General features: G+C 41.4%; 2 protein-coding genes across 18 annotated transcripts; both read right to left on the bottom strand.

Moving 5' to 3' along the window:
* Positions 1-16236: 16236 nt before the first annotated feature.
* Positions 16237-74969, bottom strand: ACSM1 (acyl-CoA synthetase medium chain family member 1). 17 transcript variants are annotated; one of them, XR_012429356.1, is made up of 15 exons: positions 74925-74969; positions 74469-74711; positions 71000-71210; positions 67970-68177; positions 60553-60693; positions 59444-59603; positions 52692-52766; positions 50246-50325; positions 33629-35995; positions 30205-30285; positions 29573-29674; positions 20123-20250; positions 18426-18525; positions 17095-17214; positions 16237-16574 (listed from the first exon to the last, which is right to left on the bottom strand). XR_012429356.1 is itself a non-coding variant. In XM_005591403.5 (14 exons), exons 2-14 carry the CDS (start codon positions 74658-74660, stop codon positions 16488-16490), a joined length of 1734 nt encoding a protein of 577 aa, XP_005591460.2. In that variant the 5' UTR covers positions 74661-74711; positions 74925-74969; the 3' UTR covers positions 16237-16487. The 17 variants fall into 17 exon arrangements, 10 of the variants coding, with proteins under 10 accessions (XP_005591460.2, XP_015297747.2, XP_073884081.1 ...); XR_012429357.1 differs by having other exon boundaries at positions 33629-33752; XR_012429358.1 differs by having other exon boundaries at positions 74469-74707.
* Positions 74970-90478: 15509 nt separating this feature from the next.
* On the bottom strand, positions 90479-125688 carry LOC102121480 (acyl-coenzyme A synthetase ACSM2B, mitochondrial). Its single transcript, XM_005591398.5, has 14 exons — positions 125583-125688; positions 117491-117675; positions 112363-112573; positions 108334-108541; positions 106553-106696; positions 104910-105063; positions 101114-101193; positions 100782-100905; positions 99117-99197; positions 97892-97993; positions 95881-96008; positions 95660-95759; positions 93424-93543; positions 90479-90978 (listed from the first exon to the last, which is right to left on the bottom strand). Exons 2-14 carry the CDS (start codon positions 117665-117667, stop codon positions 90874-90876), a joined length of 1734 nt encoding a protein of 577 aa, XP_005591455.2. The 5' UTR covers positions 117668-117675; positions 125583-125688; the 3' UTR covers positions 90479-90873.
* Between the last annotated feature and the right edge of the window lie 3778 nt (positions 125689-129466).

Below are 129466 nucleotides of genomic sequence, written 5' to 3'. Positions count from 1 at the left end.
GCAGCTGTCCTCTCTCAGTTTTGTGTATATATAAACATGTCTTTATGTCATATTTTCATCTATAACCTTAAGACATTTTTCTTATATTTTTCTCATTCTTCCATACAGTGTGGACATATTTTTGGATATATTACAAATAGTGTAATGCAAATTTATAAATATTTTTAAAAAGATCTTGGCTTCCCGACCCCTTGTGAATTTGTATTTTTTATCCACATTTTAATTTGAATTATGAATTTCTAGGTAAAGTTCTGTAATTATTTTTTAAAATATTTGCAATGTTTTTGTCACAGAAGGGAACGTGAACCCTGAATAGAGCAGGAAAAGAATAAGACGCTCTGCTACAGATCAGGAAGGAGCAGGAGGTGAAATGTTACAAATTCTAGAACTCAGAGAACTGAAGATAATTACTTCCTTTTCAGATTGTTAAACATTTTAACCTGTGGTAAAATATTCATAATAAAACATTCATAACATGATCATTGCCATCTTAACAATGTCGAAGTGTACAATTCAGGTGTGAAGTATACTCATGTCATTTTTCAGTTATTATTTCCTAGATGTCTTTTCTCAAGTCTATCTCAAAGCCATGAAATGTAAATGACGGATCCACAGATCTGCAGCAGAGAGCCTGGAGGTCCAACAGGCATAGCCAGGAAGTTATACTATCTATTGGAATCTCCACAGTATGGAAATGAGTTTGTCCTGGAAAGGGGAAGAACAGCTTCTTGCCCTCAGGTCGATGACCAGAGTTCCAGTCCTGAATCATGGAAACATGCAGTAGTGAACTGCAGGGTTAATGACATCATGTCCTAGAAGGATCTCTCAAAGGCTGACTGTCTGGGTTCTGGCATCAGCCTCTAAATGAGAATCAGGTCTTCCTATGGGAGGAGTCAGATGAGGAGCCATCCCCTGCTCCATCTTGATGGAGTTAGTTGTGATGAGTTGGTGAGATCTGATTTTCCACACTGAACTAAAATGAACTTTCAGTGTGTCAAGCACAAGACTGACCCCGGAAGTACACATAGTGCATCTCATAGAAGCTTCTAATAGTGCTCATTTAGTTAAGAATAGGACTATGGAGCCACAGAGACAAGCTGGAAATGACAGGTGACTTGCTAGCAGGCCAGAGTGGTTTGTGTTTTTTTTTTTTTTTTTTTTAATCTGTCAATGGGAGGTGTCAATTCTTCCTCCCTATTGTTGAATATCAGTTGTTTCATGTATGGGAAGGCTGTGGGGGACCTTTGAATCATGGCCTTCAGATGCCAGAATGGCAGAAAGATTCCCACATGGGCAAGAGGATCATGTGTGTGCATTTCCCTCCGTTTTCATCTCAGGAAGCTGAGAATGAAAGAATGTGAGTGAGCAGAAAAAGAGAGGCAGCTATCAGAGGTGGAGGAAAAAGGGAAATTGGTTATGGAAAAAATACACACCTTCAAGTGAGTTCGGAAACTGAACACCAGCCACATGGGAAACTTCCATCGGAGTGTTTTGCTTTTAACTTTTGTACAATGTTTAGAACCAGTTAAGACAGAAATACAAACAAGTGGTCAGAAGACGTATTTAGAGAGAGAGAGAATTCACACAACAGAAAACAAAATACCTTCAGATTTACCAGTGACCAAAACATGTGAAGTAGCAAAACATCTCCTGACCCCAGTCGGGTCAGACTGTGTAGAAACTCAGTTCATTTCTGCCATTCTAGGGCTGGTATCCGTCGCTGTCATTCTTAGAAAAGCGTGTTGTAGGATCAACCACATTTTTTCAAACGGACTGTGCCCAGCTGTTTCTACTCTGTGAAATATGGCAAGGATATTAATACAAGGAGACTAGAGCTTTATAATCAAAGATGCCCAATGAAGGATGAGGTACCCAATGGTGCCCAGTGGGTAAGGACATTGTCAACTCAGAACCCAGCAGGCATGAAGTAAAAGAGGAGCATCATTATAGCAACAGTTTTGGTCATACTGTACTTTGAAAACCCTGTGAAATACATTTTCTGTGTATAGTTAGTGCAAGGGTGCAGTTGTGAGGATAACAGAAACATGGCAGATTATTTAAAAACATACTGAAATGGTGCTTATTTGATGAAAGTGATTCTAAACCATAGGAAAATAATTCAAGACACCCAAGAGCTTTGGTGGTGAGTAGAAAACTACTACAGACACAAGGTAAGGAGCCTTCCTCCCCGCAGCTGCAGGCTCCTTCAGTGCTGATGTGGATAATGCCATGCCATTTAGACTCTCTCAACATACAATTTCTCATGTGTTGGTTTTTTTCAGATCGTCCCTTCTGTAAGAAAGGCCCTTGACAACTGAGCAGTTTTTTGCCCCTTGCTTTTGGGCATAGTCTGCCAGGTCAGGGCGTGGATGTATTTTTCTCCCCACAGCTCTGTGCTCAAACCTTGCAGAGGGAGATGGCCGAGAGGAAGGCTGTCTGCAAGCAGCACAGGTAGGTAACTGTGATGGACATTTTTAAGGTTGTTTTTGCTTTAAGATGAAGCTTTGAGTGTCTAGTAAAGAACTTGGTATTTTAATTCTTCTTCAAGTGAATTCTTTCTGTGTCTTCTAGATGGGAAAAGATGGAGAAGCAGAGTCATGGAGACACGCAAGAGTCAGGAGCCAGCCCAGGGACAACTGGGCCTAGAGAGAACTTTCTGGAGAGCTCACTGTGAAGGTGGCCACTTCTGCTGCACAATCCACACAGCCTGCTTCTCCTTTTGGGGTTGAGAGCTCAGGTGGGGTGACAATTATGTTTCCTGGAAACAATTCTAAGTACTTACTACAGAGAACATGTGTCTCGTTTGGTGGCAGGACCCTATTTTTCTCAGATGCCACAGCCGAATGTCTTTTAGATGCTCCCCTGAGAATGGTGGAGCTCAGTCTCCTCCACTGACTGTGAACATTGCCCCACTCTGACATCTTGGTTACTTTTAACTGAAAAGACGAGCCTAGAAAGCAAATGGGCCAACTCCCCTTCCCACCTTAAGTCAGCACAAAGGCTTTATTTTTCTTTCATTTGAGAAAACACTAATAACATTTTAGAATGGGAGCTATATGTGCTGATGAGAGCAGACATTTTCTGGCTATGTCTTCATCAATCAGTATTGTACCATGAGATCTGCTTTAAGAAAAGAAACATTTATTTACATTTTTTGGAGCTTCTTTTTTTTTTTGTTTAAATTGTTTATTGTGGACTATATAACTCCATTAGTAAATTAAATTTCCATGTAATTGTACACTTCTGACATTCTAGGTGTAACCCTAAAACTTTTCAGTTAATTTCTGATGCTTTCACCTTTTCTCAGTACTTCTGGTCATTTTATGCCCATTTCTCTTCATACATATTGATAGTACCTGGGCAGATATGAAAGTTAAAGTAGCTGTAAATTTACAGAACTTTAAATGTCCATACGACCTGAAGAAAAGGAGCAGTGCTGTTTCTTTTCAGGGTTTATTGATATTCTTCCAATCCATGACTGTTTCTATTTTCAATTTTAGTCTGTGTTTACGGGATGAGTGACTTTTTTCTGATATGTACTGGGAACCCCTGATTTAGAGCTCATTTATAGATTCTTAGAGCCCTACCTGTCCAGAGTCAGTTGATAGTTAAGAAAATCCATAGACCAGGGCTCTGAGGTGTCTGAGCCAGCCAGCCACTCAGCGTCTAATCCAGCCTCTCAGCCAGCCAGCATCTCAGCCAGCCCAGCCTCCCAGCCCTTTTCTGGGTCAGCCTCTCACCCAGTCATTTGGCCAGCCTCCCAGCTGGCCTTTGAGACAGCTAGCCTGTGGGTCTCTCGGCCAGCCTCCCAGGCGATCCATTAGTGAGCCTTCGAGGTGACCTCTAAACCAGGGAACTAGCCCACCTCTCGGCAAGATTCCAAGCCACCCCCTTGGCAGATCTCTCAGCCAGCCAACCTGCCAGCCAGGCTCTCAGCAAGCTTCTCAACCAGCCAGGCTCTCAGCAGCTTCTCAACCAGCCCATCTCTCAGCAAGTTTCTCAACCAGCCAGTCTCTCAGCAAGTTTCTCAACCAGCCAGTCTCTCAGCAAGCTTCTCAACCAGTCAGGCTCTCAGCAAGCTTCTCAACCAGCCCGTCTCTCAACCAGCCAGTCCCTCTTGGCCAGCCTCTCAACTGCCCTCTCAAGCAACTAGCCTCTCATTCAGCCCACCTACTAGCTAGCCTTCAGGCAAGCCTCTAATCTAGTCAACCTCTCAGTAACCCTCTAAGCCAGACTTGCAGGCAGGCAGCCTCTCAGCCAGCTTCCCAGGCAACCAGCCTCTCAGGCAGGCAGCCACCCAGACTGCATCTTGACCAGCCTTCCAGCTAAACCCTTGCTCAGCCTCTCATCCAGCCAGCCTGCCAACCATGCTCCAGGCAATCCTCTAATACAGCCAGTTTCTCAGCAAAGCCTCTAAGCCAACCTCTCAACCAGGCAGCCTTTGAGCCAGCCTTTTAGGCAGCCAGCTTGTCGAACAGCCTCCCAGCCAGTCTCTCATCCAGGCTTCCATGCATTTAACCTCTTTTTTTTTTTTTTTTTTTTTTGAGACGGAGTCTCACTCTGTCGCCCAAGCTGGAGTGCAGTGGCGCGATCCTGGCTCACTGCAATCTCCGCCTCCTGGGTTCACGCCATTCTCCTGCCCCAGCCTCCCGAGTAGCTGGAACTACAGGCGCCCGCCACTGCGCCCGGCTCATTTTTTTTTTGTATTTTTAGTAGAGACGGGGTTTCACCGTGGTCTCGATCTCCTGACCTTGTGATCCGCCCGCCTCGGCCTCCCAAAGTGCTGGGATTACAGGCGTGAGCCACCGCGCCCGGCCGCATTTAACCTCTTGCCCAGCCTCCCAGATGTCCTCTTGGCCAGCCTCTATGTGCCACGTTGGCCAGCCTCTCATTCAGCCAGCCTGATAGCCAACCTCTCAGCAAGCCTCTAAGACAGCCTCTCAGCCAGGCAGCCTCTCAGCCATCCTCTCAGGCAGCCACCCTCTCAAACAGATTCTTAGAAGTCTCTCAGCCAGCCATCCTCTCAACAGGCCTCTAAACTGGTCTCTCAGCCAGATAGATTCTCAGCCAGACTTCTGCTCAACCAGTCTCTGGAACAGCCAGACAGCCAGTCTCTCAGCCAGCCTGCCTGCTGGCTTCTTGGTCAGCCTCCTCAGCCAGCCTCCCAAACAGCTTCATGGCCAGCCTCTCAGCAAGACAGTTAGCCAGCCATTGTCTCAGCAAACATCTCAGCCAGCCTCTCAGTCAGGCAGATTCTCAGCCTGCCATTTTCTCAGCCTGCTTCTCAGCCAACCAGCCAACCAGCCTCTCAGCTGGTTTCGCCAGCCAGCCTGTTAAACAGCCTCCCAGACAGCCTCTAGGCCAGACTCCCAGCCTGCTTCTTCCCCAGCCTCCCTTGCAGCTACATCTGGACCAGGCTATGAGTCACTCTCTCAGCCAGCAGGACAGCCAGCTTCTGAGCCCGTCTCTCAGCTGGCCTCTTGACTGGCCTCCTAAGTGGCCTCTATACCAGTGAGTCAGCTAGCCTCTTGGCAAGCCTCCCAGCCGCACCATTGGCTGGCATCTCAGCCAGCCAACCTGCCAGTCAGCACCTCAGCAAGCCTCACCAGCCATTCACACAGCAAGCCTTGCAGCAAGCCTCTAAGCCAGCCTCTCAACCAGGCAGCCTCTCAGCCAGACACCCAGTCAGACAGACCACCTGTCAGCCAGAGAGCCTGCCATCCAGCCTCACAACAAGCTACTTGGCCTGCCTTTAAGATAGCCAACCAACCAAACTCTCAGCCAGCCAGCCAGCCTGCCAGCTAGCGTCTAAGCAAGTAAACCTCTCAACCCATCTCTCAGCTGGCCTTTAAGTGAGCCTCTCCGCTAGGCAGCCTGTGAGCCAGCCTGTCAAGCAGCCATCCTCTGTAACATACCACCAGGCTCTCGGAAAGCCTCTCAGCCAGCCAACCTCTCAGCAAACCTCTAAGCCAGCTCTCAGCCAGGCAGAAATGCAGCCAGCCATCCTCTCAGCCATCCTCTTGGCCAGTCTCCAAGATGCCCCCTTGACCAGTGTCTCAGCCAGCTAGCCTGCTTTCCAGCCCTTTGGCAAGCCTCTCAGCAAACCAGCATCTCAGCGAGCCACTAAGCCAGCCTCTCAACAATGTGGTCTCTGAGCTAGCCTCTCAGGCAGCCAGCCTCTCAACCTCCCAACAAGGCTCTCAGCCAGCCAGTATCTCAACAAGCCTCTAACCCAGCCTCTCAGCCAGGCAGATTCTCAGTCACCATTCTCACCTCCATCCTCTCGGCTAACCACAAAGCCTGCACTCAGCCAGACTCCCCAGACGGCCTCTAAAACCTCTAAACAGCCTGATGTCCAGCCCCCCAGCCTGCCTCTTCACCAGCCTCCCATGCAGCCATCCTCTGGACCAGCCTATCAGCTAGCCTCTCAACCAACTTCCCAGCGAGCCTCTTGACCAGTGAGCCAGCTGGCCCTTCAACCATCCTTCAAGTCGCCCCTTGACTTGCCTCAGCCAGCTAGCCTGCTAGTCAGGCTCTCGAAGAGCCAGCAAGCCCCTCAGCAAGCCACTAAACCAGCCTTTCAGCAAGGAGATCTCAGAGCCAGCTTCTCAGACAGCCAGCCTCTCAAACAGCCTCCAAGCCAGCCTCTCATAAAGCCTCTAACCCGGTCCCTCAGCCATGCAGATTCAGAGCCAGCCTCCCATCTGTCCTCTCACCCAGGCTTCCAGGTTGCCTCTCACCCGACTTTCCAACCAGCCTCTTGGCAAGCCTCCCAGCTGGACTGTCGGTCAACCTCCCAGGTGTCCTCTAGGCCAGCATCCCGGCCCGGCATTGGCCGACCTCTTGGCCAGTCAACTAACCAACCAGCCAACTTCTTAGCAAGCTTCTCAGCCAGCCAGCCTCTCAACAAGATTCTAGCCCAGCCTGTAAGCCAGGCAGCTTCTCAGCCAGTCAACCAGCTGGCCTCTCTGCCGGCCTCCCCAGCCAGTCTCTCAAACAGCCTCCCAGCCAGCCTCCTCTGGACCAGCCTTTCAGCCTACCCCTACACTGGCAAGGCAGCCAGCCTCTCAACCAGCCTCTTAGCCATCTACTCGGCCAGCCACCCAGCAAGTCTCTTGGCCAGACTGCCAGCCTGCCAGCCTATCAGCTAGAAGACCTGTCATGCAGCCTGACAACCAGCGCCTCTACCAGACTCCCAGCAAGCCACACGGCCAGCCTTTAATACACTAGTCAGCCAGACTCTCAGCAAGCAAGCCTCTCAGGCAGCCACCCTCAGCCAGCCTATCTGCTACCTTCTCAGTCAGCCTCTGGTTGGCCAGCCTCCCAGCTGGCCCCTTGGCCAGTTCCCCAGCCAGCCACCCTCCCATCCAGACTTTCTCCCAGGTTCTAAGCCAGCCACACTCTCAGCAAGCCTCTCAGCCTGGCAACCTCACAGCCAGGCTCTCAGCAAGCCATCCACTCAGCCTGCCACTCTGCCTGCCTCCCAGCCAGCCGTTTGGCCATGCAGCCAGTCTTTCATTTAGCCTTCCAGTCAACCTCTCGGCTAGCCAGACTGCCATCCTCTTGGCCAGAATCACAGCTGCCCTTTTTGCCAGCCTCTCGGCCAGCCAGCCTGCCAGCCAGCTTCTCAGCAAGCAAGCCTCTCAGGTAGCCTCTCAACTGACCTTTTGGGCAGCCAGCCTCTCAGCCAGCCAGCCTCTCAGTAAGCCTCTAACTCAGCCAGTCAGTCAGACAGCCTTTGAAACAGTCATCTTCTCACCCAGCCTCTCAAACAGCCTCCCAGCCAGCCTCTCAGCCAGCCTCTCAGTCAATCTCTAAGTCAGCCTCTCAGCCAGGCAGCCTCTGAACAAGCCTCTCAGGCAGCCAGCCTCTCTCATCCAGGCAGATTCTCAGTCAGCCATTCTCTCAGCCAGTCGCTAGCCCATTCAGCCAGCCAGCCTGTCACAGCCTCCCATATAGCCCTCTAGGCCGTCCTCCCAGCCTGCCTCTTTGGAAGCCTCTGATGCCGCCATCCTCTGGACCAGCCTATCAGCCAGCTTCTCAGTCAGCAAGACTGCTAGCCTTTCAGGGAGTCTCCCGGCTGACCTCTCAGCCAGGCTTCCAGCCGGCTTCTCCACTGGCCTCCCAGTTGGCCTCTCAACAAGCCTCCCAGCCACACCCTTGGGTGGCCTCTCAGCCAGTCAACCTGCCAGCCAGCATCTGAGCAAAGCTCTAAGCCAGCTAGCCTCTTAGCAAGCCTCTAAGCCAGCCTCTCAACCGGGCAGCTTCTGAGCCAGCCTCTCAGGCAACAAGCCTCTCAAACAGCCTCCAAGTCAGCCTCTCGGCCAGCCTCTCAAGTGTCCTCTTGGCTATCCAGGCAGCTGGCTTCTTGGCCAGCTTCCAAGACCCCCTTAACTGGCCTCTCAGCCAGCCAGCCTTCCAGCCAACCTGTCCATAAGCCTCTCAGCCAGTCACCCTCTCAGCCTGCCTCTAAGCCAGCCTCTCAACCAGTCAACCTCTGAGGCAGCCAGGCTTTCATACCACCTCTCAGCCAGCCTCTTGTCTGGCTCTTAAGCCAGACAGCCTCTCAGCCAGTCTCTCAGAGAGGTCTGAGTGCCAGCCTCTCAGACTTCCTCGCGATCAGCCTCCTAGCTGCCCCCTTAGCCAGCCTCTCATCCAGTCAGCCTGCCAGCTCTTATTGAAGGGCTGCATGGTGTCTTGTCTGCACATGGCTTCCATTACCATTGAAGGAACATTTACTAGGAGAATAGCAATTGTTTAGAAGATCAGTTTTACTAGCCTTTAAAATAAGCACAATAGCACATTAAAAAATCCAAGAAATCAATACTTAAAATATTTGTGTTTTTGGACTCAGAATTAACATAATAACAAACAATCAGATTTGAGGGGAAAGAACTATTATCACAAATTAATAACTCATCCAATGCCTATTAATTAAGCAACTACTATATGCTCAAAATTGTTTTACATGATCTTTGCCCTCATGGATAAAGAGCACAAAGGTAAAAAACAAAAAAAACAAAAAAACTTACTTTTGACCAAAAGCTCTGTTGACATCCTACTAAACAAACACAAACCTATTTAATTGTCATAATGTAAATGGCAGCTATTTTTATAATTCTTATGCTAAGAAATCATTTTCTTTCAGATTTTTTTGGGTCAAACCCAATATTCATAATGAAGTCCAGAACCATGAATTGTTTAAAATAATTTCTTCTTATTTATGATTACAAGTATACCTCTACAGGAAGTCAGCATACTCACATCAAGGCTAGTATTCCAGAAGAAAATGGCAAATACCAGTCCCAGGAACACAAAAACAATGATAAGCATCTAAGGAATTAAAAAAAAAAGTCAGGCCCAGGATGAAAATGGTCAGGCAGAAAATTGATGACCTGGAATAATAACAGTTGAAATAATGAGGAGGGTCAATGACATTTACAATATTTCAGTCACAAATAATTATCCTTAGAAACCTTCAGCCTCCTCCAAGAAGTAAGCAGACCCTCAGATATCACCAGGGGATTCCACTGTTTCAAGAAAGATTGGAAGTTCCCAGTGTCATGCTTCTTGCATGGCTGGTAGTCTTCTTAGGCTTTGGGAATGTGGTGTGTCTTTTTTCTTGGTCTAAAGCAGGGATGTCCAATCTTTTGGCTTCCTTGGGCTATATTAGAAGAAGGAGAATTTTCTTCAACTTAGGCCACACATAAAATATACTAACACTATCAATAGCTGATGAGCTAAAAAAACACACACAAAAACTCATAATGTTTTCAGAAAGTTTACACATTTGTTTTGGGTTGCATTCAAAGCTGTCCTGGGCCACATGTGGCCTGTCACCTGTGGGTTAGACAAGCTAGGTGTAAAGTAATTATCTTTTCTTTAAAGTTATTTACTTACATTTACTCATTTACTTATATTTACTTATTTTTTAAATTGAATATGACATTGTATTTATTTGTCATGTATTGTATGATACAAGAATCCCTCTGACTCACACTTTTCTTACATTACATGAATCTTTGCCATTTAAAGATCAGCGTAAGTAAGAAAATACAATAAAGAGATGATTTCATTCAGAAATAAGTATCAAATTTTAGTGCTCAAAAATAACCAAGGTAGAGATCATAAAAATGGCATGAATACTAGGGGATTTCTCTAAGATTCTTGATATTAATTCCATTAGACTCTTACATCAATTAAGACAAAGACTTCACCTGAGTACGTTCCAACACCTTCTGATAACATTCCTACATTGATTCCTCGGATTTAACTGTATATTCTTAGAAAACATCTTAATTTTAAATGTTTCAAGATGGTGAATTAAACGGAGATAGCCATTCAACCGGTTGAACTCAGAATATGCTGGGTCCAAAATGGAAAGGATTGAATTAGAGATCTGTGAAACAATGGGAATGATTTCAGAAACATTGTGTTGAGCAGAATAAGGCAGACACAAAAGAATACCTATGGCATGGCATGCATCTATATATGCAAAATTCCAGCATAAGCAAAATTAACCTGCCATGAGAAAGGGATTGTCTAGGAAGAGGGAGAGTTCACTTTCTGCGGTGACATAATAGTGTAGATCTTGAAAAGGGGGTGGGTTATGCTGGTGTATGTACTTTTCAAAGTTAGTAAACTTACACTTAAGATTTGCATGTTTTCTTCTATGTCACTCTTCTTTAGAAGAAAATTTTATAAAGAAATATTGAATTATAGTTAATGTTATTCTTGCTAAACTATTCAGCAGGAAGTATGTTGATGCCTCCAATTCAGTTGAAAATACATCTAAAATAGGATGGGCTGAGGGATGGGTAGAGGAATGGAAAGATGGGTAGATATGTGTTAAGTCATGTTCATTAAAATATTAACAAATCAAAGCTGTATGTATGAGCATTTTTATAGTAAAATGTTGACAGTAATTGCCAAAAGTCACTTGTCTCATGTCAGTGAGTTTTCCTGAACAAGAGTTTGAAAATAATTATTATTCATGTTCTATATGTTTGAACAATTTGAGACACTCTATCAATAGGATCTTTTCCCTGTCAATTGATCATGGAGTTGCAAAAATGCAAGGATACACAGGGAAATCTTGCAGAGGTGCTGCTTTCTGGGTTTTTGTTTTCAGGACAAAGACCAAATGGGAAAAACAAGTCTCGTATCTCTTTCCAAGCGAGAGGATTGACACTGTCATATGTCCATACAAAGGCATTTTACTCAGCAATAAAAAAGAACAAAGTATTAATATTTAAAACAGTATGGGTCAATGTGAAAATGATTCTGCTGACTTTATAGAATCTGGAACAAGAATGCCTGTCCTGTATGACTCCATGATGTGAAATGGCAGTTCACAGGGAGGATAGTAGGATGGAGGGAGAAGGACAGGCATATTAAAAAGGAGAGGAGAAAACTTTGAAGAGGAAGGAATGTGTTGAATCTGGAATGTGGTGATGCTTTAATTGCTGCATCCATATGTAAAAGGAATCAAATTGTATTCTTTAAAAAGATGCTATTTACTATATGGGACTTTAGAACACTTAAACTATAGGAAGGAAATATGAGACACAAACTCAATCCTCTCCCTTGGAAAGAGTTTCCATTTATGTGACAAAAACATTGCAAATATTTTAAAAAATAGTTTCAGAACTTTACCTAGAAATTTTTAACTCAATTTAAAATGGAGGTAAGAAAATACAAAGTTACAATGGTCAAGAAGTCAAGGTCTTCTTTTAAATATTTAGAAATTTGTATCACATTATTTATAATATATCTAAAAATATGCCCACACTGTATGAAAGAATAAGAAAAATATAGGAAAAAAGTCTTAAAGTTATAGATGAAAATATTACATAAAGATATGTTTATATATACATAAAACTGAGAGTAGACAGCTGTTATATTAATAATACCTGGGTTATATTCCAACAAAATAATCACAGATTGTTTAGCCCAAGTTTGTAAAAACATTAACTTTTGAAAATCAGTGTTCACTTTGCTGTTGAAACAGGGCACTTTGTGTCAGATTTTCAAAGTCCATAAAGATTTGCATAACATATGTTCTTAATTATGACTAAAACTGTAAGAACTGAAGTTAGTTAAAAGCACAATACCAAGTAACCAATAACAACAGTTCACTTTCATATGTTAGAGCATTGCGCCTAAAGCAATCAGTAGCAACCTTGGAAATCCATATGGAAAGCAATACAAACTTTCGGGAATGTGTGACCACCACCACAAAAGGCACATATATTATTTTACAAACACTAGGGATTTACAAGTATTGGGGGAGAAAATACATTCAAAATGTAATTCAGACCAATCCACATACCAAGACAAAGTTTTGTGCAAACAAAACCTCTCTAAAAAACAGCATCTGAGCTCGGTAGCACCTTCGTGTTCAGCCTTACAGTGGAAGTGAGTTCAGCCTGGGCTCCTGGGAGGGACACACTCTTTTTGAGTAGTCTCTGTCTGAAAGGGACGAGGAGCTCTGGACACGATGGTTAAAGATGTGGATCAAATGCATGAGAAGGACAAAGGCCATCTTGTCATTAACCAGAAAAGCCTCCCCTGTATTGGGCACTCTTGTCACATCTGACAACTATCTGGATGCAGCTTATCAGTCGTGGGCTTCTACCTAGATGAGATCCAAAGGGGCCAGGAAAGCTTAGGTTCTGACAGTCGACGGCCATGAGCAAGGGTGAAGGTGGAAAATGCAATGAGGAAAACTTATCCAAGTCTTCAGAGGTGAAGTAGGGAAAGAGTTTAACTGATCTATGAAAATGCAGCCAGGTAAAGGGAAAAAAATTCCAACAAAGATTATCAAGACATTTCCTCCTTCATAACCTCAAAAGAAACAACAAATTGTTCTTCGATTGGAGGTACTCATGTGAGGTGATTCTGCCTCGATGCAGTGGTTGCTCCCCATCACTAGAGTTTTCCAGATCCTTCTCTCGGAATCTGGTGGATGCTGGTCAGAACAAATACTCTCATCTCTATAAGGTGCCCTCTCCTGAGAGTAGTGGTGAGGCTTATAATGTGAGGGTGGAAACTTTCAAAGTAAAAACCTGTCATTTCTTTTTATTTGGACAATTATAGGACTTTAAGACTCTTTCTGCTTTGGGTAAATCAATGATCTACACAAGACACATTTTACAAAACAAAAGACAATAGAGTTCTCATTCACATCCTGGCCATGTCACTCCTCATGACTCCCACATTGCAAACATCCCAGCAGGGTGCAACCCTTTCCTCTCCCATCTGGTTGGCTTCTCAGGCTCCCTTCACTCTGATTGGACACAGACTCCCTGGAGGCAGCTCCCAAGAGGAGAACACATGGATGACTCAGAAGTTTCTAAAAAATCATCAAAGCAGATGATACAAAACTCAAATGACATTTCACTTTTTTGTTTTGTTTGAGACAAGGTCTCACCCTGTCACCCAGGCTGAAGTGGCGCAATCTTGGCTCACTGCAGCCTCCACCTCCTGGGTCCAAGCGATCTGCCCACCTGAGCCTGGGACTACAGGCTCGCCCTACCAGGCTAGACTAATTTTTTTTTTTTTTTTGAATCTTTTGTAGAGATGAGGTTTTGCTATGATGCTCAGGCTGGTCTTGAACTCCTGGACACAAACAATCTGCCCACCTCGGCCCCCACAAAGTGCTGGGATTACAGGCTGTGTAGTTTTACGCCGCCTGACACAACCCAACAAAAAGGAAGAAACCCCGTGGGTCCAAACATCTACTTTCAAGGGTGAATGGATGGCTAGAAAACCCCTGCAAGAGGAGCCAAAACAGCAGCCACCACACAGGTAAGTCCTGGTCCTCTCAGGGCACCCTGAAGTGGCCAGGACAGAGGTGGGAGTGGCTTAGGACTGGGGGAACGAAGGGGATAGGGATGGGAGTGGGATCTCAGTGGAGGAGGATGGGGAGGGCAGGGAAAAGGAGGGAAGGGAAGGGATGGCTGTTGGGCACCTGGAGGAGGAGGAGGAGAAGGGGCTCTGGGAAAGGATCTGGTTCAAACTAAGTCCTCAAGCGCTGGTGGGAGATTCAGCTACAGGTCATAGAGAAAGGCCATCAGCTATCAGTGAAGCAGCAGGACACGTGGGGCAGGGTAGCGGGAGGCTCAGGAGCAGAACTGTGGTTTCTGCCAAACCTTCTCCTGTCTGGAAGCTGCCTCAGCATACCCTGAGGATTTATACTCCCTCTCCACAAATCTTTGGCCCAGTACTTGGGGCCTCACAGTGGGCAATCCACAAGAAGCCCATGCTCTTCCAAGGTCCCCTCCCCGACCTGATCCCCCAACCCCCAACCCAAGGACAGGTCCTCTCTGGAAACTTCGCATTCTTTCTGATTCCTGGGTGCCAGCCCACTCTGGCCCAGGGTAGGGTCCTGGGGGGCACACCTCTCTTTCTCTCTTGACTTCCTAGATCTGCTAAGTGCCATGCAACATTGCCCTGTCTAAACATACCCACACAGGGTCCCAGGCTCAACCTTGTGCCCCTGTCCCCACAGTCACCCAACCCTGGCCTCTCTGGCATTTTGGGGTCCAGGAACAGCCCTTCTGAAGGCCTGGAAAGGGGCACACACCCAGCCTTGGGTTTGGAACCTGGAACATACGCCCTTCCAAGAGAGCTTGGGAGGGCCAGGTCATGTCTGGATCTATTCTCTCCACTGCCTTAGGAGTGCCCTGTGGAGTGCCATCACCATGTGGTTGTCCTGTGGGCTGGGGTCTGGGAGTGTGTGCATGTCTGGATGTGTAAATCTGCACGTATGCACCTGTGTGTCTGAGTATCTGTGAGTATGTCACCGTGTAGCTGTCTCTGGACAGCTCTGTTTTTCTCTGTCTTTGCATATATTTGTGTGTCTTCCTGAATGAGTGTGTGTTGGTTGTGCAAATCTGTGTGTTTGTGACTGTGTAATGTGTCTCTGGGCATGTGTGCTGCTGCGACAGTGTCTCTGTATGTCTGTGTTCTGTATCTGTATGTATGTTGTTTGGTGTGTGTGTGTATGTGTGTGTTGTGTGTGTGAATTTGCCTCTCCTTTGGATGTCCCTGATTGTGTCTGTATTTGTGTGTTTATGTTTCTCTTAATGTCTGTGTTCTGTGTCTGTTTCTCTGCCTGTAGGTCTGTGACTGTGTGTGTGTGTGTGTGTGTATGCACGAGTGTCCATTGTGTGTGGGATCTGCCCTGTGGGGCTGTGTCTCATGGCCTTGTGTATCTGTGATCTCCTGGTGTGTGTGTGTGTGTGTGTGTGTGTGTAAGCCTGTCTGTGGGCCATACCCCTTTGTGCCCAAGTGAAGCTGGAGTGGTTCTGTGCCTTAGTGTCTCTGTGCTTGTGGTGTCTGTTTATTTCCCTGTGAGTTCCTGGGTTTGTGCACCTAAGAAACCCAGGAACCTCTGTGGGTGAGAAGGGGACGATATGTGCTCCTCTCATTCCCGGGCTGGACCCTTTCTGTCCCTGCTCTTCCAAGTTCCTGGTGACCCCCTGGTAGTCCCCTTTTAGGCCCCAAGGAGGGATGGATAAAAGGGTCAGGTTATAGAATTCCAGGCCAGGGATGTGAGGAGGGCTCTAGATGCCTGGAGAAGGTAAGATTCAAAGAAGGAAAATTGTTTGTGGTCAAGGGATTCTGGGTTGGAGGGACCCTGGGTCCTGGGAGGGTGAATGAGTGGGGTCCTCTGGGAAGGGCTGGGGGACAGAGTTCCTGGGTCACTGGGAAGGGCTGATATGTAGGTTCCTACTGGGGAAAGCTAGAGGCAGGGCTCCTAGGCCCATGGCAGGGCTACAGGAGTCCTGGGTCCCTAGAGGTTGGGGCTCTCACTCATGCATGCCAGGTTTAGGTTGGGATGCATGTGCACATGGGCATTATTGGGGGATACAAAGGCAGAAGGCCACTGGGTGGAAGACCATTGTGCGGAAGCCCATTGGGTGGGGCGGCAGAGGTGGTCTGGCAGGCAAGTGTAGTCCCCAAGCCAATGCTGACCACCCTGGACATGCGTCCTTCCCTGGCCTTGCTGGGGCCTCACCCAGGCCACGGGCAGGTGCCTGGAGCCACATGGGCATCCCTCCTGGACCTGTGTGTCCTGGCTGTTGAAGGGTGCTTAGGGCTACCTTGAGATGCTGGTGCCAGGAGGGAGAATCTGGTCCCAAGATATCTCAGGTTGGAGATTAGGGAGAATTACAGAGGGAGGGCATTTAACATAAGTTAATTCCCAGAATAAATGCTCAACACAGGGTATTGTTGATATCAGTATTTTATTACTTGCAATCTGAGTGCTCACCTGGGAAATTCTAAAGATACAGAGGACTTGGAGGAAGCACAGTAACTGAATTTAACTTAAAAGAACAAAAACATTGGAATTATGGCACTCCTGATACTTTCCCAAATCAACACTCTCAATGCCCCACCCTCATCTTCACCATAGCGGGGAGACTAGAGTGGCCAGGGATTTGCCTTAGGTGCACAGTGGGTTGTGAGTTCACTGCTGATTACATCTGACCCTTCTCTTTTTTCTGAAGTTCTTTCCGTTTAATCTTGCCAGTGATGGTTTTTGGCAAATCTGGGACAAACTCCACCTGGTTGAGGATAAAGCAAATCCACAGTGACTCAGTCCTGCTGCCATTTCCTACCAATTCTCCACTCTCCTCCTCTGTCCCTCTGCAGTCTCCCATGCAGGCTGATACCATATGGTGGCCTTAATGGAGTCCCCAAGTATTTCAGGTTCTCCCTCTGACCCCTAGAAGGTGGATGTAGCCATGGGATTTGCTTTGACCCAGGAGATGTGAGTGGAAGTGAAGCATATAACCTTGAGGCAAAAGAGTTGGGAGCCATCAAGACTGACCACCCTCTCCTTCATCTCTTAGAGCAGCTGGCAGGTCCCACATGGAGGCTGCTCCTTTATTCTGGTGGCAGAATGAGGGGATGTGGAGGACAGGTCCCAGGAGAGCCATGGAGGACATGAGGCATGAGCAGAAAAAGAGCTTTCAGTGTTGTAAACCTTCGTTTGGGGCTGTTTGTTACCTACAGTGATACCTAGCCCGTCCTAGCAGGGAACTCTTCAGGGGCATCAAATCCCTTCCATCTGCCCTCACTCACCTTCCTTGGGTACTTGTATGGGGCTGTCACTGACTTGACATGATCCTGCAGTTCCTTGGTCAACTGATCCTTGTCATGAGACAGGAACTGTGGGGTCAGGACAATAAAGGCCTTCACCACCTGCAGAATGAAGGCATGGGCTCACAGTGAGTGCCAACCTACTCCATAGCTTAAAAAGTCAATGTTTATTGAATGAGTGGTAAAACAAGGTGACACTGAACCCTACAGTGGTTTTGGAAAAGGAGAGGACCAGGTGTAAATCCCTGTACTTCCAATTCCCACTCCATGCCTTGAAAAGTTATTTGACCTCTCCTGAACCTCAGTTTCCTTTTCTGTGAAATGGGGACAATAAAGGCTCCATTCTTCATTTGGTTTCTTTAAAGCTTCCAGGAGATAATACATATAAAACATCCAGCTAGTTTACATTTATTACTCCTGTCATCAATATTTTCATCATTTTTACTGTTATTATATATGTAATTCTGAGCCAGAAACCCAATGGGCATTTCATAATTACTGCCAATTTATTATTTTTATATTAGCAGTGTTATCCATATTTTATTGCACAAGGCCTCACATATAGAAGGTGATCAATAAAGACTTTTTTTTTCTTTTTTGGAGATGGAGTTTCATTCTTGTCGCCCAGACTGGAGTGCAATGGTGCGATCTTGCCTCACTGCAACCTTGGCCTCCCAGGTTCAAGCGATTCTCCTGCCCCAGTCTCCCAAGTAGCTGGGACTACAGGTGCCCACCCCCGGTTCCGCCCACTCGCCCCCATCACGCCTGGCTAAGTTTTTGGTATTTTTAGTGGAGATGGAGTTTCACCATGTTGGCCAGCCCGGTCTTGAACTTCTCACCTCAGGTGATCGATCGGTCCGCCTCGGCCTCCCAAAATGTTGGGATTACAGGCATAAGCCACCGTGCCTGGCCTAATAATACTTTTCAATATACAAATGCATGTATGTTCTGGAGCCACATTGCTGAGATGCCATTCTGCCTCCACCCCTTACTAGCTGCGTGATGTGGACAGGTTACTTAACCTCCTTCTGCTTCTCTTTCCTCATCTATAAAAAGCATAAGTGTTCTTAGATTACTACATTGTGTGAGAGTTAAGTGATTTGGTATATATAAGAGCTCATTAAATAGTATCTGGCATCCTTTCATTCAGAGCCACAGAGAGTCCACAGTGCCCCCTGGTGACCACACCATGTAAGTGCACATGCACACTGTGCCCTTCCACTAAGGCTGCACAGGTAAAGCCTGGATGTTTCCCCTGCCCCTGCTTTCCTAGTGCGCACGCGCAGACATGATGATCTCTGTGTTCTCCTCACCTCTCCTCGAATCGGGTCTGGGCTGCTCACCACGGCTGACTCCGCCACCGCTGGGTGCTCCATCAAAGCGCTCTCAACCTCTGCGGGCCCAATGCGATACCTGGAGGATGAAGGGTTCTGAGGCAGATGCCGGGGCTGGGGTGAACCAAGTCCCCAGATCTCCTGCTTTGGAGTCGCAGCTTCCTTTGGCATAGAGGGTGGAGGTCATAGGAAGCCAGAGACGCCTGACTTGTCTGTGTCATGGGCCCAAAGTGTAAAGAGCTGGACATTATAGGCTGAGAAATACAAGACTCTGGTGCTCCCGGCTTCTTGCCTCACTGCCTGTATTGATGGAGGAGGGAGAATGTTTTGTCTCCTCCGGGCTTGGCCCAAGCAACTTCCCCTAACACGAAATCTCTTGGAAGCCTCAAACTTGGTCTTAAACATTCATGCAAATTCTGCATACTATTTCCCATTGCATCAGCAGGATTTTCGTCTTTTATTACATATATTTAAGGCTTACAACATGATGTTTTGATGTACATATACACAGTAACGTGATTAAAACACTCAAGCACACTAGCATATCCATCATCTCACACAATTGCCTTCTTTTTTTCTTTTGTGGTAAGAGCATTTAAAATCTACTCCCTGTGTAAATTTCCATTACATCATGTTTTAGAAATTTAAAAAAAAAAAAAAAATCCCATCCAGGCTGGGCGTGGTGGCTCACACCTGTAATTTTACCACTGTGGGAGGCTGAAACAGGAGGATCACTTGAGGTCAGGAGTTCGAGACCAGCCTGGCCAAGATGGTGAAACCCCATCTCTACTAAAAGTATAAAAATTAGCTGGACATGCTCGCTTGAAGCCAGGAGGCAGAGGTTGCAGTGAGCCAAGATCAAGCCACTGCACTCCAGCCTGGGTGACAGTGCGAGACTCTGTCTCAAAAAAAGAAAAGAAAAAAAAAATCCCATCAATTTCTCTAAAATATCCAAGAAAAATTGTTACTGTAGTGTAATGTACCTTTTAAAAAATCATGTAGGGGTTAGGGACAGGGGCTCAGAGCCAGACTACCTCAGTTCAAATCTGGATTGCATCCTGTGCTATCTTTGAGTCTTTAGGCAAATTTTCTCGCTGGTCAGTGACCCACTTTCCTCGTTAGTAAAACAGGGATAATAATCACATCTCCCATCCAGAGTTGAGAGGTGGGTTATATAAAGCATTAAGGACAGTGTTTTCACATAGTAAGTACTCTAGGTTAGCTAAATAGTTACAATGAATAATATATTTATACTAATAAATAATTTTATAATAATAGATTTATTAATCTATTCCTAATAGATTATGCTCATAGATTAATAGCAAATATATTCATAATAATAATAATGAACAATAACTAAAGGTTAGCTATTATTATTACTATGTTTGCCCTGTGACATTTGGTGCTGCACTAGAGGGGCACAAACATGAAATAGGCTCCCTGAACCTAGGAGACCAAGATAGTCTCCCTTCTCAATTCCATTCCCCATACCCCACTTTAAATTGCACAATGTCTTATTATGGCTCCTCGTCCAGACCCTCTTGAACTTCATTTTGCAATCAGGGCACCATGGGCTGGGGGTCCCATCACCAATGCAAGAAAAAATGTCTAGGTAAGCAAGATTCCATGAGGCATGTGACAGCAACGACAGCCAGCCCAGCATCAGCCACACCTACCCAGAGGCATTAATGATGTCATCACTCCTCCCCAGGAAACAAATGTAGCCTTCTTCATCCATCATTCCTCTGTCTCCAGTGTTGAAGAAGTCCCCACATTCCACTTCAGCTGTCTTCTCTGGGTTACCCTGCAAAAAGAGAGCTTCTTTGTTGAAGGCAGTGAATTTAGAGGTGATGAGTCACAACTTTGGGTTCCAATCTGGGTTTGAATTCTGCTTCTGTTTCTACTTGGTACCTGGGCAAGTTTTGCCATCTCTCTGAGTCTGTTTTCATTACACGTAGTGTATGATGCATGCCACTGCTCTATGAGTGGTTGTGATGAAACCGCTTTCAATGACAATGTTTAAAAATATCAATTCGACCTGGCATGGTGGCTCACGCCTGTAATCCCAAAACTCTGGGAGGCCGAGGTGGGTGGATCACGAGGTCAGGAGTTCAAAGCCAGTCTGGCCAACATAGTGAAACCCCATCTCTACTAAAAATACAAAAATCAGCCGGGTATGGTGGCGCGTGCCTGTAATCCCAGCTACTCAGGAGGCTGAGGCAGGAGAATCACTTGAACCTGGGAGGTGGAGGTTGCAGTAAGCCAAGATCGCACCACTGCAATCCAGCTTGGGCAACAGAGTGAGACTTCATCTCTCTCTCTCTCTCCATATATATATATTCATTTTGTGTGACACTACACTAGAATGACATTCCCATTATAGTGTGAACCTCGTTTACTGCTATAAGCTCAGCATTCACATAGAGTCTGGACAGATGAGAGGGGTCAATAAACATTTGCTGAGTGAATTTTCTTCCCTAAATACTATCTCATTTGATCCTCGCAGAAAGCCTATGCATCTAGTATGTTTTTAAGTTAACTTTTCGTTTTAAGATAAATGTGGACTGGCATGTAGTTACAAAAAATCATATGGATTGATGCTCGGTACTCGTCACTAGTTTTCCGCAGTGGTACCATCTTGCAAAACTATAGATGAGCATCTCAGGCAGAATACTGACCTTGATACAATCCACCAGCCTTCAGATCTCCCATTTCACTTGTGTGTGTGTGTATTTAGTTTTATGCAGCTTTATCGCATATGTAGGACTGTGCCTTCCCCACCTCATCAGGAAGGTCTCTGATGCTGCTCTTTTAAAACTACACCCACCTCCCTCTCGTTCCCCCTTCCTCTCCTCTCCACATCCCTGACCCCTTGCTAACAACTAATTTGTTCTCCATTTTTATAATTTTGTTGTTTCAAGCATGTTATATAAATAGACTCATACAGCATATAACTGTTTGGGACTTTTTTTTTTTCTCCTCAGCATAATTCCCTAGAGATTCATCCGAGTTGTGTGCACAGATGGTTTGATCCTTTTTATTGCTGAACAGTATTCCATGTTATGGATGTAGCTCAGTTTTTGTTTAACCATTTACCTGTTGAAAGGCATCTGGGTTGTTGTCTTCAGGTTTTGACGATTTTGAGTAAAGCTGCTATGTACATTTACATACCTGTTTTTGTGTGAAGCTGGCACTTTTTTTGTAGCCCATTTTAAATAAGAAAAAAACCTAGGCTTGAGGGAGGCACCTTTGCCTGCTCAAAGTCACTCAGCTGCTCACTGAGAGGGCTGATATTTGAATTTCATTCTTGCTTCATGACCGATTCACTTGATCCCTAAGCAATACCTCTTGTGGAACATGAAATGGTTTTAAGAGCTACCTGAAAAAAACATTTTAAAAACATCAAATTACATCCCTTTTTGGATTCACTTCTGATTGTTCTGAGTATATCAAGTTGATTCTTACTTTAGTGCTGATATGCTTTGAACTCTCTGGAAGTCTCAAGAGGAAGCCATGCTTCAGGATCAGAGCTTTCAATGAGAATAGGATTTAGGTAGACTATGAGAAAATCATTTTTTTTAAGCCTATAGTTATGGTTATAAATGCCTTCTGTTTATGACAAGTAATACTGTTTTCCACTTGTGATATTAGATCAATGTGAGTGCCTTTGTGGACTGAGTTGAGAGGTACAAGGTGGCATCAACAACATAAATGGAAGACAGAACCGTACAGGAGTAGATTTTTTTTTTAAATGCAATTGAAGTTAAGCAGGTGTTAATTCAAATTAGATTGTTACAACCTTAGGATGTTGTATGTAATATAGTAATCATAAAGAAAATATCTATAGAATATAAACAAAAGAAAATCAGAAGGGAAAAAAATGTGTCACTACAAAAAGGAAACTAAATGTAAAAGAAGGCAGTTATAAAGGAAAGGAGGGCCAGAAAATATTAAACCACACAGAAGACAAATAGCAAAATGGTAGAAGTCCTTCCTTATCAGTAATTACTTTAAATGTAAGTGGAGTAAACTTTCCAATCCAAAGGAAGGAACTGGCTAAATGGATAATAAAACACGATCCAAATATACACTATCTACAAGAGACTCATTTTAGATTTAAAGACACGAATTCCACTGGGTGCGGTGGCTCACAACTATAATCTCAGCATTTTGGGAAGCTAAGGCAGGTGGATCACGAGGTCAGGAGATGGAGACCATCCTGGCCAACATGGTGAAACCCCGTCTCTGCTAAAAATACAAAAATTAGCTGGGCATGGTGGTGCCTGCCTGTAATCCCAGCTACTAGGGAGGCTGAGGCAGGAGAATCACTTGAACCAGAACCAGAGTTGGAGGTTGCAGTGAGCTGAGATCGCACCACTACACTCCAGCCTGGCAACAGAGGGAGACTCCATCAAAAAAAAAAAAAAAAAAAAAAAAGACCAAAATACATTGAAAGTTAAAGGATGGAAAAAAATATATTCCCTGTGAATAGTAACCAAAAGAGAGCTTGGGTTGTGGGTTGTTATACCAATATTCGACAGGAAATTTTTTTTTTTTTTTTTTTTTTTAGTCAGAGTTTCACTCTTATTGACCAGGCTGGAGTGCAAAGGCACGATCTCAGATCACCGCAACCTCCGCCTCCAGTAGCTGGGATTACAGGCGCCTACAACCATGCCTGGCTAATCTTTTGTATTTTTAGTAGAGACAGGATTTCTCCACGTTGATCAGGCTGGTCTTGAACGCCTGACCTCAAGTGATCCACCTGCCTCGGCCTCCCAAAGTGCCGGGATTACAGGCATGAGCCACCATGCCCAGCCAAAATAAAGTTTAAGTCAAAAACAATTGCAAAAGATAAAAAATGATCCTATATATTAATGGAAGGATCAATTCACCAAGAAGATACGATAATCATAAACATATAGGCAATAAACTTCAGAGCCCCAAAATGCATGAAGCAAACATTGACAGAATTTAAAGAAGAAGTGTCCAGTTCTACAGCAATAGCTGGAGAATTTAATATACCACTTTCAATAATGAGTAGAAAAACCAGACAGAAGATCAATCAGAGAATAGAGGACTTGAACAACACCATAAATTAATTGGACCTAGCAGACATATACAGGAAACTCCATCCAATGGCAGGACAACACACATTTTTCTCAAGTGCACATGGAACATTCTCAAGGATGGACCAGAAGATAAGTATTAACTAACTTTAAAAGACAGAAATTATACAAAGCATCTTATCAAGTCACATGAAAGGAATTAACAGAAGGAAAACTTTTAAAAAATCACAAATTTTTCCAATGTTTGAAAAATCAAACAACATACTCTTAACTAAAAAAGAAGACACCACAAGGAAATTTAGAAATTATCTTGAGACAAATGAAATAAAAACCACAACATATTAAAACTTATAGATTGTAGCAAACACAGTGCTAAGAAGGTAATTTACACACATAGTCTTAGCCTATTCAGGCTGCTATAACAAAATGCCATACACTGGGTGGGTTATAAACAATAGATATTATCTCTTAGAGCTCTGGAGGCTGGGAATCCAAGATCAAGTCACCAACCAACTTGGTGTCTGGTGAGGGTTCATAGACGGCTGTCTTCTTGATGTGGCCTCACATGGAGAATGGGACTCTTCTGGAGAACCTTACCGGAGTTGCCTTTTAAAGAGCACTAATATCACTAATCATCAAGGAAATGTAAGTTAAAACCACAATGAGATATTACCTTACTCCTGCAAAAATTGCGATAGTTGAAAAATCAGAAAACAATAGATTTTGGCATGGTTGTGGGAACACTTTAACACTGCTGGTGGGAACGTAAATTAGTACAGCTGCTATGGAAAATAGTATAGAGATTCCTTCAAGAACTAAAAGGAGAACTACCATTCAATCCAGCAATCCCACTATTGGGTGTCTACCCAAAGAAAAGTCATTATATGAAAATGACATATGCACATGCATGTTTATAGCACAATTTGCAATTGCAAAGATATGGAACCAGCCAAAGTGCCCATCAACCAACGAGTGGATACAGAAAATGTTGTATATATACACCATGGGATACTACTCAGCCATAAAAAGCAGTGAAATAATGTCTTTTGTGGCAACTTGGAAGGAGCCGGAGGCCATTATTCTAAGTGAAGTAACTCAGGAATGGAAAACAAAATATCGTGTGTTCTCACTTGTAAGTGGGAGTTAAGCTATGAAGGCACAAAGGCAAAGAATGATATAATGGACTTTGGGGACTAGAGGGGAAGGTTGGCAAGGGGGTGAGGGATAAAAGACCACACTGTTCAGGTGATGGATGCACTAAAATTTCAGAAATCACCACTAAAGAACTTATCCATGTAACCAACAACCACTTGTACCACCAAAACTACTAAAATAAAAAATAAAAAGGGAACTAACACCATTCATGAGGACTCCATGCTCATGATATAATCATCTCCAAATATTACATTGGGGGTTAGGATTTCAACATATGAATTTGGGGGAGACACAAACATTCAGTCTTCAGCACATATGTTAAAAAAGAAGATCTCAAACCGAAAACCTTACACTTTAAGGAATCAGAACAAGGACAGCAAACTAAACCCAAGCACAGCAGAAGCAGGAAATAAAGATTAGAGTTCATATAAATAAAATGGTAAATAGAAAAACAACAAAGAAAACTTAATCGAAAGTTATTTCTTTTGAAGAGATGACAAGTCTTCAGCTAGATTGATTAATAAAAAAGTGAAGATTAAAATTACTAAGATTTTCCAGAAATGAAAAGAATTATAAGAGAATACTATGAACAAGTGTATGCTAAAAGGTTTGATAACCTAGATAAAATGGAAAAACTACTAGAAACACACAATCTACCAAAAACATGAATCACAAAGAAATAGAACTCTGAATACATCTGTAACTCATAAGGAGGTAAAATTAGTAAACAAAACCCTCCAACAGAGAAAAGGCCTAGGCTAGATGGCTTCACTGATGAGTTCTGACAAGTATTTAAAGAAGAATTAAGACCAATCCTCTTCCAACTCTTTTAAAAAATTAAAGAAAAGGAAAAATTTTATAAGTCAATCTATGAGGCCAGCATTACCCTGACACCAAAGCCAGACAAACACTACAAGAGAAGAAAACTACAGACCAATAACTCTTATGAATACTGATGCAAAAATTTCAGCAAAACACTAGCAAACCAAATCCAGAAACATATTAAAAGGATTATACATCATGACCAAGTGGGATTTATTCCTGTTTCGACATACAAAACTCAACAAATATAATAAACGACATTAATAGGATGAAAAGAAAATAACCACATGGTTTTCTCTCAATTGAGGCAGAGAAAGCACTTGAGAAAACTCAATACTCTTTCATGGTAAAAACACTAAATAAACTAGGAAACTTCCTCAACATGATGAGGCCACATATAAAAAATCGGCAGCTAATATTATTCTCAATGGTGAAAATTGGAAAGATTTTCTCCTAAGACCAAACATACAAGGATGCCTGCTTTCACCACTTCTGTTCTACATAGTCCTGGAAGTTCTAGCCAAATCAATTAGGCAAGAAAGAGAAATAAGAGGCATCTGAATTGGAAAGATGAAGTAAAATTATCTCTGTATGCAGATGGCATGACCATATATAGAAAACCCTAAGAATTTTACACACTCAAAAAAAAAGGTTAAAGCTAATAAACAAATTCAGTAAAGTTGTAAAAAACAGAATCCATACACACACAAAAACTCAACTGTGTTTCTGTGCACTAAAAATTAAAACTCCAAAAAGGAAACTAAGAAAGCAATTCTATTTACAATAGCATCAAAAAGAATACAAGACAGTAGTGCTAGTAATAAATTTAATCAGGGAGACAAAAGACTTGTACCCTGAAAAATATAAAACGTTACTACAGAAAATTAAAGAACAGATAAGCAAATTAAAAGACATATGATACTCATTTATTGGAGACTTAATATTAAGATGACAATACTGCCTAAAGCTATCTACAGATTCAACACAATTCCTATCAAAATCCCAATGGCTTTTTTGTTGTTGTTGCAGAACTAGAAATACCTATCCTAAAATGCGGAGAGAATCTCAAAGGACCCCAAACAGTCAAAACAATATTTAAAAAGGTGAATAAAGGCCAGGCATGGTTACTCACATCTATAATTCCAGCACTTTGGGAAGCCTAAGACAGGTAAATCGCTGGAGGCCAGGAGTTCAAGACCAGCCTGGGCAATATGGAGAAACCTGTCTCTACTAAAAATACAAAATTAGCCAGTCTCATAATCTGGTCTCAAAAAAATAAGTAAATAAAAAATTTTAAAAAAGGATAATAAAGTTGGAAAACTCACACTGATCTCAAAACTTACTATAAAACTACAGTAATAAAAACTGTGTGGTATTGGCATAAAGATAGACAGACCATTGCAATAGAATAGAGAGTCCTGAAAGAAACTCTCCTATATATTGTCAATTGATTTAACTATACGTGCCAAAACCAGTCCATGGAGAAAAGTCAGTCATCAACAAATAGTGTTGGGAAACTTCAATGTCCACTTGCAAAATAATGAAGTTGCCTTACAACACATACAAAAGTTAACTCAAAATGGATAAAAAATTTTCTGGTGGGAATGTAAAATGGTGGAGCCATTGTGAAAGTGGTTTGGTAATTTTTTTCAAAAAGTTCAGCATAGAATTACCATGGAACCCAGCAATTCCACATCTAGGTCTATACTCCCAAGAAATGGAAGAAGGAACTTGAACAGATACTTAAACAATAGCGTTCATAGCAGCAATACTCTCAATAAGCAAAATATGGAAATAACCAAAATGCCCATTAGGAGACGACGGGGTACACAAAATGTATTGTATACATACAGTGGACTTTTATTCAGATTTATAGGGGAATGATATTTTGTTACATGCTAAGACATAGATGAAACTTGAAAACGTTATGCTAAGTGAAATAAGCCAGACGCAAAAGGGCAAATGATGTATAATTTCACTTATATGAGGAACCTAAAATAGGCAAATTCATATATTTTAAAAAGTAGGTTAGAGGTTATCACATACTGGAGACTGGGGCAGTGAGATGCTGTTTTTTGAGCAGAATTTCTGTTTAGGATGGTAAACATTTTCTGAAGATGGGTAATCGTGATGGCTGTACAACACTGTGACTTTGATACTACTGAATTGTACACTCAAAAATGGTGAAAAGAGTAATTTTATGTTATATTTTACGTAAATAAAATATAAAGTAAAAAATAAAATATCTGTTCAAGTTCCTGCTTCCACTTCTTGGGAGTATATAGCCTTAGAAGTAGAATTGCTGGGTCTCATGGTAATTCTGTAATACTTTTATATAAATAACAAGGGATAAAAACCCAAAGAAGTCTCAATGGAGGAAGCCTAACATTTCATGGACATGTAGGTGTGGGTATATGTTAGGACACCTTTGGAAAATAAAATATGTCATGCTCAATCAAAAAAAAAATTAGCTGGGTTCAATAGCTCATGCTTGTAATCCCAGAACTTTGGGAGGCTGAGGCAGGGGGTTTGCTTGTGCCCAGGAGTTTGAAACTAGTCTGGGCAACATAGTGAGACCTTATCTCTACAAAAAATAAAAAAATTAACTGGACGTGGTGGTACCTGTCCATGGTCCCAGCTAATTGGGAGGCTGAGCTGGGAATATCACTTGAGTTCAGGAGGTCCAGGCTACAGTGAACTTTAATCACGCTCCTGCACTCCAGCTTGGGCGACAGAGCAAGACCTTGTTTTTTTCTTTTTTCTCTAAATATTGCTTTGGATTATCCCCATTTCAGCTCAACCATAATCTCTGGTTGGATCCAAGTACTACTATTTTTAAAAAATCTCCTGAAATGATAGTAATATGCAGATATATATCTGTGGTTCTCAAAGTTGCCTGGACATTGTATAATATATATATGTTACCCCATGTTTAATTTTTCTCTCTTTCTTTCTCTTTCTTTTTTTTCTTTCTTTCTTTCTTTGTCTCTCTTTCTTTCTTTTTTTATGGTGTCTAGCTCTGTCGCTCAGGCTGGAGTGCAGTGGTGCAATCTTGACTCACTGCAACCTCTGCCTCCCCGGTTCAAGTGATTCTCCTGCCTTAGCCTCCCAAGTAGCTGGGGGTACAGGTGCGTGCCACCATGCCTAGCTAATCTTCTGTATTTTTAGTAGAGATGGGGTTTCACTGTGTCACCTAGGCTGAGCTCAAACTCCTGACCTTGTGATCTACCCGCCTAGGCCTCCCAAAGTGCTGGGATTACAAGTGTGAGCCACCCCGCCTGGCCTAATTTTTCTTTTATCCAACCTTAAATTGTGCTGCTGAGAATTAAGGCTAATTAAGGCCTGTAGGTTCCCCTTTGGTCAAAGTATCACAAAGAAACCATCGCTGCCTTGAAACCACAGTGTGAGGATGGCAGTGACACCAGGACAGCTGCCAGTGAAGTGTCTTTGGAGAAAGGAGATGAAGTCTGAAATCAATTTCAGGGTCTGGTCATCCTTCCATGGCCAATATTGGAAGCTAAGATTTTCCTCTTTGTGGCCATTCCTATCCTGGGAGGGCCATTGCTTATTTGATCAGGACTTTCAGCAGGTTTCCTTATAATCCATCTCAGTTTTCTATAATCTCTGGGTTACTAATTTTTTAAAATCCTAAACCTACTATGTATTTGATGTGCAGAGGAAGTGCGATGCTTTTTATCTACAGCTTTTCTCTCTGTAAAATTGGATAATAGAGTTCCCTGGAGGCTCAGCGAGGATAAGTGATTTGTTTACACTATGTTGTTGGTAAGTGAGATGATATTATTTGAATCCAGTCAAAGCCTATATTCTTGACCACAGTAGATCATTGGAACGCAAGTCTGATGGTTCTGAAGCCAGTCTTCATTCTACCCCGTCAGCCCAAAAGTCCCAGGTGGGTTACGACAGGAAAGGATGGGGAAGTGCACTGTGAGCTTCGAGTTGAATGAAAACTCATTCATTTCATTGAGTTGGAGCAAATAAAAGAAGACTTGAAGAAGCCTCACCATGCAGAGCTCCCTGTCGGGATCCTTGGGATCATGATGGTGGCAGATGGGGGGTCATTACCTCATAGCACATGAAGAGGGTTACAGGCCTGGCAGGTTTGATTCTGATGCCAATGTTTCCTTCTGTGTTGGGTGGCAGGATGCTGCCCTTGTCATCAATGACCTGTAGCAAGAGGCCTGTGACTCGTACCCTGCAGGAGACCCCAGCCCTTCTGTCCCACCCAAGCACTGTCTGGCTTACGCATGGAACACCAGTGTGGATAAAATAATGGAAGAAACATCAGAAAATGGAATAAAACTATCAAAAGCCTTTAAAAGAAGCCAATGTGAAACTCAAGCCAAGGGTCTATGTTTCATGGGTTAGTAGATGTCACCAATGTGTCTTCAAGTTGGAAAACACTGATCAAGAAAAATGAAAAGCACCAGTTGCTAGAGAGGGCTGCCAGTGCAGCTTCTAGGTACTCTTTCCTACCCACTGTGTGTGATGCCCCAGCTGCTAGGGTGAGTGGTGTTCCTGCCCACAATAATGCAGTTTTCAACCAAGACCTCCATAGGAGACTGAAGGGAAAAATGAGAAGACAGGAGGAAGGATGACTGGGGCAGAGAAGTGTGGCTGGTGTTGTCACCTGGTGTCAAATTGTCCAACCCCCACTGAGCCCTAACTGCTCCCTGCCAATGCCCTTAGGACCAGACCTGGACGTCGTAGGGTGGACTGGCCTTCCCCAGGAAACCTGGCTTGATCTTCATTTCCCGGAGGGTGGCACAAATTATTCCCTGTTCACAAAAGAAAGAAGATTTGTGTTGATCAGAGAGGTCAGGCTGATCACAAAGCAGCCAGAATCATACACAGCATCCCCTGCTCAGAGATGTAGTATTCTGCTCAATGGATGCTGCACAAAGAGCCCTTGTAGGGAAGCTGGAAAGCCTGGGTCTAGGCTCAAGGTGTTGACCCAACTCTATTCCACAGTCATTTTCTGCAACCAGTGTGGTCTGGCTCTGTACTAAGTGCAGAGTCTACAGAATCCAATGGGGAAGCAAAGAAAGAGGAAACAGGGTATTCTCCTGGCTGTGGGCATGTAATGTGGGGCATGCCCACCATTGAACAGGCATGTGTCAGTTTGCTATGGGAAGGCCACTAGTCTATGTAACAAACATTTATGTGGGGCTGTTAAGTAGTGATAAGGATTCTGCCACAACTTCTTGACTGATCCTGATGCCAACTTTTCCTTCTGTGCTGGGTGGCAGGATGTTGCCTTTGTCATCAGTAACCTGTAGGAAGAGGCCTGTGAATCTCACCCTGCAGGATGCCTCAGTGTGTGTGGAGGTTGTCTGGATTGCTTGTGCTGTTCTCTCTGTTAGCACTGCCCTATCTTCATCTGTCTTCCTGATGAACTTGATTCCTCCTTTATTGTTCTCACAAATATATTTATTTCTATAGCTGCATGCTTTACATTCAGACCAATGAGGGTTTGAATCTTGACTCCACCACACACTAACTGCATGCCAATTAATCCCTCTTGATCTCCTCTTGATCTCCTCCATCAAAGGGCAATAATGATAACACTTACCTCCCAGAGTGCTTGTAAGCATATGGAAAATTCTGCATAATACAAGGCACACACCATGTGTTCAATGAATGATGACTACTGGCTATTACTCAAGCTCCAAGAGGAGTCAAGGGAAAGATTCTCTTTCTGAAGCATTTCTCCCATACTTCCATTGCAGCCCACAGGGCATTATAATTATTTTTGCTTGTCTGTTTCCTTCAGTAGATAGTGAGCATCCCAAGAATAGAGATTGCCCTATTCATCCCTGAGCTTCCAACATCTGGAACAATACCCATCAAAAATAGCAAGGACCACAGCAGCTGCAATGTGAGCATATACTACAGGTTAGACACCAGCCAGAGCATTATATACTTCTTTTTATTTACCTTATCACAATCTGTTAAGATTGGCACTATAATTTCCATTTAAAGGTGGGGGAGCTGAGGTGAGAAAGCATACATAGGATCCCGATGGTCTTAAAGCTATAATTGGCAGAGCGGAGACTTGGACCCAGGTCTGTGCTCCTGGGATAGGAAGATCTTTGCCCACTGCCACATCACTGCTCACACTCTAGGCATGTGGAAAACGTTGCACACATGAATGAACAGATGTGAAAGTGTTTTGAGAAATTAAGCACCATCTAGTGCTGCAAATATTGGAGTCATGGATGTAGTGTGTTGTCCTGGCCCACCATCCTCCTTGTCCAAATATGACCCGTAGGCCATTCAAACATAGGCCCAAAGTGTCACCATTTTTCAGGTCTGGAAGCAGACAAATTAACTGAATTGCTATTATACTTTTTTGCAAAATAATGTCAGTTGAGTATGTGAGTTGGCACTAAAATAATAATTTTGCACAGGGCCTGGGATAGCAGTCATCCTCTATGTGCTAGAGGGATAATGGAGGCAGAGGGGGAAAGTGGCTCTGTCCAACATTGGAAATGGATTGCAAATGTGTTGGAAGAGATGCTTACCCACACTGTAACTGATGAGGTCCTTGAACTTCCGGACATGCATAGTATTCTAAATGCCCCAACCACCTGGCAGCTCAGTGATACTCTGGAATGACACTGTTTGTGTGTATATGTGTTTGGTATATACAGAAAGTATCTGCTCCCTTATCCACCCTGCTAGTATTCCACAGTCAAACCTGTGAGTTGTCCTCCTAAATACCAAGCAATGAACTTTTGGAGCCAGCTTCCACTTGCCTTTGCAGCCCTAGGGAGGGTTAGTGGAGCTGACAGTACTTGCTGGAGGAGGTGGTCTCCAAGTTGCTGGAGAGAGTCTCCTATCCCACCCACCTTCTGTGGCTCCTCTGAGCTGATGACCACAGGGACAGTGTTAAAACAGCCTTAGACCCCTTTTTAAGGTTTTGTCCAAGAGTTTTCAGCACATTGGTCCTGCGGTAAGATGATGAGTTGTACATTTTCTTTCTGCAGATAGATTTGGGACAAATTAGCCTAGAACTCTAGAACCTCTGGTTGGCATCAAACAATGCTGTGCATGCGATGGGGCTGTGTCCCGCACATGTGGCATAATTCAGCACATCTGCTGGGCTCAGTCGCTGAGCATATCATGACCATCCAGAAGGGACCTGTCCACTTTGAAAGGAAAACGAATCCCAGGACCCCAAAATCACTAAGCCAAAGGGAAAACTCAAGTTGGGAACTGCATCAGTTGAAACTGCCTCCCATTTTATTCCTAAATAAGAGCTAAAAAGATAAAAAACAAAACAAAACCACATGCCTCCCCTGCAATTTTCCCACTAAAAAATTCCTTGTGGGCCCCAAAGATCATTATTGTAAAACAGTTCTGTTAAATTTCAACCTGACATTGATAGCTCATCTTCACAGGTATCCGACAAAGAACAGAACTCAAAATCATCCCTCTGCTCTCCTGAGACAAATGCGTACCCAATTGCTTTCTCTGACTTATGTTTATCTTATGTAAAAATGCAGATTCACTGATCTAGATGAATGTGCAAGTGACTCTTCCTCTACCCTTCTCTCACATGTAAACAGCTGATCAAAGACTCACAAGAATGCAACCATTTGCCTCGTATCTGCCCACACCTTTAAAAAATTTCTTCCTGGCCGGGCGCGGTGGCTCAAGCCTGTAATCCCAGCACTTTGGGAGGCCGAGATGGGCGGATCACGAGGTCAGGAGATCAAGACCATCCTGGCTAACGCGGTGAAACCCCATCTCTACTAAAAAATATACAAAAAACTAGCTGGGCGAGGTGGCGGGCGCCTGTAGTCCCAGCTACTCGGGAGGCTGAGGCAGGAGAATGGCATGAACCCGGGAGGCGGAGCTTGCAGTGAGCTGAGATCTGGCCACTGCACTCCAGCCTGGGCGACAGAGCAAGACTCCGTCTCAAAAAAAAAAAAAAAAAAAAATTTCTTCCTTTTCCTCCAATATCTGCCCTTTCCCCTTTAAATATTGAAGCCCTCAAAATCATCGTTGGAGAAAGGCACAAACCTGTTTCCCAGGCGTGTGTCCTTAACCTTAGCAAAATAAACTTTTAAATTAATTGAGACCTGTCTCAGATACTTCCTGGTTTGCACCACCTACCGTTTCTGACTGCCCATAGACGTTGTAGAGCAGAAGGCCCGTCCGTCTTTTCCACTCCTCCTGGTCCTTGGGCCACAGGACCTCCCCACCAGTACAGCAGTGCTCCAGGGCAGGGAACCTGATACTTAGAGGAAGACAAGGTGCCAGGCATTGGTGAGCCACCCCGGCTCTGTGCATTCAGAGCTCTTAGGTCTGTCACTCAGATCATTCATCCTTCTAGTTCCTCACTTTCTTATTTGCCTTTTGGTCATTTTACAGATGACCATCACCAAATGGACATCACTCACTCCTGCAGTCCCTGTGAACTATTCTGGCAGTGGGGGGTTGGGTGGTGGTGAGGCTATTGTGTTCAATTTGGAATGTTTGGATTAAATTTGAATATTAATGTAACAAGAGGGAGAACTGTGTGTTTATCAGAACTCATCTTGGGGAAGCATTCTGTATAGCTAAGAAGGACATTTTTATAATCATAATGGGGTAAAGGATGAGATCTTAAGGACATGCTAGGGTGATAATAGAACCATATATTCTTTTATGGAGCCTACACTGTGCTAACTAAAGGGCTTTTGTATTTCTGAATGGGGAATGCATGTTAGGGGTTGGAAATGAATTGCTCAGGACATCAGAGCAGATTGAGCTGAGTGTAGGGAAAGAGACAGAGAGAAGTGTTACAGAGAACAGCCCTGACAGAAGAAATTTCAGAAAAAAAGAGAAAAGGCTGATGTGAACAGAAAAAATTAAAATATTTTACCCCAAAATATATTTCTTTGACATATTTTGAAATGGCTGCCACTTGGCTAGCAAATAGAGGTGCCCTTGCAAAGCCATCTTTTATGGGGGAAAATGTACATCTGTAGAGAATATCTATTAATGCAGCAATGCCCTGCCCTCTTTCTGTTGGGAAAAAGCTGAGTGTTGGGAAGAAAGCAGAGGCAGGACTTGCATGTCTGACATAATGTCCTCTGGAATGTGTCTAGACTTGCTGGCTCCTTGCTTCTAGCCTTCCTAGGCTCCTAGATTGATTGTATTCCCCTTATCTCAAGTAGCAGAGCATATTCCTTATAAATTCTAAACCATCACAACTGTAGATCATGCACCTGCCCTTTGACTTCCACATTCTCACCACCTGTTTCTTTGTTGGATTACCACTAAATAGCATGGGCTCCCAGGGCTTGGGGCCCTCACAGCCTCCACAGTCACAATGGCCCCCTGGTCCCACTTTACTTCTCAAACTGTCTTTTTCTCAGTCCTTTGACACTGTCGGACTTCGTTGCCCCCACAACCTGGTATTGGGCCTGATCACCCCAACATTCCTGGCTGCCCAACATGGGGCAATGAAGACCCTGGTGAAGAAATGCTAGAGCACGTGAAATAGGAGGACGCATCATCAAAGGACACCCAAGGACGTCTAAAAGAAACTTGGCAGGAAAGCTGAGGGCTCAGAAGAACCAGTGTAACAATGGGACAAAGTGAAAGCAGACATTCTGCTTATTTAAATTTCTCAAGGCATTTATTACAAAGAGGGGGAGTGAAAGTCAGTACTCAGAATTTGTTATCACTCTTTAGTGCAGTAAAGCAGTTTTACCCATGGTTCCCAGAACGAGGGACTATGGAGGTGGATGAATGGGAGAGAATTGGCAGAGATTTTTAAAAAATATATAAAGATGGAGCAAAAATTCCAGTCTCAGTTTAGTCATTGTAGGTGCTAATAAAAGCAGCTCTTGAATCATTTCAAACAGATGATAAGGCAGATTCAGATGAGGAAGAGGAGGACAAGTGTAAAAAACTAACCTCAGATTCTGAATGTGAGGAACAGGAAATGGAGGAAATTAAAGAAAAGAAAGGGAAACTGAAAAAAGTATGTTTTACTAGCCCATCGACTCCACTTGCTGAATTAAGTGAAGGGCCACCTCCTCTCTCTCCTCTTAATGGGTGAGAAGATGAAATAGCTACAAAACTTACTGCTCCTGTAGTTGCAACATTAAAACCTGGAGCAATTGGTGGTGCTATACAAAATTCTATTCAAAAGGCTAGAGCCAAGGGAGACCTTGAAGCATGGCAATTTCCTATAACTATAATCCAGCAGGGAGGACAGAATATAGCTAATTGGACCACCTTTCCTTTTAAGATTTCTCCTCTCCAATTTCTACCCAGCTTAACCCCACTGCAATACAATCTCCAAGCCTTGGATCCTTGTCCAGGGCCTTAGAACTGATAACCCAGTACTTTAACAACTGGAACTGGGTCTATGACAACATAACAAATCAGGATGAAAACGAATTGAGTAAGTTAAAGGGAGGCACATATTCCTATAGTGGAAATGGGGGCAACAAGTGAACATCCTTCCACTGTGTTTCCAAAATCCACCTACAAAGGAGAGAAAGAGAAAGAGATATATGAGCAATTAAAGAAAAAGTAGTGTACCCTATTCCTTTAAAACCAGGATAAATTTAAGACCTATAATTGATAATTGAAGGTCTTCTCCGTGACCCTATAACACTCCAATACTACCTTGTTGTCAGTGTAAACAAGGGTGTAGTCCAAAAGCACATGACTTTGAGAGTTCTGCTCATGGCCCCAGGGTCAACCAACCTGTTGTTGGAACCCTGGAGCTGAATAGCTTTCCTCTCTGTTGACACTTGGCTCAGCCCAGAAGTACAGGAAAAGTGGAAGCTGGTTCCAGGCAAACCAACGTTCCCAACTCCGAAGAGTTGGGGGTTGTTGGAGAGCCCTTTCCCAGAAAGCCTGACACCTGTGTCATTAGTCCGGCAGCCAGGCCAGTTGCTTTTAACTGGCTGGCAGGTGCCTGATATTTAGCCCCCAAATTCTAAAAAAATATAGGACAGAATAGCAAGCAAAAGGGGTTCAATGGTGCTCACCACTTGGTGATAGGTGAGCACCTATCGTAGTCACCAAAATGTGTCTGGAATTTATTCCTTCCAGTGGGTTCTTGGTCTTGCTGACTTCAAGAATGAATCTGCAGACCCTTGCAGTGAGTGTTATAGCTCTTAAAGATGGTGTGTCTGGAGTTTGTTCCTTCAGATGTTCAGATGTGTCCAGAGTTTCTTCCTTCCAGTGGGTTTGTGGTCTTGAGGACTTCAGGAGTGAAGCTGGAGACCTTTGCAGTGAGTGTTACAGCTCTTAAAGGTGGCACATCTGGAGTTGTTTGTTCCTCCTGGTGGGTTCATGGTCTCACTGACTTCAGGAATGAAGCCACAGACCCTCGTGGTGAGTGTTACAGCTCATAAAGGTAGTGTGGACCCAAAGAGTGAGCAGCAGTAAGATTTGCTGTGAAGAGCGAAAGCCCAAAGCTTCCACAGCATGGAAGGGACCTGAATGGGTTGCCTGGCTGGCTCCAGTAGCTTTTATTCCCTTATTTGGCCCTGCCCACATCCTGCTGATTGGTCCATTTTACAGAGCACTGATTTGTCCATTTTATAGAGTGCTGATTGGTGCATTTACAATCCTTTAGCTAGACACAGAGCACTAATTGGTGCATTTACAATTCTTCAGACACAAAATCCTTTAGACACAAAAGTTCTCCAAGTCCCCACCCAACCCAGAAGTCCAGCTGGGTTCACCTCTCAAGACCATTGACAACCAGTAGCCTTCCTATCAAAAATCCTAACCCAGTAACCCACAGATGGCCCAATTGCATTCAGTCTGTAGCAGCAACTGCTTTCCTAGCAGAAGAAAGTAGACAAATAACTTTCTTTTAGAAGAAACCTCATTGTGAGCACACCTCACCAGTTCAGAGCTATCCTAAGAAAAAAAAAGCAAAAATGTAGCTTACTAACTCAAAAATCTTAAAGTCTGGGGATATTCTGTGAGGAAAAGGTGATTTAACATTAACCACTGAAAATTCCCTTAACCCAGCAGATTTCCTAACGAGGGAATTAAATCTTAATCACCATACAGAGGGCCGACCAGACCTAGCAGGAACTCCATTCAGGACAGGACAATAGATGGCTCCTCCCATGTGATTGAGGAAACACACACACACACACACACACACACACAGACACACACACACACACACACACACAATGGGTATTCAGTAATTGACAGGGAAACTCTTGTAGAAGCAGAGTTAGAAAAATTGCCTAATAATTGGTCTGCTCAAACATGCAAGCTGTTTGCACTCCGTCAAGCCTTAAAGTACAGAACCAGGAAGGAACCATCTATACCAATTCTAAGTTAATTTAGACTAAACAAGGTCTTATAGACAGCAAAGGATAATTGAAATTCCAAACTTACAAGGGTTTAAACAGAAGTAAAGTTTGCTAAAAGTTAACGGTGTAACATGTATTATCCTAACTTCTAGTCTTGTGGCCTTAGACAGTTTAGTCCACAGACATAAAGGAAGTTCACTTTGGAAAAGTGGTTATCTTAAAAAAAAAAACAACTCTATCTCAATCCTGACTCAAAAGGTTACCTACATCCTCTCTGAAATGAATTTGCATAAGGACAGTTGTTTATGGGAGTGCATCTTGATGGGGTAGCTGGGTTGTTATGAAATACTCAGGAACCTAGCCCAGCTCTAGAACTCACCTCTGAGTGCAAAGGCAATGTTGGGCATGCTGGTAAAAGACCACTAGAATCCAGCAGCCTGGACCCCTTTCTTTGTTGTCAAGAAAGGCAGGAAAACAGGTGCAGGACTGCTACATCGGTGAGCATAACTAATCTGATAAGCAGAGGTCCATGGGTGGTTATGCATCTTGGAAAGGAGTAAGTATTATGACCACAGGGGATGCTCTAGGACTAATGCTCATCAGAAAATGACTAGGGGTGCTGTCATCCCTATGTTCTTTATTCAGATGGGAAACTTTCCCACAAGCCAAAACACCCCTAAGATGTATTCTGGAGAATTCGGGCCAGTCAGAGTGTATGTACCTTTTTCCCTCTCAGACTTGAAACAAATTAAAATAGACTAGGTAAATTCTCAGATAACCCTGATGGTTATATTGATGTTTTACAAGGGTTAGGACAATCCTTTGATCTGACATGGAGAGATATAATGTTACTGCTAGATGAGACACTAACTCCAAATGAGAGAAGTGCCTCCATAACTGCAGCCTGAGAGTTTGATGATCTCTGGTATCTCAGTCAGGTCAATGATAGGATGACAACAGGAAAGAGAAAAATTCCCCACAGGCCAGCAGGCAGTTCTCAGTGTAGACCCTCACTGGTACGCAGAATCAGAACATGGAGATTGGTGCCACAGACATTTGCTAACTTGCGTGCTGGAAGGACTAAGGAAAACTAGGAAGAAGCCTATGAAATATTCAATGATGTCCACTATAATACAAGGAAAGGAAGAAAATCCTACTGCCTTTCTGGGGAGACTAAGGGAGGCATTGAGGAGACACACCTCTCTGTCACCTGACTCTATTAAAGACCAACTAATCTTAAAGGATAAGTTTATCACTCAGTCAGCTGCAGACATTAGAAAAAACTTCAAAAGTCTGCCTTAGGCCCAGAGTAAAACTTAGAAACCCTATTGAACTTGGCAACCTTGGTTTTTTATAATAGCGATCAGGAGCAGGTGGAATGGGACAAATGGGGTTAAAAAAAAAAAGAAAAGGCCACTACTTTAGTCACGGCCTTCAGGCAAGAGGACTTTGGAGGCTCTGAAAAAGGGAAAGACTGGGCAAATCGAATGCCTAATAGGGCTTGTTTCCAGTGCGGTCTACAAGGACACTTTAAAAAAGGTTGTCTGACTAGAAATAAACTGCCCCCTTGTCCATGCCCCTTATGTCAAGGCAATCACTGGAAGGCCCACTGCTCTAGGGGATGAAGGTCCTCGGAGTCAGAAGCCACTGACCAGATGATCCAGCAGCAGGACTGAGGGTGCCTGGGGCAAGTGCCAGCCCATGCCATCACCCTCCCCAGGTATGCTTGACCATTGAGGGCCAGGAGGTTAACTGTTTCCTGGACACTGGCGCGGCCTTCTCAGTCTTACCCTCCTGTCCCAGACAACTGTCCTCCAGATCTCTCACTATCCGAGGAGTCCTAGGACAGGAAGCCACTAGATACTTCTCCCAGCCCCTAAGTTGTGACTGGGGAACTTTACTCTTTTCACATGCTTTTCTAATTATACCTGAAGGCCCCACTCCTTTGTTAGGGAGAGACATCCTAGCAAAAGCAGGTGCCATTATACACTAGAATTAGGAGAAGGAAAAAGGGTAAATATATATACGTATATAGGTATGCTTACCTAGTCCTCTATGCCCACACAGCAATATGGAGTGAAAGGGAATTCCTAACTTCCGAGGGAACACCTATCAAACATCAGGGAGCAATTAGGCCCCCAAATTCTCCTTACCTCTGAATCTACTTCCTCCAATCCCTGCCTAAAGATAATTTTATGGCAAAGAGAATTTGCTTGTGTCTCTCCAGATGACAATCGGGTGCCTGTGTGGGTGCCCACCAAACATCTGAAGATCTTTCATAAGCCACAGCATCTAGTGGACCCACCTGTACAGTGCAAATTGAAGGTTTGAAAAGCCTCAATTTGCTTTGCCTGTGCCTTCTGTTACAAGGGGCCTGTTTCTCATTATCAGTGGCCTCCCGGCTACAGCCACAAAAGTTTTTGCCTCTGTGTCAGTAGATTTACTAACATGGAGGTGAGGGTATGCTTGTGTTTTTGCAGTAGATGAATGAACCATGTGGATGCCCTCAAGATGTGTGCGACCATGGAATGGGAGACTGAAGGGACCCATGGATTCCAACCATGGACCGGGTTCCCCCAGTACGAGCCATGAGCCAGTTGAATCTGAATGTGAAGAAGGAACGAAGACCGACCAGAGTCATGGATGTTTAATGGACCAATGCTTTCTGACTCAGTTCCTTTCTACCCTGAATATAAGAGACCCTAATAGTTAGGCAGGAATATTATCACCTCTATTCAGCATGAAGTTACAGAAGATGGACCTTCATCCTTCTGCAACCCCTAGGATTAAGGGTCCTCTTGTAATAAGGGAAAGGGGAGATATGTGGGAAGCATTCAAACCAGAGTAACTCCAGTTTGAATAAGGGCTAAGAAAAATGAAGCTGGATCACCAACTGGCAATTAAAGGCTGCACAGCCTATAATTGCCTTGCTCAATTAAAAGAGGTCACCTTTTATGCTAGTAATAATGATAGTAATAATTATACCTTCTCTTTTACAAAAAAGAGAAAGGGGGCATGTTGGGAAAAAGCTGAGTGTTGGGAAAAAGCTGAGTGTTGGGAAGAAAGCTGAGGCAAGGCTTGCATGTCCGACATAATGTCCTCTGGAATGTGTCTAGACTTGCTGACTCCTTGCTTCTAGCCTTCCTAGGCTCCTAGATTGATTGTATTCCCATTATCTCAAGTAGCAGAACATGTTCCTTATAAATGCTAAACCATCACAGCTGTAGATCATGTGCCTGCCCTTTTGACCTCCTCATTCTCACCACCTGTTTCTTTGTTGGATTACCAATAAATAGCATGGGCTTCCTGAGCTCAGGGCCTTTGCATCCTCCACAGTCGCGATGGCCTCCCTTGTCCCATTTGACTTCTCAAACTGTCTTTTTCTCAATCCTTTGACTCCGCCAGACTTCATTGCCCCCACCACCTGGTGTTGGGTCTGATAACCCCAACATTTCTATGCCATTCTCACATCCAGGAGAGACTGAGAATCTGATACCTTTAAAAGTCTGAAAAGAAACATTTACCATCTATTCTCTCTGAAGGAGTCTTCATGTATCTAACAAGGCCAGCTTTGCTAGCTAATGTTCTTCTTTTCTCTCTCTCTCAACCTTTCTTGCCACTCAACCTGATTTACCAATATAACCTGTTTCTGGCCATGCTCTCAGTCTGCATTCTTTTCTGTAGCCTCAGGATGGTACTGTAAACCAAAAATGAAATTTTAAGCACCCCCAGCCAACTGAATGGACCCCTCCTCTCAGTCAATGGCATTCTAAAGTTAACCTGAGACAGGAGGTCTGGCCATGATGGAATTGGGTGATTGGATGTACCTCATTATACCCTCCTCCCTTATGGAATTCAGGCACAACAAACCAGCATTAACATTAAAACAGAGACCTTAAGATAATTTATTCTCGGCCGGGCGCGGTGGCTCACGCCTGTAATCCCAGCACTTTGGGAGGCCGAGGCGGGCGGATCACAAGGTCAGGAGATCGAGACCATCCTGGCTAACACTGTGAAACCCCGTCTCTACTAAAAATGCAAAAAATTAGCCGGGCGAGGCGGCGGGCACCTGTAGTCCCAGCTACTCGGGAGGCTGAGGCAGGAGAATGGCGTGAACCCGGGAGGCGGAGCTTGCAGTGAGCCGAGATCGCGCCACTGCACTCCAGCCTGGGCGACTAAGCGAGACTCTGTCTCAAAAAAAAAAAAAAAAAAAAAAAAAAGATAATTTATTCTCTCTGAAGCCTGCTACCTGGAAGCTTCATCTGCATAATAAAAGCTTTTATCTCCACAATCCCTTATCCTAACCCTCTCTTGTATTGATCCCAGGTCTTTAGATAAACTCAACCAATTGCCAATCAGAAAATCCTTCTATGACCTGGAAGCCCCTGCTTTGAGTTGTTCCACCTTTCTGGACCAAACCAATATACACCTTATGTATATTAACTGATGTCTTATGTTTCCCTAAAACATATAAAACCAAGCTGTAAACCAATCACCTTGGGCACGTGTTCTCAAGATCTCCTGAGGCTGTGTCACAGGCATGTCCTTAACCATGGCAAAATTACCTCTACATTGATTGAAGCCTATCTTAGTATTGGTTTACAGTATAAAAATTTCTGTAAATCATTGAGAGGCTGGGTTTTCATTCTGAAGGCTCCCATGCATACATGTTAAATAAATTTGCAATATTGTTCTCCTGTTAGTCAATCTGGCTCATGTCAGTGATTTTATAGTGAAACTTTAGGGGTCCAAGAGCCTATGGCCCTCACAGAATGTTGGTAGTGAGGACTAAGTTCTGTTTTTTGTTTTGTTTTGTTTTTGTTTTTTAATCTTGGCCAAATTCCTACCTAAAGGGTCTGGGGAGTCATGCCCTACAAACCATAAATTCTCATCAGATGGGTTTTATTTAACCCTTTATATCATGACTTACTTTCCAATCTGACTCTGGCATAGCATTACGAGACAAGGAAGAAAATAAAAATATTTTACCCCAGAACATATTTCTCTGCCATATCTTGAAATTGCCCAGCAAAGTCTTTTGTGGGAAAAGTCCACATTCTATAGGAAATCCCCTTTCCCCTTTGTTTTCTTTCTTTCCTTTCCATATCCAGGAGATAATCAACTAAGAGACAGGCACCCTTTTAAGTCCAGTAAGAAGCATTTTACAACCTGCTCTCTCTCTCTCTGAAGTCTGCTATCTGAGAGATTCCTCTGAACAATAAAACTTGGTCTCCACAATCCTTTATCTTAACCTGAACATTTCCTTTGATCCCAAGTCTTCAGATAAACTTAATCAATTGTCAGTGAGAAAATGTTTAAATTTACCTATAGCCTGGAAGTTTCCACTTTGAGTTGTCTTGCCTTTCTGAACCAAATCTATGTATTTCTTAAATGTATTTGATTGATGTCTCATGTATCCCACAGATATATAAAACCAAGTTACACCCTGACCACCTTGGACACATGTTCTCAGGACTTCCTGAGGGCTGCGTCACAGGCCATGGTTGCTCACATTTAGCTCAGAATAAATCTCTAAACATATTTTACAGAGTTTCACTCTTTGTCAACAATAGTTTGGTGCCCAAACACATGTGGCCTCAGATAAGACTCAGGACCCCAAAGGAGTTGCCCAAACTCAGAGCTAAGGTACCAGCAGGGCCCACTGAAGCCTACCTGACTTTGAGCTTCTCCTCCGGTGGAACTGGTAAGTCCTCCTGAACCCCAGACCTCCCTTTGGTTGATGGTCCTTGATTTATTCTGAGTTGGTTTTCTCCTAGGAAGTTGTTGTTTCAGGATCCTTATTCTAGTTCAGAGCTGCATTCTACATGGAATTCTCTCTTGCTTTTTCTCCTAAAATTTATCTTGATTTGGTTCATCCGTGCGCATTTGCTTAAGGAACTGAACTGTTGTTTTCATAGATAAATGAGAGACTGAATTTTTTAGCTCCAAAGAGAAAGGGCATTTGCTCCTCCTAGTCAAAAATGTACCCTGGGTGACCAAGGGCCTTGTGGGAGTGTCTAGGGGGTTGACCCTCCCCAACATGCAGCAGCCCTACAGGGAAATCCCCAACAAAAATTAATTTAAAATTGCTCATCCAGCAAATGCATATAAGGGCTGATCACCCAGGGTTTTGAGCCCTCTCAGAGGTCATAGACCTCTGGAGAGAGAAACCCAGACACCTGGGAGGGCAGGAATGACTCAGTGGTGATACACTGTGGAGTCCTGCCCACAAGCAGCACACATTGATCCATCACACAAAAACCCTAGGCTACAGCTCAGTTCCTCCTTTTAAGAAGAAAAAAAAGTGAGAAACAAATCTAAGAATAAGGAGAAAACAAGGAGAATGATCCTTTTCTGGGCACTCTGTAGGTTTTATGACATCTCTACTTGCCAGAGTTTATATAAAATAGAAGTAATATGGTCTTCGTGCACATTTACATTAAGGAAAAAGATTCCTAAGGTCGACCTGCAAACTATAGAGTACCTAGGTTCTATTTTCTTTTCTGCCTGCTTTAAATGTGCTGTTACTTTTCTACTGAGATAAAAACCACCGTTTGGATCTGTTTTTTGCAAGCTGGCAAAGTTGTATTTATCCCATGGCTAAAGTACTGAAGTAATAGCTATGGGAACTTTGTGTGTGTGTGTGTGTGTGTGTGTGTGTGTGTGTGTGTGTGTGTGTGTGCATTTAAAGGCCTTTATCATAGGCTTCTATAATTTCATGTTCAACTGGCAATTGAATCCATTTTAATTTCCCTCTAGCATACCAGACTTTCTCTTTGTACCTTATGATGTAAATTTTACTATCTGATTTCACCTGAGTTGCCTTTAATATGCAAATTTAAGGCTATTTAGCTGACAACTGCCTAGGGTAAGATTTTTTAAAATGGCAAAAAGAAAAAGGTCTTTATGAGTCTATACAATGTGCTTCTACCAGCATGCCTAATACATCATATATTTATGTGTGTGTATACAATATTTTCACGACTAAAAATATATGAAGAGGCTGGGCCCAGTGGCTCATGCCTGTAATCCCAACACTTTGGGAGGCTGAGGCGGGCAAATTACCTGAGGTCAGGAGTTCGAGACCAGTCTGGTCAACGTGGTGAAACCCCATCTCTACTAAAAGTACAAAAATTAGCCGGGCATGGTGGCACATGCCTGTAATTCCAGCTACTCGGGAGGCTGAGGCAGGAGAATTGCTTGAACCCGGGAGATGGGGGTTGCAGTGAGCTGAGATTGTGCCACTCCAGCCTGGCTGACTAAGCAAGATTCTGTCTCAAAAAAAAAAAAAAAAATCATAAAATAAAATAATATATATACACACACATATATGAAGAGCTCTGATTAACTGGCTTTTAAAAAGTGCTTAAATCAGATACTAAAAAAAAAAAGACTAGTTAAATGCTTTTTCAAGTTCACGTGACTTAAGTAAAATCTTTACTTAAATAAGATTTTATTTTAGTAAAGATTTAGCTGACTTTAAAATTATTGGCCAAATATCAGCAATGTCTTTAGAATTGTTAGCATTTTGTTTGCACCTATTGATCAAGTCGTTTCATGTTTATTCCTGCAGAATACTATAAGATTTGCCATGTTATAAACTATAAAACCCACCCCAAGACAGAGGGATCTTTGATTGTATATGCTTATGAAATATTGTTGGCTTAAATGAAAACAGCTAAATACTGAGTTATTGGTATAAATATCCTTAAAAGTAACCATAAGTTTTATTACTTAGGTAAACACCTGAAATTCACAGCTATAAAAATGGTTAATAGAAAAGTAACTTAAAAAATATTGGCTATCACTTTTTTGCAAATAATCTAGGTAAACTACTAAATTAATCAGGTAAATGTAATGGAATAAATGCTTGTAAACAAACCTGTCATAATTTAGGATCTAAGGTTATTATTTGATATTAAGTATCTGGGTAATTTCCAATTTAAGAATTTTTAACGTTTTTATTAGTAAAATATCTTTGTCTAATTCAAACCTTATTTAAGGGTTATATATGAAACAAGGTAAACCAGGCAATAAGGGTGATATAAAGAAAGTTATAAAAATAAACAGGTATTTTTGACAAAAAAATTTAAAAAGGCTTAAAGAAAAGATATTTTATATAAGAAAGAATCTTGTGTGGTAAATTTTTGTCCAAAATAAAAATGATGAGATTGTACAAGAAAGAGGGGTATTTAATATAAAACAGTCTGAGTACTTGTGAATGAACTACATAAGTCGTAATAACATTAATAAAATAAATTTTTGAGGGAGTTAGGTAATTCAGTTTTCTATAACTAAAAATAATCATAATAATCTTTCTAGAGATGGGTCTTTAATATTTTAAAAAATGCACTAGCACAAAACTAAGTAATTGGTTAAAACAAGATTTTATTAGAAATATTGACTTTTTTTGGGGGGGGGGGGATGGAGTCTCACTCTGTCACCCAGGTTGAAGTGCAGTGGCATGATCTCAGCTCACTGCAGCCTCCACCTCCTGGGTTCTAGCAATTCTCCTGCCTCAGCCTTCTGAGTAGCTGGGACTATAGGTGCGCACCACCACCCCTGGCTAATTTTTCTATTTTAGTAGAGACAGAGTTTCACCTTATTGGCCAGGCTGGTCTCGAACTCCTGACCTTGTGACCTGCCCAGCTCGACCTCCCAAAGTGCTGGGATTACAGGTGTGAGTCACCATGCCTGGCTGACTTATTTTTAATGCAAGAAGTTTTTCAATTTTTAATTGTTTCTTTAACATTCTTCAGATTGATATCTTAAAAGTGCTATTCTTTCTCTTTTGAAAAGGCCTTGAAGGATGGCTCTCTCCTTCACCTTTTGTTGGCTCCTGTAACTTTTACTAGTTATGTAAAGTAAGGGAGAAAAATTGTTTTTGAAAACAGACAAATAAAGTAACTTTTGAGCATGTCTTTTATTCTGCATGCCTGTTATATCTCCATATTTGTATGTGTCATGTGGAAGTGATATTTCACTTCAAAACTACATGAAAGAGTTCTAATCAACTAACTTTTAAAATGTAAGTGCCTATCAGATTGGCAAAAGCTAGCTCAGATGCCCTTTTAATTTACATAACCTTGATAATCTGTGCTAAAAATTTAGTTTGGTAAATTCAATCTCAAAACTCTCCAGTAATTTAAAAATCTTAAAGTCATGTTTTAACCCTCGGGTTTTGCCCCCACCAACCCCCCAAACTGAAAATTCGGGTGACTAAAAAGTTAAAATACTAGAAGCACAAAATATGCATTTGTTAACATTTTATAAACACAAAGATGTCAATTCTCAAAAAAATGTAAGTTTCTTTTTGGTTAAGAAACATTTAAGAGTTGCTTTATAATGAAGGATAGTAACTCTCGTAACTGTCAAACTATAAATGTTATTTATCTCTCCTTATTTACTTTAAGGAAGCCAATATCACAGTATTCTGAAGACCATATAAATCTCTCTCATTTGACATCCCATTGGGCCTGGATCTGTTTCACTGCTAATGCTCTGCTTCCAAAATTATACAAGTTGCCTTCCTCTGGGCCCAGGAACTATCATGGAAGAGGTGGGAATGTAAGATTGTAAGGGCCAGCTTTGAGGGATACAATTAGGACAAGACCAAACCCTCCAAATCAAGAAGAGCGTACCAAAAAAAAATGCCTAAACAGCTGGTAAAACAAGTTTAGTTGTCTTCTAAACTCTTATGTGTCACTTTTGCATACATCCAACCACAAAACTTTTCTGCTTACTGTAAAATTTAAATATATATATATTTACTAACAGGATAAAGTACCTTGTAACAAACCCTCCTGGGTATAATACTGCCAGTTATAAGTTGTGAAGATAAATACGTCTATACATATATACATATTTTAAATTATTTTTCAGAACAATGCTTATATTTTGAATAGCTAATTGCTATAAGTCTGTAACAGAAACCAAGCTTACAGTAACTCAACACATAAAAGTTAAAAAGAAGCCAGTCTTGTAACTTTGTCTTTTGGTTCTATTGTCGGGTTTTTTGTTTGTTTGTTTGTTTGTTTGTTTTTTCAGAGTCTCTCTCTTTTCACCCAGGCTGGAGTGCAGTGGCACGATCTCGGCTCACTGCAACCTCTGCCTCCTGGGTTCAAGCAATTCTCCTGCCTCAGCCTCCTGAGTAGCTGGGATTACAGGAGCCCACCACCATGCTCAGCTAATTTTTGTACTTTTGGTAGAGAAAGGGTTTCACCATGTTGGCCAGGCTGGTCTCGAACTCCCAACCTCAGGTGATCCACACACCTTGGCCTCCCAAAGTGCTGGGATTACAGGTGTCAACCACCACGCCCAACTTTTTTTTTTAACTTAAAATAATTTTAAGAAGTAAGGAATGCCTGTCCACATCCATTCCTATATGGCCTAGAACAATTAATTGGCTATAAGTCTTTTGACTCCTAAGGTCCTCAGCCATGGGCAGTCCTGCCAAGGAAAAAATGACAGTGCAGAATTATGACTTCTCCTGTGACAAAATCTTTTCTCTCCCAGATACCAGTATATGGTCCAATTCAAAAGTGGTGGGAAAAATAGATTCATCTACTGTTAACAAGTCTATAACAATTTAGATACCGAGGGACAGATGTTTCTTGCATTTAATTTACACCCTCCTCAGGATGCTTTATCTATGGAAACACATTGATCAGAAAAGATATTCAATTTATTAAATTCTGAGTTAATGTTGGTCCCCAATTTCCAAATAAGATTTATCATAGGGTTCAAATAACTCTTAATAAGTAAGGTAACCACACTGTGAGACTGATCAAAGAATATGATGATTCATGCAGTGTTTATTCTGGCTGATTGATTCGTTTACTGCTCTCTGATGCCACCTATAACCTTGGATGCCCAAATCTTCACTATCTTTATGATAGACATTTTCTTGTAAATGTTATGCCAGATACAGCAAAAGGGAAAGGCACAATTAAAGACCCGGATCATGATAGCTCAGAACATAGATCTGATCTGGGATTTTTTTAAAAAAGACTAAACCCTAAGCCTGACTCCATCTCATCCCTTAAACTCCATCTCTTCCCCCCATTATCCAAAAAGCTAATATTTAAAACTATTACCATCAAATCAGAGGACCAAAGTACACAAAGTGGGCAGAGTCTCAGATGGAGTCATTAGTTATGCCCTGATAAGATGTGTACCGAGTTTGGACCAAGGCCATCATCTGAGGAATGTTGCAAAACTTGGCTGTCATAAGAGCTTTGAAATACAGATGGAAACAGAATATAGCCAGACTGAAGCTTCATGAGTAAAATCAAATTATAATTCAGAGTTAGCTCTGTAAGGGCAATCATTAAACTCTGATATTTTAACTTTTATGTCTAAAACATGTTAGCTCTGATTTTTGAAGCAGCCATTTCAATTTCAGAGTCCCTAAACGATACATAAATTCCCACAGGTTTCAAAGAGTGTATTTTGGTTTAACTTAAAATTAACTCTCAAACATAGGAAGATGCAAAAATAAAGTTGTGTTAAGATAACACCACACACCCAACAGCCTGGCAAAAATTAATAAGTCTTACAATACCAAATGTTGGCAAGAACATGGAACAATGGAAATTCTCCTGCCCTGCTTATATAAGGAAGCATAAATTGGAAGACCGTGTGGTATTGTGTTGTATCAGTGTGACCCGCAATTCCTTTCCTTGAAAAACTCTACAGAAATGCATGCATCAAACAAATCCTAGGACACACCAGTGTGTGTGTCCTAGGATTCTATGCAGCATTAATCATCAATAGCCTCAAAGTGAAAACTACAGAAATGTCCATTAATAGTAGGACTGGTATAAGAAATTGTGGTATTTTCATAAAATAGGATGCTGCACAAAATGAAGATAAACTACAGTAATATGCAACAACAGGGACACATCTTAGAAACATAATTATTATGTAATAATGTAGCATTACATGTGTGAAGTTCAAACACATATAAAATAAAATTTTGGTTAGGGATAGTTCCTTAGGAGGTAAATTATAAAGACAAGTAAGGAATTAACAACATGAAAGTCAAGATAGTTGTTTCCTTTAAGGGAGATGGAAGTCTCTGAGGTGCTGGCAATGTTATGTTTTTTTGACTTGGGTGAGTGGTTACTTAGGTATTTTCTTTTTAATAATTTATTAATCTGTAAATTTCTGTCTTATGCATTTTCTGTATAACTGTTATTTCACAATTCAAATATTTAAAAAGGAATCAACCCACAATCATGCAAGGCTTACTGAGTTTCCTTTGAATCTCTGGATCTGCTTTAATTTAACTAATTAACTTTCGATCATTATCACCACCAACACTTAACACAAACACACACACACACACACACTCCCCAAAGAACCAGAGGAAAAACAGACCATAATGTATCAGATTACTTAAAATCCTCCGCAAAGATGTTGTTACAAGCCACTTCTACCATACCTGGTGAAATCTTGCTGCAGAATCATTCGAAATATAGATGGTGCCCCATAAAACTGGTTGATGGGGTATTTCAACAATGCCTGGAAAGGGAAGAGAGAAGAAATTTTATTTTTACAGTTAAGATTAAACTAACAACCAATTATTAGCAGTCTAGTTCTGACCTTCCCTCTAGAAGAGCCCACTTATTCATTTCTTAATCATTTAAATACACATATATTGAGCATGGATTTCATACATGGTATGCATCAGGTACTGACGGGGGAATACAAAAACTGAGGTAATGTTCCAACTCCTATGGTGAGTAGGTGCTAATAGGATAAAACAGGACTTGAATGATAAGGCAGAAGTTGGTAAATGTCATAAGAAATATTTGAAGTACAAAAGTTATGTAAGAACACAGGAGAGGGAAATACTCCTAGTTGTGTGTCCCAGGGGGCTTGATGGAAGAGGTGGTATTTAGTCAGGACATTAGCAAATAGATATGGTGTCTACAGGCAGAGAAACAGGGACTATCTTGGAGATAGATGAAATAACAAGAAATAGGGTCTCGGGAGCTAAAGAAACATTTAAGTCAAGTCAAATAATATGATTTATTTGGATCCACTGGAGAGGAGCAATAATTAAATTTAGGAAGATAAGGTAAGTTGGAGTCAGGTTATTTAGACTACAAAATGTTTGGTATTCATGATTAATTAGTTGGATGTATTCTCTTTTCAAGTTTCAGATCAGCGTGGAGATACACTAAGAGAGTGAAGAACAGTAAAGAGAAGAGAAAGTGGGTTTGGGTGTCTTAATTTAAATCCTCTTCCTTAATTTGTCCATAATTCTATTTCCTTATCTGTAACATGGGAATGTCCATATAGTCCATGTAGAATCATGATTAAATATAATTGTCATTTGTGGACAAATCTGGCTCTACTTCCAGTCCCTCCCTTCATAGACCCAGTAAGCTTTCAATCTCTAGCCTCTACCTCTTTAATATCTCACATTTATATATGCTTTTAAAATGTTTGTCCTACTCTCACCCTTGGCCCACTGCTCCTACCCCAACAGGTGTCTTTCCATGTCTGTGAAGGTCTCAGGCCCATGCCAGCAATGTCTGTGTCAGTAACCTCACTCCAAGCACAGAGAGTTGGATTGTTGACTTGGTGACAGACAATTGCCTTAGGCTGTGTTGGTAGAAAAGCTGAGGTAGGACTGGCTTGTCTGTCATGATGTAAAAGAGTCTTGGAACGTGTCCTGGGTCCAGGGCCTAAACCCCCTCATGGCCTTTGGAACACCAAGCTCTGTGCCAAAGGGTGGAAGGCTGCCCTGCTGCACCATAATCCAAGCCCATGGCATAAAACCCCTTGTGGCTTGGATGGAATCCAGGGCTCAGGGCATAAAACCCCTCATGCACAGATTTGTTGGTTGCTCTCCCAGGCTTGTAAACATGTTCTCCGTTATCTCAGGTAGCAGAGCATATTACATATGCATCAAAGAAAATGCTAAACTGTCACAGTTATGCTTGATGCACCGCTACCTTTCTACCCCCACGTCCTCACATCCTCACCTCTTTACCACCACATCCGCATGTCCTCACCACCTGCTTCTTTGTTTGATCACCAATAAATAGTGTGGGCTCCCAGAGCTTGGCCTTCACAGCCTCCATATCAGTGTTGGCCCCCTGGACCCACCTTCTGCACTCTTGTCTTTTCTCATTCCTTTGACTCTACCGGACTTTGTAGCCCCCACAGCCTCATGTTGGGTCTGATCACCCCAACATTTGGACCACTCAGCCTCTAGTTGACCTGGACTGGTTATCTGGGAAGGGGGAATGTCAGCCCTGAAATGCTGTGATTGCTATGTTTGACTATGTGCATCTAAAGTAGCAAAAGTAGTTCTACAAACAGAAAGAAGGAAGCAAACCTATAGAGAAAAGCAGAGGAGACACTGAAGCTGCCTTGATTCTTAGTATCTTTCTAGTTTCTGTTTTAGATCTTTATCAAGCTTATATTGCTCTTCTACAGAATAATGAGCTATTCTAATTCCCGCTTCCATGTATTTCTTTTTCCACTAAGCTACTTTGAAGTAGGCTTCTGTTACTGGCAGCCAAGGGAGCTCTGTTTAGTAGGTAAGAATTAGACATCATAGGTGTCTGGGGCCTTTCCCAGAACTTGGCACTAAGTAGGTGTTCACCAAATGTGGGCTCTGACTATTATCATGTAAGTCGTAATCTATGACTCCTTTTGGTGCTTTGCAGCTTTCAGTAGGGGTGTGGAACAGACAGCAGAAGACTCTTGCAATAGATTTGGCAAGAAGGACTAAGTTGACAGGGGTGGGCAGAGAGGAAATGGAAGGAATGTTTTGTTTTACTAATTTGAATAGTATTTACTTATTTATTTTTGGTCTAAATGCCCCCTTTAAAAGTCAGATTGGCAAGATGGATAAAAATAAAAGACCCAACTGTCTTCTGTCTTCAAGAGGCCCATCTCACATGTAATGACATCCACAGGCTCAAAGCAAAGAAATGGAGAAATACCTGCCATGCAAATGAAAAACAAAAAAGAGCAGAAGTCATTATTCTTATATCAGATAAAACAGACTTTAAGCCAGCAATGATTAGGAAGGACAAAGGAGGGCATTATATAATGATAAAGGGTTCAATTCAACAAGAAGACTTAACTATCTTGAATATATGCACACCAAACATTGGAACACCTAGATTCATAAGATGAGTTCTTCTTGACCTATAAAAAGACTTTGCCAAACAAAAATAGTAGGGGACTTCAACAACACACTGAAAATGTTAGACACATGATTGAGGCAGAAAACTAACAAAGAAATTATGTACTTAAACTCAACATTTGACCAATCGGACCTAATAGACATCTACAGAATAATTTACCCAACAACCACAGAATATACATTCTTCTTGTTCCCACATGGAACATATTCTAAAATTCACTGCATGTTCAGTTATAAAGCAAGTCTCAATAAATTAAAAAAATCAAAATCATACCAAGTACATTCTTAGACCACAGTGCAATAAAAACAGAAATCAATGCCAAGAAGATCACTGAAAACTATACAAAAACATGGAAATTAAACAATTTTTTCCTGAATAACTCTTGGGTGAACAAGAAATCAAAAAAGTATCTGAAATTAATGAAAATGAAAATAGAGATACCATCTACCAAAATCTTTGAGATGCACCTGAAGCAATGTTATGAGGAAAGTTTATAGCACTAAATGCCTTCATTAAGAAGTTAGAGAGATCTCAAATTAAGAATCTAATATCACTTCTAGAGGAACTAGGGGAAAAAAGAACAACCAATAAGAAGAAAACTATCAGAAGAAAATAAATAATTAAAATTAAAGAACTGATTGAAATTAAGATGCAAAAGTTTACACAAAATATCAATGAAACTGAGAGCTTGTTTTTCAAAAGAATAAACAATATTGATAGACAATAGCTAGATTAACAAAGAAAAAAATGAGAAGATCAAAATAAGCCCAATCAGAAATGACATAGATGATGCTATAAATGGTCCCACAGAAATATAAAAGATCTTAAGAGACTATTATGAACACATCGATGCACATAAATTAGAAAATCTACAGGAAATGGATAAATTCTTGGAAACACACAACCTCTCAAGATTGAACCAGAAAGAAAGTGAAAACCTGAACAGACAAATAACAAGTTCTGAAATTGAATCAGTAACTACTAACCTCCCAAAACCCTGGACAAGATAGATTCACAGCTGAATTCTAACAGATATACAAAGAACTGGTACCAATCCCTCCATAACTAATCCAAAAGATTGAAGGGGCTCCTCTCTAACTCATTCTATGAAGCCAGAATCACTGTGGAACCAAAATCTGGCAGACATACAATGACAAAAGAAAACTCCAAGTCAATATTCCTGATGAACATAAATGCAAAAATCCTCAACAAAATACTAGTAAACTTAATCCTGCAGCATATCAAAAAGTTAATTCACCATGATCAAGTAGGCTTTATTCCTGGGATGCAAGGTTGGGTCAACATATGCAGATCAATAAATATGATTCACCTCATAAACAGAAGTAAAAACAAAAGCCATATGATCCTCTTAGTAGGTGCAGAAAAAGCTTTCAAAAAATCCAATATCTCTTCATGATAAAACCCCTCAATAAATGAGGCATTGAAGGAACATACCTCTACATCATAGCCATCTATGACAAGCCCACAGCCAACATTACACTGACCAGGCAAAAGCTGGAATCATTCCCCTTGAGAACTGGAAAAGAGTAGGATACTCACTCTCACCACTCCTATTCAACATAGAATTGGAAGTCCTAGCCAAAGTAATCAGGCAAGAGAAAGAAATAAAAGATATTCAAATAGAAAAAAAGTCAAACTATTTTTGCTGACGATATGATTATATACATAAAAAACCCTAAAAACTCTACCAAAAGGCTCCTGGAACTGATAAACTACTTCAGTAAAGTTCCAGGATATAAAATCAATGTACAAAAATTAGCATTTCCATACACCAACAATGTTCTAGCTGACAGCCAAATCAAGAATACAATCCAATTTACAACAACTACTAAAAATGAAATACCTAAGAATACATCTAACCAAGGAGGTGAAAGATGGCTACAAGGAGAACTACAAAACACTGCTGAAAGAAATCAGAGATGACACAAATAAATGGAAAAATATTCCATGCTCATATATTGGAAAAATCAATATTGTTAACATGACCATATTGCCTAAAGCAATGTACAGATTCAATGCTACCCTTATTAAAATACCAATGTCATTTTTCACAGAATTAGAAAAAAACTACTCTAAAACTCATATAGAACCAAAAAGAGCTTGAATAGTGAAAAGAACAAAGCCAGAGGCACCATGTTGCCCAACTTCAAACTATACCATAAGGCTACAGTAACCAAAGCAGCATTACTGGTACAAAAACAGACACATAGACCAATGGAACACAATAGAGAACTCACAGCTCTTAGTCATGTGGTCTTCAGCAAAGTGAACAAAAATAAGCAATGGAGAAAGGACTTCCTATTCAATAAATGGTGCTGGGAAAACTGGCTAGCTGTATGTAGCTGAATAAACCTCGGCTCCTACCTTTCACCATATACAAAAATCAACTCAAGATGGAGTAAGGATTTAAATATAAAACCTTACACTGTAAATATCCTAGAAGAAAATCTAGGAAATACTCTTCTGGATATTAGCTTTGGCAAAGAATTTATGGCTAAGTCCCCAGAAGCAACTGCACCAAAATCAAAAATTAACAAGTGGGACCCAATTAAACTAAAGAGCTTCAGCACAACAAAAGAAACTATCAAGAGAGTAAATAGCTTACAGAGTGGGAGAAAATATTTTCTTTTTCTTTTTTTGAGACGGAGTCTCGCTCTGTTGCCCAGGCTGGAGTGCAGTGGCCGGATCTCAGCTCACTGCAAGCTCCGCCTCCCGGGTTCACACCATTCTCCTGCCTCAGCCTCCTGAGTAACTGGGACTACAGGCGCCCGCCACCTCGCCCGGCTAGTTTTTTGTATTTTTTAGTAGAGATGGGGTTTCACCTTGTTAGCCAGGATGGTCTCGATCTCCTGACCTCGTGATCCGCCCGTCTCGGCCTCCCAAAGTGCTGGGATTACAGGCTTGAGCCACCACGCCCGGCCGGGAGAAAATATTTTCAAACTATGCATCTGACAATATCCAGAATCAAATATCCAGATTCTACAAAGAATTTAAGTTCTTTGTAGATTCTAATATGTAATGTCTAATTAGAATTAATATCTAGTATCTTCAAAGAACATAAATCAACAAGTAAAACCCAAATAATCCAATTTAAAAAATGGGCAAAGGACATAAACAGACACTTCTCAAAAGAAGACATGCAAGCATCCATTAAACATATGAAGAAATGCTCAACGTCATTAATCAGATAAATGCAAATTAAAACCATAGTGAGATACTATCTCACACCTATCAGAATGGTGATTATTAAAAGGTGAAAAATAAATGCTGGCGAGGCTTTGGAGAAAATGGAATGCTTATATACTGTTGATAGAAATGCAAATTAGTTTAGGCACTGTGGAAAGTAATTTGAAAATTCCTCAACAAACTTAGAACTACCATTTGACCCAGCAATCCCATTACTGGGTATATATCCAAAGGAAAATAAATGGTTCTCCCAAAAAGACACATAGGCTCATATGTTATTGGCAGTGGTATTCACAATAGCAAAGACATTGAACTGACCTAGGTGCCCATCAGTGGTGGATTGGTATAAAGAAAATGTGCTACATATGCACCATGGAATACTATGCAACCATAAAGAAGGAAATCATGTCCTTGGTAGCAATATGGATGAAGCTGGAGGCTGTTATCCTAAGTAAATTTATGCAGGAGTAAAAAACCAAACATCACTTTTTCTCACTTATAAGTGGGAGCTAAACGTTGAGTACACACGGACATAAAGTTGGAAACAACAGATGCTGGAGATAACAATAGGCACTATGAGAAGGGAGGGAGAGGGAGGGGGTCACGGGCTGAAAAACTTGTTGGGTACTATATGCACTATCTGGGTCATGAGAATATTCTTACTCCAAACCTCAGAATCATGCAATATACCAATGTAATGAATCTGCACATGCACCCTCTGAATCAAAAATTTAAAAAACTTTTTGTCTTAGTCTTCAATAAGATGGACTAATACAATATATAAATTAAAAATTATTATGAATAATTCATAAAAATAGTAAGCAGGAAATAGTAATGCAAATGCTTTTTTGGTAAATTTGTAGCATTTTAAACTTTAAACACTTACTAAGGCTTAAAATACATAAAGACCTTTTGAGACACTCTCTATAGTAGCAGGAGAATTAGGCATGAGGGTGGGAAGGGTGGTCAGTCTTGTTTGTGGTGCTTTAAGTCTCAGATGCAGAATGTGGTACAGAAAAGAATGATGGTGACACAGGAGGAGGCATTGATACAGAGGCAGGGAATGAGATATGGGAAGTGCAGTTTGACATTCTGGAGGAATGATCAGATGGGCTTTACCAACTAGCAGGTTGGAAATGTTTTGCTAGCCTGAGAGAATCAGCTTGAACCGAGGAGACTAGACCCTAGGTACAGTCCTGACAGCCACCTGCATTGATATGCTTGCTGAGGAAAATGGAGGTGAAGGAAATTGCTTAGAAAGAAGAGGAACAGTAAGGGCAGACCATTGGAGGACTGCAGTATTCAGGAGCAGGCTAGGTGAAGCAGAGGTGGCTGCAGCAAATGGAGAATGTTCTTTGGTGAAGTTTAGTATTATGCTGGAAAAGGTGGGTTGACCCAGTGTATAACAGGTTCAAAGGGAGGAATTTTAGGATAAGTACACTGAATATATTTATGGACTGAGGGTGTAAAACTAGCGAAAAGTGAGAGACTGAAAATACAGGAGAAAATGTGTAGTAGATTAAAGATTAATAAAGAAATGTTGTTTCTCGAAGGCCAGGAGATAGAACTCTGCAGTGGTTGTGCAGAACGGGTGGATTTTGAGAGGTGTAGGGCAAGGTCTGCCTCTGAGAGGGAAAGCAAGGATGTGAGTGGAGACATAAAGAAAATTTTGGGGTGAAGGGACATATAGAGAAGGAGCTCATGCAGGTGACTTAAATTGTCATCATGATGTACTCATCTTAAAAATAGCAGCAGCAGCTCCCACTGATAGGGTGGTTTCTATGTGCTGATGTCAGGGTTAAGTACTTCACACATATTGCCTCTATCATCTCATTAATATTACCTAAGATTTTATGAGGTAGTAATAATTTTTTTGTTATTTAATTTATTTAATTTTTTTAAAATTATACTTTAAGTTCTAGGGTACATGTGCACAACGTGCAGGTTTGTTACATATGTATACATGTGCCATATTGGTGTGCTGCACCCATTAACTGGTCATTTACATTAGGTATATCTCCTAATGCTATTCCTCCCCGCTCCCCCCACCCCATGACAGGCCCCAGTGTGTGACGTTCCCCTTCCTGTGTCCAAGTGTTCTCACTGTTCAATTCCCACCTATGAGTGAGAACATGTGGTGTTTGGTTTTCTGACCTTGTGATAGTTTGCTCAGAATGATGGTTTCCAGCTTCATCCATGTCCCTACAAAAGACAAGGATGAGTTCATCCTTTTTTATGGCTGCATAGTATTCTATGGTGTATATGTGCCACATTTCTTAATCCAGTCTATCACTGATGGACATTTGGGTTAGTTCCAAGTCTGTGCTATTGTGAATAGTGCCACAATAAACATACGTGTGCATGTGTCTTTATAGCGGCATGATTTATAATTCTTTGGGTATATACCCAGTAATGGGATGGCTGGGTCAAATGGTATTTCTAGTTCTAGATCCTTGAGGAATCGCCAGGATATTAACAGACACTTCTCAAAAGAAGACATGTATGCAGTCAACAGACACATGAAAAAATGCTTATCATCATTGACCATCAGAGAAATGCAAATCAAAACCACAATGAGATGCCATCTCACACCAGTTAGAATGGCAATCATTAAAAAGTCGGGAAACAACAGGTGCTGGAGAGGATGTGGAGCAATAGCAACATTTTTACACTGTTGGTGGGACTGTAAACTAGTTCAACCAATGAGGTAGTAATTATTAAAAGTCTTATTTTGCAGATAAGGAAACTGATGCTCAGAGTGGTATGTAACCTGCTAGTTAATTTCAAAGGTGGGATAAGAAGCTAGATCTGTCATATTCCAAGGGCTGTTTTTAAACATTTCATCATATTGAGTAAGAACACACACACACACACACACACACACACACACACACACACACACACCAGCTGCTTGTCCCTGGCAGCATCAGGGTCCAGGATCTGGGAGACTTGGACTTGTGCTTGCTTTAATTTTTCAGAATGCACATCCTGGGTCCCAAGTCCACAAAGGCTGATCTACAGGTCTGGTGGATGGCCCGGTAATATGCATTTTCTTCAAGGTCACGATTTGATGTCACTCGGGTATAGTGACTCAGATTCAGTGCTTCACACTTTGAGAAGCCCAGGCACAGGATCATCTTAGGCTCATAGGCTTCTTTGCTTAATAAAATATTATTTTTTTTTTTTAGCAAGGTCCAGCTTTTGGCCTGGAAACATGGATTTTTTCTGGAATTTTGCTGATAGTGGAAGTTGAGTCTTTTTACCTGTATGATGACCTTGGTGTCAAACTGTGGCAGATGGTGGATAAAGACTGTACACCCCGCTGTCCATGGCTCCACCAGGGTCCCCATGGTAGCCAGAATCCATCCTGAGTCTGACAGACACCAGGAGACATCAGATGTCTTCAGGCTCCGTATTTTCCTGCTAACTCCAAAATGCAGTGGCTTCAGCTGTGTGATCATGGGCCGATGTGATGAAGGGCGTTCTGCACTCTGGTTTTTAGCTATGAACCCACCCCTCTCACTCTCAGTTCATGTGATTTGTGTGGGGCTCCATACCATCCTCAGGCCAGGTCTCAAAGGCGTACTGCCAAATATTGCTGATTACGTACAACTGAAACTGGTTCAATCATACTACCTCTCTTGAACTGATTCTCCTCCAGTGTTCTCTGTATCCAGACATGTCATCCCTGTCCATGGAGTTGTCCAAGCCCCAAACTTTGGCATCGTCCTTGACCTCCTCCCATCTCCCATGTTTAGCCAGCAGATCTGGTCCACTCTACTTCCTGAAATCTCAACTGTGTTAATTTCCATCATATCTCTGGCACCTGGTCCATGCCCTACTAGCTTGCACCTGGATTAGACTAGGAGCCTTTAACTGCTTTTCCCTAACTCTATTCTAACTTTCTCCAATCCATCCTCCATCCTGTAGCCATGGTGATATTATCAAAATACAGATTTGATCAGATCTCTTCCTCCCTAAAAAACCTTCAGTATCTTCCCACTATTTTCCTAATAAAGTCCAAAATCTACTACAAGGTCTGCAAGCCTTGTCAGGTTTGTCATGTGTGTGGCTTGTGGAATGTGTGCTGTCTCTACCCACATTTCCTCACACTTCCTATGAAGATGCTCTGATAGAACCTAAATGTGCCTCCTTTGTCGCTCTGAGGCCTCTGTCAGCAAACATTTAGGGCTCCCAGACTTCACCTCTCAGACCCTGAGAGGTCTGAACCAAAGAGAATGAAAGGGAAAAGGAGGATGGAGTCACTTCTACTTACAGCTCCTTTTCCAAGACACACACACACACACACACACACACACACACTTATCCCACATCTGGGATCCAACCTCTATGTCGGTGCCCTCTTTCCTACCTTGTAGGGAAGGAGGGTTGTAAGGCCAACCCATGAGAGTGTTTTGCCATCTTGGGGAAGCCTGTGGTCCCACTGGTGAAGAAGATGACCATTGGGTCCGTGGTCTTTGACTTAATACAGGTGTGTTCTGGAGATGCTGATCTGCAAAGGGGTTCAAGACAAAAGGAAAAAAAGTCATTATTGCTGTTTGTTCATCTTCTGGGGAAGCAAAAGAAACATAAGGCATGGACAGGAAACCGGGAGTTTGCGACACTAGAGGAAAACTGGCTCTCGCGGTGTTAGGCATCACAGGGACTTGATGGGTGATTTGGACATGTGGACCAGCATTTTTTTATTTGAAAAATTGGTAAAATACAACGAATCTTTAAGTAATTTAATGAACATTTAAATAGCACTTGCTATGTTCCAGGCAATGCTCTCAGTGATTTACAAATATGAATCATTCAGTACTCAGGGCAACCCTAGGAGGTGAGTACTACTCTAATCATGTCCATTTTGTGGGTAAGGAAACTGAGGCTTAGAGGGGTTAGGTAATTTGCTTGGTAATATACAGCTAGCAAGTGGCAGAGCCAGGATTCAAACTCGGTCTGCACCCTAGTCTGAGCCCTTAACCAGACTGCTAAGCTTGTTTTTTAAAACTAAACTCTGTGACCTTGGTGATGAGGGGTGGGGAAGAGAAAGAGAGAAAGGGTGAGAGTAAAAAAATTATATTTAGCTGGGCATGGTGGTGGGCGCTTATAGTCCCAGCTACTCGGGAGGCTGAGGCAGGAGAATGGCGTTAACCCGGGAGGCGGTGGAGCTTGCAGTGAGCAGAGATCGCTCCGCTGCACTCCAGCCTGGGTGACAGAGTGAGACTCCATCTCAAAAAAAAAAAAAAGAAAAAAAAATGTTATATAGTAAATTCTTGTCCTGAAATAAATTAACTTGTTATTTTTTTAAAAAAAAAGTTCGTAATAAGTCAGAAAGTTGAGACATGTCCAAAAAAACTGTCTGTGAAAGTCATAAAAGAAAAAAATGTTATAAAAAAACTTCATGCCAAAAATATCATGTAATTTATATGTAATTTAAAAGTAATAAGGCCTCCTGAGTACTATTGAAGAAACAGTTTATGTGCAAGGTGTATAAGAAAAGTAAAATGTACCTTTGGTAAAAAGATTATAAGGAGGCATAAGAATGTAGATTTTTACCTACATTAAAAGGTTAAAAAATCATTGTTTTGAAAGTTTTAGCAAGTTTTAAAATGTTAATTGTAAAGAAAATTCTGTGTGTCAAAAATTATAAAACATTAAAAAGATTCTATAAAATCTTACCTTATGATCAAACATGAAAAATTGGATAAATATGTTTACAAGGTTTTATTAAAATTAATAACACACTAATATAAAGGTAAAATTTAGCTTAGCTGGTATAAAAATCATACAAACAGCATTATTAAATATAAAATGGTGTTTAGCTTTTTTTTGGTCTAAAAACTAATAAAAATAGGTGCTAAAGAAAATGTTCATTTTACTAGAAGATCATAGAAGTTAAAGACTTAAAACAAACTTTGGCAATTAAGACAGCATACCAGGATGCAAATGCCTGGTTGAAATGGATCAAATATTCCATCTGCACGTTAAACGAAAGTAATTGTTATGCTTGTGCACATGGCAGGCCAGAGGCCCTAATTGTCCCCCTTCCACTAAGGTGGTCCTCCAGTCAACCAGGGGTGGGCTGCATGGTAGCTCTTTTCCAGGATTCTACAGCCTGGAGTAATAAGTTGTGTCAAGCTCTTTCTGCTCTATCTGGAAGTCCGGCACCCTGCGGGTCAGCCCCCAAGGGCCATCCAGCTTCCGTCTCCCAACACTAAGTTCACTTCGTGTCTCTCACGGCAAGGAGGAAACTTAGTATTCCTTGGAGACCTGAAGAGATGCAGTGAGCTTAAGAATTTTCAAGAGCTTGTCAGTCAGTCAGCCCTTGTTCATCCCTGAGCGGATGTGTGGTGGTATCATGGTGGACCTTTACTGGACACTCTGCTGAATAACTGGAGTGGCACTTGCACTTTAGTCCATTTGGCTATGCCTTTCACCCTGGCATTTTCTCAATCAGAAATAATAATAATAATTATAATAAGACAACATAAAGTGAGAGAAGCCCCTTATAGGTCTTTCAACTCTGACATCTATTTAGATGCAATTGGAGAAATACCAGATCAATTTTACCTTGAAATTAACCACAAGATATACCAGATCAATCTAAAGCTTGAGATCAAATAGTTACAGAATTTAAATCAATATTTTGGTAAATGACAGTCAATAAAAATATATATTAAATAAACTACATCTATTACAACCAACAGCAATGAGCTTCTCATAAGTTAAAAAGAAAAACTCACATCAGTCCCAGCCCTGAGGCTACCTGACCTGATAAAACTCTTTACGCTCTATGTGTCAAAAAAAAAAAAAAAATGGCAGTTGGAGTTTTAACCCAGACTGTAGGGCCCTGGCCAAGGCCAGTGGCCCATCTCAAAACAACTAAATGGGGTTTCCAAAGCCTGGCCCCCATGTTCAAGGGCCCTGGCAGCAATGGCCCCGTTAGCACAAGAAGCAGATAAGCTAATTCTTAGGCAAAACCTAAATATAAAGTCCTCCCATGCTGTGGTGATTTTAATAAATACCAAAGGACACCATTAGCTAATCAATGCTAGACTAACTAGATACCAAAGCTTGCTCTGTAAAAAATCCCCGCATAACCTTTAAAGTTTGCAACACCCTAAACCTGCCACCTTGCTCCTGGTATCAAAGATCCCAGTAAAACATAACTGTGTAAAAGTATTGGACTCAGTTTATTCTAGTGGGCCTAACCTCTGAGACCATCCTTAAACATCTGTAGACTGGGAGCTGTATGTGGATGGGAACAGCTTCAGTAACCCCTGCAAAGTGACTCTGAAAAAGACGACAAGCCCTGCTCCAGTCACACCCGGAAGCTGACTGGTCCATGCGTGGCCGAAGCATGAGGAAACTCATCGTGGGACTCATTTTCCTTAAAATTTGGACTTGTACAGTAAAGACTTCAACTGACCTTCCTCAGACGAGGGCTGTTCCCAGTATATACGTCAAGTTACTGAGGTAGGACAAAAGATTGCTACAGTCCTATTATTTTATAGTTGTTATAAGTGTCCCAGGACTCTAAAAGAAACTTGTTTGTATAATACTATTCTATCCAAAGTATGTAACCTAGGAAATAACCAACCTGATGCGTGTTATGACCCATTTTAAGCCTTCCATGATCACAGTTTTTAAAATAAAATTAAGTTCTGGTCCTTTTCTAAGTGACACAAGTAAAGTAATAGCTAGAACAGAAGAAAGAGGGGTCCCCTAAAATGTAACCTTAAAATTTGACACCTGTGCCACTATTAATAGTAAGCAGCATGGGATGGGATGCGGTTCTCTAGGTTGAAAAAAAAAAGTTACACAGCAGAAAGTAAGTATATCTGTCAAGAATTGTATTTATGTGAAATGTGTCAATACTGGTCTTGTGTCACTTGGGCTACTTAAAAAAAATTAAATAAAAAAAAGATCCTGTTTAGCTCCAAGAAGAAAAAGTCAGCCCCTCCTGCATGAGTGGGAGCTGCAACCCTTTCAAATTAGTAATCACAAAACCCTCAGAATAATAATAATAAAAAAACCAACGTAGCATAAGGCATTGATTTAAAAAGACTAGATCCTAGCGTAAGCATCCTGATAAAAAGAGAGGTTCAAAGACACTCTCCAGACTGAGTATTTCAGACTTTCTATGATAAACTAAATGTGCCAGTACCAGAGACTCCAGGAAAAAACAGAAATTTGTTTTTGTAATTAGTGGAGCATGTAGCCCATCTCTAAATGTTACTTCATGTTATGTTTATTAAAACACTGTAATATGAGATCAATGGCCATAAGAAGCCCGAGAATTAGTGCCTACAGACCCAGTTCCTGATGAATTCCTGGCCCAAAAGAATCATCCTGATCATCTCTAGGTTCTGAAAGTCTCAATTATTAGACAGTATTGCATAGCTAGAAAAGAAAAAGGATTCACTCATCCTGTAGGGCGGCTTAGTTGTCTCAGGCAAAAGCTGTATAATGGTACCGCAAAAACAGTCCCACCCAGAATTCCACCAGGACTAGACTGCCCCCACCGGGTTATACTGGATATGTAGACATAGAGCCTATGCTAAGCTGCCTGACCAGTAGACAAGTGGTTGTGTTATTGGCACTATTAAACCATCTTTCTTCTTACTGCCCATAAAAACAGGTGAACTTCTGGGCTTCCCTGTCTATGCTTCCTGTGGAAAATGAAGCATAGCCATAGGTAATTTAAAAAATGATAAATGACCTCCTAAAAAATTATATAATACTATAGGCCTGCCACTTAGACACAAGACAGCTCATGAGAATACTGGACCCCCATTTATATGCTCAACTGAATCATAGAGTTGCAACTGTTTTAAAAATCTTCACTAATAAAATTGGTCATGCCTTGACTATTCTGGCCTGGCAAGAAACTCAGATAAGAAATGCTATCTATCAAAATATATTGTCTCTCAACTACATGCTAGCATCAGAAAGAGAGGTCTATAAGAAATTTAACCTTACTAATTACTGTCTACACATAAATAGTCAAAGGCAAGTAGTTAAAGACATAGTCACATGTGCCCGTACAAGAGTAGCACAAATTTGACCCTGAAGCCATGTTTAAAAATTAGTTCCTAGCACTAGGAGGATTTAAAACTCTTATAATAAAAGTTACAATTGTAATAAAAACCTAGTTACTGCTCCCTTGTTTGCTACCTGTACTTCTTCAAATGATAAAAATGCTTCATCACTACCTTAGTTCACCAAAATGCTTCAGCACAAGTGTACTATATGAATCACTATCAATCTATTGCACAAAAAGACATAAATAGCAAAAATAAGAGTGAGAACTCCCACTAATAAAAAGTGAGAGTCTCAAACGGGGGGAATGAGGAAAGAGAGAGACCCTCTCATACTGTTTTATATTGTTTTATACTCAGTATCTGTTTTAAGAAAAAACAATGAAGTAAAACCAAAGACAGGCAGCCCAGCGCCAGGCCCGGAACCAGGCCCAGGTCTGCCTGGCCTAAACCTAGTAGTTAAAAATCAACTCATGACTTAGAAACCGATGTTCCTGACATTGTATAGAAGAACATTGTGAAACTCCCTGTCCTGTCCTGTTTCACTCTGACCACTGGTGCATGTAGCCCCTGTCACGTACCTGCTGCTTGCTCAAATCAATCATGACCCTTTCATGTGAAATCTTTAGTGTTGTGAGCCCTTAAAAGGGACAGAAATTGCACACTCAGGGAGCTCAGATTTTAAGGCAGTAGCTTGATGATGCTCCCAGCTGAATGGAGCCCTTCCTTCTACAACTCAGTGTCTGAGAGGTTTTGTCTGTGGCTCGTCCTGCTACATACTACTTGTCAAAAAGACTAGAAGGACTCAAATACATCCAACCCCACAATTCCAGGTCTATAAGTCATTCTATAAGCATTTGGATCAGTCAGTGCCTGAGCTTCCCCCACCAACCAAAACTTATTTGCTCAACTAGCTGAAAACATAGCAGGCAGCTTAGGAATTTCCTCATGCTATGTATGTGGAGGAACTAATATGGGGAAGCAGTGGCCATGGGAAGCCAAGGAATTAATGCCACAAGATAATTTCACTTCACCTAACCCTGCCAGTGAACCAACAGCCTCAGCCAGTGTTTGGTTGTTAAAAACCTCCAAAATTGGAAAGTACTGTATTGCCCAATGGGGAAAGGCTTTCACAGAGGCAGTAGGAGAAACAACCTGCCTAGGGCAACAGTATTATGATGAGACTAAAAACAAAACTCTATGGAGAAACGCCCAGAACGACTCCTGCTTACCAGATCCAAATCCTTTCTCTTGATTCTCTACCCTAACCAACACTCGGCATCAGCTAGAGGCTCCAAACGCTTGGAAAGCACCCTCTGGCCTATATTGGATCTGTGGAGCATGGGCATATTGGCAACTGCCAGCTAAAAGGACAGGGGCATGTGTATAGGAACAATCAAGCCATCCTTCTTTCTAATTCCTCTAAAGCAAGGGGAACTCTTAGGGTATCCAGTCAATGAAGAAAATAAAAGAAGAACTAGAAGAGCATAATCACAAAAATAGACAGAAATGTCAAAAAAGATGTGGACATAGGAGACTGGAAAGATAAATGAATGGTCTCCTGAAAGAATCATTAAATATTATAGGCCAGCTACCTGGGTGCAAGATGGGTCATGAGGGTACCGCACCCCAATCTATATGCTCAACTGCATCATAAGGTTGCAGGCAGTCCTTGAAATTATAACCAATGAAACATCAAGGGCACTAGATTTACTGGCAATACAAGCAACACAAATGAGAAATACTATATATCAAAATAGATTGGCTTTAGATTATTGCTTAGTCTCAGAAGGAGGAGTATGTGGAAAATTTAATTTAACCAACTGCTGCCTAGCAATTGATAATAATGGCCAGGCTGTCATGGAAATCAGAGCTAGAATGAACAAGTTGGCCTATGTTCCAGTTCAGACTTGGTCCGGATGGTCCCTGGATTCTTTGTTTGGAGGATGGTTCCCAACCTTTGGAGGATTCAAAACCCTCATTGATGGGTTTTTGTTTATTCTTGGCATCTGCCTCATCCTCCCTTGTCTTTTACCCCTGTTTATTAGGGGCATTCGGTCAACTATAGAGGCAGTAATAACTCAACACACTACCGCACAGTTCCTGGCATTAACCAAATATCAGCCACTGCCAGTAGAAGCTCAGCTCAGCAAAGAGGTGGCAAATAGTGGTGCTTTCTATTAACACCTTTGTTATAAAAAGCACCAAAGAGTGGAAATGGAACAGGAATTTAAAGAAATTAAAGAATGTGTAAGTAAAAACTCAGTTGTATGTAAGAAAACCCAATTCCCCCTGAGGAAGAGAAAGAGGTGGAGTCCTTTAAAAATTAACTGCCTGTTTTTCTGTCTGTAGCTAGTGAGCCTTCTCTCTCCCTTTCCCAGGCATTGTGAAGACCCTCTTTCTCTAGCTGTACAGCTGTAAGGTCACTAGACAGATAAACTCAAGTTGTAAAACATGTTTTTCCTGAAAAGTAAGAAATGAGGTAATGCATGTCTCAATTGAATAACTGTCTTTGATTCTTGCTTCTGTAATATGCTTCCCCCTGCACAGATCTCCCCCCCACCCCACGAAATGCTTAAAAGGTAACCTGACTCTTCATTTGGGGCTCAGTCCTTTGGATGTTAATCTGACTGGGCTGGTGCACCTAAATGAATATATCCTCCTCAATCCATCAGTCTCTCTGATTCCTAAATTATCCCACAACACCTGTACTCAGAGACCATATTCATCAGACCGGAAACTCACTTAACCAGCGATCGGAAGTCCAGCCACCCTTCACGGCTGTGATCAGATACCAGGAGCTTGGTTTTCAGAGAAGGGCACTCAGAAGCCATGGAGTCCACATCTGAGGCAAGGGTATCTGTGGTCACAATGCCCTTGGCTTTAGACATTTGTAGTCGATAGAGAATGTCTTTGGCCTTCAACATGATGGTCGCAGGCATGAAAATGATCCCTGGGGATGAGAAACGAACTGATAGTTTTGGTTTTTTTTTCACAATCATGGGCTTTAGGCTTGGCTTGTCTGCACTGAAATCCCCTAACCTCTTGTTATGCAAAGTATGGACCACAGAACAACAGCAGCAGCACTATCCAGGTGCAGAATCTCATACCCTGTTTCAAACCTACGGAATCAAAATCTGTATCTTAACAAGTTTTCCAAGTGATTCTTTTGCACATTAAAATTTGAAAGTCCTGCCCTAACCTTTTCTACTGTAAATGGATCTAGCCAAAAAATGGGTGGACACTGCTTTACACATGTTTACACAGGATCTGGAAGTATAGATGTAAACAGGACAATGTCTCTGACATTAAGAATAGCTGCATCTCTCCCCAGTCTTTCCCTTCTTATTCCCCTTTCTGTCATTCCTTGGATGTCATCTTGAATGTCCCCTCTTTCCTTCATTCTGCATTTCACCACATTGCCCTTTGAATTTGTTTGTGTTCCCTTCTCTCTACATCGCCAACAGTGAGCTCAAGTCTTTGTGTTTCCTTCTGGATTCTCATCCCTCCAGCAGTTTTGAATCTTTCTGCTACCCATCTTCTATATTATTACTTGCTTAGTTCCATAAACATTGACTTTTTTTCCCCTCTAAATTTTTCTTTCTCTTTCTTTCTCTCTCTCTCTCTTTCTTTCTTTCTTTCTTTCCTTCTTTCTTTCTTTCTCTCTTTCTTTCTTTTTTTCTTTCTTCCTTTCTTTCTTTTTTATCTTTTTCTTTCTTTCTTTCTTTCTTTTTTTTTTTTCGATGGAGTCTCCCTCTGTCACTCAGGCTGGAGTGCAGTGGTGCAATCTCAGCTCACTGCAACCTCAGCCTCCTGGGTTCAAGCAATTCTCCTGTCTCAGCCTCTCCAGTAGCTGGGATTATAGGTGTCCACCACCACACCCAGCTAATTTTTTTAATTTTCATTTTTAGTAGAGATGGGGTTTCACCAGGTTGGCCAGGCTGGTCTCGAACTCCTGACCACAAGTGATCTGTCTGCTTTAGCCTCCCAAAGTGCTGGATTACAGGTGTGAGCCACCATGCCTGGCCTCTCTACATTTCTCCTCTGCACTAACACCTGTGCCCTCTCTCCAGGAAAACACCACACTTCTCATCCTGACTATGAAGATGCTGCTTTCTTTCCATCTTGTTCTCCCACAACTTATTTTCTATTTCAAAATGGCCACTCCTTACCCCGTGCTTGGAATGCCCTTCTTTTGTTTCTAATCCTCTTTAATTTTTCTTATCCCAGAGGGCTCAGCTCAAGTATATTATTTTATTTTATTTTTGATGGAGTCTTGCCACCACTCCCGGCTAATTTTTATTTTATTTTATTTTAGTAGACATGGGGTTTCACAATGTTGGCCAGGATGGTCTTGATCTGCTGACCTCGTGATCCACCCACCTTGGCCTCCCAAAGTGCTGGGATTATAGGCCTAAGGCACCACCCCTGGCCAAGTCTTAGATTTCCCATGGACCATCTTATAGGTGCACAGATGACATGGCTTTTCATCTCTAGACTCCTTCCACTAGTTTTATTACTTCTTGATTTCACATGATCTGGCTGAATGAATCACCTATTTTATTTGTGAGAGAATATGAGATGGAGAGAGAGAAAATATGATCAAGAGTGTGGCAGAGTGCTGTACACATGATAAAATAAGAGAAGTGATTCAAGAAAGAATCTGTGAGTCACTGACTCTAATTTATACAGATAAAAAATAGGTCATTAAAAGGGGAAGGGAAATCGCCACATAAGAATTCTAACGAATAAATGTAGAGAGACTGACAGAAATTGAAAATTTCCAGGTAAAACCAACATGTAATATTCAATTCAGTAAAGAATCATCACTAGATACCCAAACCATAATGTGGAATACTGTTAGGGAACAGGAATATTCACACAATCGCTTAAGGATCACACCATGAATTATTTATTAATTACAAGGAAAATTTGTGCCTTTGTAAAGGATAAAGGTTTTCTGTGAAAACCACCTTACTCAAGTGATGAAACAGTATAACTGAAAAGGGAACAAACTGACTTCAGAATATACCCCCTGATGTGATGCACGGAGGAAAACACAACTTTGTCCTTGTAATTCTCCTGCCTAATGTGTCTAATCTGAATATAATCACAAAGAAAGAGTCAGAAATACAAATTTGGAGATATATTCTACAATATAACTTGTATTCTTCAAAAATGTCACTGTCATGCAGAAAAGGCTGTGGAATATTCTGGATCTTATCAGATGCCTGCTTTTGTGTTTATGAGTGTTTACCTGGTGTTCATAGGTGTCACAATGCCCACAAGTGATTCTTAAATAATTCAGTGAGAAAGGGAGAGAAAGAGAGAGGGAGAGAGTGCTCAAATATGGGAAAAATGTTAACAATCAATGAATCTTTAAAAAGGTAAGAGTACCTGAGACTGTTCAAGAGAAAGTGTATGTGTGTTTGTGTGTGTGTGTATGAGAGAAAGTTTGACACTGCACTTGAGAGTGTATGAATGTGAGAGTGTGAGGGAGAGAATAAGAAAGAATAAAAGAATTTGTGAGAGAATATGAGAAAGACAAAGACTGTGAAGAAGAAAGGAGGTACAGAGAAGAGAAACTGTTTTGTCTCCAACTAAACTGTTAATTCCCAGAGGGCAGGAAGCCTTGTTTTGTGGTCAGCACAGAAACTGGGGCTAGGGCTTCAAAGCTGTGTCAGTGCCAGGCTGGGTGCACAGCACCTAATATCTCAGGAAACATTGGCTCTTGAACAGCCCTGAGGTCCACCGGGTCCCTCTTGCATCACTGACCTGTTCGCATGCAGCCCACAGCCACCAGCCACCACTCAGGCACTCGAGGCAGAATCAAGGCCAGAAGGTCTCCCTGTTGCAGGCCACAGGTCTGTGTGAGGATGTTGGCTGTGCGGCGGGTTAGGTCTGCAATCTCTCTGAAGCTCCACTTTACTTCATCCCCTTGGCCATTCACCCACCAAAAGGCTGGATTTGGACCTCTCTTGCCCTCCTGGTCAAGACCATACATTATGTGTTACTTTCTGCTTCAAAGAAAAAGAGCACTTATTAAACTAATCCACAGCCATAGTCACGTTCCGATGTGAACACAACTTAAGGACTGAGATCCCATTTTAAAACATTTAAAGTGCTTAAAGAAAAAAAAAAGCCAACCAAGAATTTTACATCCAGAAAGACTGTTCTTCAAAAGTGAGGGGGAAAGTAGGGTATCCCCAGATAAACAAAAGTCAAAGTTAACTATCACTAGACTTGCCCTACAAGAAATGCTAAAGGATGTCCTCAAGGTGAAATAAAAGAATGTTGGAGAGGGACTCAAATATGAAAATATAAAGTTCTCTTGTAAATATAAATTCATGAACAAATATAAAAATCAACATTATTGTAAGTTTGGTTTGTAACTCCACTTGTTATTTGTTATAGTATTTAAAAAATAAATCATAAAATAATTATAAATATGTTAATTTATTAACATATATTTGTAATATATATTAAATAAATGTTACTTAAGCAATATACAAAAATGTTATTGATGACATCAATAACATAAAGTGTGTGTGGGGGCTGGCTGGGATAGAACTGTAAAGGAGAAGGATTTTTACATTTAATTTTCATTATTGGCCTTATAATGTCACAGGAGTAGGGTGTTTGTATGTGATTAAAGTTAAGTTGTTATCAGTATTAAATAGATTGCTAGAACTACAAGATATCATATTTAATTCCCGTGGTAACCACAAGGTAAATATTTATTGAATATACACAAAAGAAAATGAGAAGAAAATCAAAGTGTATCACTACAAAAACTCAACTAAACACAAAGGAGTAAGAGAGGAAATGAGAGACAAAAAGCTATGAGACATCAAGAAAACAATTAACAAAATGGCAATAGTAAATCCTTGTCTATCAGTAATTACTTTAAATGTAAGTGGACTAAACTCCCCAACCAGAAGACATAGATTGGCAGAATGGATAAAAAAATAAAATCCAACTACATGCTGTCTGCAAAAATTAAGCTACTTCTATGTGATTGAATATGATAAAATCAATGAAAAACTTTTAGAATTGTTTCTACAATAAAATGCTTATAGTATAATATTAATTTTAAAAAGCAAAATTGTGTTTATATTATTCAAGTTTATATAGTCATGTTCACCCATTCACCTCCTCCTTTTACTTCCTTCCTCTCCAACCCATGTCATGTTTCAAAAATTCTCAACCAGATTTCCAGTCTGGGCAATGAAAAAAATCAATTTATACTCTTAAGGCGGAGATATTTTGGCATCATTAGACTGTGAGACTAGGTTAAATAATGGATTGTGAAATCAGACGGCCTGGACCCAAACCCTGTTGTCCCACTTATTAGACATGTGATTTCAGCATGTTAGTTATATCCTTGGATCTTCAGTTTCTTCATCAAGGAAATAGAGACTATAACAGTATCCATCGAATCAGATGATTAAATGCAAGATGATTGTCAAGGCACATAAAAATGCTTTCTGTAACTGACAGTTTTATTTTTCTTGAGGTTACTATGCAAATTCAGAGAAAGAAAAAGAAGGGAGTGGGGAGGAAGATGTCATAAAGACATATAGGCTTTGGAGAGTAATACATGAATACATGTTCATGGAACACTTAAAAATTTCATAAACTCTCCAATTCCATTTCAGGGGGATTCTCTCTTTGGTTCAAAGACAGTGCTGGGTGACTTTTTACACTACCATATTGGCAGCTGGGAGTTAGTAGCTGGAAACACCATCCATTGTCTACCCTGACTCCTCATGTCACTACAGCTTCTCTCTTGGTCTGTGTCCTGTGAGAAGACAAACCAAGCACTTGGGGTTTTCTGGAAGACGCAGAGCTTGGTTTTTCTTGACATACCTTAAAGCCACAGTCAAGTAGGTAGTTGACAAAGAGGAATCTAATTAGACTTGCCATGCTCATGGGAAGATGGATGGCCTAATATAGGTAAATGTGTCAGACACTCATGTGCACATTCAGGTGGTCTATCTCCTCCTCTGGGTGCAGTCTCAAGTCAAGCCCAAGTTTGATGACATGAATACCAGTTAAGACACACTGTCCCATTCACTGAAGATGAGAACTCAGACTAATGAATTTGCTGACCTTGTGATCAGAACTTTGCACTTGGTCACTATAGGGAGACCCCTTGAAACTATTGCTACGGAATAAAAGATGAAATGCTCCTGATTATTTTAAATACAAAATTGCATGCAGGATTGTGTAAAGACAATGCCAGGTTGGACTGCCAGAATGAGCCAACAGCGCGTGATGTGCTTCCCCTTGCAGAGAGCCTATGAATGGACGTGCAGTCAGGGAGGTTTCACATCACCAAGATTCCTATCCCAGAAAAGCAGATGTTCATAGCTCTGGGAATGGAATGCAACCCTCGTGGAGAGCCTATAAATGGATGCATGGCGGGCGCCTGTCCATATGGAAGATAGGGCTATAAATGCCCTCATCTTGCCACGGCTCTTCTAGGCCTCTTTAGGGTTAAGGCACGCTCCCTTCTGAGAATTTCTGGTCTAACTTCACGTCCTGTTCCTATGAATTGTTTGTAACCAGCTTTTGCTGTAACTGTTACTGCTGTTCCTGTTTTAAGGCTATGTTAGAAATTACTGATGCACACACTATACTGTAAATTCTTATCTCTGTATACTGTACTTCTGCATACAGATGTTATGTTAAAGAATTACTTCATCCCCATGTGACCATCTCACCTCATAATCAAATGACCCTAAATCCCTCACTAACCTACCCCTGACCTCACTAAACTTAATAATAAATGCTGGCATATCCAGTGCATTTTTGGCACTGTGGGACCAGAAGGTGGTGACCACCCTGGACCCAGTTTTCACTATCTTGTGTGTGTCTATTATTTCTCGACCTGCCGATCCACCTGGGAACAAAGAGAGAGCCCTGTTGCATTGCGGGCTGCTGGCCAGATCCCACAATAGGTCACAATTTTAATACCCTGATTGAACAAAAGATACATTTACCTATTTTTTTTGTTTTTAAAGGAGTTAATTCCCCGTTTCATAGATGAAACCACTGAGACTCAGTGAAGTGAGGAAATGGGCATGCTGGGAATAGAAACTTGAAGTATAAGCTTCTTCCACAACATTGATAAGTTGAGGCAGAAGCAATTTTGCTTCTGTACCTTTCAACCTAGCAGGAGCAAGATAAGGAAAGTGAGGCCACCCTTGTTTTTATATCACCATCATGGCGGTCCTCTTACCTTCTCCATTTGAGCCCAGTAGTCCAGAACACAGCTTGCAAAATTAAATTCCTCCGGTACTTCATAGTCATTCCATCTTGGGGCTCCAACTTCTGATAAAGACCGGCAGCGCAGCTGTGAAGGGGCAGGGTGGATGTTGTGGAAGGATTTGTGGATGCCCCAGAGGATCCGGAACCTCATCAGCCACTGCATGGTGAAACAGTCCTCAGAAACCGGGCACAGAGTTCTCAAGTCACCACCTGCCTTGGGAAGAGATAGCTAATAGATTGGTTGTGTATCCAAAACTTTCTCCCTGAAATGGATGCATGTTTTTGGTTAATTGCTAGAATTATAGCTTTGTTTCAGGTCACCAGAATTTGGAAGGCAACTGATTGATTTTGGTAGGGATTTATCTTCCCAGCTGAGGAACCACACGGCAGAAAGAGAGAGAGAAGCGGTCCTTCACCTCTGTCTTACCTGGTACTGTTTAGGACACAGCTGAGCTAGGTCCCGGGTAGGTATGGAAAAGGAGGTTGAGCTCTCTTTTGTAGGTTCAGTTCTCTCTGATCAGGTGATCCACAGGAATGTGCACCCAGCAGAACTTGGCTTCTGGCCACAGCGGAGGGGGACCTTGAACAGAGAACTTGTCAGGAATTGGGTAATTCAGTAGGGGGAGGAGATGCTCAGTAAAATATGACAGAAACAATTATAGGCCTCCATGGAGAGATAATCAGTTAGAAAAACAAACCACGTTGGCCAGGAGCGGTGGCTCATGCCTGTAATCCCAGCACTTTGTGAGGCCAAGGCGGGCGGATCATGAGGTCAGGAGATCGAGACCATCCTGGCTAACATGGTGAAACCCCACCTCTACTAAAAATCCAAAAAATTAACCAGGCGTGGTGGCGGCTACCTGTAGTCCCAGCTACTCTGGAGGCTGAGGCAGGAGAATGGTGTGAACCCGGGAGGTGGAGCTTGCAGTGAGCCAAGATCATGCCATGGTACTCCAGCCTGAGCGACAGAATGAGACTCCACCTCAAAAAAGAAAAAAAAAAGAGAAACAAACCATGTATATGAAGTCATCTCCAATTCCTGTGGCATGGCCAGGGGTGTGAATGAACCAGGTCCTATGGTGCATTTTCACTAGTTCTCTATGGCTAACCTGCTCCTCCTTCCCAGCCCTACATCCCCATTGTCTCCCTTAAATGACAGCTGAGAGGCAGCGTAGCCTAATAGATAAGAGCCTGGTCTCTGGAGGTCTGGAGATAGAAAGGTCTGAGTTTGAGCTTAGGTCTGCCACTTAACCTCCGTGTGATCTTTGTGGACCTCCTTGCTCTTGGCCTCACCTTCCTTAATTGGTTTTTGATTGCTTTTGAGACGGAATCTATTGTTGTCACCCAGGCTGGAGTGCAATGGCATGGTCTTGGGTCACTGCAACCTCCGCCTCCTGGTTTTAAGTGATTCTGTTGCCTCAGCCTCCCAAGTAGCTGGGATTATAGGTGCCTGCCACCACACCCAGTTAATTTTTGTATTTTTAGTAGAGACTGGTTTTCTATTAAAAATAGAAACCTAGCTCAGCTGTGTCCTAAACAGTTTCTCTCTCTCCTTCCTCCCTGTGGCTCCTCAGCTGGGAAGATAAATCCCCACCAAAATCAATCAGTTGTGCCTTCCAAATCGTGTTGGCCAGGGTGGTCTCAAACTCTCGACCTCAGGTGATCTGTCCCCCTCAGCCTCCCAAAGTGCTGGGATGACAGGCATGAGCCACAGCACCCAGCACCTACCTTATTTGTAAAATAGGAAAGGGAACAACAATGCCTACCTCTAGGGTGTTTTCTTTACTTCTTCATTTGTTTGAACTACATGAAAGAACTAGATGAAATAATTTATAAAAAGCATGTAGCACACGGTGCTGGGCATAATCGATGTTGGCTCTTTTTGTTCACTTGGGATTCTCAGAGGAACAATTTGGTATCCTGGTAAAATGCAGGGTCTTTGGAATCCCAAAGTCTTGAGCTGAAGTCCAACCTCAGGCACTTACAAGAAAGCTCTTGGGTGAACCATTTTCCTTTCAAAGTTTGGTCTTGTCATTTGTAAAATGAAGCGGGATTTGTCAATAAGATCTGTTGCATAGGATCTTTGAAAGGATTATGTGACACCAAGCCTGTAAAGCACCTGGAGCAGGCATTTAGATGGAGGGTTGATAGTGATATTGCACTGGATAAACCGAGGTAGTAATAGGTAGCGGCTTGTACTATGACTTTTCTACTGGAGCCATTTTTGGGGTATTGTTGGAGAATGAGGGATCTCCAGTGTTTTCATTGAATCTGGGAAGAAATTATTTCTGATCAAAGTCATGGCTAAAGATTTCTGGAGACACCCAGGACATCCCTGACAGGACCGTGTGGCAAGCTATGATACTTCAGGTGTTTAATGTTTAGCTTTCTGTGGCCAGTCACTGGAGAGTTGAGAAGGCAGGGCTAGTTGACTGTGGTAAGCTAAACTTTAAACACCCAAAGCATCAAAGTACCAAAACAAAAACAAAAACAAAAAACAAACAAACAAAAAACCTCTGTTACTGAAGCAAAAGGAGCAGTCACTTTTCAGAAAAGAATGGAGACAGGAGGAAAAGCCCTTGACACACTGTCTGCATCTCAGTAGGTCTCCCCTGTGGAACTGCAACATGAGGATATGGACAAGAAGACAGGCTCTGGCACCAGGCAGCCTGGGCTTGAGTCCAGCTTTTACCAGTTACTAGCTCTGTGGCATTGAGCAGATTTCTTATCCCTCTTTTCCTCAATTTTCTCATCTTTAGCAAGGGGTATACAGCAGACAAAGGAGAACTCTCCAAACATTCTATGCATGCTCCTCTTTCATTTCCCAACCTCTCTTAAAGCTAGAGCGAGGCCATTAAACTCTAGTTCTAAACAATAAACTCCATGTGGAGGTGATACAAGTCACTTCTGGTCTAGGGCATTTATTTAAGAGCAAGTATGAGTTTTCTGTACTCTCTTCCCCTATTCAATGCTCCTGGAAACCATATATGGAGATAGTGACATCATAAAATGGCAAAGTCTCTATCAGCCTTGTTCTCTGAGTGACTTCATGTAGCTAAATATCCTACCAACTTCAGCTTTTTGCACTTGCTATCCTCTGGTTATTATAGAAAACCTATGATACATTCATTCATTCAGCGGATATTTAAGGAACATCTTCTAGGTGTGCTTTGAACATATAAGACAAGGTTGGGGCTCTCAAGACGTTTACATGCCTATGATAGAAAGACAAAAACCAATAAGCAAAAAGTCAATTAATTAAGCAAGAGGATTTCAAATGGTGATACTGCCAAAAAGAAAACAGAACAGGGCAATATGATGGAGCAAGTGTGGGGAGGTGGCTAAGGATGTTCTCCCTTAAGAGGTGACATTTTGAGACCTGAAGGAGGAGAAGCAGCCAGCTAGGGAAAAAGAACTCCAGGTAGAAGGCACAGGAAGTGCAAAGCCTGAGGCTGACATTTTCAAGGCATAGGTAGGGGGCTGGAATGGCAGATTACTGAGTGAGGAGAAGTGTGATAAAGTGTGAGGTCAGAGACACAACCAGGACACACGCCAGTAAGAATCTTTATGGGCATAATAAGGAGTTTGGATTCTATTCTAAGTGCAATCAGTGAGTGCATGGGAGTCTTGTGAAGACATAAGAGGAAAGAGACATGATCCTATTAAGTAACTCATTTTCTTGGTGACTTGATTTTGAAATAAAGTAATACAGGAAAGTAAAACATTCAGAAAAAGAGGTCAGATTTGCATTTAGAAAGCCCGCTGTGGCAATTCTGTGGAGAAGATATTTTAAGGAGGCAAGAATGGATGTGGGGATGCCAGTTGGGAGGCACTGCAATAGACTAAACAAGTAATGATGGTGGCTCAGACAAAAGTTACAGCACTGGAGATGGAGGTAAGCAGATGGATGTGGGATAGATCTTTAAGATAACCTTAGGAGGACTTGTTGATTGTTTTGATAGGAAATGAATAAAAAGAATCAAGGATGAATCTCAGCCTTTGACTTCTTCAATAATATAAATGGTAGGTCCTAATTTATATATGAAAAAAATGAAAGCTGAAAAGATTATATAGCATGTACAAAGTCACAGACGCTGTAGAAGGCAGGAATAGGACTTGAATCCTGATTTTATTTAAGCTAGTTTTTCCTGCTTATAGGCTGTCTCTATCCTTCTGCCATGCTTCTCCACACTCTGGAATTGATGACAATAGAAAATTCCAGTGTGGTTTTATTTTTGTTCAACCATGCCATGTAAATTGACCAATGACTTCCCCACTCATCTCAGATTGAGTTTTGCATGGACTTATATACTGTGGAAGGAGTGATTTGAAATAATGTTCGGAAGACACTTGACAATGTCTACCATACAGCAAGTGCTTTTCAAAGGGTGGCTGTTATAATTTTTTAAAAAGAAACTTCAGAGCCAGATAGACCCAACTAGAATCTTTTTAAAAAAAATTTTACTTTAAGTCTGGGATACATGTGCAGAATGTGCAGGCTTGTTACATAGGTATACATGTGCCATGGTGGTTTGCTGCACCTATCAACCCATCATCTAGGTTTTAAGCCACACATGCATTAAGTATTTGTCCTAATGCTCTCCCTACCCTTTCCCCCAACCCCTTGACAGGCACTGGTGTATGATGTTTCCTTTCCTGTGTCCATGTGTTCTCATTGTTTAACTCCCACTTATCAGTGAGAACATGCAGTGTTTGGTTTTCTGTTCTTGTGTTAGTTTGCTGACAATGATGGCTTCCAACTTCATCCATGTTCCTGCAAAGGACATGAACTCATTCTTTTTTTATGGCTGCATTGTATTGCATGGTGTATATGTGCCACATTTTCTTCATCCAGTCTATCATGGATGGGCATTTGGGTTGGTTCCAAGTCTTTGTTGTTGTAAATAGTGCTGCAATAAACATACATGTGCATGTATCTTTATAGTAGAAAGATTTATAATTCTTTAGGTATATACCCAGTAATGGGATTGCTGGGTCAAATAGTATTTCTGGTTCTAGGTCCTTGAGGAATCCCCACACCGTCTTTCACAAAAATGAACTAATTTATACTCCCACCAACATTGTAAAAGTGTTCCCATTTCTCCACAGCTTTGCCAGCATCTATTGTTTCCTGAGTTTTCTTTTTTTATAAGTCAGAGTCTTGCCCTGTTGCCCAGGCTGGAGTGCAATGGTGCAGTCTCGACTCACTGCAACCTCCATCTCCCAGGTTCAAACGACTCTCCTGCCTCAGCTTCCCAAGTAGCTGGGATTACAGGCATGCGCCACCCTGCCCAGCTAATTTTTTGTATCTTTAGTAGAGATGGGGTTTCACCATGTTAGCCAGGCTGGTCTCAAACTCCTGACCTTGTGATGTGCCCACCTTGGCCTCCCAAATGTTTCCTGACTTTCTAATAATCACCATTCTGACTGACGTGAGATGGTATCTCAGTGTGATTTTGATTTGCGTTTCTCTAATGACCAGTGATGATAAGCTTTTTTCTTCATATGTTTGTTGGCTGAATAAATGTCTCCTTTTGAGAACCGTTTGTTCATATCCATTGTCTACTTTATGATGGGGTTGTTTTTATTCTTATAAATCTGTTTCAAAAGAACACACAGGCCATTACAAATCATATTTTGTTTTGATTTCTAGAGTCAACATGTCAGAATTCCAGGAAGTGAAAATGCTCTGAGGCAGAATAAAGCTTAGCTTGAATCTTGAGCACTGGTTCCAATCAAAAATGCTCTCCTACATTGTCTTGAGCAGTGAGCTGAGATCCAGAGCGAGACTCCGTCTCAAAAAAAAAAAAAAAAAAAAAAAAAAAAAAAAAAAAAAAAGACAAAAAAAGAAGAGACATATAAAAGACATATTAGGAGTTCCTAAGACAATGTAGGAGAGTATAAAAGTATAGCCAAGTTATAAAACAGGATGTCTTCATAAAAGAGGATGATTTTGGAGTATAAAAGTATACAGTATGAAAGTATAGCCAACTAAAGCCAAGTTACCATAAAAGTATAGATGAGTTATCATAAAAGAGGATGATTTTGAAGTTGATTTTTCTAGGTAAGCTAAAATTCACATGCTCACAATGAGTATTGGTGGCACAGATAAATCAAATAATTCACAACTGGAATTATAATTGTAGGGCTTTCGCTTCAGGTATCATGATCTTCAAGTATCTCGAAGTCAGATGTACTATGTAGTATTTTACATAGGATCAACTTTTTGATAGGTACCAACTATAAGCCCTGGACAAAATATAAATAGCAACTTCAGAGTGCATTAGAGATCAGGTAACACAAAAATAAATTAGGAAAAGTCTACCTTTGAATAAATAAATGGCATTGAATGAGTTTTCAATTTTTATGGAAAAATTTCAAGAGAGAGAGTCAGAGAAGAGGAGCTTCAAATTTTGTGTATGAATTCTGCCCAAATCCATGGTTGATCCCTGAAATACACAGAATCCATGCAGCCTCAGGCTAACAGAAATGAATGGTATTTTCAGATGCTGGGCACTACAGAGGGAAAAGAGTTTGGAGTTTGAGTATAGTCAAGTTAACCACCTGCCAAAAGAAATGAATAAAACAAAATCCAGAATCTCTACAGTATATTAATGACAATGTTCAATATAAAATCTAAACTTACTAGATACACAAAGACACAGGAACACATGACTCATTTGCAAGAGAAAAAGAACATCAATGGAGAAAACTAAAGACTCAGATGTTGGAAATAGTAGAGAAGGATTTCAATAACAGTGCTATAGCTGTAATGATTATGCTCAAGGACTAAAAAAAAATACGTTCAGTATGAACAATAAAAAAGTTAGTGGACAAATAGAAATGATTTTAACATTGAGACTGTTTAAGAATGTATTACTCTAAATTAAAAATGAACTTAATGGACCTTATAGCATATTGGAGATCTAAGAAATTTAGCATACTTGAAATTAGTTCAAAAGAAATTAACAGTCTGAAGAACTGTTTTCTTCAGAAAAAGTTTTTTATAAGAAAAAGAGGCCGGGCGCGGTGGCTCAAGCCTGTAATCCCAGCACTTTGGGAGGCCGAGATGGGCGGATCACGAGGTCGGGAGATCGAGACCATCCTGGCTAACATGGTGAAACCCCGTCTCTACTAAAAAATACAAAAAACTAGCCGGGCGAGGTGGCGGGCGCCTGTAGTCCCAGCTACTGGGGAGGCTGAGGCAGGAGAATGGCGTAAACCCGGGAGGCGGAGCTTGCAGTGAGCTGAGATCCGGCCACTGCACTCCAGCCTGGGCAGCAGAGCGAGACTCCGTCTCCAAAAAAAAAAAAGAAAAAGAAAGAAAAATATTTTTTATAAAAAGTGAAGCCTCAGTGAATCGTGGAACAATGTATGTGGGTGGTGTGTGTGTGTATATATATGTATGTATATGGAGTTCCAGAAAAAGACAGAAAAAATATTTTAAAAAATAATGACCAAAAGTTTTCCAGATTTTGGTGAAAGATATAAATTTACAGATCCAAGAATATTAGAAAAATCTAAAATGGGAGAAATACAAAAAAGAACAATACTTAGGCATGTCATAATCAAATTTCTTAAAATCAAAAAGAAGATAACATTTTGAAAGAAGACAGAAGAAAATCATACATTACACATGTGGGACAATTGTTCAAATTACCACTGACTTCTCCACAGAAACAAAGGAAGCTAGGAAGTGATGTCAGCAAGATGGCAGAGTAGTTAGTTCCCCACTCACATTCCCCAATAGCAACAATAATTGCTCATCCATTCACAGGCAAAAGTGCCTTTGTGAGAACCTGAGGATTTAGGCAGGAGTTGTAAAACCCCAGTGGAGCCCAAGACCTAGGAGAGTTGTTTTGAGAGGGTAAACCCACACATGGGCGACAAACTCATTGACTGTGGTCCTAACTCTGGATTTGGAAATGGCCCCATCTGCCTCATGTTTGGTGAAAGCCCTATTTGGACTTGATCCTGCTACCGAAACCATCTGCCTAGGGGTCTGACAGGAGGGAGTCATGCACAGTAGTACATCAGAAAACAGGCCCACTGAATTTGGCCTCAACTGAGGCCTTGAAACAACCTTCTAACTCAACTCCAGCCTATCTCAGCTGCAGTATGCAATCAGTCCTACTTGCATAAAGACCCAGAGAAAGACATGTCCATATGAGTCCCTAGGGCAGGATTTTGGATTTTAGTCCCCAAGCAGACCAGAAAGGGCCCTCAATTTTGCCTCCAAACCCTCTCAGCAGCAGCCCAAGAGCAATTTTGCCTGCACATGGAGCTGCTGAGAGACTTGCCCGTCTGTGCCACTGGGACACCCTTGCCAACTTCAGTCACATCGCAAATCCTGAAATGACCCTGAATTTCAGCCCAAGGCTCCCTCAGCTGAGATCTAAGAGCAGTTCTGCCCAATCAGGGAATAGCTGGGAGACAAACCCATGTGAGTCCCCAGGGTCATACTTGCCAACCTCAGTCCCCATAGCAGATCTTGAAAGGCCCTGAATCTCAGCTCCAACTTCACTTAGCTACAGATCGAGAGCATGGCTGCCTGCCCAGGGACCCACTGTGAGACATGCCCATCAGTGACACCAGAGACAGGCCTGCAGATTTCAGTCTCAGTTGTAGACCTTGAAGCAGCCCTGAAACTTGGTTTCCGCCCCTCTCAGCTGCAGACTGGAGCAGTACCGCCTGTCCAAGGTCTCACCCAGTGGTTCAGCAAAAGCCCCCCTGGGGACCTGGAGGAGTCATAGCCATTCACAAACCAGGTAACAGGCCTGTTCCTGTGCATTTGAAATAGACCATCAGCCCAGTACCAGCCCTTTGGACCAAGGTCCTGGAGACAGTAGAGACCACCCTGGGCCCAGACAGGATCCACGCCTGCTAGAGTAGGCTCACCAACTGTGAACTCCATGTGGACCCAGCAGCAGTCATGTTACCTGGCTCCAAAAGCATTTGGCTACAATCCCATAGGCAAACTCATCCGCCTGGGAATCTAACAGAACACAAACCGGCTAAAACCAGTTTCTAAGGCCTGGAAGAAGCATTTGCTCTTTCAAATGCACAGATGGAAAGGTTACATGAATAACAAGAAATCAGACAAACATGAAACCACCAAAAAAATTAACAAAGCCCTAGCAACATACCACAAAAAAATTGGATATCTATGAATTGTCTGAAAAAAATTCAAAATAATTATTTTAAAGAAGGTCAATGAGATGCAAGAAAACACACCTAAACAACTAAATGAAATTTGAAAAAACAACAACGCATAAAAGTTTTTCTTGCAGGGCATGGTGGCTCATGCCTGTAATTCCGGCACTTTGGGAGGCCAAGGAGGGTAGATCACTACCTATTCCAGCACTTTGGGATCCCAAGGTGGGATCGAAAAACTACCTATCAGGTACTATGCTTATTACCTGGGTGATAAAACAGTCAGTACACCAAACCCCCACAACATCCAATTTACTTATGTAACGAACCCGCACCTGTATTCCCCAAGCTAAAATAAAAAACAAAACAAAACCCTACAGTGCTTCCAAATGCCCTTGGAGCAAATTTTGAACTCTGTAATGCAGTCTACTCTGCCCTCTGACTAACTGTCCTGCCATTATCTCCTGGGGAGAAAGCCTTCATGTCCTGCTTTAAGGCTGCCCTAACAAAATAACACAGGATAGGTGGCTTAAACAACATGATTGATTGTCTCACAGTGCTGGAGGCTGGAAGTCCACAATGAAGATACTGGTAGGGTTTGTTCCTTCTGAGGGCTGCAGAGAAAGAAAGGATCTGTTCCAGGCCTCTCTCCTTGGTTTGTGGATGCCTATCTTCATGTTCACGTAATGTCAGCCTCGTTAATGTGCATCTCTGTGTCCAGATTTCTTCTTTTTTGTAAGTGCACCAGTCATACTGAGTTAGGGCCCATCCCAATGACCTCATGTTAACAAAATTATCCTTGTAAAGACCCTATTTCCATATAAGGTCACATTCTAAGGTATTGGAGATTGGGACCTCAAAATACGAATTTGGGGAGGGGGCATACAATTCAACCCATAAAAAGTACAGCATGTTCTTTCTTTCTCTCTCACTCCCTGTCTCCATCTTTTCTTACTCTCTCTCCTCCAGTCTTTTGACATTTTTTCCAGGCGTTACTATTCACCACCGTCTATTTTCCTGGGGCTCACTCTAACCTGTTCTCTCTGCCTGGAGCATTCCCCAGATCTTCATAGGAAGGTTCCTTCTCTTCACCTCTCAGAGAGGTCTTCTCTGGCCAACCTACCCAAGACCAGTCCCTCCTTCTGCTCCATCAAGCTATCCATTTTTCCTGTTTGATTTTCTTTGTCACATTGTCCATCATCTGAAACGTCTTTTAAAATTTGCCTACTTGATGTTGCACGTGTTCCTGTATAGAATGTAAGTTTCATGAAGACAGGGACTTGGACTCTTTTCATTACAGCTGTGCCCCACCTCCTACCACAGAGCTTCATGCTTAGTAAGTCCTTGTGGTGGGTTTAAGGATGGTTGCAAATTCTTTGGCAACCTTCCAATTGAAAGATGGGGCTATTTCTGGCTGACTACTCACCCTTGAATCTTGGCTGGCTTGTGATTTCTTTTCTCCAAGAGAATGTCGTAGACATAGCTATACTGGTTTAGGCCTAACATTGAACAAGACGGGCAATCTATGCCATGGTCTCAGGGAATCTGGGCAACCATAAAAGAAGCCAGACTACCCATGAAGGGCCCTGATATGGTTTGGCTCTGTGTCCCCACCCAAATCTCATGTTGAATTATAATTCCCAATGTTGGGGAAGGGATCTGCTGGGAGGTGATTTGATCATGGAGGCGGATTTTCCCCTTGCTGTTCTCTTAACAGTGAGTAAGTTCTTGTGAGATCTGATGGGTTAAAAGTGTGTAGCTAATTTAAAAATTATTTGGGAGTCATGATGTGTTTCTGTAGTCCCAGCTACTTGGGAGGTTGAGGCAAGTGGATTGTTTGAGGCTAGGAGTCACACATTAAGTTGTGATTGCCCCGCTGCACTCCAGCCCAGGTGACAAAGTAAGATCCTGTTTAAAACAAACAAACACAAAAAAAGCTGTTAAAAGTACATGAATCCAGTTTCTCAATTGAAAAATAAAAGACAGTACTCTATTTTATTATATCCCAGAAATATTCTATCCCTCAAAATAGAAAAAAATAGCAATTACTGATTCTTACTTGCTTAATTTTCTCCATGCTACTTATCACAGCCTATTCTATTTTATATTTTGCTTATAAATCTTAATTATTGTGTGCCTCTGCCTCTGCCTCCCACATTCCCTACAAGTAGACTGAGTTCTGTGAGGTAGAAAACTTTTTTTTTTTAATGGAGATACAGGTCTTGCTTGAGTTCAGTGGCACTGTGGCCTATACCTCCTGGGCTCAAATGCACACCACCATGCAAGGCTAATTTCATTTATTTTTTATTTTTCATAGAGATGGAGCCCCCTGTGTTGCCTAGGCTTGTCTCCAACTCCTAAACTCAAGTGATCCTCCTGCCTCTACCTCCCAAACTGCTGGGATTAGAGATGAGCCACTATGCTTGGCCGGAAACTGTTGTTGTTTGTTGTTGTTGTTGTTTAAAAAGCTGTGTCCCAGGGCATAGGGTAATATCAGGCACTAGCAGTTGCTTGTCAGATAAATGAAAGCAACATTTTGGGTGCCACCTGGTGGAAAAAGCAGCTATTAGTAATTGGGTTTTGCCTGTTTTTCTTTTGTAGCTATATTGGTTGGGTGTGTCTGGGAATCTTGGAGGAGTGGTGGGGGTAGTGACCAGGACACCTTCGGCCAGGTGTGTCCTTGTCGCCACCTTTGGCTAGTTGAGCTATATTTATCAGGTCTGGCTCTGCCGAAGAAGCTCAATCTTTGGCTAGTACCATCCTTAGAAGGAAACAGTTAACTTGGAAATCAACTGGACCGCTGCAAACGAGAAACTCTACAGTGTTAAGGCACTGTACTAAGGTAGCTAAGGGCATTGAGATGAAGATTTCATTTTCAGAAAATAATAAAGTTGCTAAAGCTGAGATCTGTCCTCATGCCATTTAATCACATTATTACTAGATTGGCCCTGGAGTCGCCAAGAACCAGCTCACTGTCTGGGCTGTTCTGTACCCCATACTGTGATTCAGGAAACCCAAGTCTGTTACAAAAGCCAATTATTGAGAGGTGAGAGTCCCTGGGCCTATCTCTTTCCAAGGTGACCATGCCCTGGCAGAGAGCCCCTGGACACCAAGACAGCATCTGGCTTCTAGGGTAATACCAGCTGAAATGCTGATCTATGTGCCCAGGTCAGAATCATAGTGGCAGACATTTCTGAGGCTTTTCCTGTTCTGCTCAGACTGCTGGAGAGATGAAGAAAGGACCTGACAGCTAGCGAGTTCTCTCTTGCAGCAGAGGCCAGAGGGAGCTCCAACAGAGTGTTAACCATAGCACACATAAGTAAGAAGAGAGACGATAACTAAGCTCTCCACCATCTGGCTCCCTCCATATTCTCCCTCAGATATCACTGGAAAGATTCACAAATAGCCAGCATTATTTACTGCCGGGTAGGAGAACTGTGATAGTGGTGGGTGAGTGTTTTTACTAAAATTCTTTAACAGCTTCTGAGCATCCTTTGGTATTAGGCATATGAAAGGTAAACAAAATGACAAGAGAAGACAATGATGGTTCTTTGAGGATGGTGCTATCACTTAGTAGGCCTCTTTCTGAATTACAAGTTTCAGATATCATGTTCTCTCATAAATTCTTCTGCTTAGCTTGCTGGTGTGTCTAATCCTCCCTCTGACCCAAATAAATTGTGGGTCATTTGATTGGATGAGCTCTTCATCCAGCTCACAGTCCCATAATCTCTGTTTCTCTTTTTCCAGGACCCTCTTCTTTTTAGAGTATCCAGCTCCTGTATGGACATAGGAGATGGGAGGTCACCCAAGACTGGATTAAAAAAATGACCAAAACAAAATCTTGACTCCATCAAAAAGCTGGATCTTCATATCTGTGCATACCCTCCTCTCCCTGCCCAGCCTCCAATGTCTGCTAATTTCTCCCCTTCACATCCTCTTCTGTGGGCAGGCAACCTCTCTTGATTGACCGATCAAAGGTATATAAAATGAAGCAAGGGGTTATTTCTGTTCACAGCCCCCAAATTGCAGAGGCAGCTTCATTCACTTGCCCCAACCCATCCTTCACACTAGCACCTCTTAAACATTCATTTCTTCCTAGTTGTTTACCTGAACCCTGATAGGTGCTTCCACAGACATGGTCTGCTGCAATCTCTACTGCATCTTGGTGGTGATGCCGGATCATTCTTATTGACTGGGTGAGGTAACTGAAGTTCAGTATGGGCAGGCACTTCCCATTAGTAACAGAACTAGAACTCAGACTCGTAGCCTTCAACTCTAAAATTAGCTACTTTTCCCATGGATCCTTGACTACTTCCTTTTAGGTAAAATGATACTACTTGCCCTGCCCTTTGGGTTTTCCTCATGGTTCCATCCTTCACTTCTCCTCCTATTCAAATGTTTATCAAACTTCAGCCATTGATTCCTCACCTGCATTGAATTTTTTTTTTTTTTTTGCTACGATCATACACTGTTACCTCTCCTTTTATTTACTCAATGTTTTTTACATTGCTTCTCTTAAAAATATTTTCAAAGAAAAAATACATTAATGAAAATGCTCTGAATTCTTACTATAGTTAAAACATAAGTTTTACATGCCACAAACAAATAAAATGAAAAGTGAATACAATAAAATCACAAATGCTAATGTTATTATGTCTCATTTGGGTATAGTTGCCTGCCAATTATTTGAGATTAGTCTTGTTCTCTTTTTGTTAAAGAAAAAAGTAATGTTTTATCAGTTACTTATCACTATCATATTGTTGGATAACAAACAACTCTCAAATCTCAGTGGCCAACTCATTTTTTCTCTCACGGATCTGCAGGTTGTCTGGGGAGGCTCTGCTTTAGGCTAAGGGTCAGGTTTAAGTCTTTTCTAGAAGGCTTTCTTTGGGAGACTTCTGACTCTCCAAGGCATGCTCCTCTTGTGAAGACGGCAGATGCCTCACAAATAAATACAAACCATGTACACATGTTTAAAAAGCCCCCTTGTGTTATGCTCACAAACATTCCAGTAGCCAAAAAGCTGTCAAACCAGCTCAACCTCAGTGGAACAGAGAACGATTTTCTTCCCATGGGGTGGGGTGTGCAGTAAATGGAGATTAAATATTTGCTGAATAACAAATATACTCTACCACAAAGGATGAAAAGGTGTAGAAATAGCAAAACAAACTTTCTGGTATAATTGAAAAGAACTGGAAAAGAACTGCCTTAGACCAATCATAATTTATGTCCTAGTGGTGAGCTCCCTGCTATTCTGACCAAAATTAGAGTCCTTTTAGCAAGAAACAAGGTGTAGTACAGGTAGGTGGTTGTGGGGAGTGGCTGTTGGGTAGGAGAAAAATGAGTTTGCAGCAGTTTTTCAGTTTCCTTCCCTTTTGCAAGTTGCTTCTCTAATTCTGTATCCTTTCTTTTGTTCTTTCCCCTTCATGTTTATTAAAAGAGTGAACTACATTAGCGATTTCTATTTCTTTTCACTTCTCACTGATAAGCTCACAACTATCAGTCTCCTACCCATAATTACTCCATTGAACTATTTTTTGTTTGGGTTTTGGTAATAACTTATCTAATATTCTTGCTGCCAAGTGCAATAGATCCCTTTAGCATGTCTACATAAACTGCATGTCTACCCTAACAAGTACAGATTAAGAGAGCGGCTTTGCCAAGGTCCAGAAGCCAAAACAAGCAAATTGATGGAGTGAGTATAGAAATTGAAAGCACAGGTGTTGTATGCCGCTTGGCCTGTATTAGAATCTGGCTCTGTCATTTAATCTCTCTAAGTCTTAATTTCCTCCTTTGTAAAATGGAAAAAATAATAGTGCCTGAAACAAAGGGTAATTGTGAACGTTAAGTAGGATTAATATGTGCATTTACTTGGGATAGTGCCTAACTCTTGGCAAGTGCTTGATGAACGATCAATATTATTATTACTATTGTTGTTATTATTACCAAGTCTTCTTAAGAAGAGTCATGGGCTCTCAGATAACCTTTGCTTTCTTCTCCTACTTACTTGAACTTGCTAGGAGCATTCATCCTCCATCTCTGGGTTGTAGGTGAAGTCCTCATAGTGCTCACCTCTCTCGATCTCCTGGACCATAGATCTGATGTCCCAGAAGCCCCAGGAATTGAGGTGCTTGTTGTTCCTTCAATAAAACCACCTCCCCATTCTCTCTCCATGGATTCCCCAACTCACAAGCTGTTGGAAGCATACACGTACCTCATCCCTGCCTTTCTTTTTTTTCCCGAAGACTACTATCAGGATCTTGGTTTTAAAATTATTTTAATATTTGAGTCTAGGAAGAGTAGATAACACCAAAAACAAGGTATGGGTAGCTGATAACTTTGGCAGTGCTTACGTTGTTCTCACAGCTATGATCTGAGGTCTGTAGATGCCATACAGAGGTGAAACAATGTGGTATTTATCATGCATCTGGGTCAGTGCCTGGCATATACCAAATGCTTAATAAATGGTGGTTCCCCTCTGACCCTGAGAGTTCCAAGGTTTGGGGTGACTTGGGGATGATTCTAATGTCCCAACCCCACACACACAAGTCTTCCTGTATGGAGGTCTTCTCCTAGGGTAAAAGAAGGGGCCACGGCCTTTCATTTCCTTCTCAAGCTCCAGTTTTATGCTTGCCTTTGTCTATCTGTGGGAGTATTTATGTTTTCCTCTTTTCTTCCCTCTCTTCCATTCTTCCTGTCTTCCATTACTTTTCTTTATCAGTTTCTTTTACTATTTTTATTTTTTAAATTTTTTTCCTCTTCCTTTCTCCCTCTCTTTCTTGTGTTCTTTTGCTTTCTTCTTTCTCTCTATTTCTTTCCTTTCTTCTCTTTATTTTTCTGATTCTCCCTCCAATTATTTTTCTTCTATCTTTTCTCCCCTTCCATCTTCTCTTTCCTTTCTTCCTCCTTCCCTTGCTTCCTCTCTCCCTTCCTCCATACTTTATTTCTTTTTCAATTGCTTTCCCTGGCAGCTTTAATATTTCCCTGACTTACTTTTCTTTCCTCTTTTTCTGTTACCCTCTTCTTTTCACTCTCTCTCATTCCTTCCGTTTCTTCTTTCAACATCTAACATGGTAATGTTTTGTGTTAATAACCAAGGCAAGACAAAAATTACATTCATGTTCTTTCATAAAGAATATCATATCTTCACAGTAAGGCCACGGGCCCAAAGGGAAAAGAAAGAGAAAGAAGAGGGGAATCCAAATGAATGCCTCCTAGATGTATTACTGCGCACGGGCTTTCCCAGACATCTTCCACTCCTTGTCTCGAAGCTTGGTTCGTTGAATTTTCCCTGTGGAAGTCTTGGGCAGGTTCAAGACAAACTCTATCTGTTGAAAAAAAAATTGGTCCAGGGTGGGTTGTCTGTGACCACAGTGGGTTGCATTTTTCAGTACTGCCACAGGGTGAGGGGAAGTCCTTCAGGCTGGAGCCACTTCAGGGCAGCCCCTCTGTGCAATAAGAAGCTTCAGAAAGTGCTCTGGGATGAGGACAATAAGAGGTTGGCTAGAATTGGGCATAAAGGTCTTTGACATATTTTCAGACAGAGGAGGAGCAGCATAACAGACACAACATGGCACAGCAGTCAGCCAGTTGAGCCTTGACATCAGACTCTCTGGACCCCAGCTCCTCCTCTACCAATCACCTGGCTTTAACTAGGTCCTTGGCTTTGCTAAGACTAGTTTCCCTACTGAGTAAGCTGGAGGATAATAGCAACTTCATTGGGTGATTGTGTGGACAAAAGGAAATTATGCAGGCTAAGTTACGGGCATGGAGTCAGCACTGAAAAATACTAGCCGTTGTTATTAATCTGGATTAATCTGAGGTCTTTAGATATCTAAGACATCTAAGAATTAGGATACCTCATTTTGAATTCCATATCAATCATTTCCTATCGATGTACACTAAGCAAAATTATAAAATCTCTCAAATTTCACAATTTGCTCTTGTTAAAAGGAATGTTTGAAGTTGAGGATCCTCTATCTCTAATATTCCCAAATCTGAAGACATGGATGATGAAGACGCCTCATTGAGCCTTCCAATGATGTGGCTCAATTACCTTGGCATTGGTTTAAGCATCAGATGGTCTTGAATTTAATAAAAATTAACTTTTTTAACTTTAATTTAATAATAGGGATACTGAGATGGAAAAAGTATCTTCTTAGTGGCTGATATAAGAATTCTTCTATAAGTCAAGACTGACTTTGTTGAGAAGGGTTTGTTCAAACCACAATGAAATGGAGCAGAGGTCAGCAAACTATGACCTGCAGGCAAAATACAGCCCATGTCCTGTTTTTATCAATAAAGTTTAATTGAAACAGTCATATCCATTCATTTAGAAACCGTCAACCTTTAACTCTGCATGGGCAAAGTTGAGTAGTTGTAACAAAGAACATATAGCCTAAAATATTTACTATTTGTGCCCCGAAGGGTAGATAGAGAGTGGATGAAAGCCACAGGAGGTATCCGGATTTAATGCTAAGAAGTAAGCTACTCTGCTTGTCATGAAGAGAGAAGCAGAAGGGACTGGATGTAGTTGGTGGAAGGAGGCAGAAGGTGGAAATAACCTGTTGCCTTGAGAATTCTAGAGGAGATACTTGCGGAAAGAGACACATCTAGTGAGATATTTGAGTAAGACACTGCACACTGTGTGATAGGACTCCTTGACTCAGCCTTCTACAATATTCAGTTATACTTAAACGTTCATAATAATTTTGGTGTGCCTGGATTTCTAACCTCCTTTGTAAATACTTATTAAATGCTTATTATGTGCTAGCTACTCTTCTAAGTGATGCCTTCTTAAATGAACTCATCCTTAACGACGTGTGAAGGGGTAACAGCATAATTCTCATTTTGCAAATAAGGAAACTGAGGAACACAGAGGTTATTGAGTAAGTGGTGGAGGTGAATGTTGAATCCAACAGTCTGATTCCTGAGACTGTGCTGTGCTGCCTCACTCTCAGAGGCTGCAAGTCCACCTAGTGGACTCTGATATGCAGCTGAGATCCCCCTCCAGGGACAAAGAACTCCCTCCCCACTGCCAGACCCCTGTGGGAATTGCCTCAGCCAAAGACAGCTGTCTTGTCCAAGGTCACGCTCCTTCCCAGGGCAGCCTACATCCATACTTGATCCACCTGTGACTGTAAAGACCCCCTTCCCTTCCTCACCTTGCCTTAGGACAACACTGAAAGGTTATGCTAGCTTCAGAACTCCCATGGGATTGGCTGGGGTTCCCATTGAGACTAAGTCACAGTGCAACTTCACCCTCTGCTTTTAATTCAGAGTGAGTCAAAAGCTGAGGTCATTTTTCAAGCATCAAGATAGTTGCTAGATTGTCTTCCTGGGCTTTCTTGATCATAGTCAGAAAGACTTTTTTTTTTTTTGAGACAGAGTCTCACTCTGTCACCCAGGCTAGAGTGCAATGGCACAATCTCGGCTCACTGTAACCTCCACCTCCCAGATTCAAGCGATTCTCGTGCCTCAGCCTCCTGAGTAGCTGGCATTATAGGCGCATGCCGCTATGCCTGGCTAATTTTTGTATTTTGAGTAGAGACGGGGTTTCACCATGTTGGCCAGGCTAGTCTTAAACTCCTGACCTCAAGTGATCCACCCGCCTCGGCCTCCCCAAGTGCTGGGATTACAGGCGTGAGCCACCGCACCTGGCCCAGGAAGACTTTTTAAAATTAGAGGGCTGTCCTCCTCCTGAAGAAGATAAATATAACAGGAAAACAATCTATTTCTCAAGTTTGAGTGACTTGGGATCTCAAAGGCCTTACCTTTCTTGGGTACTTGTATGGGGCTGTCACTGACTTCACATGCTGCTGCAGCTCCTTGGTGAGCTGTTCTGGGTCATGGGACAGGAACTGCGAGGCCAGGACCACAAATGCTTTCACCACCTGCAAAAAAGATGAGGGCCAAGAGAGAAGGGATTAGAGTGTGTAGTCATCTCCTGGAATAATGTGAAATTGGCATTAAGACTTCCATCACCCTTGTATCTCCTCATTTGCATCCCCAGTGATCCAGGTCAAGGGAAAGGGAGAAACTGGGGACAGGAATGAGGTTCCAGCTCTCTCTGAAGTTGTTTATTGGAGGAGCAGGTGGACAATAGATTGAGACCAGGCTCGCCTCACACTCCAAGGACAATAGAGACAGATGAGGAGAAAGAAGATACAGGGGGAGAAAAGAGAAAAATAGACTGAAAACCATAACCCTAAACCATGTGTTAACTTCTCCAAACTTCAGTGTTCCCATCTATAAAATGGGTATAAAACTGCCATATTTAACTTATGGTAAATAAAATGAAATCGTGTACAGCAGGGCTGGCTCAGAGCTGGACACACAGGGTTTTTTCAGCAGAGGATCCCCCTTTGGCCTCACTGCTCAGTGGTTCCCATCATTTTCTGTGCGATGTGTTCTGTAGGTACCGGAGGTGTGATAGTGCCAGGCTTACACCCTGTGGGAATGTACTAGGACACTGATCCACACATCCCACCTTAATATTTTCCTACACACACATCAAAGTCCACTAGACCCCATCTGAGCCTATTTCTATAACCCTGGCTTTATAGGGGTCTTTCTTTTTCCCTTTATTTTCACTGCGAACCCTGTGGCACAAGGGCTCTATCCTTTGGCTCAAATCCCTCCTCTGTTCTTCTGGTCAGGAATCAGAGTCTGATTCAAACACCAAACAGCAGGATAGACTCCTTCCAGCCTCATCAAAATAGACATTATATGGTACTTACTATGTGCTAGGCCTTGTTCCAAGCACTTCAAGCTTTTTTTTTTTTTTTTTTTTTGAGACAGAGTCTCACTCTGTCGCCAGGGCTGGAGTGCAATGGCGCGATCTCAGCTCACTGCAAGCTCCGCCTCCCAGGTTCATGCTATTCTCCTGCCTCAGCCTCCTGAGTAGCTGGGTTTACAGGTGCCTGCCACTGTGCCAGGCTAATTTTTGTATTTTTAGTAGAGACAGGATTTCACCATCTTGACCAGGCTGGTCTTGGACTCTTGACCTCATGATCCATCCGCCTCGGCCTCCCAACCAAGTGCTTTACTTTCTAAAAATTTTTATCGATTCATAATATTTGTACATATGTATTGGGTACAAGTGATATTTTGTTACATGCATATATTGTAATTATCAAATTAGGATACTTGGGGTGTCCATCACCTTGAGTATTTATAATTTGTATGTGTTGAGAACATTTCAAGTCCTCTCTTCTAGCTATTTTGAAATATACAGTACGTGGTTGTTAACTATAGTCACCCTACTCTACTATTGAACATTCGAACTTATTGCATCCATCTAACTGTATGTTTATACCCATTCACCCACCTCTCTTCATCCCCCACTTCGCCACCCACACACCCTTCTCAGCCTCCGGTATCTATCACTCTACTCTTTATCTCCATGAGATCAACTATTTTAGCTCTCACTTATGAGTGCAAACGTGATATTTATCTTTCTGTGCCTGGCTTACTTCACTTAACATAATGACCTCCAGTTCTCTCCATGTTGCTGCAGATGACATGACTTCATGACTTCATCCTTTTTTAATGCCAAATAGCATTCCATTGTGTATATATACCACATATTATTTATCCATTCGTTCATTGGATACTTAGGTTGATCCCATATCTTTGTATTGTGAATAGTACTGCAATTAACATGGGATTGTAGACATCTTTTTGATATGCTGATTTATTTTCCTTTGGATAAATACCCAGTAGTGGGTTTGCTGGATCGTATGGTAGTTCTGTTTAGTTTTTTGAGAAATCACCATACTTTACAAATATTAGCACATTTAACCCTCATAACAATCCCTCATCTTACAAATGGGGAAACTGAGAAACAGAGAGGCCAAGTAGCTTGCCCAAGGTCACATAGCTAGTAAGTGGCAGGGCCAAGATTGGGTCTCAGAGTGTTTAGCCTCACAGTCCCTGTTCTTAAACCATCATACTACACTGCCCTTGTGTTGATATCTGTTCACCCCCAGACTGCTGCTTCCCCATCACCTCTCCTCGGACGGGGTCTGGGCTGCTGATTACAGCCGTCTCAACCACAGCAGGGTGTTCCATCAGCGCGTTCTCTACCTCTGAGGGTCCAATCCGGTACCTGCAGAAGAACCTGTCCTTCAGAGAAGACTGGACACCCAACCTCTAGGCCATCCCAGAAGTTTGGAACCAGCCAGAGTAAAGACCCAAATTTCCCCTCCCAGTCCAGAAACCAAGCTCACCCGCTGGAGTTAATGATATCATCTGCCCGTCCCATAAACTGGAAATATCCATCTTCATCTTTGATTCCCCGATCTCCAAGGAGCCAAAAGTCCCCTCGAATGTTGGCTGCTGTCTTCTCGGGATTGTCCTGGTGACCACAGAAAGACAGAGTGATTGTGCCTGCAAAGCCTAAATCCCCTACCCTGGGGCTGCCATGAACGGATGTCATAAGTCTTATTAAAACTGCAGGTGTGCAGTGTATAACTTGACCATGGCAGACGTGCCCTGAACCAGCCAACCCTAGGCTGCAGGTAGAACTGGATCTTTCCCATTTATTGAAGTTATTCCACTCAGGGTCTCTCAGCTACTCCTCTAGGTCCAGTCTGATGGATATTATTGATGTATTCGTTCATCCAGGCTTAGGGCATTTCCCCCAGTTGTTTCCATCTCCCCTTTCACAGATATCCTAATCTCTGCTCACTCCATGGCACCACTCAAAACTATCGTTTTGATTAGGTACTTTTCTTGGCTTCTTTGTTAAATTTGAAAGTTCTAGGGACATTAGCCGGGAAGCCCCCGGGACCCTGGCTAATGTGCATGTTTCTACAATGGCTGGATCCCTCTATTAAGCTGAGGCACTTGCTTATGAGTAACGAAAAGGCTTGAGCTTTATCCCTTGTCAGGGCATCTTCGTATATGACTCTGGTATGGGGGCATGGGTTCCAGACTGGAGATTCAGTTACTGGATGATATGGTGGCATAAAGAATTCTTAGCCTCACTCCATCATTGGGAATAGAGGGATGCTAATGATCAGAGACACCAAGAGGCTCGTCTGAAGCTAAACAGCCATGACAGAAGGTAGAATTGAGACCAGAAGCCAGGTTTCTTGGCCACTGGCTCGACTTTCTCATGGCCACATGGAGCCTCTGTGGCCTCAGAAGTCTGCCCAACAGATACTTCTGAGTCTGTTTCCCTTTCTGTCAAATGGGGAGAAGCCCATGACTTAGTACTTCACTGGCATTTGAGAATAGAGTGGGACTGCACATAGGAAATGCTTGGAGAAGGGAACAGTGTGGCCCTGCCCTGATCTCTGAGGCTCAGTTTTCCTCATTTGTAAAATAGGAATAATCATTCACATCTACAACAAGTATTTTATTGAACACACTCACAACACAAAACTTACAGATGAGGAAACTGAGACATGACAGATAAGTAACTTGCCTAAGATCACGCAGTACAGGGTTTTGAACTTGAGCAAGCTGAGTCCAAAAACTTTATAGGGTGGCTGGGAGGATTAAACAAGTTTAAAGTTTAAATAAGTTTAAAGTTTACAGATTAAATGTGTTTATAGGACAATGCTTGCCTCATGGTATGCATTCAATAAGTGGTGGAAACTACTATTATTTGATTTATTATTTATTTATTTTATTAATGAATTATCTCAGGGATCAGAAGGCATGCCCTTGGGGTCTTCTCTGTCCACTTTCTAATGGTTGTGAGCTTGAGCAAGTCTTATAATCTCTGGCTCCAACATCCTCACCTGTCAAGTGAGGTGGCCGGATTCAAGGATTATCTGTCTTTACCTTCCCAAGATCTGAAGATAGGGATTCCTCCAGCTGGATGGCAAAGTCTCAATGTAAAGTGCCTGGCAGGCTCTAAAGAAGATCAATGGCATAGAGCATGGGGTTGATACCTATGGGAGGGGGCTAGGCTGCCCTTGGGGGAATGGTGCTGTGTATAGTTCAGGGTCAATAATATTTTGGGCATGAAACAGAGAGTTCTTGAGAAGTCTGAGGGCTAATCGAAGAAAAATAAGTCTTCCAATGAGGTCACAGAGATAGGCTGAGGAAGGCAAGGCTGAATAGACGGTCTTTTCTTCCACTGGCAAAGCATATATTCTTGAAAACTGGACACTCTTTGTCTTCACATCTAATGCCTCTTGGAAGTTTCAGAACATTTGGCCTCCCTCACCCCATTTAGTGCTCCCCATCCTCACTGAGGAACAGAGGAGGAGGAGCACAGTTTCTCACCACATAGCCAGAGAAGATGCCTATAGGCTTGATGGGTTTGACCCTGACGCCAATGTCTCCTTCTGTGCCAGGGGGTAGGACATTGCCCTTATCATCTATGACCTGGAGAAAGAAGCAGGTTGGAAGAATGATGCACAAAACAGGAGATAGCTTCAATGGTAGCATGAGATTACTGAGTTGGTCAAATGAAAGACCCTCTTGCTCTAATGGAGAATGAAAACAACAACCAGAAAACAAGGGAACCCAAGAGCCTTAAACTCAGATCTCTGATCCATCTGCCTGGAATAATTTAGGTGAATCCTTTTATTGAGACTGGCCCAGATGAGTCTGGGAGATGCTTTTGGCTTTAGGAGCTCAGATAAAATAATAGCCTCCCCTTATCTTTGAGACCTACCTCACCTGTGGACTTAGAAATCAGGCAGATGAAAACTCACATTTACTCTGCTACCTTACTAGCTGACTTTGAACTACTTAAACTCTGTGCTTCAGTGTTTTCACCCATAAAACAGATACTGACAGCTTATTTCACAGGATTTTTATACGAATGAAATAAGATACTAAGAAAGGGGCTTAGCAAATGGTTATGATAGTGAATATCATGGCAAGTAACTGGATATGACACTGAATAGAGTCTAAGTTACACTTTAGATACACAAAACTATACACATAACACAGATACACAAACACAAATTCTAGTTCTCCAAAAACAATAAAACTTTAGCTACAACGCATTCATTATAGTGTATTTTTACTAGTGAAAACTGGGACATCATCCCTTGGTCCAATAAAAGGCATAAATAGCGGTGGATACCTACTATTTACTACTATATCATCATTAAAAATCATGCTGTAGATTGGCATTAATTGAACGGAAAAGATCTTTACCTAAATTGTTAAATGATAAAAGCAAGTTACAAAATGTTATGTCAGGATTCACCCCTAGTTTTGTTTTTAAAGCGTATATACTTGCGTACTGTCTAGCTAATTTGCTAGATATTCAAAGTGGGTCCTTCTGGATGGTAACAATATAAATCATTTCCCCTTTTCCTCCTTCCTTCCCTCACTCTCTCCTTCCCCCTAACCTCCCTCCCTCCCTCTCTTTTTCCTTATGTTATCTTAATATCGGTACTTTCTATTATTTTGACTCAGTAAACAATGGAATACATAAATTACTGAAAATCAGTGTTTCCCCTAACTTCCTCCCTCCTTAGTGTCCCGAGCAAACCTGTACATCATAATGAGGAGCAGCTATTCCCATGTATCCTGGTTTGATTTTCATCGTCTTGGAAACTACGCAAGTTAATCCCTGTGGAAAGAAGCAGACAGATCAGCAAACCTCAGGAGGAGGTACAAGGTCATACAAAAAGAAAAAGTTTCTGTAGAGCAGGTCCTGAACTTGGCCTACACTTGGGGGCTTGTCCCGCTCCTCATTCCCTGGCTGTCTCCCCATTGCTGGAACCACAATCCTAGGGGCTTAGCCAAATTGTTTGTTCAGTAAACAACCCAACTACCACTCCCCAGGAAGAGGACCTAACAGTCACATTATAATCTCTTTTAGGGGGAGCCACATTTTTATATGACACTATGGATACCCAAAGTCCTTTCAAACTATATGGAATCACCAATATGCAATCTGTAAGGCCTGAAATATACTGACTTTTGTTTTTATTTTGAATTTTCATGGGTACATAGGTGTATATATTTATGGGATATATGAGATGCTTTGATACAGGCATGCAATTTGAAATAATCACATCATGAAGAATGAGGTATCCATTTCCTCAAGCAGTAAAATATACTTTTTAAATTATGTCCCATGGCAGCACCAGTTCTGCTTGAACCCTGAAATGAACGTTCCCAACAGAATAAGAGATGAGTGGTGGATGCCTCACTGACAGAGACACAGATTGTCATTTTCTCAGATCTAGCCTGGACACCAGATATCACAGTGACCCATCTTTTCCCACCACCCACTGTGCTGAAAAGGGCAAGTTGATCGACCCACCTCAGAAGAGAGGCTGCTGAGTGATTAAGATCATGGGAGTCTGAGTGTCCTTGTAAGCATATCCTAAACATGTCCTCCTCTGAATGGTTGGAGGCCCCTGCCAGGGTATGCTTGCCACAACTCCATTGTCCTTATTCGTATTTGCAGAACTCTTCCTAGCTCTTTCATACCACAGAGCTGCCATCAACCCTCTGCAGAAGTTCTTCCAAGGGTACTCATTAGCCAAAGAAGGATGCAGGGTAAGAGAGTGGAGAGGAAAAGGCAAGAAGTGCTGAGAGTTACAAGTAAGAGGCACCGGAAAAAGGAGAGAAAGAGTTGAGGGAAAGTAGTCCCCATGTAGTTTGGATAAATAAAACAGTATAGAATAGTATAAATTCATATTGTGCACATGAGACCTCAAGAGTTCCAAGAAGGTATCTCAGGAAGTGCAGTAAAGTCATGGTGGGTTCTTCTTCCCATTCCTCACTTCAGTCTAAGCAGCTTTGTACAGTGCTTGACATGTTTGATAAACTTTGGTCTCTGCTAAAATGTTTTCCTATCACAGAGGAACTTTCTGACTACCATATCTGATTTACCAACTTCTCACCCCATCTCATCTACTTTACTTTTTCCATCGCATTTCTCACCACCTGCCATGCTAGATAGTTCTTACTTTATTGTCTCTCTCCCCAAATCTCACTGGAATGTAATCTCCCAGAAAACAGGAGCTTTGCCTGTTTTGTTCTGTGCTGAATTTTCAATACCCAGTACCTGTCCCTCATGGAGGCTCAATAAATATTTCTCAAATAAATGAATGATAAATGGTGGCTAACATTTTTTATTGTCAAAGAGACTTTTGAAGCCCAAAAAGTGCATCCAGCCCATGGTTCCCCTGGGAACAGGTACCGTTTCTGTCTGGCCATAGAATTCTCGGATGTCCAGTCCAGTCTGGGCCCTCCAGTTCTCCAGAATTTCTGGAAGAAGGGAATCCCCTCCACTGAGGCAGTTCTGTAGATGGGGGAACTTGTAACTGAAGAAGAGAAATAAGAGTTTCCCCTCAGCCTCCCTGGAACCAAAGTCCACCCAGGCCTAGACTTGGTTTCTGGGTGCTTTGATGATGCAAATGGCTTCATGGGGTTATCTGTGTGCAAGAGATTCAGATAGATAGGCATGCATGTATGTGAGGGAGTCAGGGGGACGGGGCCAGACTCTCTTACCAATCCTCAAAGCCCCATCACCTGGAAAGATCCTGCTGTAGCAACATCCGGTAAACAAGGGGGGCACCAATCATGCTCTTGATTGGGTAGCTGGAGAGCGTCTAGAAGAAGAGAGCCAGGTGAGACATTGGTCACCAGGTCAGATGCCAACTTATGGCTATGCACAGTGGATACAGTTGTGAGCTATGGAGTTATAGAGGTCTGGATTAAAATGCTAGCTTGTTTACTATGTCTGTTTCAGGTCAAATGAGCCCCACAATTCTTATGCACCCTGAAAACACAAATAACAGGGAAACGAATACATATTATGGTAGTGAAAAAGCCTAAGACTATTTTGAAACCTTTTTGTCAAATCCTGGATGTCTGTTCCTGCCAGTTTAAGACTTGCCCTCATTAACACAACCCTAGGAGTATATCACCCCCTAGCAACTAAGGGAAGATCAGCTGCCTGAGCACAGCAGCTGTCTTGGTTAAGTCCCTTAATCTTCTGTAGCCAACTTTATAATAGTTTGTTTCCAACGTTATTTTCCCGAAAATAGTTTTGGGATATATTTTAGCTATAAAAGGTCTTTGAAAAGCTAAAGACATTAGACATTTATATCTATAGACATTTCAAAACAAGTGCTACAAAAAGACCTAGTACTGAATACTTGCCATGTTCTGTGTTATGTCATTTAATTTTCACAATAACCTCATAGAGTGTGTACTATCATCCTCATGATTCAGAGGGGAAACCCATGATGTACAAGGTTAAGTAGCTGCTCCAAGGTCACCTAGTCAGCAAGTAGTGGGATCATTATTTGCAGCATGTATTCCTGTAATATAATACCATCTCCATCCCATGCTTTTCTTTATGAAGAATATAGTAGAGTATTGTCTTAGTCTGTTTTCTGTTGCTATAACTGAGTACCCAAGACTAAGTAATTTATGAAGAAAAGAAATTTATTTCTTGCAATTCTAGGGGCTGGAGAGTCCAAGGTCAAGAAGCCTTGACCTTGGTGAGAGCCTTCTTGCTGATGGGGACTCAGGGCATCACATGGCAAAGGGGCTCATGAGACAGAGCAAAACTGGGTTTTTATATAACAGACCTACTCTTCAAAACTAACCCACTAACTTGATAACCCATTAATCCATTAATCCCTCATGAGACCCAATCATCTCTTAAAGGCCCCACCTCTTAATACTGTGCCACTGGGGATTGAGTTTGTTGATGAAAGGTGCCAAACTCTGTAAAATATTTGAAAAGATTTATTCTGAGCCAAACATGAGTGACCATGGCCGTGACACAGCCCTCAGGAGGTTCTGAGAACACGTGCCCAAGGTGGTCAGGGTGCACCTTGGTTTTATACATTTTAGGGAGACATGAGACTTCAATCAAGCACATTTAAAAAATACATTGGTTTGGCCCAGAAGGGTGGGACAACTTGAAGCGGGGTCTTCCAGCTTATAGGTAGATTTAAATTTTTTCTGATTGACAATTGGTTGAGTTTATCTAAAGACCTGGGATCAATAGAAAGGAATGCCTTGGTTAAAATAAAGAATTATGGAGACCCAAGTTCTTATTTGCAGAGGAAGCTTTTAGGTACTGGCACTAGGCGTTAGAGAGAATAGGTTGTAAAATGGGGTTTTTTTTTTTTTTTAAATCAGACTTGAAATCTGTATTGCTGTTAATACCAGAGAGGTATAATGAGGCATGTCCCACTCTCACTTCCTGTCATGGCCTGAAACAGTCTCTTAGGTTAAATTTTTAAAAGAACCCTGGCTGAGGAGGAAGGTCATTCAGATGGTTGGGGGTGGCGAGGCCTTAGGATTTTATTTTTGGTTTACAAGTTTCATCATGAGTTTTGGAGGGCACAAATATTCAAACTATGGCAATGGTTTAAGCAAAATGTCTAGAAAAAATGGCAAATGTGAATATCATGCAATCATTTCCTTCAGATGCTCTTGGTAAACAGATATAAGCTACGAAAATGACGCCATATTCCTTATTGCTTTGCCTTACTAGAAGCTCAACTTGCAACTACATACTCATTTGCTATATTTCTCCTTAATTTCCTTAGTCTTTCCCCCCCTACACCTCCAACTTATATTTTCCTAATGGACTTTATAATTTTGCTTCTGTTTTCATTTTTTTTTTTTTTTAATGGTAGAACTTAATAAGAGCCGGTTCAAATCCTTTTGGGAAGGACACAGAGTAAGAATTTGTTTAAAACAGAGAATGACAGTATCATTTGAAGATAATTTTCTAAGAAAATTCAGACCACACCTGACTTTTTGACTTTTGAAGATGTCATCTATGCCTTAGCTTGAATCTTTGTTGCAGCCAAATAGATGTCTGGATGGGCCATCAGAGATCTGGGGGCATGGCAGGGAAATAACCCAACCCCTCTGTCAAAGAGTCCAACATAGGGTGTATCTTTGTAAGCAAAATGAGGTCATTTTTATTGCTTTGTTGCTACAGGATAATGCATAGCTGCAGTTTGTGGGTCTTACCTAATGGCTGTACCATCAAGTTCTATAGGAAAAAATTCCATTTATTCTTCTGAGTTGCTTCTAGAAAATCATCTTAAATTGGAAATAACCCAATGTTCATTAACAATAGGATGGGGGAAAATTTTGATAGATTCACAGAATGGAATACTACGCAGCCAGTTAAAGAACAAACATCTGATACACGCAACACATGGACTAACCTCACAGAGAATATTTTGAGTAAAAGAAGCCAAATGCAAAAGATTATATATAATGTGGTTCCATTTACATGAAATGCAAGAAGAGATAAAATTAATCTATGGTGATAGAGATCAAACGAATGATTAAGTTATGGGGTGTAGACACTGTCAGAGAAGGAGTATGAACACCTGCAGTGGTGGGAATATTTCATGTCTTGATCTAGTGGTGTTTACATGGGTATCTGATATGAATTGGATGCTGTATCCCCACCTAAATCCCTATATTAAAGCTCTAACTCTCAACTTGATGGTATTTGGAGGCGGGGCTTTTAGGGGTAATTATACAAGGTAATGAAACAGGTGCCCCAATGAGAGCATGAATGTCTTTATTTTTAAAAAGGAAGAGATACCAGCACTGTCTTTCTCAACCATGTGAGAATACAGCAATAAGGCAGCCACAGCAAGCCAGAAAGAGGGGCTCCCCAGGAATCCAATTATGCTGGCACCCTGATCTCAGACTTACAGCCTCCAGAGCTATAATAAGTAAATGTCTGTTATTTAAGCCACCTAGACTATGGTATTTTGTTACAGTAGCCCAAGCTGACTGAGACAGTATCTTAATATAGGTAAATTATTTTCAAACTGTACACTTAGGATGGTGGCACTCTATGTACTCTACCTTCAGTTTGTGTTTTATGCTGCAAATAAAAAAGGAAATGAAATGTGCACTCACACACACACACGCGCGCACACACACACACACACACACACACACACACACACACACAGAGAGGGAGATGGCATCCTCTCCAATACTCCAGCTTTCCCTTTTACATGTGGTTCATCAGCATCTATCTGATAGGTGACACCAGCGGATGAGCCCATTGCGGTTGTTGAGTGAACAAATGACCTACAATGTCTTTCTCCTGAACATACTGCTTTCATCTATATATGTGTCTGTCTCCTTCCCTAGACCATGAGCTCCACGAGGTCAGCGATCATTTCCATCTTGCTTACTGAACACTGTTCACCACATGGCAGGGGTTTAGCAAAAATTAAATAAGTTGAAACAAACTACAATAAATTGAAGTGTGCAAACCTCGGGCTCACTCTGAATAACTGGTGCGAACAGGATCCTCTCTTACCTTTAGAATAATCAGTGGGTCAAACGTTGGCAAGAGATGAACAAATGTGCATGCTCCTACTGTCCAAGTTTCCAAAAGTGAGGTTATAATGTTCAGTATCCAACCTGTGTCTGATATGGTCCACATTATATCAGAGCCTTGCAGGCCTGTCCAACTGAAAACACAGACAAAACACATGTACATATAGGTGGGTGCATGCTGACCTTAGGATGTGTGGGACACTAAGGTGTAGGGGAGGAAAGAGAGGTGTGTGCGCAGAGGTGTGTGTGTATCTGCCTGCGGGTTTATAGGCATATGTCTAAGTATAAGTAGGAAGGGGGAAGAAAAGGTGTTCTATCCACACATCCTGCATCAACAGGAGATGAATGTTCAGAAGGTGGGACCCCAGTTGACATGACTTAATATATAATTGGGTCTCATTCTCATTTTACCTCTAAAACTTAGTACAGTTTGTGGCATGCATGTGGTAACCACCCAGGAAAATTCTACTAACACAAGGCATCTGCATGACAAATATTCTAACAGATGCCTTGCCAGGTTCAAGTTTGGCTGAATAGAACTTTGCTTCTCTTTTCTTCAAGTACTGCGAATTGCCCGTACAGCTGATGGTCTTGCACTAAGTAAACTTATCAGTTTTCTCTCTTCAGGGCAGAATAAAAGGTTTAGACCTTTCTTAAAGCAAGAATGATTTAGGCTAGACATGAACAACTTTCTTGTGACTGGGAACTGCCATAGTGTATCTTCTTTCCTGAAGATGATTAATGCTTTCAGCTCTGCAGGGAAATTAGGTCATAGTATAAGACTTCTCTAAGTCTCACTTTATATCTGTGAAAAATGAGATCACTACCAAATTTTTTGGGGGAAGAGGAATTTCATATTTTAGTTACATTTAAGTAATTTATCCCCTATCTTTTAGAAACTGCATTTTACTGCAGCTCTTCTATTGTATAATTTTTATTAACTTATTTAATTTGCTGTCACTATGGTCTCATAGATGGAACATTTATACTTTCCATTTTTTGCATTATTATATTTTCCCATTCTAATAATAAAATTAACATGGAAGGAGGGATCTACTAAAAAAATTCTGATGATTTATAGATATCATTGTGTGAAGACCTTGGCACAGTGTTTCATGATTCCACAAATGGGATTAATGTAGCAGTGGAAAAAAAAAATCCCCAACTATGAGGTCTGTGACCCAGAAATCCTGAGATCTTTGTTCACAAATTTATCCAATTATATCTTCCACTTCAATGAATTTGCAAAGTAATTTGCCGCTGACAAAAACTGCCCTCTTGGAACGTGGACAGTATCAAAGCAAATTGCCAGCACCCCAAACAACAACATAGAGATCAGTCTGGGGAAATGCATGTAAGCCTTTTGCTAATTATTCACCCTGCTAGGCATATGGCTCAACACCTGGAAGAAGTTTTGAGACCCTGTGTTATCTAAAAGATGTGTCCCATTGGAGATCACTGGATACCCAGCACGTGAAGCCATGTCCTCTTTAGCTTTCCTTCTGAATTTTCTTTCTCAGAACCACAAGGTGGTAGCCCAGCCTAGGAGCACTGGATTTGAACTCAGAAAAGTCTTCATGCCTCGTCATACAATTCTCTGTAGAGAGAGAGAGCTCAGCTTACCCAGCATCCATCTTGGCCTTGAGACCCAGGCTTGAGTGGGAATGTTCTGCCATCTTGGGAAGCCCACTGGTCCCACTAGTGAAGTAGATGGCAACTGTTTCATGGCTTCCAGTCTCTACACATCGATGAGTGGTGGATGCCTCGCTGACAGAGACAGAGATTGTCATTTTCTCAGATCTAGCCTGGACACCAGATATCACAGTGACCCATCTTTTCCCATCACCCACTGTGCTGAAAAAAGCAAGTTGATCGAACCACCTCAGAAGAGAGGCTGCTGAGTGATTAATATCATGGGAGTCTGAGTCAATCAGAGTTGGGTTTGAAAACCACTCAAATTTGGCACTTTGTTATCAATGCAACCCTAAACTAGTTATTTAACTTCCCTGTGTCTCACTTTATATCTGCAAAAAGTGAGATCAAGTCTAACAGAGTTACTGAGAAAGTTAACTCTACCACCAAAGAAATGAGCAACTTGCTTAGCAAGAACTCAATAAATGCTAATCTAATTGTTGTGAAGAGCCCTGGCGTGACACCAAGTGGACGGAGGTGTGGAATTAATATGAGTTTTCCAAGTACTTTCTTGGCACTCTCTTCTATTCCCTGGAAGCACCTACACATCTCTTGGACATCTCCAGTGTCCTGATTTTGAGCCTTTGAAAGCAGGCATTGGCCAGGCATGGAGGCTAACGCCTGTAATCCTAGCACTTTGGGAGGCCAAGACAGGCAGATCACGAGGTCAGGAGATCGAGACCATCCTGGCTAACATGGAGAAACCCCATCTCTACTAAAAATACAAAAAATTAGCCGGGCGTGGTGGTGGGCACCTGTAGTCCCAGCTACTCAGGAGACTGAGGCAGGAGAATGGCATGAACCCGGGAGGCGTAGCTTGCAGTGAGCTGAGATTGTGCTACTGCACTCTAGCCTGGGCAACAGAGTGAGAATCCATCTAAAAAGAAAAAGCAGGCATCATGTTATTTATTTCTATGACATCTACCTTAAAGACTATGGCATTAAAAAGGAAAAGCTGAAGTTATCCCTTCAAGTTTCCAATCATATGTGCCCCTCATAGAGGGATTTCAGATTTCAGACATGTGACAGAGAAAATCATTAATCCAGCCAATCATGCTATCAACTTTTGGAAGGACACATGGAGAGACTCTGCCCTTCATCAACCTCTGTTAGAGATACAGAAGGTGGGAAGAAGAGTCTAGAAACTCAGTGTATCAGCCATCTCTTGGGTTTTCCCTCATGACCTTGGCCTCACCCCTGATTTGAGTCATGGTTCCAGTGAATAGTTCTGGGTGGGTTTCAACCCACTTGGTGTTAACACCATGTTGTTTCCAGTGTGCACCACAAGTGATTCACTTTGTGCCCCATAGTTTCTCTGTTTTACCATAGCATGGAACTCTGAGCCACTTTTCATGCATGAGTGTGCAGCCCAGCGTGTGGAGGCAATAACACCCCCAGGGCAACCCTCAACCTGTGGGGGTCAGATGCTGATGGCTCAGTGCTTTTCAGTCCTTTAGAGGACAATCCTGGGAGGCATTATATGTGCTGCTCAGAAGGTCCAGGGAGATCAAGCCCTATTTAGTCCTTGCAATGACTTGAAGAAAACAAACAAACAAACAAACTCTTGCATTAGCTTTTATTTCTTCCCAGCTTCACTCTTCCTAGTCCCATGCTCTGCTTCCTGCACCTCCTCAATAAAGCACCTGCACCTAAGTGCTTGGCTCTGTTTCCAGTTTTAGTTAAAACCCAGGCTGAGACATGTAGATACTCACTTTAATAGTTTCTTGAAGTTCAGCCACCCATCCCAGCTTTTCTCAGACACCAGTAACTTAATTCTCAGAGAAGGACATTTAGATGCCACTGTGTCCACTTCTTGGATGACTTCATCCCCAGCAATGATAGCCTTGGCCTTAGACATCTGCAACCTATACAGTATGTCGGTGGATTTCATCTGGATGGTTCCAGGCATAAAGACGAGACCTAAAGAAGCCAACAGTTTAGAGAATTGGAAAGGATGGTTTTCTTTGTCCGTAGAGAAGCCTGATATAAACATCAAGCAGGGAGAAAGTGTGGAAGGAGAGGATGGGGAAGTAATGACCAATGGAGAGTGTCAACAAAAAAGAGGACTAAGGAATAGGGAGTGAATTTAACCTAGGATTCCCTGGGTTGTCAGAGTCTTAAGGGCCCTACTGAGACAAAGAAAAGAAATTGAAATGCTAATGTCACACCCTTGACAGTCTAAGACACATACAATTCTCCTCACCCATTCTCACCCCTCAAAAAAAAAATTTCTACAGGAGTTTGCTGTATTAAAAACTCTTATATGATAACTAAAGAATCATGAAGAAAGGCACTTGGAATTATCCATGGTCTTGAAACACCAATAGCTCTAGGTCCTGGCTATTTCTTTCAACCCTGGGACACTAAACGCATTTTTCTTAGATGAGAGTGCCTTCAGTTTTACATATACATGCACACACAAAGTATAGTTGTATATATTTATTGGGTACAAAGTGGTATTATAAATTTTGAAGACAATGTGAGATGATTAAATTAAGCAAATTAACATATCCATCACCTCAAGTATTTAACATTTTTTTGTGATGAGAACATTAGAAATTTTTGCTCTTAATGATACTGAAATTTACAGTACTCAATTATTAGCTATATTTAGCATGCTGTACAATTTATCTTTAAAAATTAGACTTATTCCTTGCACATAACTGAGGTTTTATACCCCATGATTATCACCTTCCTAAATTCTAGTTCTTCATTACTATCTTAATGAGACTCCTTTGATTTTTAAAATCTTCTGTAGAATAACTAGACTTAGCGCCAGGCATGGTGGCTCATGCCTGTAATCCTAGCACTTTGGGAGGCCAAGGAAGGCGAATTATTAGAGGTCAAGAGTTCAAGATCAGCCTGGCCAACGTGGCGAAACCCCAGCTTTACAAAAAATACAAAAATTGTCTGGGCTTGGTCGCACATGCCTGTAATCCCAGCTACTCTGGAGGCTGAGGCAGGAGGATTGCTTGAACCTGGGAGGCAAAGGTTGCAGTGAGCCAAAATCGCACCACTGCACTCCAGGCTGGACTACAGAGGGAGACTCCATCAAAAAAAAAAAAAAAAAGAAAGAAAGAAAAGAAAGAAAGAAAAAGAAAGAAAGGAAGAAAGGAAGAAAGAAAAGAAAAGAAAAAAAAGAAAAACTACACAGGTTTCATTTTTTATGAAGCTTAAACCACATGCCCCTCCTGTTAAATAGCTTTTAATCTTAGCTCACTTTCTTCCCACTCTCAACACTTTGGGATTCTCACTGCACACCTGTAAATATCCTCGAATGTTTCTCTACCATGGTGGTCATATTGAGTCAGACACAGAACAATAGACACAACTTTTCCTCTGGGTTCTCCTTTCCGTCTGGCTATAATTTCAGTATGTCACCTTTCTTTCTGACTTGTTCTCTCTTTCCATGGGCTTCCAGGTTCCTGCAATTGGTTTGGTTGCCTCTGATAGTTTCTAATTCCTGGCTGCATGTATGTCTTTCTCTTTACCCACTCTCATGCTCAGCCCATTGTCCCCAGAATATGGGGTGGTTGGGAATTTTCAGTTGGGGTTAGGCTGTGTGCAAACAGAGGTGGAAAGGGCAGTTTGTGAAGGAGTTTGCTGGCGTTTCTTGAGGTTCTTTTTTATACCACTGTACTTCTCATCCTTTTAATGTAAAAGTTGATGATTCTCAAATTTCTGTCTCCACCTCAGATTTTAGACCCTTAAATTCAACTTGTCATCACTTCTGGAACATCACATGGACATCCCGGACTCAACATGCCCAAATTGAACTCGTCGTCTTTTCCTAACACATCCATATCTCTTTCTATATCTGTGTTCTTCACTCCAGTGAAAAACAGCACCATCCACCCACTTGCTGAAATGTCTGTGACTTCTCTCTCTCTCCCTCATGTCTTCCTTGAAAAACGCTGTTATTCGTTCCCCTCAATTGCCTGTTAAATCCACTTATCTCCATCTCTACTACCTCAACCAAATTGAAGCCATCACCATTCCTTCACCTCTTATTGGAGATTTCCAATCCCACTATTGCCTTCTTCATCCCATTCCCTATTGAGCATCCAGTATGACCATCCAGAGGATGATCATGTCACTCAATGCATCAATGGTTGAGTGTTACTCAATCCATCAATCATTTTCCATTCACCACTGGATAAATGTCTACAACTCTTACCATGGCCCACAAGGCACTGCCAATTTAGCACCTGGCCACCTTTACATGTTCATTCTATTGCCACTACTTTCTTTTTATGGCCTGGACTTTAGGCACACAGATATCCTTTTAGGTTCTTTTGTAATTTCCAAGCTTCCCTCCCCTGTGACTTTGAAAATGCCTCTGCAAAAATTATGACACTGAGGGAAATCTGACACAGCTGACTTCATCTTGTTTCCAACCTCATAAGCTCTCTGTCTTTGCTCATTCCTGGACATAGTCCAAGCTAACTATGGGAGGAATCCAGCTTATAGTCTAACTTTAAAATAAAAATGATAATAGCTCCTTCCTGAAACTACCTCCCTCCATGCTTGGAGACTGAAACTGCCTTTGGAAAAATAATAAATTGGTCACAAGGCTAGAATTATAGTTCAGGAGTCATGGAGCCAGAGGTCACAAGATTTGTAACCTCCCCAATTTCTCCTGTAGATTACTTCACTATGGTAAAACCTAAGACTGATGTTTGAGGTGTTCTTCAGACCTTGCATTCTGATGGACCAGCTTGCACTACCCAGACCAGTAACTGATACCAAGAAACTAACTCAACCAGTTCTGTGATCTCTGAGGAGTTGACTCAGTACAAGAAGACAGCTTGAACCCATGTTTTCATCCCCAGCCAAACATATCAGCATTTCCTATTCCCTAGCCTCCTGCATGCCAAAGCATCCCTGAAAAACTCTGGTCTCTGATTTCCTGGGGAGGTGGATTTGAGAAACATCCTCCATCCTTCAGCTTGGCTGTCTATGCAATTATTAAACTCTTCTCTACTGCAACTCCTACTGTTTTCAGTGTTTGGCTTTTCTGGGCAGAAATCATCAGATGATTACATCTTCACATATGCTGTTCCCTTTGCTTGGCACAACCCTCTCTATCTCTTGGCAAAATCCTACTCATCCTGCAGATCTCAGCTCAAATATCACTTCCATGGAGACTTTGTTACTCCTCATATTGGTTAATTCAAGTCTTCTTTTAGACCAGCATTGGCAAACTTTTTCTGCAAAGGGCCAAATAGTAAATATTTTAGGTTTTATGGATCAGATACTCTCTTGTTCCAACCACTCAAGTTGCCACTATAGTGCAAATGCAGCCACATATAATATGGAAACAAGTGGGCATAGCTGTGTTACAATAAAACTTCATTTACAAAAACAAGCTGTGGGCAGGATTTGGCCTGCAGGTCACAGTCTGCCAAATTTGTTTTAATAGATTTTAATAGAATTCTCATGCCACTTATTATAATTCTGATTAAATACTTATATGTGCAATTAATAGTTCAAGAGCTTTCTCCAAAGGTCTGTAAGTCCCATGAATATGTAAATTATGCCGTTGTAGTTGTTCACTCTGCATAAGTGCTTGGCACATAGTTTGCTTAAATAAGTGGAAGAAGGGAGATGCCTTTCTTCATATGAGAGAGGACAGCATGCTCCAAGGAGGGGACTTCTTTTGGAAGAGGTGGCTGCATTTCTCTGCTATCAGTTTTCTTCACAAGGAAGACAGTTCTCTGTCAAGGTAGTCAGTTACCAACCTGCTCGAATGCAGCCCAAGATCAGCAGCCACCACTCAGGCACTCGGGGCAGCACCACTGCCACACGGTCCCCACGCTGCAAGCCACAGGCTTCCGAGAGGACGTTGGCTGCCTGTTGGCTGATTTCATTCAATTCTCTGAAATTCCATATCAATTCCTTCCCCTTCCCATTCACCCACCACAGGGCTGGGCTCGGGGGTCGCTTGCCAGCCTGAAGAAAGAGAAGCCCTGTTGATTAGGGGGCACTGGTACACAAGTAGGTAGGATAAATTCCAAGTCTTGGGATTGCCAAGTTGGTGCTTAGTAAGCTTTTTTATCTCAGCACCTCCATACAGTCTTAAAAAGTATTGAAAACCCTAAAGAGTTGTTATTTATGTGAGTTATATCTATCGATATCTACCATAGTAGATATTAAAACAGAATTTTTATAAATGCATGCTTTCAGAAATAATAGTAATAAACCCATTATATGTTAGCATGCATAATTTTTTATAATGATAAAGTATACTTTTCAAAATGAAAAAATAATGAGGAAAGTGGCATTATTTTATTTATTTATTGCATCTATTTATTCTGCAATTAACTTTAATGTTTTAGGAGAATAACATTGGATCCTCTCATCTGCTTCTGCATTCACTCTGTTGTGAGTACCAACATGTACCTTCTGGAAAATGCTATTGAATACTCATGAAAGAATTAGAATAAAAAGGCAAATATCGCTTTAGGTTTATTTATATCTCTATTTACTTATTTTTTTTAATTTTGTGGTAAAAATACATATAACATAACATTTCCAATTTTAACTATTTTTAAGTGTATGGTTCAGTGGCATTAAGTACATTCTCATTGTTATGCAACAATCACCACCATCCATCTCCAGAACTTTTTCATCATCCAAAGTGAAAACTCTGTCCCCATTACACAATCACCCCTCATCCTCTCTCCCCTTAGGCCCTGATAAACACCATTCTACTTTCTGTCTCTATGAATCTGACTATTCTAGATACATGATATTGTTTGAATATTTGTCCTCTCCAAGTCTCATGTTGAAATGCAATCCCCAATGTCAGAGGTGGGGCTTGGTGGGAGGTGATTGGATCATGGGGACAGGTCCCTCATGAATGGCTTAGCACCATCCCCTTGGTGATAAATGAGTTTACATAAGACCTGGTTGTTTAAAAGTGAGTGGCACCTTCTCATTCTCTGTCTTGCTCTTGATCTTGCCCTTTGTTGTGCCTGCTCTTTCTTCATCTTCCACTATGATTGTAAATTTCTTGAGGCCCTCATCAGAAGCAGATGCCAGCACCATGCTTCCTGTACACTGTGCAGAACTTGGGCCAATTAAACTTCTTTTCTTTATAAATTACATAGTCTCAGGTAGTCCTTTACAACAACATAAGAACAGCCTGATACAGAAAACTGGTACCAGAAGTGGGATATTGCTATAAAGATACCTGATGATGTAGAAGTAACTCTGGAACTGGTCATAGGAAGAAATTGAAGAGTTTGGAGGGCTTAGAAGAAGACAGAAAGATGAGGAAAAGTTTGGAACATCTTAGACACCAGTTAAATAGTTGTGACCAAAATGCTGATAGAATTATGGACAGTGAAATCCAGGCTGACCGGATTTCAGATGGAAATAAGAAACTTTTAGGGAACTGAAGCAAAAGTCCCCCTTCCTATACTTTAGCAAAGAACTTGTCTGCATTGTATTCATAGTCTAGTGATCTGTGGAAGTTATAACTTAAGAGTAATGACTTAGGAAATCTGACAGAAGAGATTTTTAAGCAACAAAGCATTCAAGATTTGACCTGAATGTTTGATGAATAGATAAATAATTTTGAATATACGTAACAATGGAATATTATTTCAGCCTTAAAAATGAAGGAAATTCTGACTTATGTTACCACATGGATAAACCTTGAAGACATGCTAAGGGAAAGAAGTCAGATACAAAAGAACAAATACTGTATGATTTCATTTATATAAGGTATTGTATTAGGCTGTTGTTGCATTGCTATAAAGGAATATCTGACACTGGGTAATTTATAAAGAAAAAAGTTTAATTGGCTCACAGTTATGCAGGGTGTACAGGAAGCATGGTGCTGACATCTGCTTCTGGTGAGGGCCTCAGGAAGATTACAATCATGGAACAAGGTGAACGGGGAGCAGGTGCATCACATGGCAAGATCAGGAGCAAGAGAGAGAGAGCATAGGGAAGTACCACGTTTGTTTAAACAACAAGATCCCTCATGAACTCATGCATAGCCAAGGGGATGGTGCTAAGTCATTGGTGTTGGACCTGCCCCTATGATCCATATGCCTTCCACCAGGCCCTACCTCCAACTCTGTGGATTACATTTCAACATGAGATTTGGAGAAAACAAATATCCAAACTATATCACTTTGCTCCTGCCCTTCCAATTCTCGTGTCCTTCTCACATTGAAAAATACAGTAATATATTTTAAAGAGATTTTTTGTCTATTTGTTAGTAAGTATTTGGGCCGTTTAACCTTTCAACTACTGTGAATAAAGCTACTGTGAACATGAGTGTACACATATTTCTCGGAGACCCTGATTTTAAGGTTTTTTTGGTGTATGCCCAGAGTTGGAATTGCCAAATGGTAATCCTATTTTTTAATTTTTTGAGAAAATGTCATATTGTTTTCCATAATAGCTGTAACATTTTACATACCCATCATGATGCACAAGGGTTCTATTTTCTCTGTTTTATTGTAAAATAGACTCTTCGCATATCCCCTGAAAGAGTCTCATGGATCCTCAGGGGTTCTCAGATCATAGTTTGAGAGTAATGATGCAAAATGAAAGAGAAAACATGTTGGCAATTTTATTAGATATTTCAAAATTTGGCTCCATCAGAGTTACACCACCTTGTGGTAACACATGAGAGTGTCTGTTTCTTCACAGCCTTGCCAATAGAGTTGTTAAACCTTTGTATTTTGTTCTTGCTCATTCCTGGGCATAGACCAAACTAACTGTGGGAGGAATTTAGTTTATAATTTAACTTTAAAGCAACGATGACAATAGTCTCTTCCTGAAACCAACTCCCTTCTTGTTCGTGGACCTAAACCCCTTTGTGAAATTAATGCAATTCCACGGCATTAGAATTATGGCAGATGATAGGGACCTCAATTCTGCTAAGCTATAAGCATAGTCAAGCAGTAACCAGCTGTTGTTCCCTAGCTTGCTTACTGCTTAGGAGTCATGTAACCAGAAGCCACACTTTGTAACTTCACCAATAGCTCCTGTAGATAACATCACTATTGTAAAATCTAAGACTGGCCTTTGAGATATTTTTCAGACATTTGCATTCTGGAAAATGTAGTGACACTACCTAGACCCATGACTCTATAGCAAGGAACTGACTTTACCTGTCCTGTGACTGCCTTACCCAGAAACAGACTCAGCACTTGAAGACATTTCCAACATCTCTATAATTTCATTCCCAACCAATCAGTAGCACCCATTCCTTAGCCCCCTGCCCACCAAATTGTCTTTTGATAACCCTAGTCTCTGAGCTCTCAAGGGGGCAGATTTGAGAAATATCTCCCATCCTTCCACTAAGAGGCCTTGTGATAATTAAACTATTTTTCTGAAAGAAAAAAAAAATCTTTTGTATTTCACTAACAAGATAGGTGCAAAAATGTTATTTCAGTAAAATTTTCAGTTGCTTTACTCTTATTATGAGGGAGGTGATAATTTTTTTATGTTTAATGGCCATTTGAGTTCACTTTTTTGTGAACTATCTGTTCATATACTTTGCCCAGTTTTATAATGACTTGCACCCTTTTATTCTTGGTTTCTACAAGCTCATTTCATATTATTAACTTTTTGCTGTCATATGAGTTGAATATTTTCCCCACAGTTGTCATTAGTCATTTATTTTGCTAATGGTGTTATCTGTGAATGGATAAATTTTTTTATGTTTATATAGCAAGTTTACTTTTACGGATTCAGAATGGTGAGTCATGGTAGTAAGGGCCTTCCTCAATATTTAAAGGGCCTTCCTCATATTTAAAGGAAGTATAACTTTAAAAAAATCCAGAAATCTAAATTTTTGTTTGAAAATTTTCAATTTTAAAATGTTAACCTTATGTTTTTTTTTAAGAGTACCCACACCTAGGGCTGTCTTCAGTCTAGAGGCAAGGCATTTGCAATCTCCACACAAAGACTGTTTCATAGTGTTGGGAACTTAGGACATCATGTCATAATCATGACTTTTTGAGCACCAATGTATTAAGCCCATGCTGGTAGCTCCACCCCTTCCCCTACCCCTAGCCAGAATGAATCCTTCCATCCTACAGAGTCACAGGACTTCAGGTGAAGGCAATTGATGGATCAGCAGTGAATGGATTAAAAGTCTAGAAGCTCAGGGCTGGGAAGGAAAATCAGAAATTTCTTCAACTTTTTATTTCTTGGATGTCTCATATTGAAGCCCTTTTGATAACTGTTGCCTCATAACTATCTTACTTGCACACTTGTATTGACAGGGACACGTGACCTAACTTTCTGGGAAGACTCAGTCTTTGATCGGTGCTAATTCGCCCCCCACTTTTTTGAGAGACAGGATCTCACTCTGTGGAGTGTGGTGGTGTGACCATGGTTCACTGCAGCCTCCAACTCCTGGGCTCAAGCAATCTTCCCACCTCAACCTCCTGAGTAGCTAGGACCGCAGGTATGCACCACCATGCCTGGCTAATTTTGTTTTAAAATTTTTGGTAGAGACAGAGTCTTCCTGTGTTGCCCAGGCTTAATTTGCTGTTATTAGATTCAAACCTACCTCTTCTACGACCCCAGACCACTAGTCCTCATTTCACCCTGGGAGGTCACAACAGAGCATGCACAGTCTACATACAGTGTAAACAAACTGTGTGTTGGCTGTCAGGGAGTTACCAGGTTGCCACGCTCCTATGCCTTTCTTCCTTCCAAGCTCATGCAGTCTCTCTCCCATACTCTACTGCCTTCATGGAAGATGAGTGTTTTGTCCATAGCATATTACAGTGCCTTACATGTAATAAGTACTTAACAAATATTTACTGAATTAATGGATGAATTTTAAAAGCCAACCGAATTGTCTCACTTTGTGCCTCTTTTCCACCCCATTACCTTCTCCATGTCAGCCCAGTGATCCAACACATCATTAGCAAAGTTAAACTTGGCCGGCACTTCCTGGTGGCCCCACTGCACGGACACCAGTTGCCTAGTATTAATGTAGAGAGTGCGGCTGGACATCTGAGTACCCCACAGGGTGCAAAGTCCCTGAACTTTTCGCAGCCAATGCATGTTCAGACCTGTAAAAGAAAGAAGAGACACAGATGAGAGCTTCTTTAACAGATTGCTCTACTGATCATCAGCAGCTTCAGGAGATTCATCCCAACCTTATAGGATTCTTTCCAGGAATTAATTTGCTGTGGTTATGAGTAAATTGGCACTCAGCATCTGTTTCAGTCTCCTTGTGGGGTGCTGTTTTCTAGAGGCACAAGATGATACAGACCCAATCCTAGATCCTATGTCTTCAACACTTCTGACAGTTTTGTGAACACCCAATTTCATATAATAAATCCCTTTGCGCTAAAATACAGTGGGTATTGTATTGTTGTTCCCAGAAATTCACTCCCTTCCTATTCCAGGATTATAAATCCCCATTCATTTTTATGTGACTTCCCAGTGCCTTCAGGAGGAAGAATATGTATCCACCTCTCATTGACTTTGGCTTGCTCATGAAATATGCTTTGGTCAATGAGATGTGAGTGTCTGGGATTGTATGGTTCATCAGAAACTCTCACATTTCTCCCCTCTGCCTGAGACTTGCATAACCCAGCTCATGCTGTACTTTCAGACTGGGACTCAGAACAACAAGAAATGTGGAGTTGAGCTGAGCCTAGAATGGCCACTAGCAACACACAGACCCATAGGGGGAAAATATGTATGACCAAAAGCTACTAAGATGTATAGGGTGTTTGTTACTATAGCAAATGCTATCTAATACAAGTAGCATTCTTTTCTTTAAATTGAATCTGGACTGATACGTCCTAAATCCCAGATCCTATGCATCTAGTGTGCAGGACCTAATACAGTCACTTTGGAAATTGTAGCTGTCATAATTTTTGTTTCTATATAAGTTCTTTATTGGTGACTTGTGACTTTTTTGTGCACCCATCACCTGAGGAGTATACACTGAACACTTACAGTATACACTTAACAGTATACATTTAACCCACTTTGTACCCTTTTATTCCTCACCTCCTTCCCATCATTTCCCCCAAGTCACCAAAGTTCATTGTATCATTCTCATGCCTTTGCAATCTATAGCTTAGCTCCCACTTATGGGTGAGAATATATGATGTCTAGTTTTCCATTCCTGAATTACTTAATTTTGAACGATGGTCTCCAATCCCATCCAGATTGCTGCAAATGCCATTAAGTCATTCCTATTTATGGCTGAGTAGTATTTCATTATATATATATACCCTATATATGATACTATATATTATATATACTATGTATGCATTATATATAGTATATATGAAATATGAAAAATTCTATTTCATATATATTTACATTTTATATAATATATATTATATGGATATTATATATATTGCCACATGCCTGTGCCTTTCTTCCTTCTAAGCTCATGCTGTCTCTCTCCCATACCATGCTGTCTTCATGGAAGATGATATATATATTTTATATATATATATTAAAAAAATCCATAAGCTTGGAATGAAGAAAGGCACAGGAGTGTGGCAATATAGATATATATATTATATACATACTATGTTATATATAGTATATAGATATGTGTAATATATGGATATTATATATATTTATATATAATATATTATATAAAATATAATGTAATATATAATATAATATATAATATATCCATATGTTATATTATAAATATGTTATATATAATATACTATATACTATATATTATATCTATATCTATATATACTATACTATTATATATCTATATCTAAGTGGTGAGAGTGAGCATTTATGTCTTGTTCTAGTTCTCAGAGTGAATTTATATATATAATAGTATAGTGTATATATAGATATATAATATATGATATATAATAATATAATATATAGTATATAATAGTATGTTATGTATAGATATATAACACTATACTATTATATAATATATACAATATTATATATAGAGGTACATAGTAAACTATTATATAGTGTGGCCATATATAGTATATAAATATAATATATAAAAATATATAAAAATTTATATTTTTATATATAAAATGTTATAAAATATGTTTTTATATATTTTATATATTTTAAAATATTTTATATATAAATGTTTGCATATTTTATATATAAATATTTGCATATTTTATATATAAATATTTGCATATTTTATATATATTTATATTTTACATAATATGTATTGCCACACTCCTGCGCCTTTCTTCCCTCCAAGCTCATGGTGTCTCTCTCCCATACCATACTGCCTTCATGGAAGATTTTTTTAATATATATATATATATATATATATAAAATATATATGTTATATGTTCATGAGCTTGGAAGGAAGGAAGAAGGGCACAGGAGTGTGGCAAAATATATTATATATTATATACAATATAAATATATATAAAAATATACAAATATATTTTATATATTTTATGTTTTATATATACTATATATAGCCACACTATGTAATATATAGTATATATAGATATATAAAATATATACATAGTATTATATATTATATATTATATAATTATAAAATGTATATATGATATATTTCATATATATCATATATTATATAATTATATATACTATACTACTATATATAAAATATATGTTATATATTTATATAGAAATATTAAAAATATTTATAAAATATGTAAATATTATATATTATATATATATATACCCAAGTTTCTTTACTTGTTGATTGACAGGCATTTGGGCTGGTTCCATATTCCTGTAATTGTGAATTGTGCTACTATAAATGTGCATGTGCAGTGACTTCTTTCATATAATGACTTATTTTTCTCTTGGTAGATATCCAGTAGTGGGATTGCTGGATCAAATGGTAGTTCTACTTTCAGTTCTTTGACAAATTTCCACATTGTTTTCCATAGTGGTTGTACTAGCTTACGTTCCCACCAGCAGTGTAGAAGTGTTCCCTTTTCACCACATCCACATCAACATCCATAATTTTTAAAATTTTTTTATTATGGCCATTCCTGCAAGAATAAGGTGGTATTGCATTGTGGTTTTGATTTGCATTTCCCTGATCATTAGTGATGTTGAGCATTTTTTCATATGTATGTTGGATCTTCTTTTGAGAATTGTCTATTCATGTCCTTAGCCCACTTTTTTATGGGATTTTTTGTTTTCTTATTTTTCTTGTTTGAGTTCCTTCTAGATTCTGAATATTAGTGCTTTGTTGGATGTATAGATTGTGAAGATTTTCTCCCACTCTGTGGGTTGTCTGTTTACTCTGCTGACTATTCCTTTTGCCATGCAAAAGCTCTTTAGCTTAATTAAGTCCCATCTATTTATCTTTGTTTTTGTTGCATTTGCTTTTGGCTTCTTGGTCATAAAATCTTTGCCTAAACAAATGTCTAGAAGGATTTTTCTGATGTTATCTTCTAGAATTTTTATAGTTTCAGGTCTTAGATTTAAGTCCTTGCTCCATCTTGAGTTGGTTTTTCTATAAGGTGACATACAAAGATCCAGTTTCATTTTTCTACATGTGGCTTGCCAATTATCCCAGAGCCATTGGTTGAATAGGGTGTCCTTTCCCCACTTTATGGTTTTGTTTGCTTTGTCGAAGATCAGTTGACTGTAAGTATTTGGGTTTATTTCTGGGTTCTCTATTCTGTTCCTTCTGTTCCATGGTTCTATGTGCATATTTTTATACCAGGACCATGCTGTTTTGGTGACTATGGCCTTATAGTATATTTTGAAATCAGGTAATGTGATGTCTCCAGATTTGTTCTTTTTGGATAGTCTTGCTTTGGCTATGAGGACTCTTTATTTGGTTCCATATAAATTTTAGGATTTTTTTTTCTAGTTCTGTGAAGAATGATGGTGGTATTTTAATGGGAATTGCACTGATTTTGTATATTGCTTTTGGCAATATAGTCATTTTTACCACATTTTTTCTACCCATCCATGAGCATAGGATGTGTTTCCATATGTTTGTGTCATCTATGATTTCTTTCAGCAGTGTTTTGTATATGACCAGAAGATGAGTCCAGGGACCGACTAGACACACTTTAAGTTGGACCTGAGCTAAAACTCCATGAATCACCTGACCTCCGTAAGCCCCTACTTTAACTGGAGTACCACAATGACGTTTTGGGCCCCCTGGAGTCAACATCAACTCAGAGCCAGTGTCCAGTAGTCCCTTAAATGTCTCATAATTTCCCTTTCCCCAGTGCATAGTTACCCTAGTAAAAGGCCGGAGGTCTCCTTGGGGAAGGATGGGATAAAGATTCACTGCATAAATTGTTGGTAATGTAATGGGGTCCTTGCTCAAGGGGACCAGGCCTCCCCTTTATTCAAGGGGTTCTGGGTCTGTAAACTGGCTCAAGTCTGGAAAATGATTGAGGAGCCATGATTCTGTTTTTATAATTCAAATTAGTCTTTTGTCCATTTGACCTAGAAGTTTTCTGCTTGCATAAATTAGGCTTCTTATCAATTTCATTTCTGGGAACGCTGTGATTAATTAGCCAATGCCAGAGCTCTACATGAGTCAGACTACGCTAATTGCCACTTTGCCTCTGCTGTCCATTACAGTAGCGATGTCCACCTTGCCTTTGATGGATGGGTGCTGCCACTTGGCTCCTGCCACCTCAGGATCCAATTATTTCCATTGTGTTTAAATTTTGTAGTTGAGTGACTGCAGTTCCCACTGTTAGATCTGACATACAGAGAAGAACAATTACAGGGTCCTTCAAAGAGGCAGGTGTTGCCCTCACAAATGTATTTTGTAAGGCATTGGTCAAGGGTACATCTTCTGGATGCTTCCAGCTGGGAAGAGTAGGTCTAAAGCGACTAATCCACTCCACCATCCAAATCTCCCTAAGTCTTTGGATCCCTTCCTCTACATTAAACCAGGGGAGATCAGGCATTTCTAGCTTGCTCATGGTGGGCCATCTATTAATCCATATTTCAGTTAACCAAGCAAATAAATTATTATAACATTTTCTAACTCCCCAAGCTGTAATATTAAATGAAGAATCCCTACTTAATGGGCCCAAATCCATAAATTCAGACTGATTCAACTCTATGTTCCTTCCACCATTATCCCACACCCTTAATATCCATTCCCATGTCTGTTCTCCAGATTTCTGTTTATATAAATTAAAAACTCAAGCAGTTATTATCTAGTGTAGTGAACCTCCTGATGTGTCACACTCTCAACCTCACCTCTAGGGGCCCACAGGGACTTTAGTTATAAGTCTAGAAGCAAACAGGAGTGTTGGGGGTGGCTCCTGAGGAGAATCAACATTGTCTTGCTTGGCAACCACCTCAGAGGAGGCCATCACTGTTGCCTCAGGCAGTGCAGAATTTATCCCCTCAGACAAAGGTGGAAAGGCTGATGGCAGCATGGGTTAGGGAGGGAATGCTGCCACTACTGGGTGGGTGGGAAGCTGTTTCTTCTGGCAAAAAAAGTTCACCAGAGTTTACAAACTCAGTGTCCCCAGCTTCACCAGGGTCCTCCCACATGTTCCCATTCCAAATTGCAGGGTCTTATTATTTTCCAATTTATCAGGGGAAACAGCCCCCAATATTTCAACATAGGTTCTTTCTATTTTCCCTAAGTGTCAGATGCTCTGAGGAATAAAGAGAAAGAGTACAAAGAGAGAAATTTTACAGCTGGGCCTCCAGGGGTGTCATCACATATTGGTAGGACCATGATGGCGACCTCAAGCCACAAAACCAGCAAGTTTTTATTAGGGATTTTAAAAGGGGAGAGGGTGTACGAACAGGGAGTAGGTCACAAGGATCATGTGCTTCAAAGGGCGATAAAGGTCACAAGGCAAATGCAAAATTAGAATTACTGATGAGGGTCTATGTCCCATTGTGCACACATTGTCTTGATAAACATCTGAACAGGAAACAGGGTTCGAGAGCAGACAACCAGTCTGACTAGAATTTACCAGGCTGGAATTTCCCAATCCTAGTAAGCCTGAGGGTACTGCAGGAGACCAGGACACATTTCAGTCCTTATCTCAACCGCATAAGACAGACACTCCCAGAGTGGCCGTCTATAGACCTACCCCCATGAATGCATTCCTTCCCCAGGGTTGTTCCTTGCTGGGAAAAGAATTGAGCGATATTTCTCCTACTTGCACATCTGTCTATAGGCTTTCTGCAAGAAGAAAAATATGGCTCTATTCTGCCTGACCCTGCAGGCAGTCAGACCTTATAGTTATCTTCCCTGGTTCCCTGAAAATCACTGATATTCTGTTGTTTTTCAGGATGCACTGATTTCATATTGTTCAAACACACGTTTTACAATCCATTTGTACAATAGTGGTCCTGAGGTGATATACATTGTCAGTTTATGAAGATAACAGGATTAAGACATTAAAGTAAAGACAGGCATAAGGAATTATAAGAGTGTTAATTGGGGAAGTGATAAATGTTCATGAAATCTTACAATTTATGTTCAGAGATTGCAGTAAAAACAGGCGTAAGAAATTATAAAAGTATTAATTTTGGGAACTGATAAATGTCCATGAAATCTTCACAATTTATGTTCTACCTTAGCTCCAGCCGGTCCCTCTCTTCGGGGTCCCTGACTTCCTGCAACACAATCAATGCCCTCACTTTAACAATAGACACTTGGTGAGGCTGGGCATGCATCTTTCATTGCAGGTCAGCCACTCACATGATAAGAGCTTATGTCTGTTTTTCCACAATTTCAGCTCTTTCTCTACAGGAGATTAGACTCTCACTCAGGGCAATCTTGGCAGATTTGAGGCTCAATATCTGCTTCTGAAGCTGGGAGATAGAATCCCTGAGTTCATCATTTTCTTTCATCACTTTATCCACTGAACTTAGGAGCAACCAACCAGCTTCATTATGTTCCTTGGTTCTCCATGTATGGTCAAAGGTATTATGTGTAGGGTCACTAAACTCCTTGCCTCTCATGAGCAATGAATCAGGAGTGTCAAATGCATTTATTTTGTATAACTCTTTAAATAGTTCACATCAAGGACTATCAGTGGTCTCCATACTATTAGAAGTAAAGTCCTTAGTATTTTGGGATCTAATCATATTAAGGAGCCAACTCCATAAACCCCAAAACCAACAAAACAACTCCATCCTTAATATACTATTCCTCTAGAACCACTTCTGGTACCAAAATATGTATTAGTCAGGGTTCTCTAGAGAAAGAGAACTAATGGAATATATATACTTAATAAACTCATATATATAAGTATATATATGAGGTGCAAGGAGAGCCAGTTTGAGTTCCAAAACTGAAGAACCTGGATTCTGATGTTCAAGGGCAGGAGGCATCCAGCACAGAAGAAAGATGTAGACTGGGAAGCTAGGCCAGTCTCTCTTTTCATATTTTTCTGCCTGCTTATATTCTAGCCATGCTGGCAACTGATTAGATGGTGCCCACCCAGATTAAGGGTGGGTCTGCCTTTCCCAGCCCACCGACTCAAATGTTAATCTCTTTTGGCAACACCCTCACAGACACACCCAGGGTCAATATTTTGTATCCTTCAATTCAATCAATTGACACTCAGTATTAACCATCACAGTGTCTGACATTTCTGTCTCCTTTTTTTCTACAGAATAAGAATTGAAGATTTCTATACCTGCTCCTGAGCAGAACTACGCATTGCCTTTGTACCTGTTGGTCCCTCTCTTTTTCCATAACAGGCTCTTCCTCATTCTTCTGGCCTCACCTCCTCTGAGATTCATCCTTCTCTGACAACCACCCCACTCCCAGCCCCCTGTTACCACCTTTTTCCAGCTGCCCTCGTCTCTCCCTGTTGCTGTGATAAAGGTACCTTTTCCTCTGCCCAGTGTTTCCTCCTCACTAAGACTTGACAGGTACTGTCTTTCATGGTCCCTAGGAATTTCTGCTTTTCTGTGAGGATTTTTGCTCTTCTCACCAGCTGTGACTCTAAAAGATTGGTGAGATTATCATGGATTATGACCCCATCAGTCCATTCCTTGAAACAGTGCTCACCTGCCAAGTCCTCTCTGGAGGTCTTTCTGGGGAGAGCTTGGACCACCCTCCTCTCCAGCCAGCAGCTCCAGAATTCCTACAGCCTTGGAAGAGAGCACGGTAACTCAAGAAAACAACTTCACAATCCCTGCACTCTTGGAAAGACAGCACAGCTAATCATTGACAGTGGATAACTTTGGAGTCTTTCAAAGAGTAACAGCAGTCCTCCTAGCCAAGTTTACAGACATTACAAAATTAGCGCATTTGAGGCCAACTGGCCTTGCACTTTCAATCCAAGGGGCATGAAGCAGATTTATGCCCAGGACTGACAGAAAATTATTGCTTCAACCAAAGAGAGAGAAATGGAGCTCACATGGGCTTGATGAACGCTCTTTTAATTCTTTGCTTTGCTTGGTTCCAGCATACCACTTTTGTCTGGTTTTCCTCTTGCTTTTTCCTTCTCTTTGGCTGATTCCTCCTCATCTTCATCCACACTCACTCTGTACATTACCTCATCAAATGTCATAGCTTGGATACCATGTGGCTTGCCAATGGCCCACACATGTGTGTATCCAGCCTGGTTTTCTCTCCTGCATCCTCATCTGCCTGACTTCTCCACCTGGATATCGAACAGGCATCTCAAACATACTTTGTCCAAAGCTAAGAGGTTGATCATATCCTTCCCTGTCCTCTCCCATTCCAGGTATGGTTTTATCCATCTCAGCAAATGACACCCCTATTCCTCCAGCTCTTTCAGCATCAAATCTTAGAGACTTTCCTGACTCTTTTCTTTCACACAAGGATGTGAAAAAGCCATCAGGTCCACCTGCCAGCTACACTCAGAGTCTGACATGTTCTCTTCCCTGTTCCAACCCAACACTGTCCAAGTAAGTCCAAAACTCAACAGGGAAAAAAAGTCTTTATATCTCTTTATATTTATTTTATTTGGAAATAGGGTCTCACTCTGTTGCCCAGGCTGGAGTGCAGTAGTGTGATCACAGCTTATTGCAACCTCAATCTATCGTGCTCAAGCAATGATCCCACCTCAGCCTCCTGAGCAGCTGGGATTACAGGCACATGCCATTATGCCCAGAGAATTTTTTAATGTTTTGTAAAGACGGGGTCTCACTATGTTCTCCAGGCTGGTTTTGAACTCCTGAACTTAAGTGATCCTTCCATCATGGCCTCCCAGAGATTACAGGCATGAGCCACCATGCCTGGCCAACATTGACTTAAAGCTGGTCTCAGCCCTTGCTTCAGCTCTCTCAGGCTGGAGTTGCAAATTGGTGATCCTACAGTTCTGTGTCTTGGGGGTGGCCCCATTTCCATGGCTTCATGAGGATTTCCCTAGTGGGAATTCTTTGTAGAGGATCTTACCACAAAGCATCTATGGCTCCTACATTCTGGGTGCCTGCAGAATTAATACCATTCTGTCTTTCTTTGTCTCTGCGCCTGTGATGGGAGGAGCAGCCTCAAAGGTTTCTGAAATGCCTTTGGAACCTTCTTCCTAATTATCCTATTAGCACCAGGCCCCCTTTTAGTCATGCTTTAGCAAAGAGTTATTCTGACACATCCTTGGATTCCTCTCCTGAAAATTGTCTTGTCTTCTCTACCACTATGTCCAGGCTGAGAATTTTCCAAATTTAGTGCTGTTCTTCACCTTTAATTATAAACACAGTCTTTAGGTCATTCCTTTGCTGTCACGATTTAGCATAAGCTATTAAAAGTAACCACACCACTTCTTGAACACTTTGCTGCTTAGATATCTCTTGCACCTGACACCGTAGGTCATCACTCTTGATTCAGCCTTCCACAAAGCCTTAGGGCATGGACACAGTGCACCCGAGTTCTTTGCTACAGAGTAACATGGGTCAATGTTGACCCAGCTCCCAACATGTTTCTCATTTCTATCTGAGACTTTTTTCAACATGGCCTGTACTGTCCATATTTCTATCAGCATTGTAAAAAATATAAATTTAGGACCTTCCAAATTTATCGTGCAAAAGGGAAAACCTAAGCCCTGAAAGCTGACTGAGGTAACACAACTTCCCCCGACTCTGGTGCATGACCGTTGCTTTCTGACCTTTGTGTTGGGATGTTATACATTAACTAGACTCTTCTTTATTCAAATCTGAACTAAACAACATGAAGATAGAGACCCTTGTGGACTGTCTCCTTTTAATAGAATGTTAAACTATGCCCTTAGATTGTCATCAAAAGTAGCCAATGAAATCTTATATCTATATGTTAGCCTTTTTTATGGAAAATGTTGTAATTTTGTTCATCAACTTCATTTTGCCGGTATAAGCAATCCTCATTTTCCCCTACACCAGGATAACTGCTCACCATTCTTTGGAATAGCTGTGCTCCTTACATGGCTGCACTCATACTTTGTGCTTCAATGAACTCTTTTAACTAGATGCTGAGTCTTTTGACTATTTTAGGTTGACAGCATTTTGGTCACAACCGTTTAACCACTCTCTAAGAAGTTTCAAACTTTCTCTCAATTCTTTGTCTTCTTCTGAGCCCTCCAAACTCTTCTAACCTCTTTCCATTGCCCAGTTCCAAAGCTTCTTTCACATTTTCAGGTATCTTTATAGCAACACCCTACTCCCTGGCAACAATTTCCTGTTGTAGTCCATTTTTTGTTGCTATAAAGAAATATCTGAGGCTGGGTAATTTATTTCAGAAATATTTATTAGGCCCATGATTCTGATAGCTGGAAATTTCAAGATTGGGCATCTGCAGCTGGCAAGGGTCTCAGGATGCTTCTATTCATGGTAGAAGGTAAAAGGGAGCTGGCATGGGCATGGATGACATGGTGAGAGAGGAAGCAAGAGAGATAGTGGGGAGATGCCAGGCTCTTTTCAACAACCAGTTCTTGTGGGGAATAATAGGATTAGGACTCACTCACTCCTGAGGGAGGGCATTAATCTATTCATGAGGGATTCTCCTTCATGACTCAAACACCTGTTAGGCTCCATCTCAAATTTCAATATGAGGTTTATTGGGAGCAAACATCCAAACTGGAGCACCTCAGAACACCTTTCTCCTCGGAAATATCTGTCCTTATCAATTAGTCAACAAATATTGACTGAGTGCTACTCTCAGATAGACACAGAGATGAGCATGACAGATTCATTCCTGTTCGGAAGTGAGACAGATAACGTGTAAAATAATTAAGTTCATCTTATATACCATAAAGGATAAATCAGAGGTCAGATCATGTCACTCCTCTCCTCAGAACCCACCAGTGAATCTCAATTTCATGCAAAATTAACTTCAGGGTTTTTACCTCATTATTCAAGGTCCGGTATGATTTTCACATGCTCTCTTCATCTCTGGCTTTATGTCCTGTTCCTTTACACCCTTATTCACTGCACATCAACTACATGGTCTTTCTTCCTGTTTCTTGAAGGCACACTCTGCCTTAGGGTATCTGCACTTGCTGTTTTCTCTTCTCAGACTGATTTTTCATAGATATCTACATGGATAACTCTCTCTCCTACTTTATTTCCTTGCTAAATATTTTTGTCAACTTCTCAATGAAGCTTACCTTGATCACCTTCTCAAATTGGCAACCCACCTCCAAGTTAGTTCTTCCTACTCCTCATTACTAGGCACTATTTTCCCTAATACTCACTACCTGCTAACATATCTACTTACTATTTTTGCCTCTCTCTCCTTGCATTAGAATCTAAGCTTCATGAGGGCAGATATGTTTCCCCATTTTGTTCAATGATTTAGCTCAAGGACTTTTAACAGTAGCTAGCACACAGTAAGTACTCAGTAAATAGCTGAGAGAACGAATAAGGGCTGTAAAGAAAAGAAAACACGTTGTTATAATAATGTGTGTCCCTGTGTGAAGTACGTAGCTGTGTATGTGAGACAGCCTAAGTGCATGT

This window comes from Macaca fascicularis, chromosome 20 (assembly GCF_037993035.2).
Source record: "Macaca fascicularis isolate 582-1 chromosome 20, T2T-MFA8v1.1".
Lineage (NCBI taxonomy): Eukaryota > Metazoa > Chordata > Mammalia > Primates > Cercopithecidae > Macaca > Macaca fascicularis.
The sequence above is the reverse complement of the archived record's forward strand: the minus strand, read 5'-3'. Positions and strand labels throughout refer to the sequence as shown.

Excerpts from the sequence above, each read along its gene's own strand:
- LOC102121480 (XM_005591398.5), bottom strand. The coding sequence starts at position 117,667 with ATGCATTGGCTGCGAAAAGTTCAGGGACTTTGCACCCTGTGGGGTACT. Across the intron at positions 112,574-117,490 it reads ACTGGGCTGACATGGAGAAG|GCTGGCAAGCGACCCCCGAG; the intron begins GTAATGGGGTGG and ends CTCTTTCTTCAG. Across the intron at positions 101,194-104,909 it reads ACCCACTGATTATTCTAAAG|ACGCTCTCCAGCTACCCAAT; the intron begins GTAAGAGAGGAT and ends CTCTTCTTCTAG.
- ACSM1 (XM_005591403.5), bottom strand. The coding sequence starts at position 74,660 with ATGCAGTGGCTGATGAGGTTCCGGATCCTCTGGGGCATCCACAAATCC. Across the intron at positions 68,178-70,999 it reads TGTGGGCTGCATGCGAACAG|GGATCATTTTCATGCCTGCG; the intron begins GTCAGTGATGCA and ends TCTCATCCCCAG. Across the intron at positions 20,251-29,572 it reads CCCTCTTCATGTGCTATGAG|GGTAACCCAGAGAAGACAGC; the intron begins GTAATGACCCCC and ends CTCTTTTTGCAG.